Raw genomic sequence first — 144,179 nt, 5'->3', positions numbered from 1 at the left:
AACGCGCGACCCTGTCGTTCGTCGCTCGCACTCCAGAAAGTGCTGTCGGCCGGCAACAAGGCGTTTCGCCCGGTTCGAGTGTGAGGCACGCGTCCGTCGCGGGCACGCGCAATTCCTTGTGGGTCGCGTCGAGTCGAGCAAAACAACGCTTTTCTCGCACATACACCAACCTATGTAGAATTAACGCGTAGAATTCTTTGGCTACATGGACTTGGGAAGTGAGATCGACCTCACAAACCACGCTAAGGCCTCAATACCCTGGTGTTCGAATACTTCCCAGGGTTGGCCTGAGGTTTATCAGCCGACAGTGGACAGCGCAGAACGCCATCAGGAACGAAGCCTGAAATCCCTCCGAATAGCCCGAAGAGAGCTTCCTAGACCGCCCGGTATTTTTTCGAGAAAAGGAACCGCGCTCTTGAGGAAAGCACAAACGCGCTCTCTGCCGAGTGACTTGACGCTACACGATATACGAAAAGCCCCAAATACACCTCATGGCCAAGTGTGCGGTTCCATACTGACTCTATCCCACACATAGTGGCACTGCCCCAGAGCCAATACACCTCAACGCCATCGATTCACTTTGCTCTAAAATACTTGCATGGGAGGCCTGGTTTGCGAACCTGGGCAAAACAGTCCCCTCTTGGGCAACCCTCCTTCACCTTGGGGGAGGTCAGTGAAACCTCACCCTAGAGCTGGGACCCGGACACGGGTTATGAATATAAAAGGTTTGCTCTCTCTCTCTCTCTCTCTCTCTCTCTCTCTCTCTCTCTCACACACACACACACACACACACACACACACACACACACACACATACTTGTAGCTTTTCGCCAAATATTGTATCACCGTGGTTTCTGTACGACACGCACCGAATGTATGACGCTCGGGCGCTTTCGCATAGATCCGTCGAAGCACGGCAGCCGCGGCCAACCCGCGACTTCGTTCTCAGCAGAACTATACGTCATGGCCATCGAATCGTTCGCTCGACCTAGCAGTAAAGATGCTGGTAGTCATGACTGGGCACAGATTGAGCCATACTGTATCGTCCACGCAATAACGTACGGTTCAGGGGCGTAGCCAGAAATTTTTTTCGGGAGGGGTTCAACCATACTTTATGTATGTTCGTGCGTGTGTTTGTATGTGCGCGTGTATATATACGCAAGCAAAACCGAAAAATTTCGGGGGGGGGGGGGGGGTTGAACCCCCCCCCCCTGGCTACGCCCCTGGTACGGTTGTACTGAAAGGATAGAGAAGACCAGCATTAGCGATACGGGAGGGGTATGATATAGTCAGCGTTAATGACATTGTGTTATTCTAGTCCATACTGGCTGTAAACCGCGACCTTTTCGTACTTCTCAATACCTAAGCGAGGGGAGCTACCTACTCATTTGTTCCTAATGCCCCATTAGTGTTTTTTTTTTTATGAGCACGACTTCATTACGTGCGATGCTGCACGTAACTAAGTCGTGCTACAGAGATTTACCAACGTTACTAATGCAACACGATGTGAACATATTTTTGAAAATGACAGTGAGCGTGAATGTTATGCATTCGGGAACTATTCGAAAAAGTATTAGATATTCGATTCGATTCTCGCACTATTAGATTCAATTCGTATCGGACCAGATACTGAAAGAAAGGCTATTGCTCCAAATAGTCTTGTAATTAATTCAAGCGAAGGTTGTATGACTGCCCTGTGAAGCTGGTGAGGGCGTTCCAAGAACACTCCTGAACGGTATGTCGGTGTGCTTCGTTCCCTTCATCCTGTTTCTTCCCGACCACGCGGGTTTCCGTCGACCTCTCTATCTAAAAAACACTCCTCAACCACAATAAACCCTCCTCACCCGCACCTGAAACTAAAATGAATTTTCTAAAATGAATTTTCTTCCCGGGGCTGGGGTTTGAACCCGGGTCCCCCTGGTCCGAGCGCGAGTGCTTTGACTATCGGGTTCTACTTTGACCACTAGGCCACGCGCCGGCGCTTGCCCAATGTGAACTGAACTGAAGCATACGAATGCGTTCTACCGGCGATGCAACACGGCCGTACGGGAGAGGCGCGCGAGTTCCAGTCCGGCCATGGATGCAAAAAACAATTGGGAAGCGGTACACTTCCTGCGGGCGCTTCATAGAAATATTTCGTGTTGGCGGACTAAAAGCGATCTGCTGGAAATTCGTAAGGTCGATATCAGGAATTTCGCATTTCAGGAAAACTCCGATTGCGAGAAAATTGAATTCCTAACCCGCGTATCCAGGATCGCGTGGTGGTCCTTTCGCTGGGCCGTTCTAGCGGCTGACGAGCGCTGGTAAGAACAGGTCACACCATGGCGATTCAACCCGAAAACAGCCTTCCGAGGACGGCGGCTACCCATAATAAAACTGAACGCTCACGTTAGGAGGGAACATTGCGCAATGAGAAAGAAAGAAAGAAAGAAAGAAAGAAAGAAAGAAAGAAAGAAAGAAAGAAAGAAAGAAAGAAAGAAAGAAAGAAAGAAAGAAAGAAAGAAAGAAAGAAAGAAAGAAAGAAAGAAAGAAAGAAGTGAGTGAGTGAGTGAGTGAGTGAGTGAGTGAGTGAGTGAGTGAGTGAGTGAGTGAGTGAGTGAGTGAGTGAGTGAGTGAGTGAGTGAGTGAGTGAGTGAGTGAGTGAGTGAGTGAGCGAGCGAGCCAGCGAGCGAGTAGACGCAGCAGTGCTGCGAGAGCAAAACGGTTTAGGCTTTTCGCTGGTCCTCACGGTAAATCCTAGGTCGGAGCGAGGATTGTCGCAAGAGCAGCACCGGCCTTTAATTCAATGGGAGTTATATCGTATGCCCTAAAAAAAAATGAAAAAATAACAGGGGAAGGAAGTTTACACATTTCGCTCACGCATTAGGATACGCGTCTATCTCGTCGGATAAAAATATACACATATAAAGAAGGGACCTAGAGAACAGCCGGGAATCGGAAATAAAATAAGCAGGTGAGGTTCCAGGCGGTGCGGTTCCAGGCTCCAATACAATAGACTTCGAACAAGAAGTAGAAGATGGCTTTCGCCTTGCAATTGTCGCAAATGCTAAGGGACCGTGTGACTTTTATTACCGCTCTACCTCGCCTCTCTTGTTTTTTCGATTCCTTCCTTACTTCTACGCCAAATCCGGCGGCACAGTCTTTCACGCGCTCTTCAACCGCCAGATGTCAATGGCTGTCGTGCTTGCGGGCAGCTTGCGCGTACCTTATCATCGCTGTTAAGGCCGACAACGGGGATCTGCATACGAAGCGTACGCGCCCTCAAGAACGGCCGCGGTACAGTTTGAAGTGTTTTCAGTGCTGGATACATATACTGTTTACGTGCGTGCATTACCACGTGCGTGTCGACAACCCTATTAAAGTTAAGAACACATACGTACCATATAGCATCCTGGTGTAGTTATCACGCATAAGCAAGCGAGGCGCTTGGTTTATGCTTCAAGGAACGTTGGTTTTAGGGGCGAAGCTCCACCGGTTCGTCCCTCGTAGTCGTAGTAGTGCGTAACCAGTCGTAACGCTAGTACCAGATCTTGACCTCCAAGGTGGTGCCGGTGGGAGATTTTTCCTGTGCGTTGTTGAACAATAAAAAATTCGCAGCGTGCGCGTTAACTAAAAGCCGAATTCTTCTGTCTCTCATTCCCCGTTAGCAGCCATTGGCATGTTCCAGTAGGAAACGTTAGTAGAAGTAGAAGTGTAAGTGTTAGCTAAAAGCCGACTTCTTCTGTCTCTCATTCCCATTAGCAGCCATTGTTTACCTCCAAGGTAGTGCCTGGTGAGATTTCTCCTGTGCGTGAATAAACAATAAAAATTTTGTTCAAAACGCCGTTGATTGATGAAATAAACCAACGAAAGACGCCAGATGTTTTCTAAAAGCAAAACGAAAGAACGCCAGATGTTTCTAAAGCAAAACGAAAAGACGCCAGCTGCTTAACGAAAGACGCCAGATGTTTTCTAAAGCAATGGTTTTCTAAACAATAAAAATTCACAGCGTACATGTAAAATTAAAGTGAGCTGCAAGTCGTCATAACTCATCGAACCTTTAGTATAAACGCGCCCGATCTCACGTCGGTGATGATGTACTGGGCAGAATTCACGGAAGATTCACGGTTTACCAATGAACCTCCGCAGCTTCGCCCACTCATCATCATTCACTCCGTGGATATGCTGTGATTTTTTTCCTGCAACAATACACAGATTTAGTTGGGCGTCCGCAGCAGCGTACGGACACATGCAGCCTGCCAGCCATTTCCTATGGCAGGCTGCGTCCGTACGTTGTTGCGAACGCTCAACTAAATCTGACCAATGAAATCAAGTTATCAGGTTTGGATACTACGTCTCAAAGAAACAGAATGCTTATATATCTTTGCGACACGGCGTCTTCATTTGGAGACGCGACTTACTTTTGCCATTTCTGTGCGCTATTGGCAAAGAAGAGACCACAAACGTCGAGCTGATGGTAAAGAAATCATTCGTTTTACCTAAGGTGCCTTTATAACACTTCTAGTTGAATTATTTTGCTACACACGATCGCTTTGGTGAAGGCGGTGCCCTGTTTAACGGGACGTTGAACGTGGGGCGTTTCGGCAGGAATTTCAAAAAAAAAAAAAAACACAGCATATCCACGGGGTGAATGATGATGAGTGGGGCGAAGCTACGGAGGGAATCATCTGTAAACCGTGAAACTCTTCCGTGAAATGCGCCCAGTACATAATATAAAGAATGTGAAACATCGTGTATATATTAAACATCAAACTTTTATTGTACTGCTGGTTTACGTGGTCCCTTCTTTATCACTTGTGATCGGTGAAATGCAAGGAAGAAGTCCGCTCCCGAGCGAAAGAGCGCCAAGAGCGACCGCATTCCCCGCTCGCCATGTGCGAATTAAAGGCCAGGCTAGAGGGAAGACAGGACGCGCGTTCCACGACGCGAGGTCGGTAGCATGCCCAACGAAAGCCAACGGAACGCGATCGTGCAAGTGCTCCGGCTTCGCATCGCCTCATGGTTCCATTTAGCGTCCCAAAACCAAACATATTGCTCAAGGTGTGCCTTGCGTTTTTCGTAGAAATAATTTCTTTATCATGTACGTTAAGACGAAAAGTTGAAAGCTCACTAGAGTGTATCGCCCGCAAAGTATGTCTTTTAGTGTGATTTAACTCTCGTACGGCAGGGTCCTCGCGCCGTTGCCGGTCCACCTCGCCCGTTGACGATCGGGCGAGGTGGCTAAATACAACTACTACTACTACACTTTAAGAAAAACATCTGGCGTTCTTTCGTTCTGCTTTTACAAAACATCTGGCGTCTTTCGTTGGTTTATTTCATCAATCAACGGCGTTTTGAACAAAATTTTTATAGGCACCGTGCAGTCGAGTTTCCTGTGTGACTGCAGCGCCAGAACGCATAGCCTAGCGGATAAAAGAAGTAACTTTGAGACGGGGCCGCTCAAAATTGAACGCGTTGCGCGCGTCTCCCTCCCTGCATTAGTGGGGGCGGATTGTGGCCGGGCTACACGGGGTACGCGTTCGCGCGTCTGCTTTCTGCGTGCCCCTAACGACCAATGTCAGCGAACTTGGGACGGGTCAGTGTGAGCAACGCAGCTCCCTCTGGTCAGTGGACGGTGCCTATTGTTTAATCACGCATAGGAGAAATCTCACCAGGCACTACCTTGGAGGTAAACAATGGCTGCTAATGGCAATGAGAGACAGAAGAAGTCGGCTTTTAGCTAACACTTGCACTTCTACTTCTACTAACGTTTCCTACTGGAACATGCCAATGGCTGCTAATGGGGAATGAGAGACAGAAGAATTCGGCTTTTAGTTAACGCGCACGCTGCGAATTTTTTATTGTTCAACAACGCACAGGAGAAATCTCCCACCGGCACCACCTTGGAGGTCAAAGCGTAAGACTTGTTACTCACTACTACGACCACGACGACTACGAGGGACGAACGGGTGCCGCCTTAAGGAGCTTCGCCCCTAAAAACATCTGGCGTTCTTTCGTTCTGCTTTTACAAAACATCTGGCGTCTTTCGTTGGTTTATTTCATCAATCAACGGCGTTTTGAACAAAATTTTTATTGTTTAATCACGCACAGGAGAAATCTCACCAGGCACTACCTTGGAGGTAAACAGTGGCTTCTAATGGCAATGAGAGACAGAAGAAGTCGGCTTTTAGCTAACACTTACACTTCTACTTCTACTAACGTTTCCTACTGGAACATGCCAATGGCTGCTAATGGGGAATGAGAGACAGAAGAATTCGGCTTTTAGTTAACGCGCACGCTGCGAATTTTTTATTGTTCAACAACGCACAGGAGAAATCTCCCACCGGCACCACCTTGGAGGTCAAAGCGTAAGACTTGTTACTCACTACTACTACCACGACGACTACGAGGGACGAACGGGTGCCGCCTTAAGGAGCTTCGCCCCTAAAATATTGGTTTTACCTTTTTGGGAATGCTTGCTGCTAGCATGCAGGTAACTATCGCGTGTAATTTGAGTGGGCGGTTGAATTCGGTTTATGAAGCATAGCATGACTGACTGTGCATTAATTAGGTAATTATTTACCTTGCAATTTCAATTAATTGCTGTAAATGCACCATAATTTATTCTAACGCTTCCACGTGCTTTAAATTTGGTCTTCAGAACCTCGTCATCAAGTTATGTATATTTCACGCATTTATAGACAGTCGGTCATAATGCTTGTCGCAAAATCTTTATGGAGACATCGTATAATGCATGAGCACTGGCGGGCGAGTTATAACCACCTAAACCATAAATACACGAGCACGTTTGCATTCAATCTGTGTTTCGGAATGAGGCTCCGGCTGCCGTGCGAAGCGAACACGAGAACCTCATCAGCGGCAGCAAACGTGCTGAGCCACTGCTGTGGGTTACAGCGACACAACAAACGGTACGAATAACTATTCGAGATTTTGAAGTCGACGCTCAAGATAGCTCTTAAAGCGCGCCGGAAGTGACGTTAAGAACTTTGTCATGCCAACGTGCGTATACGCGTCCGTACGGTAATACGAAAAAAAAAGAGAAAAAAAAAAAAACTCCTCGCCTTGCATACTTTCCATGGTCACACAGATAAGCTTCCAGTCTACCATGAATTATCTGAATCGAATTGCGTCGATGCCTTGTATCTCGGACAGAGCACTTGAATGAAATAGTGGCTATGTCGTACAGCTGTTCTACAACGTAGGCGTTATTTTATTCTGGGCTTTGTTAACTCAGGGCATTGCCACTACCATGAATGATCTATAATGAGCTGCGGGCAAAACTAATATATTCACTTCTGAGAAGAAAATCGTACCATTTATTTGCGTATCTTGATCTTTTTTTCTTTTTTTTGAATATTTCTTTGTCAGGAATTCTACCCCAGCAGATACATGTGTTATATGGGACAAAACGAACAAGATTATGCAAGAGTTCAATTGTGTATAGCAATCTATCTCTGGGACCCTTGCTCCTCGACGAGCGGACTTGGGTTTTCAGAGAATGTGCACTTGATAGAAAAGCGGCTTTTTTTTTCTTCTTCTTCTTTTGTGCTAACAAACTTGTGCATAGCAGCGGTCACCACAGGAATACGAGCGACAATGGCAAGCAGTGACCCCCCGAAATGTTTGGGACATTTAAATTCATAACCCCAGGCCAGACCTAATTGCACAATAAAGGTGACACATTATGATCAATTATTTTAATGCAAATTATCAATTACCAGAAGAACGTCATGAACAGAAAAGACGAAGGGAACATTATTGTTTTACAAATATGCTATCTTCCGCTTTTACTTTTCTTTTTTTTTTGCATATATAAAATACCAACGCGTCGAATGTTATGGTTCTTTCAAATGAATGGCCAGCTTTTCCCATCTACAAGTCAGGTTAGGATGGGTTAAAATAATAATAATTGTTGCTGTTTTACGTCCCAAAGCCACGATATGATTATAGAGACGCCTCAATAGCGGGCTTCGGAAATTTCGGCCACCTGGTGCTCTTTAACGTGCTCGTAAATCTAAGCTCACGGGCTTATACCGTATAATTTTAACTCCATTGAAATGCGGCCGCTGCCGGGATTCGATTCCGCAACCTTCGGGTCAGCTGTCGAGCGCTATAACCACTAGACCAGTGTGGCGGTTGGCTAGTATAGGTAAGGTCAGACCAAACAGCCCTCGGACGTAATCTACGAAGTACACAGAGTCATATTTATTCGCTTAGATGACCTCGGTTATGGGCCGGCATTGGACTGTTTTCAATACTCTCTCCCTCGAACTTGGCACCTCGTGCGGTGTCGGTACACAATGCCACGGCATTGCATGCGTGGCCGAGAACCCTTTAACACATGACGAGCGATAAAAATTATATCTATATTCGCGGCCGTCACGTGGAAATCAAGGTAACTCCCCGCGTCTCTACGCAGTCGTCGGGCCGCAGAAATGCGCGTGCCCTTCGCGCCTTTGTGGAAAGGCCGTGCGGAGCACGGTATATCTGTGTGTGTGTCTTATTAAAGCTAAAGCCTTAAAGGGACACTATAAAGGCAAATAACACTTTATGTCAGAGTGAAAGCTCAATGTATGACAACGTCCAAAACGGCAACATTATCAACAGCAGTGCCATAATACCGAGAAATTAAGCTAAATGTATCACACTATGAGCGCCACGAGTAGGACATTTTGAAAATGATCCCGATGACGTGAGAGCGTCCGACTACAATTAATCACTAGTAATCAAACTAGCTGCAATAAAAAAAGAACCTTCCGTGCATAAAGAGACGTAATAAAATGCTGCTTGTTCATTTCTGTTTGATTCATGGAAAAAAGAATTTCTTTGGCGTTGCCATGCGCGTGGTTCAAAGGTTCCGTTTTCGCCGAACTGCGCTTCGCCCGGCGCCCGGCTGCGCTCACGCGGTCAGGGGTAGTTTCGGTAATGCGCGTACTGCCGCGTGCGTTTTGCGCGCTCGTCAAAGTCGCTCTGACAGAAAGTTCGACAAAATGCCGCATGCATGTGATGTTGCCGGATGCCCGAATGGTGCACGCCGCCAGTGCACGCCGCCGCGCAGTAAAGGCGGGCAACGTAGGGCACGGCAACAGTGACGTCAGAAAGATCGCTTTCAGGTGGGTGATTTGAAGTGCGCTATAACGCGATGCGGACCACTAAAACGAGATTTTTTTTTTTCAAAATAAGCACTTCCTTGGCACAAAAGTAGCACTACGAGGTTTCTGGACCGCTATTTCAACAATCAACGTCGACTTAATATTTGCCTTTAGTGTCGAGCGGCCCCTTGAACGAAATGCGGCAGGCGAACAAAGTGGTACAAAAACCCTCGTGACCTACGTAACTGCGGAACGTCGTAACGACGCCGCAGATCCCAGAAACCTATGATGTCATCATGACGTCCCGTGATGACGTCATCAGATGGCATCGTCACTTGTTTAAGAGTGCCGGCCCCAGGGTCGTGCCGTGATAACTTGAGCACTCTCGTTTCAATAGCTTCTGCATGTAGAGAGAATCCCCGCACAAAATCCACAATCTGTGAAGCTGACAAACCTCGATGAAGGATTATGAAGATTCTTCGTCCGTTCTGCATCGGCACGCTTTTTAATTAATGTTCTGTAGATGCAATATAAATGCGATTCAACTTCATTATCAGTGGATATAAATAAACGGCGCCTAAAACGGCCGGGCTGTTTTTGGTATGGCCTGGCCGTAGGTCTGGTAGGGTGCTTGGCTGCTCGTGAGGGCTGGTGTGTTGTCTGCTTTGGCATTCCCCTTCTCTGTACACAACTTGATGTCTCTGCAACTAAACTCCTTTAAGGTCTTCGTTAAATTTTTTGTGATATTGTTGTCCTATTGTACGAAGTCTCATGTCTTGCTTCGCGAGTAGCGGCCAGAAATATTCTGCTTTTCCTTCTGGCAATATTTATATACCTTTTCACGTTAGAGAAAAAGCACCGCCATGCTGGTCCGGGGCACGGGAGTACAAAGGTTGAAATCACAGCCTCGCCAGTGCATTTTTGGGGGGTCACGAATATTTAGTATATCCCAGAGAGGATTATGGAGGCGCCGTGTGTGAAAAGGTCTGACCTGTGGGCGGCTTAAAATGATTCTTATGATAGCGGCTCACTCGCCAGATCCTTAATGCATTCGTCATTACGTCACTCCGTCACCTTGATCGTGCTTGTTTCATCACTAACGCACGAAGTTACGAACGTGCCGTCCCTGTATTCCCGACTTCTACACATGCAGCGCGAACTTTGGCACGAACCTTGGAGTAATGGCATTCCTCCGAGATATAGAAAGCCGCTGCCTGATAAGAAACGTCAAGCAAATGTCGGCAGAAAAATGTACATCAAGTAAAGAGAAGCAGCTCTAAGCTTAGGAGAAAGGCTCTGCCAACGAAGTGGCTGATAGAAGGCCCACTCGAACTGCAGGTAGGTCTTTGGATTCCAGAAAGACCAGCGCCGTATACACGCGAGTGATTTCCGCCGGCACGCTGTCTGCTCTCGAACGCATGTGCAGATTGTTCTTCAGCTGTGTGCCTGCGTATTTTTTGCCTGTTTGTGTTACGGCAGTGCATCCTGTTTACAATGGCGCGGTTAGCTGTTGCCATCCTCGGTAATCCACGTAAACGACCTTCGTGCGTTCTTTTACGCAACGATGCAACGAGGCATGCACGCTGTCCGGAACTTGACGGTGTTGCCATGTGCAGGCGTGCGCAAGGCTCCCCGTACTTTTACAGTAAAGGTCTGCCCCATACTTTTACGATGTAACAAAGTATGAGACCTTGGCCACCTGTGGTCCTTTAACGTGCACCTGAATATCTAAGTACACGGGCCTCTGACATTGCATTTAAAAAACTGCTTATACCTCCAGCCTTTATCCCCAAAAAGCGGGGGACCAAATGCAGGCCGTTGTGAAAAGCACGCCATCGCTTCATTTTAACAGCGGAGTCAATTGCTTGAGCTCGCCGTTGCTCCGCGCGGCGTTCGCGAAAACTCGGCCTAGGCTTTGAATAGCCTAGATAGTCTACGTCAAGATTAGTTAAGCCTGGCTTATTATAGCTGAACACGATTGAGACTAGTTAAGCTCAGTCTAGCAATCGATACCATTTGATAGCCGATCGATAGCTAATCAATAGCTAATTGATAATTGATCAATCACCAATAAATTCTAGGAAAGCCCTGGTTGAGCTTATACCGATAGCCCAAGATGCATGGTCAATACCTTCTAATGGCCAACCGATAGACATGCAACAGCTAATCGATAATCAGTCAGTAACCAATAAATTCTTGAAAATGCTCGGTTGAGCTTAGCCTAGCCCAAAATGTATGGCCAATCAAAAGCTAATCGATAATCGATCAATAGCCAATAAATTCTACAAAATACTTGTTTGAGCTCACCCCAGCTCAAAATGCATGAGAAACAAGTAACGCCGCCCCAGCTCCGCTCTTCCTTCAGGTTTTGCACCACTGCTGCGAAACTGCTTTTTTTATTTTTGCGTTCATTGCTAAGCTTATTAAGGCGAAAGCCTTAGATGCCTCATATCAAACGCTAAAATTGACCGGCATCCCACGTCGGCGGCTTCAACACGAGTGATGCAAAAAACCATCACGTGATGACGTCACTGTGACGTCATCACACGACATCATTGTTTGGTCAAAGGAGGGGCCGATCACTGAGGCAGCAGTGCAAAACCAGCCGAGGTTCCTCCGATACTGGAGGCACTTTAGGTGCAGAAAGGTGTCAGGGGGTGGCGGAGCAGGATCAACACATCGACTAAGAAGGAAAAGAAAATGGCTTTCGCCTTCGAGTCGACTTAGCTGAATACATAAGGGACCCTGTGAGTTTTTTTTAAAGGTGAAAGCCTTATATGCCTCACTAAACACGAAATTTGACCATCGGCGTCAGCGGCGTCCAGCGTCGGCGGCGTCTTGCCTACTGCGGCGTCGGGGACGAGTGGTGCAAAAAATCACCATCACGTGTGACGTCACCGTATGACGTCACAAATCGCGAAAATGTGTGACGGCATCACGACGGCACAGTTTCTGTCGTGACGTCATGTGATGTGGCGCCACTTAATGCCGTTGTAGCGCCCTCTTTCGGGCGGCAAGCAAAACCGGAGAGCGCGCGACCTCAAGACAAGCAGTAAAACTGAGAGCTGGGCGAGTTGGTATGAATTCATGTTGAAACTTTTTTAGCGCGCACAAAAGACGGAGGACACAGAAAGAAGGTACAAAACAAGCGCTCGTTTTGTACCTTCTTTCTGTGTCCTCCGTCTTTTGTGCGCGCTAAAAAAGTTTCAACATGAACTCAAGACAAGAAAATAAAGACGGCGCTTCGCAGTGGCACGTGAAGCCACGGCTCGTGTTTCCTGCTGGCGTCGAGTCTGGTTCAGCCGTCTCGTTCATTCGCTCCTGTAGCATAAGCCTACACGGTCATCCCATAACATCGTAGCTTGGTCATTGGCGGGCTGATCACGGAGGCAGTGCAAAACCAGGTGAGGTGCCTCCAGTCCTGGAGGCAGTGCGAAACCACGATAGATGCACAAAGCTTTCGGAGGGTGGCGGGGCAGGATAAATACTACATCTAGGGAGCCTACATGACCGGCCGTTCATGTAGGCCTTCGAGTCGTCTGAGGTGAATGCACAAAGGACCCTGTGATTTGTTTCTTGTGGGCTTGGCCAACGGAGGGGGGGGGGGAGGAGATCGCGATAAACATCCCCCCCCCTGATGATAGAGAATCCACATCCTCGCCGCCCAAGCGCCTTCACATCGCGGATTGGATGCCCATTATTGTTTTTGTCCTCCGCAGGCATAACAGAATCCGCTCTCTACCGGAGGACATGTTTAGCGACATGCCCGCCCTGACCCTGCTGGACGTGAGCAACAACTACTTGCAGACGCTCTCCGAGAGCTCCATGGCGCCCGTGCTCAGGAACCTCAGGCTGCTGGAGATGAGCAGTGAGTGTTCGGGATTTTTAGTGCGTCGCTGCTTTGTAATCGATGCCATCAAAGAAAGATGCCATCTTTATCGTGTGTCGCGACAGAGTGACTGAGTGGTGTCACGTTTCTTTTCCAAAGAGGGTTTGATTGGTTGATCAACCTGCTAATTGACATGCCGCTTGATTGACTGGGTTGACTGATTGATTGATTGGTGGCTACGCATTGTGGGAATCTATTCAAGGGCGTCCGCAGAACTTATTGCAGGGGGGTGCAAAGGGGGGAGGGGAGAGAGAGATCCAGCACAGACAGCTTTCACTGCCGTGACATGACCTGCAAGATTAATCAGTAGTGTGCAACGTGCGAAATTGGTTGGAAATAGAGAAGGCCGGGACCTGAGTAAGCTGTGTAACACATTGCTACCGCACAGAAAAATATTATCCGAAATTCCAGGGAGGGGCAGCTGCCCCCCCCCCTTGCACCCCCCTCCGGACGCCCATGAATCTATTTCAGGCGAAGTACTCAGCAAGTAGCTGCTTAGAAATGCCGCTCTTCCAGCTTTCGCTGTGACTGTGCTGCGCTTTCCGCGCAGGCCTGGCGTTTTTTAGGGGCGAAGCTCCTTAGGGTGTGGGTCGTTTCCTCCTCTTTAGTAATAGTAGTATGTATGTAGCCAGCTCTAGTTTAATGAATTGCTCACTAGATGGCGTTTCATGTATTTCTTAAAGCTCTAGTTTAATGAATTGGTCAGTAGATGGCGTTTCATGTATTTCTTAAAGCTCTAGTTTATCGAATTGCTCACTAAATGGCGTTTCATGTGTTTCTTAGAGTTGCTGTTTAAAGATGACAGATGGCGCTTGTATAATGCGAATGGCGCATGTCATTGGATGCCTGCGATCGTAAAAGGCGCTCGCTCTTGGCGCGCTTTCGCTCGGAGTCGCCGGATGGAGGCAGACAAGGCGCTCGCTCTTGGCGCGCTTTCTCTTTCGCTCGGGAGCGGACACTTTCCCTGCATTTCACCGATCACAAAGCGGTTATAATGAAGGGACCACGTAAACCAACAGTACAATAAAAGTTTGATGTTTAATATATACACGGTGTTTCACACTCTTTATATGATGTACTAGGCGAATTTCACGGAAGAGTTTCACGGTTTACCGATGATTTCCTCCGGAGCTTCGCCCCACTCATCATCATTCACCCCGAGGATATGCTGTGATTTTGCTTTAAGCCTAGGGTTACGAGGTCGATTGACGTTGCTGCGTACATTGTGTAGTTGTGGGCTTACCAGGCGTGTCGACTACACTGACGACTCAAGGGTACCTTATGGTCCTGCGTAACGTCGGCACTTACGTTAGAGCACAGACGTCAGTTTTGTCTAAACGAAGTACAAGCTCAAGTTTGATAGATAGATAGATAGATAGATAGATAGATAGATAGATAGATAGATAGATAGATAGATAGATAGATAGATAGATAGATAGATAGATAGATAGATAGATAGATAGATAGATAGATAGATAGATAGATAGATAGATAGATAGATAGATAGATAGATAGATAGATAGATAGATAGATAGATAGATAGATAGATAGATAGATAGATAGATAGATAGATATTCTAACTTGATAGTGCCCCTGGTCCCCCGAGTCACGAGTAATAAGAGGCAACCGAAGGCCATTACGTCCAGTGTCACTGCATGATTGTCTCGTCGCTGTCTCTGCTGAGGTGCGAAACGATTCAGATAACGGCTCAACGAACGCCCCGCGTCTCTCTCGTCCCGCTCATGCTTCGAGGAAATCCCACGCGTATCGTAGCACACGCTCTTATCGCGACATTATAACCTTTGCGGTGATTTTCATGAATTAGCGCAGCTCGGACTAAGTGCTCGAAACAAGAAGATAAGAAAGAGATTGGAGAGAACGACTGACGTTAACTCGTGATGGCGTGTTACGCAACACCAGTCCATCCAAAACGCGTTACCACTTCGACCTTCACAATGACAACATTTTCACATCGTTGCGCGGTATATATCCATATCAAGAACTACATGCATCTGTGCTATATAACGTGAATGTTGTTACGAACACTCTACGAGGGGCGTACACACCCTGTTGTTTTTGTGAAGGCACTCCCTTAACTAGTAAGAATATTTTTAACCTTAACGAACGCATATGGAGTGTTGTATTGATCACAAGAAGACAGCAAATCAACATACATCGTAATACACCAATAACTGCTGCGCTTTTATGCATCTCAGAATCACGATGTCGTTATGAGGCACGCCGTATATTTGAGTGCTACGGAAATTTCGGCCACCTGGGGCTCTTTAATGTGCACCTAAATCTAATTACACGGGCATCTAGCATTGTCGCCTCTATCGAAAATGCGACAGCCGTGACCTGTATCGAACCCGCGACCTAGCATTTCACCTTCGTCGAAACGCGGCCGCCGCGGCCGAGATTCGACCCCGCGACCTTCCGGTGCCCAGCTGCTAGTAAGAGCGCGCCATCGGACCTGCGAGGACGTGGCGCAACATCTCGGTAATTAGCGAGGTCGTTGTAGTGCACTCGAGATACACAGATCGGCCGCGATGCAAAAGATTTCTGTCCATTGTCATCTTATCTCTGTGCGCAAGTACCTGCGGCAGTTCCAGGCACGTGCCTTGATGTCTAGCATAGAGCTTCATAATCGTACACTAGAAGAAAATCTGGCGCTAGTGTCTGTGGGAGCTGCCACGCCTGACGCTTCAGCCAGCATGGGAACGATGAGTAGTGCATGGATTTGTGTTGGATTTGCCTAAGCTTCTTTTTTCCGGCTCTGCATGGCTTCGTTGGCCTGCAGCCGCTCTGTCGCAAGATGAAGTTCAGCAAAAGTTGAGCTGTCCCTATCCACCGCCTTGACCCTTTTAAGTTCACCACTTGAAATCGGCTCTCGACGTTCACTTCATTTTTTTCGAAACTTAAAGCCAAAATGCTACATTGACCCAAGCCACAAGTGTGTTCGAAGCCACAAGCACGAATAATAGGCAAATACGTGTACTACCCATCATTCCCATGGTGGCTGAACGATCGCAAAGCCAGAGTTCCCGCTAGTAAATATTGTAGGAAACTCTATGATGTCGACTAGGGTACCAATATGGGCTTGTTGGTTCATCGTAAACTGGCTTGTAATATAGCGCGGAAACAAACGACGACAAAGAAGAAGTACAGGAGAAGTAGCGCTGGTGTTCGTCCTGTACTTCTTTGCCGTCGTTTGTTTCCGCGCTATGCTACAAGCCAGTTTCTATGATGTCCCCCCCCCCCCCAAAAAAAAAAAAGCCTTTTGAGATGTCTCCCATACGATGAGAGCAGTTTTATGTTAGGAAACGCTTATTACAGCAAAGGAGCACGGCGCGGCGTCAAGCGGGAAGTGGCGGGTGGGGTGGGGAGATGGTAATAAATTAACGAATTGGGCGAGTTGGAACTTGGAATATACCGATGACGGCCAGCGCAAGCAAGAGACGTGACTAGAAGAAAGCTCACGACACAAGTGCAGTTTGTCGTGTGCTTTCTGTTAGTCTTGTGTCTTCTTTGCGCTGGCCATGCTGCGATGGAAGACAGCGGAAAGAAACGGCCACCTTCTCGAGATACGAGTTATGAAGACGACCGAGCGCCAGTTCAGGGCCTACCTCTCTCCCAATTAGTAGAACCGGCGGGTGCCCGGCGGCACTGGGTTCGATTCCCAATTTCCCAGTGCTGTCGGGCACCCACCGGTCTTTATAAACAAAGAGGGGTACCCTGCAATTATTTTAAGTTTTTCTTTAAGCTTCAATATAATTTCTGTCCTTTAGTATAGTGGTTTGAGGAGGGGAAAGACGCTTATTTCTGCCAGCGTTTATTTCTGCGAACGGACGGGCTTTGAGAGTCGTGATAGCGGGAAATGGGGGCTTATGAGGCTTTCTTTAAGTGCACTAGCATCTACATATAAATTTTTTAACAGTTACGTTCTTTGGCAAATCGTTCCTTGTGAGTCGATCCAGAAAACTATCATCACCATAAACGCGGATGTGTCACAGAAATTGGGTAAATCCCACTACTCACCTTTAAAAATGAAGAAGGCAACAGTTAGCCCAACAAATGGATGCGAAGCGACAGCGGCGAGCCGAACACCCCGAGTACGTACAACGAAAGAATACGAGGGAACGGGAAAGGCAACGGCAGCTGTGAGAAGACACCGAAGTGATGGAAGGCCTACGCCAACGACGGCGTGACCATAGATCTATGCATGGTGCGAACGCTTGGTTTCAGCGCGAGTTTTGGACAACCGTGTCGTGTCTGTGGCTGTCTGTTTAACTCGAAACCTCTCTGCGCTGAGAGTCAACGTAGAAACAATCTAGCATCACCCAGCTAAAGCCTAGCAACAACCTAGAAGCAACCTAGAACCTGCATCATCTAGCTAAGGCCTAGAAACAACCTAGAAGAAACCGGACTAGTCTTCAGAATCATCCAGTGTCGCTGTTTCAAGCCTTGCGTGGCTTAGTGAGAGCTTCACCAATTTCCTTTTTTTTTCTTTGCATCATTCCGCCCGCGTCGCAATACTGTCGCCGCGGCCTCCGGGATTTGAACCCTTGACCAATTGCTGAGCATCAGAACGCCGTCCCATGTCACACGTCGTATTTTATTTAGCAGCACCGCTTGTCAACGCCGAACGGCCGTAACCAAAGCTAGCAAACAAACACATGGCCAATATTTGTTGCTTGCACCATCCTTGCTATCTTTCGGCTCACATGCTTCTGCGCAGTAATGATCGGTAGTCGAGCGCTTTCGTTCTTGAAGTGCGTTCTACCTCTAATTGCAGTGCGCAGTAAGGGTCACCTCATATATGGTTATAGACTGTAGCTGCGCAGACATTTGGGCGAACTGGTACGGTTCCATGTTGATTAACCAGAATCGCAAACAAGTATTTCGTTCTTATAGCCAAGCGGTTCTCCTTTAGATGTGGGCAACTTTGGAGGTTCTTAAAAGAAGCTGTATACGGTTAGGAGGCGGGAAAATGTGGAGGTCCGTGAGTCCGTGAGTGCGCAGAAACTATAACGACGAAGTGATGCTAGCATACGCTATACCTCGAAGGGTCTCCGCGCTTGCACTAACTTCGGCTCAGGTTTCGTCAGCATATATACCTATAGCGATATAGGCTCACATGCACGCCGCAGCATGAATCGCTACCCATAGTATCCTTTACGTGTTCTTAGTATCCTTTAAGCTAACGTCACCAAACGCAAAGGTTGAAGCATGCATCTCTTAAATTGGGTTATAGAGAAATCAAAGGCTATAACAGAAGACAGTTAGATTGATTGCAGCTCGTGATAAACACCGCGGCCAGCACGTTTAAGTTTCGTTGGTTAACACGAAGTCCTTGGACGGTGATTTTTTTTTTTTACTCTCTCTGGTATGTTAGGCTGCTTTACTTTAAAGGGACACAAAAGGCAAATATTAAGTCGACGTTGATTGTTGAAATAGCGGTCCAGAAACCTCGCAGTGCTACTTTTGTGCCACGGAAGTGCTTATTTTGAAATAAAATCACGTTTTAGTGGTCCGCATCGCGTTAGCGCACTTCAAATCACCCGCCTGAAATCAGTCTTTCACACGTCACTGCTGCCGTGCCCAACGTTGCCCGCCTTTACTGCGCGGCGGCGTGTACTGGCGGCGTGCACCATTCGGGCATCCGGCAACATCACATGCTTGCGGCATTTTGTCGAACTTTCTGTCAGAGCGACTTTCACGAGCACGCAAAACACACGCGGCAGTATGCGATACCGAAACTACCACTGAGACGCGACCGCGTGAGCGAAGCAGGTCGCCGGGTGAAGCGCAGTTCGGCAAAAACAGAACCTTTGAACCACGCGCGCCGTTCCCCATGGCAACGCCAAAGAGGTTCTTTTTTCCATGAATCAAACAGAAACGAACAGCATTTTATTACGTCTCTTGATGCATGGAAGGTTCTTTTTTTATTGCTGCTAGTTTGATTACTAGTGATTAATTGTAGACAGGCTCTCATACGTCATCGGGATCATTTTGAAAATTTGCCACTCGTGGCGCTCATCGTGTGATACATTTAGCTTGATTTCTCGCTACCTAGGGCACTGCTGGTGATAATATTGCCGTTTTAGACGTTGTCATACATTGAGCTTTCACTCTGACATAAATTGTTATTTGCCTTTAGTGTCCCTTTAACACTGCCGACTGCGCAGTTGACTATGTGTGCTTTTTTTATTTGTACGTTTTTTTTTCTTTCCCCTCTAAGACTTAAGTCGCGAAAATGACCCACCGTGGTGGTCTAGTGGTTATGGTACACTCAACTGCTGACCCGAAGGTAGCGGGATCGAATCCGGGCCGCGGCGGCCGCATGTTCGATAGAGGCGAAAATGCTTGAGGTCCGTGTACATATATTTAGGTGCACGTTAAAGAACCCCAGGTGTTCGAAATTTCCGGAGCCCACCACTACGGCGTTCCTCGTAATCATATCGTGGTTTTGGGACGTAAACACCAAGAATTGTATATTAAGCTTCGAAAGTGCGCTTACTCTGTGCGCTTTCTGTGTGCGTGCACTATACCTTCGTCGCACTGTAGGTTTATATAGTTGCACCGCGCAAAAAAAAGAAAGCACAGATAGGTAAAGGTGTGTTGCGAGACCCTGAGCGTTGATAGGCTTATCATCGCTCCACGCTTAGTATAGGAGCCGCCTACTGGCGGAGAGCTATTCAACCGCTAAATGGCGTGATTTTGGTGCTGACGTTCCCGCGTGATTCCGTGTTCGGCCAGTGTCCATTGCGACAGCTGGAGCTCAGATAAGCTTGTGCATGTCCTTGCTGTGCAACATGCGCCTACAGTTAAGAATAGCAGCAGAAGCAAAGCTTTGCACACTGATATTTCTCGTAGCTTGTGGCATGACTGCAAGGTCATTTGTTAAGAGTAATCTTCATATCATGAGCGCGGCAGAAAACGTTTTCGCAGATAAACCTATTCAACTTTCTCTGTTGGACTGTCGTAGTGAGTAAAACATTTATTAAAGCGAAAAAGAGACAGGCGTGCGTCACATCAACACATTGTTACAAGCGCAGATAGCCAAGAGCTAGCCAACATGAGCCAGTATTACTCGTATTTAGCAAGTAAGTGTGGTATAGGTTTCACGCATATTAGACACATTTCTCGATATAATTAATGTTCCAGTGTATATCTTGTCTTGGTTGGTCTTTTGTCTTTGGTTGAGCCGCCAGATGAGCCGACAGGCCACGTGATCTCGCTTTGACCAATCAAGTGTAAGCGCGCGCATTTCAAGTCAAGCGGCGCATTCACGACATCACGTGATCGCGCTAGCCAATAATGTAGACTCGCGCGCTTTCCTAACAACAAGTGATCTCGCTAGCCAATCGAAAAGACTCGCGTGTATAGACTTCGCCTGGTTCGAGATGGGTAGACCTCGTGTAGTCCGGACTGCCGAGGAGCACGACTGCTTACGAGGAACGTCGGCGCCAACTCGATCGTGAACGGAACTGCTTGGCTGTCCGACCACATTGACGGTGTGTATGGGCCGATTTTTTAGATGCGAAGTATCTTAAGGCGGAGCTCAATCCGGTGGTGGTGGTGGTGGTGGTGTGCGGCGTGACCACCCTTACTGCGCATGCGCATACCCTCTGCACACACCTCCTCTCCAGTGTACTTAGATTTAGGTGCACGTTAAAGAACCCCAGGCGGTCGAAATTTCCGGAGCCCTCCACTACGGCGTCTCTCATAATCATATGGTGGTTTTGGGACGTTAAACCCCAGATATTATTATTACACCTCCTCTCCACTCACCATCTCCCCTTCCCTCTCCACCTTCCCTCTCCACTTTCCCTCTCCCTTTCCCCTCTCCCCTCCCCTTTCCACTCTTCCTCTGAAACGCGGGCTAGACATGCCGAAATTCTCTCCTGCGCAACGCCGCGATGAGCTCGAGCGCATGCGCATCCCCTCCCCTTCTCTCTCCTCTCCTACGCTGCCCCCCTCTCGCCCGCCTGTCGACCGCGTTCCCCGCTCGCCCTGTGAGAATTAACGGCCAGGCTAGATGGAAGATACGACGCGCGTAGCGTCCCTCTTCGCGTTCCACGACGCAAGGTCGGTAGCATGCCCAACGAACGCCAACGGAACGCGATCGTGCAAGTGCTCCGGCTTCGCATCGCCTCATGGTCCCCTTTAGCGGGAGATGGTGTAATTTTTTCTTCTTAGCTACACAATGCTTCTCTGTATGCCTTCCCAGCTCGTAATAAGATCACGTGCTGCGTGACGCCAGCTGGCAACAAAAAGAGTGTTCCACACTCGCTGCCATGGCGGCGAGAGGCGCTGGCTAACATTCCCAGGAATGCCCCGCCACGGTGGTCTAGTGGTTATGGCGCTCGACTGCTGACCCAAAGGTTGCGGGATCGAATCCCGGCTGCGGCGGCTACATTTTTGATGTAGGCGAAAATGCTTGAGGCCCGTGTACTTAGATTTAGGTGCACGTTAAAGAACCCCAGGTATTATTATTATTATTATTATTATTATTATTATTAACATTCCCAGGATTATCAATACCCAATACAGTGGATGGGAAAGCGACCGCCGCTGTGCATCAGACGCGTTACCAACGGTTCTTACCTGCGGCAAGTTGATTTTTCGACCGCTTTGATTCCTTTCCATTTATGTCATTATTACTATACTACAGTTAAAAACATGCAAGTAATGTACTCTATACGTTCCTAAGCTTCATTGTCTGTTGGTTTCATTATGTTGTGCCTAACAAAAGAAACGAGCCTTCGATAAATCCCCCCTCTTTCTTTCGCAGATAACCAGTACTACTGCGACTGCAACCTGACGTGGGTGGGCCGGGCGTTCACCAACTCCAACTACCTGGACCGGTTCTGGCAGCGCAACGACATCACATGCAACGCACCGCCTCACCTGTACGGTACGGACGTTTTAACGCTCACGGACGAGAACCTGGCCTGCGCCAACCTGGTCCCACTCAGCATGCACTGACACTATCCTGTCGCTACTGATGATCGCCAATGCCAGCTAGTCTTTCATAGAAGACCTCCGCAGTGCGGCCAACGGCCGCCCGTGTGTGTATTTATAACTACAACGCCGAGTCTGCTGCTGATCACCTTCCTGGACCGAGGAGTGCTTACGACATTGTTCAGGACCGGACATGCGAGTGCGCTCCCGCTGCATCTGCTCGTGCACTCGTGCAGCTCCAATTCTCGTGCGCTGTGTACAACAAACGGTGCTTCGCAATACGACGACGCCGGTCATGCAGTGTTGTAGTCGCGAGTAGTTTTGTGAACGATACGAACATCGGTGCCAAGAGCAGCTCGTCGTTCGCGGTTCGTGGATCTGTGATAGAATAGGACACTGTGCCACATCGCGATGCACCAAGTCACCATCGCAGCGATGTTGATCTGTCTCGCCACGTCAGCCGTTGAACTTTTCGCGCATTGTATGTAGACTTCGCGATATACTATTCTGCGTCCCCCCCCTCCCCCTCCACCCCTTCTATTGCATCTCCAAGCTTTTTCATCTTTCTCATTATGTTTTCATCGATGGCACCCTACAGCTTTATAAATGGAAAACTCTTGTGCACCGCAAACTAGGGTGGCTAGCATTCTAGCCACCCTACCTCAAACTTTTCCAGAAAGGATGTGTTGCCAGACTAGCGTCAGGATTCTGCCAAAACGCGCGAGACACACCATAACCTTGCTGAGGAGGTCGTGTATTCTGTCGATTGATAACTTTCTGGGATATTCGCTATTCTGGGATAGCCGCTGTTCCGGTATAACTTTCTGGCACAACCTCCAACGTTTAGCGAAGTGGAGTGGCGAACATTGTGCCTTTAGAAAATTTTCACTTACCGTTATTGTTCAACCGTCGCTGTTGCCGCCGTACCGTTTTCCCCCAAAACGGGCAGGCATGGTAAACCCCGCTCATACGCAGTCGGCGAGAGGCGGTAGTGGCAGTGAAGGCGAGATAATGGTAACTCTATGCTAGAACGCTCTGGTATTATTATTATTTTTTTTATTTGCGTACACAGATACACAAGGACACAGAGAAAAGAGGGAGAGAGCAAGCTGGCAACTGCCACCTAGAGGGGCACAACGTCTGCCAACTCTTTAGGGAGGAGGGAAGAGATAGAGGAAATGAAGATAGGAGGAGAGAAATAGGAAAGAAGATAGGAAAGTAAAGAAAAGTGACGAAGACTTGGACAAAAATAGGTAAAAACACGAAAAGAAAAACGCCTATAAACGGGTGGCCAGATCCGTTTGTTCCATAAAAGTCAGCAGAGTTCGACGAGCCTGGTCGCTTCGAGAAACACAACCTTTCGGAAAGAGGAAATCGTCAGTGGTCGCGCACTTAAATCCAAGAAATTTATATTCCTTATCAGCAGAGCCCGCTGCGTAACAAATGCGGGACAGCGTAATATAAGATGCTCAAGTGTTTCACAAGGGCCACAAGCTGCACACAACGAACCATATGATTACCCAAACAATGCAGATGATTACAGCGACCGACCAGCGAGCGACCATGGACACGCAAAGAATGTCCCTAGAGCCATTGTTTCGTCCGTGTAACTTTCACAACACTGTCGATCACCTCTAATCGTTTAACCGCTCCAAAGGCGCACTGAAAGCTATATTGCCGAAGGAAAGGGCAGTAATAGATGGATAGGAGCGTAGGCCCATGTTCCCGAAAGCAATCCATCGACGGTCGACCACATACAGCCCGTGACGAGCCATGTGTGTCGGTGCAACTCACTATACTCAACGGTGGCTTCCAGTGTCAGTGAATCTCGCGTTTGTTTGGGTCAACAGGACGCAGTCCTTCGTTTGTATTATGCATGTGAAATTTTTTGAAGCACATTAGCACGCACTTTTTGATAGATCGCTTGAGGCCCGCGCTGCGCTGCAAAGAAGGAATCGCACCACGGCGGGGCTGTGAAGGTGAAGGCTTCCAGTTTAGATACCACGTGATTCCCCGATTCTGTCTCCTTTTGCTGATCACAACAGGTATTACCTTTTTACACTGCAGGTAGCAGACTTACCACATTGTTTGCGCTGCGGTGCGCTGTTCAAGCGTTTGAGACAGAAATGTGAACGTCTGTACAGAGAAGTCCTACTGCGAGACTTCAAGCTTGCTCTGTGGGGAAACCACGTACACATGTAAACGCCCAACGTATACAACGTTAGCCATGTGCATTCAATGAGTACAGATTTTCATAGGGAGATGGATGCTTGATGTGATGGGAACTCGTCGGACAAGGCACGACAATAAAGCCGACGTTTCGAAAAGGGTACTTGTCCTCGCTGAAACAGCAGCAACAAATGCAGTTCCTGTCCTCACGAAGGTAAGTCCAGTTGCCAGAACATCGGCTCCAGAGGCGTACTTTGTGCGAAAGTAGCGGCTGTTCTGACGAAGACAAATCCCTATGTCGAAAAGTTGGCGCCAGCGACTCACTTTCCTTGTTAGACGACTACCCGTCACTATTAAGGCCTGACCACACGCCACGCGCTGACGCGCTGCAACGCGTACGTGTGGTCAGGCCTCTAGCCTTGGAAGCCGCATTCACGCTCCACGCGTGCGCCTCAGCCCGAATTCAGAAACTGCAACACTCAAACCCCAGTGTCCTAAAGCTGCCTTAAATTCAGGTTTATATACATTTCTTGTTCGTCGACGCAGACATTATAATTCCTAATTATGTTACAAGGACTCCTACAGTTGTTGAAAGCCTGCGATGTGCCTAGGTCATTATCATGCGTCAATAAACGACTCAACATCAACCTTCACTGGCGTATGGCTCGTACTGCTTTCGTTTCTAAGGCGCATTTCTAACACTGCACTTTCCCTTGAGAAGAAAGGGAAGCGAAGGTGAGCAGAAGAGTTGAACTCGGATATAAGACACTGAAAGCAGATGCGGTGCTTTTATTCACTTGATGAGTATGTCAGTAAGTATTTTTCGCCTTGGTCTGCGTCATTCAGTGTTTTCACCGAAGTCACAAGATCTTCCTCCCCCTGAAGGAATGCGCGAGTTACAATAGGCAACAGAAAATGAATAAGAGTCTGATAAGCGAAAAATGTAAAAACGTGCATATCGTTTATTCTTGTGCACAACTTCAGAGCAAGAGACAGCAGTCCGGTGATATATAGAAAAGCTCTAGTGGGGCGAAGCTGGCTGTTACTTTGTGGGCAGCATAAGCATTCTGTGCACATGGATACTGATAATGACACAGCTTTCACTCTCGTCAGAAATGAACATCGTTGGAAAACCTTGAAGCTGTACTGGATGCTGTAGTGTCAGAATAGTGCATGGTGTGGCCTATGCTTCTTCCATGACTATTCGTCATACTGTGCTTCCGCCTTATTGTGTGGTTTCGCCGGGAATGTCTTCGCGGTACTGCACTCTTGATCGTCCATGCTAAAGGCGTCTGTGGCGACGTTCCTTTCTGCAATGTCTTACATCTTGAAATAGTCTTCGCTTTAGTGTTCTTATGTTAAAACGTCCTTCTTTCAACCGTATGTTTGCTTTGGGTGAATGTTTCTTTCGTCATTGTCCTTGTTGGAGTATCTCTTATTGTCGCTTAAGTTGGTCGGCTTGCCTGTGCTGGCCTTGCTGATGTGGCTGCAGAAATTTCTGAGGTGACCGATTTTCTTCGTAAGCTGATGTGGTGTGCAGTAGGTAGCTGGCGCACTGTGGGCTGTTGTGATGCTATTCGGACACTGAAGCGCAGGAACTGCTAAAGGCCTGAACACACGTACGCGTTGCAGCGTATCAGCGCGTGACCTTTTGACGCGGCGCCGCGCCCTCTCCCTATGGAGAGAGAGGGCGCGCAGCTTCGCGTAGCCGCGCGCCCTCTCTTCCCATAGGGAGAGGGCGCGGTGCCGCGTCAAAAGGTCACGCGCTGATACGCTGCAACGCGTACGTGTGTTCAGGCCTTAATAGGTTCTTCGGAGGGTTCTGCGACGCTTCAGAGGCTTCTGAAACGCTTCTGGCACCCGGCAACATACGTGGTCTGTTACATGCGAGACTTCCGTATTGTTTCCACTCTTAAGTGCCACCAGACATTCTTGAGATCAGCAGTATTACCACATTCGGCATTTTTAGCACTTTGGTACTGAGCCTGTGATACTTAATCTTATGCTGATTGTTCTCCATACGCACCTGCCAAGCACTGTTTGTCTGTCAACATAACTCGTCTGCAGTAACGAGCGAGAATCCAGAGAGCTGCCACTCAAACTGCTCTACACCTCCGTGGTCGCGGTCTGGAAATTTCTACCGAAAAGTGTGCTCTTCTGGAATTTACGCGCAAACCCATGACTAACTATACAGTGCATCAATGAATGGCCAAAGTATACCGTATTGTCGATCACAAGTTTCTGGGTGTCATGATAGACAGAGACATATCATCGGGTCCTCACGTATCGTACCTTAAAATGCATTGATATGGTTCAATGCATTGACATGGTTCAGTGCACTGATACGCATTGATATGGTATTGAAATGCATTGATATGATATGGATGCATTGATATGATTCAGATTCATTCGAGCGAAGAACGCGTTCGTGCTTAGCTCAGTGGCTAAGGTGCTGGCCTTCGGAGCTTGAGTGGCAAGGTTCGAATCCCAGTGCTGCGATGAAGGTTTTTTTTTTCATCGGCACGATGCATTGATATGGTTCAGATTCATTCGATTGAAGACAGCGTTCGTCTTAGCTCAGTGGCTAAGGTGCTGGCCTTCGGAGCTTGAGTGGCAAGGTTCGAATCCCACTGCTGCGATGAAGGTTCTTTTTTTCATCGGCACGATGCATTGATATGGTTCAGATTCATTCGATCGAAACAAGGGTTCGTGCTTAGCTCAGTGGTTTAGGTGCTCGCCTTCGGAGCTTGAGCGACAAGGTTCGAATCCCAATGCTGCCATGGAAGTTTTTTTTTTTTTTTTTTTTCATCGGCACGATGCATTGATATGGTTCAGATTCATTCGATCGAAACAAGGGTTCGTGCTTAGCTCAATGGTTTAGGTGCTCGCCTTCAGAGCTTGAGCGACAAGGTTCGAATCCCAATGCTGCCATGAAAGTTTTTTTTTTTCATCGGCACGATGCATTGATATGGTTCAGATTCATTCGATCGAAACAAGGGTTCGTGCTTAGCTCAATGGTTTAGGTGCTCGCCTTCGGAGCTTGAGCGACAAGGTTCGAATCCCAATGATGCCATGAAAGTTTTTTTTTTTTCATCGGCACGATGCATTGATATGGTTCAGATTCATTCGATCGAAACAAGGGTTCGTGCTTAGCTCAATGGTTTAGATGCTCGCCTGCGGAGCTTGAGCGACAAGGTTCGAATCCCAATGCTCCCATGAAAGTTTTTTTTTTTATCGGCACGATGCATTGATATGGTACAGATGCATTCGATGCATCTGAACTCACCTTCGGAGCGTAACGGATAGGGTTCGAATCCCAGTGCTGTCATGAAAGTTTTTTTTTTTCTTCGTTGAGCCTTATCGTAGGTGATAAGGGCCTCAACTTTTTCGACTGCTTTTGGGCGTCTATTGCGGTGAAGCCAACGCATCAGGGGAACCTTCTGCACGGAAGGAAAGCGTAGGAGGCCCATCGCTGCAGGGTGTGACGTCAGACAAAAGTTGAGCCTTATCGTGGGTGATAAGGGCCTCAACTTTTTCGACTGGTTTTGGCCGTCTATTGCGGGAAGCCAACGCATAAGGGGGACCTTCTGCACGGAAGGAAAGCGTAGGAGGCCCATCGCTGCAGGGTGTGACGTCAGACAAAAGTTGAGCCTTATCGTGGGTGATAAGGGCCTCAACTTTTTCGACTGGTTTTGGCCGTCTATTGCGGTGAAGCCAACGCATAAGGGGAACCTTTAGCACGGAAGGAACGCGTAGGAGGCCCATCGCTGCAGGGTGTGACGTCAGACAAAAGTTGAGCCTTATCGTGGGTGATAAGGGCCTCAACTTTTTCGACTGGTTTTGGCCGTCTATTGCGGGAAGCCAACGCATAAGGGGGACCTTCTGCACGGAAGGAAGGCGTAGGAGGCCCATCGCTGCAGGGTGTGACGTCAGACAAAAGTTGAGCCTTATCGTGGGTGATAAGGGCCTCAACTTTTTCGACTGGTTTTGGCCGTCTATCGCGGTGAAGCCAACGCATAAGGGGAACCTTTAGCACGGAAGGAACGCGTAGGAGGCCCATCGCTGCAGGGTGTGACGTCAGACAAAAGTTGAGCCTTATCGTGGGTGATAAGGGCCTCAACTTTTTCGACTGGTTTTGGCCGTCTATTGCGGTGAAGCCAACGCATTAGGGAAACCTTTAGCACGGAAGGAACGCGTAGGAGGCCCATCGCTGCATGGTGTGACGTCAGACAAAAGTTGAGCCTTATCGTGGGTGATAAGGGCCTCAACTTTTTCGACTGGTTTTGGCCGTCTATTGCGGGAAGCCAACGCATAAGGGGGACCTTTAGCACGGAAGGAACGCGTAGGAGGCCCATCGCTGCAGGGTGTGACGTCAGACAAAAGTTGAGCCTTATCGTGGGTGATAAGGGCCTCAACTTTTTCGACTGGTTTTGGCCGTCTATTGCGGGAAGCCAACGCATAAGGGGGACCTTTAGCACGGAAGGAACGCGTAGGAGGCCCATCGCTGCATGGTGTGACGTCAGACAAAAGTTGAGCCTTATCGTGGGTGATAAGGGCCTCAACTTTTTCGACTGGTTTTGGCCGTCTATTGCGGTGAAGCCAACGCATCAGGGAAACCTTTAGCACGGAAGGAACGCGTAGGAGGCCCATCGCTGCAGGGTGTGACGTCAGACAAAAGTTGAGCCTTATCGTGGGTGATAAGGGCCTGAACTTTTTCGACTGGTTTTGGCCGTCTATTGCGGTGAAGCCAACGCATCAGGGAAACCTTTAGCACGGAAGGAACGCGTAGGAGGCCCATCGCTGCATGGTGTGACGTCAGACAAAAGTTGAGCCTTATCGTGGGTGATAAGGGCCTCAACTTTTTCGACTGGTTTTGGCCGTCTATTGCGGGAAGCCAACGCATAAGGGGGACCTTCTGCACGGAAGGAACGCGTAGGAGGCCCATCGCTGCAATGCGGACGTCAGACAAAAGCTGAGTTTTATTGTGGATGATAAGGACCGCAACTTTTTCGATTGCTTTTAACGCGATAGTGTTAAAGAGGCCGTTTCGCAGAAATTCCGGCGTCGGTGTCGGCGTCGTTCGCTGTCACCGAAAAATTGAGAAACATGCAAATAAAATAAATAATAAAATATTTCGTGTTTGAGTGAGAATCGAACGCAGGCCGTCTGCGTGGCAAGCAGGTGTTCTACCACAAAGCCACAATATTTCTTGAAACCGTTTTGGAAAGTGACACCATATAAATAATAGAAAAAGGTGCAAATAAAATTAATAATATGAATTTTTGAGTTCGAGTGAGAGTTAAACCCAGGCCGTCTGCGTGGCAAGCAGGTGTTCTACCACAAAGCCACAATATTTCTTGAAACTGCTTCGGAAAGTGACACCATATGAATTATCGAGAAAGACGCAAATAAAATAAATAATACAATTTTTTGGGTTCAAGTGAGAGTCGAACCCAGGGCGTCCGCGTGGCAAGCAGGTGTTCCACCACAAAGCCACAATATGTCTTGAATCTGCTTTGGAAAGTGACACCATATGAATAATCGAGAGTGAATCTAATAAAATAAATACTACAAATTTTTGGGTTAGAGTGAGAATCGAACCCAGGCCGTCCACATGGCAAGCAGGTGTTCTACCACAAAGCCACAATATTTTTTTTTATTGCCTGGCTTGGACATTGTACACGGCAATCATTGCACACTCACATAATACAATAAAAAGGAACAAGCATTGCCATCAGTCCCATTTGGACTGATGTTGTCCTCTTAAAAATACTTAAGGGTTGCCAGAGGTTCAAACCTTGACAACCATTCTGGCTCGATCCCCTGTATTTTACTACACTCAATGAATGCAGACATGCTTTGCCTGAAATAAATTACTGCTGGTTTTGCATCCGGGTCGAAGTGGTATCCGGCCATTCGCGCACGCCATATGCAGTGGAGACCGGTCAACATCACTACATCAAATGGGACCCCCTCATCATTCTTTACTGCGAGATACCTTATCCCGTGGGGATCCAGTGGAAAATCCTTCTTTATTGTCCTCTGCAAAATGTCCCAAAAATGTACCCCTTCCCAACAATGCAAGAAAACATGGTCTATTGTTTCTGGTTTCTTACATATCAAGCAGTGTGACCCCCATGGTGTAAAAAAGCCCCGTTCCTCTGTGAAAGTCTTTACTGATAGTGTTCCTGTGTGTAACTTAAAGAAAAATGTTTTCACCCCTGTAGGTACCTGCATGTTTCTCACCCGCTTCAGTACATTTTGTCCCGGTCTTCCACTGTATATGGCCCTGTACAATGGTACTGGCAAAACCATATCACATACATCTTTGTACAATTCTTTTCTTCTAACACTTGCTAGATAATCCAACGAAAAACGAATAGATAAAAAACGTACACTGTCTACCACTTCCTTGAGATAGCCACGCAACGTCACGGGCCGGCTATCCGTAGTGACAACAAGATCTGGTAAGGCACTGCCTAACCTGAGCTGGCATACCGTACGCAAAAACGGATCCCTGACGTCACGGAAAAACAAAAATCTATTTACTAATTGTCAAAAAGCCACAATATTTCTTGAATCTGCTTTGGAAAGTGACACCATATGAATAATCGAGAGTGAATCTAATAAAATAAATACTACAAATTTTTGGGTTCGAGTGAGAATCGAACCCAGGCCGTCTGCGTGGCAAGGAGGTGTTCAACCACAAAGCAACAATATTTCTTGAAACGGCTTCAGAAAAAAAAAACCTATATGAATGTCATGTAGTGCAAGGAGTGTCCTTAACGCATGTAATATTGCGTGGCAGAAGCGTAGAACCGCGCCAGGCATCAACACATGTGAATACTGGGAACAATATGCACTAGGTGTGATTCGCGTAACGTCGTTCCTCTGTCTTTTAAATCATGCTGCGTGATAGCTGGGACGCCCTGTATATACGAAGATCCGGTGCACATGTCGTCAAGAAATGAAGTAGCACACTTGCGAAACTGGCATGTTTTCACTTGTTAATATTTCAACCGTGGCGAAACGTCAGAAGGCCATGCCACGGCCTAAACGTTGACAACAGGGGCGTAGCCAGAAATTTTTTTCGGGGGGGGGGGGGGTTCAACCATACTTTATGTATGTTCGTGCGTGCGTTTGTATGTGTGCGTGTATATATACGCAAGCAAAACTGAAAAATTTCGGGGGGGGTTTGAACCCCCCCAACGCCCCCCTTGGCTACGCCCCTGGTTGACAAGTAAAAATATGCGGTTTTCGTAAGTGTGCTCCTCCAGTTATTCACTATCTATCTATCTATCTATCTATCTATCTATCTATCTATCTATCTATCTATCTATCTATCTATCTATCTATCTATCTATCTATCTATCTATCTATCTATCTATCTATCTATCTATCTATCTATCTATCTATCTATAACGGATGGCGGTGAGGAGGTCGAAGGCGGGCGTAGTAGACAAGAAATGAGTAGAAGACCCTCGGTAAGAGCAACAAGAGAGGAAAGGTTTATTCACCGTCTCGACCGGTGTCCTCGGTCTTCATCTGGAATGATCGTAAAAAGGGGGGATGGAGGAGAACGAGAGAGATGGAAATAATTTAATGGAAAGGTTCGATTGGGGCCGTTTTATCCTACGGCGGATCTCAGAGGCCACGTATAGAAAGAAGCACGTGGTTGAGATCTGCTCCGCCAGGCGCTGCAACGATCCCAGCTGCTGACAAGTACGTGCAAATAGATGACGCAAACAGCGTGCATAAACAGGAGGAAGGGTGCCGTCATTGCGGTTCAGCGTGGTATCAGTAGTATCAGTAGTTTGGATTAGCACTCACTCGAGACGAAGTAGCGAGGTGGGATTTCTTTCAGTAGCTAGCACATGCGCACTGGCCCAGTCAATGTCGTGTTCCCCCTGATACAGAATGTTCGGCAAAAGCACTGGAAGACACTTTCTCCTATTCAACATCGATACAGTGTTCGTTCAGGCGCCTTTGATAATCACCAGTGTCGCCGATGTTTGCACATGATTACAGTCTGCACAGGGAATATCGTACACGACACCGGGGAACTTGCCTTTCTGAAGCTTGTCCTTCACCTTTATGAGCACGTTTTTTCACTGGCACGTGTCACACATGTACTTACATCAAACGAACGAACCTTTTCATGTCCGAATAGGAAGACAAAATGCTACTCACCTTATTCACCGACTCCCCCATTGGTAAAGTCCGAAAGGAAACAAGCTTCGCAATGGTTGCAAAAATGAAGCGATGATGTGGTTCTCGCAACGGCCTGCCCTTGGTCTCCGGCTGTTTGTAAAGATGGGAGTGTTTCAATAATACCCTAGGGTTTAACGTCCCAAAACCACGATATGATTATGAGAGACGCCGTAGTGGAGGGCTCCGGGAATTTCGACCACCTGGGGTTCTTTAACGTGCACCTAAATCTAGGTACACGGGCCTCGGACATTTTCGCCTCCATCGAAAATGGACAAGTTGCAGACTACCGATCGCAGCAACGTGAATGTCCTGCGAAGCTGTACTAACACCACACATGCTGAAAGGGGGGGGGGGTGTTTTATTGTTACGTTAGAGTAATTGTAGTAATAGAGTGTACTAGAACAGGGGAGTGCTCGGAACAGCCGCAGCACCAACGTACAGAAAGTGAAGCCCAAACAGCGGGATGGCGGTCAAATTTTTAATGAGTATGAGTCTGAGTGAGACCGGTTGACGAAAATAGTGGTGAGTCTGAGTCCGAGTGAGCCCTAAGAACAAAATAGACTTCTTGAGGGATGCTGAGTGAGCTCCACATTTTTTTGCCGACCTACAGGTTCGACTGAGTAAACATATGGGGTATAGACTTCAGGTCCCCTTAGGTGATGCATAAGGGACCATGTGGCTTTTCACTCATCCACTCACTTACTAAATCATTCACTCTCTCATGCATTTACTTACTCGCTCATTCATTCACACATTCACTTAATCTCTCACTAACACAACTAACACAATAACTCACTCACTCACTCACTCACTCACTCACTCACTCACTCACTCACTCACTCACTCACTCACTCACTCACTCACTCACTCACTCACTCACGAACACTCGAATTAATTTTCAGGAGACGGTGGCGCCGTTTTGTCTTCTTACGTTCTCATCCGTCCCATGTAATGGACCACCAACTAGTTCCACCAGACTCCCAGCTAAGGTAACTAAGCTCTTCTCGCGTGACTTATATTTTTGTGAAATTTATTACAATAGTCATGTTAAAGTTACATGGTAAAAATGTTAAAGCATGGAGGTCTCAAAGTATTGAGAAAATAACTGCCAAGGGACCTATGGTTACGTAAACGGGGTAATTATACAAGGAGGCGCGAAAGTTAATAATCGTTTTTTTTTTTAATATCTGGTGTTCTACGTCCCAAATCTACGATATGATTACGAAGCACGGTGGAGGGCTCAGGGAAATTTCGACCACCTGGCATTCTTTGGCGTTTACGACATCGGACAGTACGCGGGCCTCTAGCATTTCGCCTCCATCGAAATGCGGGGCCGGGATCGAAACCGCGACCTCGGGGTCAGCAGCCAAAGCACCGCAACCACTGTACCACCGCTGCGGACAGAGGGGCTAAAGTTGTATCGGCTCATCTTAAAAAACGGCAGGAAGTGGAAGATGGAAGCTTGCGATGAAAAAATTCGTAAACAGGGGGTGGTTGCTCGAGCCGACGTTTCGACAAGTGGACTTGTCTTCTTCCAGCCTTGAAGAAGTTCCAGCCTTGAAGAAGACAAGTCCACTTGTCGAAACGTCGGCTCGAGAACCCACCCCCAGTTTACGGATTTTTTCATCGGTTCATCTTATCACTCACTCCCCGGAGTCCCCGCTCAACCGAATGCATCGTCGCGTTTTTCGGTGTAGTGACGTCAGCGCCGAGCCAGAAAATAGAACCGATTCGTCGTCTCGACCTGTTTCGATCGACGCGATCAACCTCTTCGCTTCGTGATCCTCCACACTCTGTGACAGGATCACGGAAAGTGGTTTCGGGCCAGCAGGGCGAGCGCACTCCCCTATCGATTTAAAGGGAAGTCGGTTTATTTTAGGGAAGCGCGGGAAGCCGGAATGATCCACCCTTGACGAGACGAGACCGCTTCCCCCTCCGTCAACATGGGAGAACAACATTCGCTGGGGGCAACGGAGAAACCAATCGACAGAGCCTCGCCAGAGCATCGCGTCACGCTCGTTCGCGCCCGTTGTACGGCATAACCGTTTTCATAGCAAGCCCTGTCAAGTGCACAAAGAAAGGTAAGCGACCCGCGTTCACCGATATATGTATATCGGATATCGTAAAGTAGTAATAATTCAAAAGGATGGAAAGTTCTGCGGGTTGGTATGGTAGCACAATTGAAAATTTGAGCGCGAAGGGGCAAGCACGAAGACAAGAAATGACAGGACCAGCGCTGACTCACAGCTGAACTGTTATTGAAGCGAACGAAAAATATAAACGGCTGCAATATATAAGGGGTTTAACAGGGAATATGATTACCTCTTTAGCACGTGCATTGATGCCAAGTATATAGTTCGTCTTGGTTTGGGGGTTCTTTGCCTATTCCCTGCTTTTATTATCGGTTTACCGATATTTTATACCATGCGATGTTTGTCAGCATACTTTCTCTTTTTTTTTTCTTTTCTTCTTTTTGAAATCGCTTATATGCTTCGTTCGCTTCAGCAAAAGTTTATTTGTGAGTCGGCGCTCGTCCTGACCTTTCTCGTCTTCGTCCTTGTCCTCTCGGGCTCAAATGTTCAATTATAATAATAATTGTTAGAGTTTTACGTCCCAAAACCACGATATGATTATGACGCACGCCTCAGTGGAGGGCTCCGGAAATTTCGACCACCTGGGTTTTTTTTTTTTTTTTTTTAACGTGCGCCTAGGATTTCGCCTCCATCGAAATGCGGCCGCCGCTGCCGGCATTCGATCCCGCAACCTTCGGGTCGGCAGTCAAGCACCATAGCCACTATAGACCACCGCGGCTAATTCATATATCGGATATCGTTATAAAGCGGTATAGAAACTCGTTGATACGTTCCCGTTTCGTGCCAGTTCCCTGTGCCGACGTTCGCATTATCGTTATCGAGCGAAAATGCGCGATGTTTTAGTGAATTTCGATCTTTTTAAAGACTCTGGATTTGGATTCAACCTAGAGCTACAGTCCCTACCGGCGGCAAAGTTGCTTTTACGTCCACTTGAATCCCTTTTCAATTTATGTCCTAATTACTGCACTACAGTCAAAGACTACAAATAATATCCTCTACACTTTCCTCGGCTTCATTTGTCTGTTGGTTCATCAGGTTCCGTGTTATAAAAGAAACGAGTCCGTGATCCATTTCCCTTTCGTTTCTCCCATATGTAATACCTTCAGCTGAAGTGTTGTCGCATACTACACAAAAGTGACTGACTGGCGGCGTGTTTGCGCTCTCGCACTATCTATCTCTCTTAGTGCCCTCAACTTTCTAACTCCCCCATCTATTTCCCCAGCGTAGGGCAGCATATCGTCATTCTGAAACGGTTGACCTACCCCTCTTTACCTCCTCTCTTTTTTCCTCCTTCAGTGGAGGGCTGAACCACCGCGGTGGTCCAGTGGTTGTGGTGCTCGAGCGCCGACCCGAAGGTCGCGAGAACGAACCCCAGCCACGGCGGCCGCATTTCGATGGAGGCGAAATGCTATAGGCCAGTGCAAGTTAGATTTAGGTACACGTTAAAGAAGACCAGATGATCAAAATTTCCGATGCCCTCCACTATACGGCGTCCCTCATAATCATATCGTGGTTTTGGGAAGTAAAATCTCAACAATTATTATTAGTGGGGGGCTTTTAAAGGGACACTAAAGAGAAACAACGAATCGGTTTAGATTGATAAATTGTACTTTGAGAACTATAATGGCGTCAATTTCACCATCATAGATGTATTAATATAGGAGAAAATGAAGTTCAATGTTTCATTTTTAAATATCGCGCCAAAATCTCCACGCGTGACGTCACGGATTTCAAAGTGTATTTATCGTATTTTGGCGGCATTGGCTCAACAACATTTCCTCAAACTTGGTATGTTAACTCTATGGCCCCTTCAGAGGACAGTGCACTTCATTTTTACCGTTTAGGAACTGTGTAGGCCCTAGCAGGCGCCGTCAAAATATGTGACGTCATGGCGGATTGTGCGGAAACTTCAAGGTGGCGTCGCCACCCACATTTTCTTTTTGCGCGAGGCTAAGCGTCTTCTCGCAGCAAGCGCGGTGTTTTTAGTATCGTGAAAAAGTAGGTCAGCGTTCAGCGTCGACGTAACACAAACTGGTGACGTATCCTTGCAGCTATTGTTCTTCTTCAAGACGTCCAACGAATACGTCACACCGTCACCTGGCCAATCATGGCTCTTCTTACGCGCTCGTGCTGCATATGCTCCTTGAAGACCGGCGCTCGCTACGTCGGCATCTTCTACATCGTGAGTAAAGGCTAATCTTCCCGAAAATATTGCTGCCATTTGCGGTACTATCAACCATTTCACAATACACTGCGCAACACATTTAATGCAGTGACACCATCACGTCATAAATACGTTATTTCCTTCCGGGAAGTCCTCTTTTATTGTTTACTTTTCATGTTCTCTGTACGAGAACATTTTCTTTGAAGTTTTTGAAGCTGGTTCTTCGCTAAACCTCCAAGCACCACACCTATTTATTTTATTTTATTTTATTATGCCCTGTACAATGACTTCACATTTATTTTATTGTACTTTATGTATTTCTCTCTCATATTTGCCTCGTGTTGGTCCCTGTTTTTAACCTGACGCAATAAACTGACGAAACAGAATGTTTCGGATTAAAAAAAAAAGCCTTTACCTCCATTTATTTTTCCAGCAATCAACCAATGACAATTAAACTAGCGATAATATAACGTTTTGCAAAAGTGCGCTATTCAAGTAAAATTGATTAGGGCACCTATCTCTTTGAGGACTACTATAGATTATATAGACATATGGTACTTTTGCCTCAGGTGCTTGCCTCCCTGCTGTAATGTCCTACGGGGCAATGTAGGTAATAAATAAATAAACAAATAAATAAACAAACAAATAAATAAATAAATATCTTGTCATACGGGTATGCATTCCTCAGACGAGCTGGACTCGACCTCGCAACAAACCACGTATCACTGTATCTATGACATACTGTGTACACAGCTGCGGTAGGCACTTATCGGAGGTTACATTAGGATAATAACCGACGCGTTTTATAGCATAATGACATTAATTCAGTGTGTTTAATCGCATTTGGGCAATAGTCAATGCGTCTGATTGAATTCGCTCAATAGTAAATGCGTTAGCTACGCTATAGGGTAAAAACTTATTTGAGACTGGTTACATTATAGTAACAGTTAACGCGTCTGATCACATTAGGGTAATAACGAAGCAGCCTGCTTACAGTAGTATAATGATAAATGCGGCTTGTAATATGTGTCTCCACATCGAACGGTGAAAGGTGAAATCAGCTCCGTTGAGATCAACACAGTAGTGAAGCGGCATGTTTGAACGTCAATATGCTTCTTGTTTAAAAAGTAAATGTGCTGTTCCAAACCTCACCGACACACGCATACCTTCATTAATAATCTGAAGTAATCTGAAGCGTCAGTGTGCGCTAAAAATAAGTTACGATGCATTCATTAATAATATTGATCGTGTGCGATCCGCTGAGCGCTAACGGGCACCCTAAAATTAAGGACCACGATTAAATCCATCCATCCATCCATACGTACCGTCATCACCATGCACCACAGAATCACCATGTCAAAATCTGACGCCCATTATTGAAAATGAAAAATATCCTAAAGCACGCTTTAGTATGGGGTACCTATCCAGAATGGGATGGGATAGCTATCTAAAAGGCGATATATCGGGGCGCTAATCTGGACGCAAGTGGGACGCAAATTGATGCACATGTAAAACTTGATTGGTGTAATAGCAATTTCCTTTTACCAACACACCGACGGTTACTAAAGGTGCAACGTTCACTGCCGCCTTACGGCGGATCCGGAGAAGGTTCTGAATGAGATCACCGAGGTATACGCTTTCTTGCAGGCCGTCCGAGCGTTCATGCTCCTGCTGTACATCACAATCCTGCAAGATCCCAAGGGCTGGAAGGATTTGACGAATGACAAATACACGGGTGAGACTATATTTTTGTGTTCACAAAAAAAAAAGAAAGAAAAAAAAACAGAAATTCTTTGATTCAACGAACGTGAAGAATACGGCTAGTGAAGCGGTAATTAAGTGCTATATAGCTTAGTGAACAGTGGCGGGAAGTTAGGTATGAAAATCACAAAGAAAGGAAATGCCTCTGGGCCCGAGAAAGAGCAACAAAATAAAATATTGTCGATTTCTCTTTTGTGGGAATCGTTCATAACGCGATAGTGAAACGTGCCTTCGTTGAAGTATAAAAAATCACAGGGTCCCATATGCATTCGCCTAAGACGACTCGAAGGCGAAAGCCACCTCCTTCTTCTTACCAGTCGATGTACTGGTCTTGCCCTGCCACCCTCCGAAAGCTTTCTGCACCTAACGTGGCTTTGCACTGCCTCCAGGATCGGAGGCGCCTCACCTGGTTTCGCACTGCCTCCGTGATCGGCCCACCTTTGACCAAGCTACGCTGTCATCATGTGGCGTTAGGCCACGTGACGTCTTGATGGCGCCACGAATTTTGGTGATCTGTGACGTCGTGATGACGTGATGTGGTGACATCATCACGTGATGATGATTTTTTTGCATCACTCGTGTTGCCCCCGACGCCGCGGGACGCCGACGGACAGTTTTCGCGTTTGATGAGGCATCTAAGGCTTTCGCCTTAATGATAGTCACCCCTTTGTTGGACGCTCAGAAGTACGAGTGCACGAACTTTCGCAGTGTATATTACATAAGGAATGGCGGCATATCCAACGGCATACAGCGAAGCTCGTCGCATTTCCCTCTTTTCACCCAATGTTCAGTAACGTTTCAGGCATTTTTGGTAACGGGCTACGAGTAAGGAAGTGAATAAGAAGAGTGGAAGTGGAAGCCGGAAGTGGAAGCCGGAAGTAAATTAAAAGCCATCGCGAGTGGCTGCTACCAAGCTAGCGTGTTCTTTTACTGACGTCGGTTAAGTATTGGTGTAGCGCGCGGCACAGAATGCTTTCATTTTAAAAGTAATTGCTAGCATGCGGGTAATATATTTGACCATGGCTTCCTTCGCTGTAGCGAGAATGTACACTCAAGAGTCAAGAGTAAAAGTTGGAGGGACGCAAAATGCTCGAGAAAGCTATATTCTCGCTTTGTCTGGGAACATAACCTCCAAACAAATCTTCCAGCCAATAATTGGTATTGCATCCTGTGCAGTCATCCCCTAGATAAGAAAGATTGTGCACCGATAAAGCGGATATTTACATCTATTGTGAGGCCAACGTTCCGTGAACTTTCGCTGTAGGGTGTACATGGTGTGTGTTATTAAAACGACCGTTTCACGTGCTGTCTCGACGGCAAGCGCTCATTGGGACTGCTTATGCAATGAGACTGCCTTTATCGAATAGAAACTAGAAATAACCTTGCGGACCGCTCGCACATTTTACGCGCGTATGGTTGCTACGTACATATTTTATCCGACTTCTTTTTTTCTCTTCGTCTATCTTTTAGTTAAAACGAATATTTTTTTTTTTAGATCAGTTGCACAAATAGCATTTGTTTTCTCTAATTCCAGCAGCTTCCGTCGTGTTCGCTCACAACTGGGTAAAAAAATGTTTTAACATATAATGTGTTCTCCCGCTATAGGCTAAAACAAAGCACAATCCACTTTTGTCCTAATGCCCACAAACACATCCGAATCTCGCGAAAGCACTTTTTTTTTCAGCGCTTGCACTGGACAACAGACGCGCCAGGGTTTTACCTGACAAACCGCAGTCCAAACATTGACGCAGGTACGTTGATAAGAACCACACAGGACATTGCGCGAACGTATACAATGAACATTCCAATACAGTGAACTATACATATTGTCACCCGCGCTCCTTTCTGTGTTTTATGTTACCGGCCCATTACACGTGTAACTACTGACTTGCGCAAACCACGCCCGAATGTAATATTTCAGATTATTTTGGGATCTTCTGTTAGGCTTGAGCGTGCAAACGCGAACAAGTGAGTTTGTTCTTGAACGGGCGCGGCCACCAGCGATAAGGCTCGAATGTTCGATGCGGCATGTATGAATGCCGAAGCGCCTTACCGCAGATCAGATTATCGACGGCCGACGCTTTGTTCGCCGCTATCAGTGTACAGCGTGTATTGCTTGTAGTTTGACTTTCTCGGGCACGAGTTCGCCCAAATAAAAAGTTTCGTCTTAGACCCGCAGACTGCTGCCTTCAACGTCACGACCACGTGACAATTGTCATGGGCGCGTGCGCATGTGCGCGCGCATGTTCTAAGAAAGGGGGTGCAAAATGTAGTAGACTTTAAGAAAATGTTTCTTGCTCTGAATAATGTTTCATTCCTTCTTATGAAATCCTTTTACCCTCTCTTTTCCCTCGTAGTAGCCGTTATGTAAAGTCCCGTTGCGTTTCTCTCCCGTGTTAGACCCTCATCAAACTTTCTATTAAGGAGCAACTAAATATCATGCGTGACTTTTGTAAAGCAATCAACCTGTTTTCCAAGAGCAGGGCATACCGGTGTCTTCTCTGAAGGCGACAAACTTTCGCGCTTTCGCGTGGGGACTCTTAGGGGTATTCAGACGGGGGAGAAGTGCTCGGGGGATAAAGGCGGAGCCTATATAGTGACGTCAGCTCGCGAGGAGAAGTCTCCACAAATGTCCCCCACTCACACGGACGAGGCGAACGGAGGGGGAGACCAGTGTTACTAGACTGCTCTTGTGGCTTCTACCACCAGTTTGACGAGCTGCTGACGACGAGCTGCAGATGACCTCAGCTGCAGACTGGACACCCACTGCCGCTCTCTGCAGGAGCAAGTGCAACAATGTGGCCAAACAAGAGCCCAAAATCCTGCTATATCCCCCACCGCCGGGGGATCGTTTGTCCTGCCGGGGAAAAGGTCTCCGTCTCCTCCGAGGAGTCGCAGGGGGGGGGGTCGCGCCCACTCACTAATTCGTGACGTCGCGGTCACGAGATCCGCAATCCCCCTGTGTCCCCTGCCGATTTCTCCCTCGTGTGAATACCCCTTTAGTTACTTGTCATCTTGAAAATCAGAATGTGTGTCTGTGATGTTCATAACTTAAAGGAGCATGCAACAGAACAGGTACAGAGATGTCTGAGGACAAATGCAAAGGCTGCAGACGTCGATAAAAGTATCGCTAAGAGCATCAAATATCGACGCGCAGAAATCTGTAAAGAATAAGAAAACTATAATCCATTAACATTAATTATTCGAAACAGACGAGTGCGATACATGTCTGATATGCAGGAAAAGTTACTTTTTAAGTGAGTCAAATGGTAAAACGTGTTTAAATATAGGGCGGCCCAGAATTCCAAGCAGAAAAATTGCGAAAATATTCGGTATGTTGCCCACCTCGAGTCCTTATTACATGTAGCATCACTTTTATCTGACACATCTAGTACGATTACAGTATCGAGAAGAACACTGAGAACTGTGCTTGGTGGTGTAAGACTATATATTCATAACGTACAACAGCGCGCGAAGCGCAATACCAACTCGCTTAAATCGCACTTTCGTTAAGACGATCCGTCGACTCTAAAACGGATGATTTCTGGCTCTCCTACAGCGTTCTACGATCTGCTTATCCTGCTGAGCTGCGAGTGCGTCATTAATATCGTTGTCAGCGTCATCCTGTTCGCATCGACAGTAAAGGTGAGCGTTAAGAATGAGTCGAGCCCGCGCACCTGGGACTCTTTGATCTGTCACGCTAGCCAGAAATTTTTTTGCGGGGGTGGGTGTTCGACCACCATTCAGGTATGTTCGTGCGTGCGCTTGTATATGTGCATGTATACACACATGTAAGCTTGAGAAATTTCGGGGGAGTTTAACCACTCCCTCCCTCTCCCCCATTTTATTATTACGAAATACTGGGTTTCCAGCGTCGTGCGAGGCAGTCGCAACGCTTGTGGAGATATCTTAAAGGGACACCGAAGAGTAAAGCGATTTTTATCGCATTTGTAATTTACTCTTTCGTCACCCTTGGCCACCCTTCGCCACTCTTGCCGCGAGAAGACGCTTGGTAAGGGAGAAAATGCGCAAAAAGAAAACAGGTGGCGACGCTACCTTGAAATTCCTGCACCAGTCGACATGACGTCATAGATATTGACCGCGTCGACTAGGGCCTACGTCGTCCCTAATCGATAAAAATGAAGTACATTGTCCTGTGAAAATACTCTTTAAATTCCGTGACGTTACGCGCGGAGATTTCGGCGCGAAACTAAAAAATGAAATTTTGGCTTCGTTTTTTTTCTTTATTAAATCTATGACGGCGAAATTAATTACATTGAAATTTTCAGAGTAGAATTTATCAATATAAATCGATTAATTGGTTCACTTCAATGTCCTTTTAAGACACTTTATCCAACCACAATGCCTTGCGAACATCCCTGTTTCGCTAAAGCGTTGTCATCAAAGGAAAATTAAACGATATTAACTGCGTGTTAACATTGTATCGCCACCGAAAGATTGGACTAGCAGCTGAGTAGAATGTCGCTGATCACGGCAATAACAGCTCTGTATCCTTTCTGGTTAAAAGCCGATCGCCACAAGATCGCGCCAGGAAAGCCGCTAGCCACTCCCCAATAAAGTTTGTTTTCCCTCACATATCCTGTAGCCAGGTGTTCCATAAATGGTAACACATATGTGCGTACGTGATAGAAAGCTATCTAATAGAAAGATAATAGAATGATAGAAAACTCCCTTGTCTCAGAGTTTGACTTTTTTTGTTCCCCTCACAGACATGGTGTGGTTGTGCTAATCAGCTACCTCATTTCTTATTCATCTTTTGTCCTTCCCACGCAGACTAAACGTTACCTGATATTACCTTGGCTCATGTGGAACACCATCGGTGTACTCGTAGTGAAGGTAATATGCCTCCACCTGGTCACCGAGTATTACCACCTGGACGTGAGTTGACCTTTTACTATTATAGGGGGAGCACGTCCCGGCCCTTATCTAAAAGTAAAATCACGCAGCACGCGCGCGCTTGATAAAGACATGCTCACTTTGCTACAGCTGATCCTTTGTTGTAGCAATGGTTGGTTGCACATTTCCTGGCAATCTGCGAAGCCCGTTTCCTCTAGACAATGAAACAAGTGAAAGGAAAGGTTCGCGTGCCTATTTTCGTGCAGTCATTATGGCACTTTCAAGGGCTATGTGCGGTGATAGCTGTCTGTTGCCTACCTCTCAGCTATCTTTTTTTCTCTATCTCTCATTCCAACAGCAAGGAGGGTTGACAATTTCGAATACAAGACAAAGACAACCCAGGCAGCACACTTGCATTGAACCGATCTCGGCCCAATTTCGGCAACGTCGGCATAAGACTGCGGCTGAGCCTACATTGTCTGAAGGACGGCAAAATGGGCCCGATATTAGCCGGCGAAAGCCAACGGTTCAGCCGACATAGGCTGAAGAACGCCAAAACTGGCCCAATATTTGCCGGTGCATTGGCTCAACCGATATCGGCTTAAAATCGGCAAACTTGGCCCAGCGTAGCCGGTGAAAGTCGGTGGCTCAGCCAATATCAGCTGGCGCAACATTGCCGGTGAAAACCCAGTATTGAATGAAGGGCGGCAAAACTGGCCCAATATTGCCAGCCAAGATCAATGGCTCGGCCGATATTGGCTCACCGCCGGCAACACTGGGCCGTGAATGAGCCTCGCACAACCACTGTAAAACCAATATCGACCCGACGTTGTGTACTGCCTAGGAAGCGTATGCTTTCACCTTTGACCGTTTAGTTTCTGGCGCGTGAACGTGTCGCCAAACCAGGAAGCACTCATTCGTAAAAAATGAAGAAGCATGAGTGCCCAGTGCCCATTATTCCACAGAAAAAAATATTTTACTTTTCTCTCTCTCCCCTCCCGCTCCTTTCACCCTTTCGCATACACAACAGCACGCTGAAGCTCTGACGTTCGGTATTATCTTCACGGTGGCGACAATCTCGCAGGTACGTACACGCTCGTGTGAGCGTATAGAGCCCGTTCGATGTCTTTCACGCACAATTTCGTTGTCTCACTCAAACCGCAGATCTACTTTGTGTGCATCGTGGCCTCGTTTTACCAGGAATTGGAATCGCCGCACAATCCTAGTCTGTACGACGATATGGACAACCAGCAGGACATCGACACGACCAGTCTGTTTTCCATGAGGATGAATTGAAATCGCCAGTGAACTCGCTTCGACCAGTGACGCTATCGCTGGTACAGACCTGATAACTGGCGCGATCGCTGACATCGAGTCGAGATCCGCAAGCAGGCCTGGGATCTTAACCCTCCGTTTCCTCCCCGCACGCCTTGTCAGCCAGAGACGCAGTCCATCGCGCATTTTGCACCTCGACTATGTTTTCGTAATAAACGCTTTCTGGAGAACTGCAACTTGTACCGATCGTCTTCCTGTTCCGAGTCTCATTTAGGCTTAGCAGCTACCTATCTTTACGCCCAATGTTTATAATGGGAAAATCTTGGCGTGTTTATAATGCAAAGGTAATCTTGGCTAATTTATAACACGAACATATAGGCTGAAATGCGCAAGAAACAAGGGACAGCGGCGGGAACACAGCTGATTACTAACCATATGTCCAGACACACACAGTTTTTTTTCTTAATTCGCTAAGCGCCATATCCAATCTAGGTAATGTGAAAGGCACACCAGTGGTCGAGATGGCAGAGGGTTCGCCGATCATCGATCTAGGCGTGCGCACGAGAGGGGCAGGGGGGGGGGGGGGGCAGCCGCCTTCCTAAGAGGGGGGGGGCGCAAAATCTGCCCCTTACATTGAACCCCCTAGTCACCTAGGAGGGGGAGCGCAAAATCTGCCTCGCACTTAGTAGGGGGGGGGAGGGCGCTGCGATGAACCGTCACCCCCCCCCCCCCGATGGGGAACCCTGCGCACGCCTATGCCTATCATGCTAATCTGCCAGAAGCGTGTATGTCTGTGGCATCTCCCGCAAGGGTTTGTAAAGTCTTCCCTCGCTTTAAAGCAAGAGCCTCGAACGACCTGTACGGGCAACTTTTTCCGGAAAGGTTATCAATTACTCGCCATACCCTTGTCATAGAAGCAGGCGCTGATACGCCCTCACAGAGAGCAGCCCATTTAACTCTTAATTTTTTTATGTTGCTATGTATGACAACGTTCGTTAAGCTGTATTGAGTTCTCGCAAATCCGTTATAAGGGTGAAGACGCGCGCATCTGAAACGTCTGGAGCACAGGAGAGATCCCGGAAGATTGGAAGGCCGCATAGGTAGTGCCCAAGCCTGTAAATGATCCCGTGAACCTACAGCATCATATGGGTCAGTATTAGTAACCTAATATATATTTAGCTTCACTGAAAGTCTACTACGTGCAACATTAACTTGGCATATTGAGCAAGGAAGGAAAACAGAAGACACGAAGAATATCGAAGTGTATCTAACCAACGAGCACATTTCTTAAAATTTCGGAGTCCACTCTTTGTTCTAAAGTTAATGGCAAAGTACCGCTTTTAAAAATAATACATAGTAGGCGAAGGTGAGGGAAGGCGATAGTGAAGAGGATCCATATTTTGGTTGGAGGCGCTTCTAAATTCTTATCTCAACCACACAGGTTGAGATAAACCTGTGTGGTTGAGAAAAACCGTCTAATTGCTGAACTTCCAAAAGACAACGTGCGTTACTTTCGCGGCCAACGACAAACAGTTTACGGCAGAAGAGTCTGGTGTTGGGCCTGGTGGTATATAGCTTGGAAAATCGATGAACCCAGCCTGTAAATACACCTACACAAAAAGTTTTGGCTCGGCGTGTGTGGTCGTCAAAACTCTTCTTGTGTCATCATCATCATCATCATCAGCCTGTCTACGCCCACTGCAGGGCAAAGGCCTCTCCCATGTTCCGCCAATCAACCCGGTCCTGTGCTTTCTGCTGCCACGTTATACCTACAAACTCCTTAATCTCATCTACCCACCTCATTTTCTGTCTCCCCCTCACGCGTTTGCCATCTCTTGGAATCCAGTCAGTTACCCTTACTGACCACCGGTTATCCTGCCGACGTGCTACGTGCCCGGCCCATATCCATTTCTTCTTCTTGATTTCAACTATGATATCCTTAACACCCGTTTGTTCCCTGACCCACTCTGCGTTATTCGAAGGTCGCAGGTTCGGTCCCTGCCGGTGGCAAGTCATCTTTTCGTCCACTTTACTTTCTTCACATTTATGTTCTAAATACTACAGATAACATCCCCTATACTTTCCTTGGCGTTATTGTCTGTTAGTTCTCATTAATATTGTGTCTAACAAAGATAAACGAGCCCTTAGAAAATCATCTCCCTTCCTTCATTCATAGCGAGGGTCTCGTCCTGGCAGACTTAATGCCTTCAGGTAATATGCGAGGGATTATTGGTCAGCTGCCAGCTCGTAAAAAAGATCACGTGCTACGTGACGCCACCAGGCAAAAAAGGAGTGTTCTACACTCGCCGCCATGGCTGCGATTGGCGCTGACTAACACTCCTACGTTTAAATCAACATATATACCCCAAAAAGTGGACGGGAGGATGACCGCCGCCGTAGCTCAGTGGTAGAGAATCGGACGCGTTATTCGAAGGTCGCAGGTTCGGTCCCTGCCGGCGGCAAGTCATCTTTCCGTCCACTTTACTTTCTTCACATTTATGTTCTAAATACTACAGATAACACCCCCTATACTTTCCTTGGCGTTATTGTCTGTTAGTTCTCATTAATATTGTGTCTAACAAAGATAAACGAGCCCTTAGAAAATCATCTCCCTTCCTTCATTCATAGCGAGGGTCTCGTCCTGGCAGACTTAATGCCTTCAGGTAATATGCGAGGGATTATTGGTCAGCTGCCAGCTCGTAAAAAAGATCACGTGCTACGTGACGCCACCAGGCAAAAAAGGAGTGTTCTACACTCGCCGCCATGGCTGCGATTGGCGCTGACTAACACTCCTACGTTTAAATCAACATATATACCCCAAAAAGTGGACGGGAGGATGACCGCCGCCGTAGCTCAGTGGTAGAGAATCGGACGCGTTATTCGAAGGTCGCAGGTTCGGTCCCTGCCGGCGGCAAGTCATCTTTTCGTCCACTTTACTTTCTTCACATTTATGTTCTATATACTACAGATAACACCCCCTATACTTTCCTTGGCGTCATTGTCTGTTAGTTCTCATTAATATTGTGTCTAACAAAGATAAACGAGCCCTTAGAAAATCATCTCCCTGCTCTCTTCCTGTCTCTTAAGGTTACACCTATCATTTTCCTTTCCATCGCTCGCTGCGTCGCCCTCAATTTAAGTTGAACCCTATTTGTAAGTCTCCAGGTTTCTGCTCCGTATACATATAGGTAAGTACCGGTAAGATGCAGCTGTTATATACCTTCCTCTTGAAAGATAGTGGTAGACTATCATTCATGATTTGATAATGCTTGCCGAATGAGCCCCATCCCATCCTTATTCTTCTGGTTATTTCACTCTCATGGTTCGGCTCCGCGGTTACTACCTGTCCTAAGTAGACGTACTCCTTTACAACTTCCAGTGTCTCGCCACCTATCGCAAAACGCTGTTCTCTGCCAAGATTGTTCCACATTACTTTAGTTTTATGCATATTAATTTTCAGACCTACTCTTCTACTTTCCGTATCCAGTTCAGTAATCATGAGCTGTAATTCGTCTCCCGCGTTACTCATCAATGTAATGTCATCAGCGAATCGCAGGTTACTGAGATATTCTCCATTAACTCTTATCCCCAATTCTTCCCAATCTAGGGCCCTGAAAACCTCCTGTAAACACGCGGTGAATAGCATTGGAGAGATCGTGTCTCCCTGCCGTACGCCCTTCTTTATTGGGATTCTGTCGCTTTCTTTATGGAGGACTATAGTGGCTGTGGATCCGCTGTAGATTTCTTCCATTATGTTTATATAGGCTTCGTCGATGCCCTGATTCCGCAGTGCCTGCATGACTGCTGATGTCTCCACCGAATCAAATGCCTTCTCGTAATCTATGAAGGCTATGTATAGGGGTTGGTTGTATTCGGCGCATTTCTCTATCACCTGATTGATAGTATGAATATGGTCTGTACGAAATCGTACGTACAGAAGCCCGTACAAAATCCTGCCTGGTCCCTTGGTTGATTGAACTCTAATGTCGTATTAATTCTGTTAGCAATTACTTTTGTAAATAGCTTGTAGACAACGGACAGTAAGCTGATGGGCCTGTAATTTTTCAGGTCTTTGACGTCCCCCTTCTTATGGATCAAGATGATGTTGGCATTCTTCCAAGATTCTGGTATCCTCCCCGTCGAGAGACACTTCATATATAGGGTGGCCAGTTTTTCTAACATAATTTCTCCACCGTCTTTCAACAGGTCTGATGTTACCTGATCCTCACCAGCGGCTTTGCCTCTTTGCATTCCCTTTAGGGCTTTCTTTACTTCTCCTGTCAATACTGGTGGGATGTCAGATTCCTCTGGGATATTACTGCTTCTTACGTTATCATCCTGACTGTCTCGGCTGCTGTACAGATCTCTGTAGAACTCTTCCGCTACCTCAACTATTCTATCCATATTGGTTGTGACCTTGCCTTCCTTGTCCCTTAATGCATACATCTGATTTTTGCCTATGCACAGTTTTGTCTTCATAGCTTTTAGGCTTCTTCCGTTCTTTGGAGCATGCTCAATTCTCTCCATATTATACTTTCTTATGTCGGCTACTTTACGCCTATTGATTAACTTCGAAAGCTCCGCCAGATCTATTTTGTCTGTTGCATTTGAGGCTTTCATGGTTTGACGTTTCTTAATGAGGTTTTTCGTCTCTTGGGATGGCTTACCAGTGTCCTGTCTAACGACTGTACCCCCGACTTCCACTGCACACTCCTTAATGATACTAGTCAGATTATCATTCATTGCGTCAACGCTGAGGTCGGTTTCCTCGGTTAAAGCCGCGTACCTATTCTGAAGTGAAACTCTGAATTCCTGTACTTTCCCTCGCAGAGCTAGTTCATTAATCGGCTCCTTGCGTATCAGTTTCTGCCGTTCCTTCCTCACGTCTAGTTGAATTCTAGATCTTACCATTCTATGGTCACTGCATCGGATCTTGTTAACTACTTCCACATCCTGTACAATGCCCGGGTGGTCGCACATTATGAAGTCTATTTCATTTTTAGTTTCGCCATTAGGACTCCTCCACGTCCACTTACGAGTAGCCCGTTTTCTGCAGAAGGTATTCAAGATCCGTAAATTATTGCGTTCTGCGAACTCTACTAGTAACTCCCCTCTGGTGTTTCTAGAGCCGATGCCATATTCCCCAACTGCATGATCTCCAGCCTGCTTCTCGCCTACCTTTGCATTAAAGTCGCCCATCAGTAAAGTGTACTGTGTCTTTACCTTACTCATTGCTGATTCTACGTCTTCGTAGAAGCGTTCAACCAGTTGGTCATCATGGCTGGATGTAGGCGCGTAGGCCTGTATCACCTTCATCTTGTACCTCTTATTAAACTTAATTACCATACATATTACCCTCTCATTAATGCTATAGTATTCCTCTATATTGCCAGCTATATTTTTATGAATAAGGAACCCCACCCCTAGTTCTCTTCTGTCAGCTAAGCCACGATAGCATAGGACGTGTCCGTTCTTCAGCAATGTATAAGCCTCATGTGGCCTCCTAACCTCACTGAGCCCTACTACATCCCTTCTTGTGTACGTATCTTTAAAGGTTGGGTTCGTCGATTTCCCAAACCAGTTGGTGGCATTCCACGGCTTGCCTTCGAAACATACAGCTGGAGGCGCACGTGACGTTAGCGTCACGATTTGTGACAACGTTTTACCGCTGCCTTCTGTTAGAGCTACTGCATATGGCTCCTTTTGGGAGCTATGTACAGTAGTTCTGTACATACGCAGTAGCTTGGCCCCATTCTGGAATCCTGTAGGCGCCTCGACGATGCGTCACTCCCGTTCTTCGGATGTCTGCGCACTGTTCTGCGCAGCAGTACGATTCACCTCCTCCTACGTCACGTGGTTGCCACGGGCAACGTCATCAAGTTACCATACGCGAAAATCATTCAGTGCTGCGAAAGCTAAGAATCGTGTCAGCCAATCAGAATAGAGAACAAGGACAAAGGCATCAACCTTGTGCGCGTCTGACCGCCTTCCACAAGACTCCTGGTGAATGGTATCACCACGGAAGGCATAACAGCGCACAATTGCAAGTCGGTTCTCCGGAATCCCGCTAAGCGGTGAAAGGGTCAAAACGGAAACTGACAACCACCCATTCGTAGCACGAGGTCACAAAGAAATCCAAACGGATTTCTCAGAAAGAAAGCCTCTTTAGTTGCCGAGAAATTCGTCCTGGTTCTGGGATCGAACCCGGTACCAGCGACTTTCCGGGGCGGTCGCTCTACCTGGTATAGCTTCCTGGTTAGCTCCTTTCGCAGAGCGACCGCCCCGGAAAGGCGTTGGTCCCGGGTTCGATCCCCGGACCAGGATGAATTTTTCGGCAATTAAGAGGCTTTCTTACCGAGAAATCCATATGAATTTCCGTGTGGCTTCGTGCTACAAACGGGTGGTTGTAAGTTTCCGTTTCTTTGTAGCGCACAATGCGCAAGCCCTCCTCCGTTCTCTAGAAATACGCATCATTGATCGGCTGATGCGACTCACAAGCTGAGCTGCATTGCACGGAATTGTTAGGACGGTGTATAAACAACATTTTCTATAATTCATAACAACACACGTCATGTATTAAAATAAGCGAATGTCTCGAAACACAACTAACTGATGACGATCGATATACGATTTTCTTTTTCATTCCCGCTTAACGGTTAGATTAAGAAACGTGGCGAATTTGATCTCGTCGTTCTTGCGCATAGGAAGGAGCGGAGGACAACTCCTGGACTTTCGCAGTGCCAGAGCCGAGTTCATCTGTCCGTACAAGGCGTTGACGCGCTCCCGCCTCGTCGGGTGCGTCGAGAATACCTTCCTCGTCTTCTTGGTTCCCATGACCCTCTTCCTGAGCATCATGGCGTTGTCGAAGTACACTATGCTGTAGCGGTAGTCGAAGCAAGCCTTGGACATCATGCGTAGCGCCAGGGAGTCGGCCTCGAGCTCCATCGAACGGCTATGGGGCAGGAATACGGCATAGTGCAGGGCGCGACTCACGAACCACGGTGTCAGAGTGGCCTTGACGGTGCCGCGGATCAGCGCCAGAGAAGAGATCCAGACGAGCGTGTTGAGCCTGTCCAGGAAGTAGGCTAGGGACTCCTTCTCGAGGGTGTGGTCAAGGAGGCAGTGCGCCATCTCGTGGGCCACTACGAACGACAGGGTGTCGTCGTTCTCGCAAAGCCTGAAGAGTCCCTCGAAGAAGTAGGAGCGGCAGTTGGGCAGCACGAACGCACTGGGTGTCATGGAGCGGACAATGACGAAGGACCAGTTTCGGTTCGCGGAGCCCGGCAGGTCTCGGTTGGCGGTTAGCAACTGGTGCGAGACCCAGTTGAGGCGGCGGTAGTTACCGTACTTGGATGGCTTGCGCGCCGCGATCCAGAAGTAGCGCTGTATCACCTTGACGTCGTCGGCGACGTGGTCGGCGAACTCCTGGGGCGTGTAGGCAACGAAGCGTCGCCGGTTGGTGATGCCCTGTTTCTCCAGGTGAGTGACGTAGTAGCACACGAGGAAGAGGAAAGCGACCGTGAGCGCTGCGCTGGCCCTGCGGACGCTCAAGCGCAACGTGTACGAGCGGATCCAGCGCACGGCGGCGCAGGCCACCAGCAGAGTGACCAGCTGGGCTACTCCTTCCAGCGTGTTCAGCATCCGGAAGGCGCCGCGGACAAAGTGAGGCGCCCCGCCAATATCCATCGGATATAGCTGTCCGCATGGTCCTCGGGGTTATAAGGACGACGTGCTCGGTCGGCTCTGGCGCTGTCCCGATCGGTGGGACTCCAAGCAGTCTTGACGACCACGGGTCGGAGCTCTACCATGAGCCATGGTAGCTGCTGTAAGCTCCGATGGCCGGTACCCGCGACTCGACCTACATGAATAGCACTTACCCACTACAGGGGAATGATCACAAACAGCATGGGGGGAGGGGGGTGAATGTTAGGAAAAGAAAGCTGGCGATACATCTTTCCAGGCAATTGAAGGAACACTAAGGAGAAAAGAATTTTTTATATTAGTAAATTACTCTTTCACAATACCAAAATCACCAGTCTTGCCTTGAGAAGGCGTTTGGTATGCGAGATAACTAGCAAAAAGAAAATGCGAGTGGCCACAGCACTTTGAAGTTCCCACACTAATCGCCGTGCCGTCACAGATTTTTACATCGTCTACTAGGGCCTAATCGGTAAAAATTAAGTGATTTGTCCACTCAGGGGGCCAGCGACGTTACGTACCAAGATTCAAGAAATTTCGTTGAGCCAATGCTGCCAAAACACAAACACATCGACGTCACATGCGGAGATTTCGGCGCGAAATTTAGAAATGAAACTCTGACCTTGATTTTCTCTTCTATTAATAAAGCTACGATGTTCAAAATAACTACAGTAGATGTTCAGAGTACAATTTATCAGTATAAACTGAATCCTTGTTTCACTTTAGTGTCCCTTGAGGGGTCCGCTCTATGTACGGCTGGTGCAGAAGCCTAGCTCCGGTCCCAGCCGCAAATAGTCGTACCGTGTCAACGTCCCCTTCCCGTAGCGCGCGTCATCGCAGCTACGACGGGTTCGGGCGAATAAGGCAACAGGCTAGCACAACAAACAACACTTTATTGCTACGTTAGCAATAACGCGTAAATGTCGCGTAGAGGGATAGTCCGCTCTCGTAGAAAAACAAAGGGTATGGCTTACACCTTCGGTCGATGATCGGCTCGCGGGTCTCGGGGCGGTGAGATGTTCCTTCGTAGGTCAGCAGGGCACGAGAGACCGTCTCTCTGCCTGGTCGGCAGTTTTGTTCACCTCCCGTGTCCCTCCCCACCGCGAGGGTTGATTCCCTCGCAGGGCGAGTTCCCTTTCCCGCGAGCCGGGATGCGAGGATTAGCGCGAGGAGTAGCGGGAAAGAAGGGGTTGTCCGGAAAGGGCAACTGTGCTCCTCTCCTAGTGGTTCCTTCGCTCCCGCTGTCAGTTCCCGATCGCGCCTGCCTTAAGGAAAGGAAATGGGCGCGCGTGCTCTCCCACATCCTCCTCCCCTTAAGAAAGCCCTCGGACGACAGAGACTGCACCATGAGGTAATATTTTGTTATTCCTCATCGAGAAAGGCTAGGACGGATCGGTCCAGGTCCGTGCCCTCCTGCGGTCGGCCCTCTGCCGTGGGTGTCGCCGGTGCCCCCACTGGCGTCGCCGCTCCCTCCGAAGTAGCCACCACCGGCCTCGTTGCGGTCTTCGCTGCCGTGCCACCTTGCGTCATGGCTTCCCCAGTCGTCGCCTCCGCCGTCACTGCTGCGGTAGGTCTGGCCTGCTCCTGCAGCCCCGTGGTCCGGACCGTGTCTCCTTGGGCCCCGCCTCTCTGGTCGTTGGTGGTGATTGAGAGGAGCGAGTCAGCGAAGCGTTTCATTCCAGGCGGCCTCTCCAGCATGGTTCGGGCTCCTCCGGTCTGGCGGGGCTCGGGGTTTTCGGCGTGCTGCGCCGTGGCCTTGCGGGAGCATAGGCCATCGGGGTGTCCACACAACCCTGGCACGCGCCGGTGGCTGCGGCCCTGAGGCAGCTGGCTCTCCCAGTTGGGTTGGCCTTGGTCTTCGGGCCTCTTGTGTGGAGGCCGGGCGGTGAGGCGATGGGGTAGCGTGGAAGTGGCGGTGTGATGTACCGGTTGACCTCCAGTCAGGCGTCCATGGCGATGTTTGCCGGTGGTGGTGGGGCTGCGACAACGACTGAATGTTAGTGTGGGCTCGCCGTGAGGAGGCGGTCTCCTCTCCGAGCCGTCCCGGCGGCACCTATTTCCCTTTTGCTTATCCAACATGCAGAGTTGTCTCCGCCTGTTTCGCAAGAAGTACCGCGGCTCAGGGCTCTTCACTCGGTTTCGAGCGTTCTCAGCCGCCGGCTGCGGCTCGGAGGGGGACTGATAGTCGTCCCCATGCTCCTCCCGTGACACGTAACGTTTCAAGTCGCATACGTGCACTGGTCCGCCGCTCGGTTTGCCTTTCATGTTCGCGAGCCGATAAACAAGCGAGGAAACCTTCTCTCGCACTCGGTACGGCCCGGACCATTTCGGTGCCAGCGAGGCTGCAAACTGTTTGCTAGCGTCGCTAAGAACATGATGGCGTCGCAGCACCAGATCGCCCACTTCGTAGTGTACGTTCCGATGCGAGCGGTCGTACTGCGCCTTCTGTTGTGCCCTAGCAGTGCCGAGATTACTGCGTGCTTTACGTAAAACTTCCGCTAGCTTCTCGCGCAACTGCGCTGCGTATTCAGCTCGTGCTGATGACGCCACTGGCACTCCACTGCGATCCGCGAGTACAGTCTCCATCGGATTCGGCAGTTCTCTTCCCAGGTTTAGAAAAGAAGGCGCATACCCAGTCGAGCGGTTCACAGTCGATCGCAACGCAAACCCGATCTCTGGAAGGTAGGTATCCCAGTCCTTGTGCCTTTCAGAGAACGCGACAAGCATGTGCTTGATGTTGCGATTAACTCGTTCCGTGGGGTTCGACTGAGCATGGTAGGTGGTTGTTCTCTTGTGCTTAATGCCAAGCGCGGCGCACGTGTCAACAAACACCTTCGCAGTAAAATAAGACGCGTTGTCTGTTATCAACTGCTCAGGGAAACCAAACCTGGTGAAAACCTCCATCAACTTATCCAAGATCACACGAGCCGTCAGCTTTCTAAGGGGGAAAAGTTCTACCCACTTAGTGAAGTGATCCGTGATCACCAGCAAGAATTTGTTTCTGCTAGGAGTTGTGGGGTACGGTCCCATTACGTCACATGCCGCGATTTGCCAGGGAGTCTGGCTGTTGATCGGCTGCATGAGGCCGGGCGGTCGTCCGCCTCGGGGCTTGACGCTTTGGCACACGTGGCATGAACGGGCGTAACGAATCACATCCCGCTTCATGCCTGGCCAGGTAGCGAGGCGACACAACTTAGCATAAGTCTTAGGGCCGCTCGCATGCCCAGCAATGCACGAGTCATGAAAGTAGCGAAGCAGTGCTCCTCTCAACTTGCGCGGTATAACGACCTTGAATGACTCACTTGTGTCATCGTCGGATGGGATGTACCTCAGCAGGACGCCATCAGAATCCAGCAGATAAGAATCCATCGCGCTCACAGCATTACCAGCTGTTGCCGAGCGCTCCGCACCGACAGCAATACCAGCTGCCCCCGTGTGCGCGGTGGCCTCGCCACCCGGCTCCCGGAGCCCGTCGAACACCTTTCGACAAAACGGATCTTTCTGCTGAGCTTCTAACAGCTCCCTTCTGCTGAAAACAATCCCCGCGCTAACGACAGCCTCCACGTGGTTCACGCTCGTGCCTTGAACTGACGTTTGTTCTACTGTTTCCGTTAGCGCTACTTCGAGTGTCTCGCTCACAGTCCGTTCCGGGTCAGTCTCGTGACGGACTGGAGCACGCGATAGTGCGTCGGCCGCGGCATTGTTCTTGCCCTTGCGGTAGCGTACGGTGAAGTCGTAACGCTGCAGAAGCAATGCCCAACGAGCCAGGCGGCCGCTTGGTTCGTTCAAGCGCCTCAACCACGTGAGCGCCATGTGGTCCGTCTCAATAACAAACGCCACTCCGTCGATGTAATAGTCAAACTTACGGAGAGCGAAAACTATCGCGAGACACTCTTTCTCTGTTACCGAGTAGTTCCTCTCCGCCGGCGTCAACGAACGGCTCGCGAACGCAATCGGTCGGAGGGCACCTCCATGCTCCTGAAGCAGAATTGCTCCTAAGCCCAGGTCGCTTGCGTCTGTTTGAATCACAAACTCCCTGTTCAAATCGGGTAGCTGCAGTTCAGCCGTGTTAGCCAGCAACTTAGTGAGGCGACGCAGTGCGGCCTCCTGCTCTTGACCCCAAGCCCAACGCTCGCCTTTCCTCAAGAGCTTTGTCAAAGGCGCCTGCACTGCCGCGCAGTCTGGAATGAATTGGCGATAGAAGTTCGCCATCCCCAGAAAGCGCCTCAGCTCGCCGATGTCTTTCGGCGACGGATAGCTGACTATCGCTTCAAGCTTACCCTTATTCGGCAAAATGCGACCCTCGTCAAGCGTGAATCCCAACAATGTTATTCGGGTCGCCGCTATCTGAGCTTTGTTCGGGTTCAGAGTGATGCCCGCAGACCTCAGCCTTTCTAGAACGTCTCTTAAGTGGCGCAAGTGCTCATCGAACGTTTTCGAGTAAACCACTATGTCGTCTAGATATGCGAGGGCGTGCTGCCACTTTGCATCTCCCAGAACTTGGTCCATTAGCCTCTGATAAGTAGCGGGAGCCCCCACCAAGCCAAAAGACATTCTCCTGAATTGAAAAAGTCCCCTGTGGCATGTGAAAGCTGACTTCTCTCTGTCCCGCTCGTCCATTTCGACCTGAAAATATCCGCGACTAGCATCGAGCGTCGTAAAGTACTTCGCCCCGCCTAGGTTGGATACTAACGATGAAATGGATGGAAGAGGGTATGCGTCCTTCTTCGCAACCTCATTCAGCCTGCGGTAGTCTACACAAAGGCGATATGTATCATCCTTCTTTGGAACTAGAACCACCGGGAAACCCCATGGGCTGTTTGACCTTTCGACCGCGCCTGTGTCGATGAGTTCGTCCAAGGCGGCGTCAAGTGCTTTCCGCTTAGCCAAGCTAATCGGTCGGGGATTGCATTTCCAAGGTCGTGCGTCACCCGCATCGATTGTGTGCTTGACCAGCGTAGTGCGGCCCGGGCGGTCAGTGAAAATCGCGTCGTACTCGTACAACAGCGACGACAGCTGCACCTTTTCCCTTTCTGGCATGCTGTGTGCTTCTGCCAAAAGCGGGTGCACTGACCTTCCCTGTACTGCGGCACATTGCTCTGGCGGGGTTACTAGCTTACTCCGCGCGCTTTCCTCCTCTCTCACTCGCGCTGCTCCCTGCGATTGGCATGCCGTTGTCAATGCGGGTGCTTTCGAGAAAAGCTTTAGCGCGTCGCCGTCGCGCTCTCGGTAACCCCCTCTTGCAATGTCAATGACAATACCTGACTTGGCGAGAAAGTCTCGACCCAGGATTAGAGGCATTGACAACCCGGGAAGATGGACAAAGCGTTGTCGCCTCACGCGTCTTTCCCAGCGGATCACAAGTCTAGCCGCACCGCTCGATTGCGCTGTGCCCGAAGCAAGGCGGAAGGTGGTGTTGCTTTGTCTCAAGCGGATATTGTTCTCGCAGAGATGGTGCAACACCTCGTCCCCAAATAATGAAGCGCTTGCCCCAGTATCTAACAGTGCTACAAACTTCTTTCGAGCTATCGTTAACTCGATTAACGATGCGGGCGAGTCTACGGCATCACCTGCGCGACAGACTGTAGGTGCTAGTGATCCGAGCGCATCGGTAGGACTACTGATCGCCGCGCGGTGCCCGACGTGGTTCACCGGCGGCGTCGTCCGTTTCCCGAACCGCGCGTTCGCTCTTGAACCGGCGTGCGGCCGCATTCGCGGGCGATGTGCCCCGGTGCGCCGCACTGGTAGCAAGGACCGCGGAAACCACGCCGGCCCGGGCGCTCGTCGCCACGATCCGGCGGGCCTCGCTCCGCGTTGCGCCGCTCGTCTGGGCTCGTCTCGACCACGTGCTCCTGCCGCGGAACGTCACGTGCAGGCGCAGCACGGGCCGTACGAAGCGCGTAAGCGTAGGGGTCCAAAGCGCGGTCTGACAGTTCCCAACCGCGCGGTACGTGCTCATCAGCGAACGATGCTGACGCGTTACCCCTAAACGCCTCTGAACTGACCGCGCCACCGTTCCACGCGCAGCGAGGCTCGAGTGACTGCGCTGCGGGTGGAGGCGGGCGGTACGCTCGCGCCGCGAGGATGTCCCCTTGTACGCGCTTCGCTTCGGCGGCGAGCTCTTCTAGGTCTGCGAACTTGCATCCCCTGAAGTGAGCCGCAAAAGTCGGGTGCGCTTGCCGTGTAACGCGCTCGACTTTCTCCGCGTTGGTGGCGAGAGGGTTAGCGAGGCGATACAGTTCGTCCATCGCCCGTACGTACTCCAGCAAGGATTCGTCCGGATGCTGGGTGCGTAGCTCCAACTCCCTCCTCAAACGCCACTTGTAATTCGCCGGAAGGAATTCGTCGCGGAAGCTCTCGCGGAACTCTTCTACCGTGCGGGCACGATGTCCGGTCAGTCGGAACCATCGGGCCGCTTGCTCTGTCAGCGACACCGGGACCACACGCGCGAGAAGTTCGGCGTCGGGAAGCCCCATTGCTTGCTGATAGTAGAGCAGTCGGTCGAGATACTCATTCGCGCTCCTGCAGTCGTGGTAGCCACTGTAGGTAGGCATGTCTACCTTGACACGTGGTCCCGCACTTTGCGAAGGAGGCTGCGCTGTGTTTTGCAATGCGCTGGCTAAGCTCTGCATAACTGACAACGCATTCTGCAAGAGTACCTCGCTCGAGGGCACACTATTGCCCGAAGACGCGACCACATCTGCGGCTTGTGCCGAAGCAACATGTGGTGGCATCTCGCTGTTCGCGTCGCGAGGTGACGGGGTGCCCGGCGTGGCGCTCTCCGTCGTAGGCCTAATCTCTCCTAACGCGGTCGCTGCAACACCTTGGTTGTCCCGCGTGAAACAACCAAAATTTACGCTGTCGGAAAGTCCAAACAATGCCCCCGCGTTAGCCATAGGATCTACATTCTGCGACGCGACATCAGACAACATGAACAAATCCTGGAATTCAGACATGCCCGTTGTCCTACGTTGACGGAGCGTCGGTAGTCGCTCGCGTCCACAAAACCAACGTTACTAGAACAAACTCAGTTTCAAAGCTCCGTATCTCCGCCAGCGGAGGAGGGTGGTCCGAACGGCGGTCGCGAGAACTAGCGGCGCTGCAGTTCTGTCTTGCTCCACTATCGGCGCGTCGTCTGCTGCCACGGAATAACGCTGCGGTCCGCCGCGCAGTTGCTCGCGGCAACTGCGCGGCAACTTTCTTATTGTACTAGTTAGGCGGATACTTAGGTGGATATGCATAAGGTCGTCTGTATGCATTGGCCCGCGTGCGTTGTTCATTGAGTGGCTAAGAATCGATGTTCGGTCTATATTGCCACGCCCACTTCTTGTTTTATTTTGACGTATTCGGGTTTGACCAGCAAGGACGGTTACCAACGCCCGACGCTGTCCGCGAAGCAGTGTTCGAGAAGCTTCGCGATTGTAGATCGTTTTGGTGAGATTGCGCGCTGCACGCGAATGTTCCAGCTTTGTCGAGAGATAACGCCCCACCAGCGATATCGCTGGAAAGTTCGATAGCGCCTGTATAAAATCCGACGCGCTTGACCGCTTGTCAGTTGATCGACGGTCGACGCTCTGTTCGCCGCTATCAGTGTATTGCTGTAGTTTGACTTTCAGTTTCTCGGCCACAAGTTCGGCCAAATAAAGTGTTTCATCTCGGACCTGCTGAGCTTCGTCGACGTCAATACCCTGTGACAATATTTGAGCTGTCTACATTGCGCTTAACTTCCAAGCATAAGAGTTTCTAAGCGAATGAGGGTTTTCAGCGTAATTTTTATAACTACCACCACAATTTTAGCCGCTGCCGTCTTATCTAGACCAAGAACAACTCAACACGTTTGTAAAAGCCTTTATAGTGTACAAAGAAGCGTACTTACTCGAGATACAAAAGCGTTCTAGAAAAACAGTACTCGTGTTTCTACAATTTATTGAAAAAAAATTTTTTTCGAAAAACATCGCCAATGCTCTGCAATGTTTACAAGACACGTTTTCGCGACGGTTAAAGGGATACTGACCCAAAATCGGAAAATTTTACGAGAACTCGGTAAATGAAATCTAAGTGTGCGATTACATCGAATAGATGTCGTCTCTGAGCAATTTTTTCAGCGGATAGTTGTATTTTCGGTGTCTCATCTTTCTACGTCGCATCCTTCTACGGTGCCTTACACAATTCGAACAGCTCGGCCGTGATGTGAGCACCGAGCAGTTATTCGCGCGTACTCTGTCCCTATAACAGTCGTCAGTATTCAACTTCAGTTTTTCAACTTCACCGAGCAGATGTTCCATGCCCGCAGCACTTACACTGTACGACAGCCGTTTGCGTTTCGTGCTGCAGCCGTTCACTACGCAGTTAAAATGCTCGTCAACTACAATTATCTTTTGCACAAGTAAGTCTCCGTTCCCGGAGACGCGGTACACATAAAAAAGACGAGGACCAGCGCTGGTCCTCGTCTTTTCTATGTGTACCGTGTCAAATTTTTGCGCTGAGCAGCCCGTTCTCGAGCCGGCGAGTGTAAAATATTCCGCACATCTTGTTCGATACCTCGTCGTAAAATCTCTCGAAAATCCACTGCTTTGAAGGCATGGCGACAGCTGACAACTGATCGGATGTCAGTGTGATGCAACTCTCAGTCTCGGTAGCGTATATAGGTAATCGCCTGCCTTTTGTTTTGTTGTTCTATTTCTGACAGCTCCTCCAAACTGGGCACTGGGCTTTCGCGGGACGCCGTGCCTTTTGGGGAGTATTTGCGCCAAAACCCCGAACATTTTGGCTTTGAAATGTGGGGTGGAAGTGCTGGGAACAAGCGCGGCACGGCACCGGGCGCGAGTTCCCACTTTCCACGTGGGATCAAAACTTCTTATCAAAACGACACGACGATAGTGCTTTACAATGTCGTCACTCTCAAAATGAACGTCACAGACCTTGAATTTCGCAGTAAGCTTTCTATCTTTGCGATGCAAAGCTTGAATGGCGTAGGGTCTTTTGCAGGTCCGAAGAAGTGTCGTGAAGCGGAGTCGTCGTTGCGGTAGCCGCTCTTGCAGCCCGGCGCAAAGCAAGTCGGCATACCGCACTGTGAATCTGTTCGCCCTCGTTACGCTTCGTACATCACTTCGTACAAGACGCTAAGCCTGGTCAAGAACACTTGCAAAAATGACGAGCTAACAAAGCGCAGACGACGCTGTAACCCACGTGCGCTCGTACATCGGCGGCGCCGATCACAACAAGCGCCAGCCGCGGGAGCTAGACGTGACTGCAGCGCCACTAGTTCTCACGACCGCCACGCGGACCGCCTCTCCGGCGGAGCTTTTAAACTGAGTTTGTTCTAGTAACGTTGCACAAAACTAGCCGCGTTGCCAAATTCGTTAACGTTGGGCGCCAGATGAAGGGTCCGCTCTATGTACGGCTGGTGCAGAAGCCTAGCTCCGGTCCCAGCCGCAAATAGTCGTACCGTGTCAACGTCCCCTTCCCGTAGCGCGCGTCATCGCAGCTACGACGGGTTCGGGCGAATAAGGCAACAGGCTAGCACAACAAACAACACTTTATTGCTACGTTAGCAATAACGCGTAAATGTCGCGTAGAGGGATAGTCCGCTCTCGTAGAAAAACAAAGGGTATGGCTTACACCTTCGGTCGATGATCGGCTCGCGGGTCTCGGGGCGGTGAGATGTTCCTTCGTAGGTCAGCAGGGCACGAGAGACCGTCTCTCTGCCTGGTCGGCAGTTTTGTTCACCTCCCGTGTCCCTCCCCACCGCGAGGGTTGATTCCCTCGCAGGGCGAGTTCCCTTTCCCGCGAGCCGGGATGCGAGGATTAGCGCGAGGAGTAGCGGGAAAGAAGGGGTTGTCCGGAAAGGGCAACTGTGCTCCTCTCCTAGTGGTTCCTTCGCTCCCGCTGTCAGTTCCCGATCGCGCCTGCCTTAAAGGGGTGGTGCCATCAAATTTCGAGGCTATAACAAGCCTGTTGTGGGTTTCCTCTGTATGCAAGGACACTCCACACGAAGGGTCGGACACAGCAAACGTTTAGAATATATTTTATTTCACTTCCAAAGTGTACCTAATGCCCATTCTCCCGATCAAAACCCATCGCTAGCGCGCCAACACTGACGTAGATCTGTAGGATGGACAACGAAAGTTGTAGTGACGTCACACCAGATCTGCTGTAGTGACGTGAGCGACCTGCGGACCTCCGCCACTTCCGCAACGTACGTACCGGCTGTAGTGAACTAGAATATATTCTAGTTCACTATAGTACCGGCAAAGCATCGGTTGCTACATCACTCGCCGAGTTTCGATCGCTTCCTGGCTAAGTGCGTCACAGCCTTGTGTGGTCACGTGACCAAGCCTCCTACACTTCTACGTCACTGCCCAACCTCGGCGCCCAGAAACCGAAACCGAAAGTTGTCCACATCAAAAGGCGATATTAAATTATTTAGCGAGAATACACGAATCTTGGTGCGTGCATCGTTCTTCCTGGAGCTATAGGAAACGCTTACAGCAAAGAACGCGCAAGCCACAAACATGGTGGCACCACCCCTTTAAGGAAACGAAATGGGCGCGCGTGCTCTCCCACACCCTTTAAGGAATCACCAGCGGCGTAGCCAGAAATTTTTTTCGGGGGGGGTTCAACCATACTTTATGTATGTTCGTGCGTGCGTTTGTATGTGTGCGTGCCTATATACGCAAGCAAAACAGAAAAATTTCGGGGGGGGTTTGAACCCCCCAACCCCCCCTTGGCTACGCCCCTGGGAATCACGTCCCTGCAGAGTTACAGAAAATGAACTAAGGGAATAGGAGAAATGTATAAAAAGGAGGGTGACACAAGGTGAGGAGCGGGCGTCCGCCCTTGTGTGACCTCCGTCAACCAAGTGGCGAAGGCTAGCAGTGCGGCCTACAAAAGACGCGGAGGTATAGACTTTTTCACAGGCGGCCCCCAGGGTGCCGCCATAATCACCTTTGGGCAGCTCTTAATATACGTGACCCTCCGAAACTACACTGCCGAGGTTGTGACGTCAGCCTTTCTACTCTCGTGCAACAGTCCAGAAAGGAAGTGATCCTTCCCTCCGTTGGAAATGTCTATAAAAGGCGGAGGCACTGCGCTAGCGCTATAGCCGCGTAACGTAAAAAAAAAATCAAAATTATGTTTATAAAAAGAGGCCACATATCGAAATATAGCTTGCATAACTAAATTAGCAATTCGCATACTTTGCACAAAGAGCCTTTAAAACGAACAAGTTGCAGACATTGGCAAGAGCTCCAAGAAAAGAAAAAAAAAAAGAGGCACTGAAGTATTTCGTGAATATACTTTCCTTCAAACTTTACTTTTTTAAATCAGTTTCTTCGGTTCATTATTTAGGTCCGCATTTCACTATTTATCTATTCCTAATATTTACAAGTTTTCTATAATTTATCATTTGTCACCTTGCTTTAATCCATAAGATATAAGCTACCTAGTTCTTGGCCAATACCCCATTGTGGGTGTGTGTCAGAACTACGAGATTATGCTGCATTCTACTTATACGGCAGCTGTAGATGTAGATCCTAAAATTTTGACTCACACTGTTACGTTTGGCCCTGGAGTTCATCATGGCAGACGCCATTGGCCATGCACCTGTCGGCCACAAAGTTTTCCCCGGGTATCGGCGCTTGGAAGGGGCGCTGAACCGCGCATTTTCCTGGGAGGTGCTTTTACGCTTGTCGCACGTGTGGTCGAGTGAACCAGGCAACTCGTCGTGATGGCGTTACGAGGAACGCAGCTCGGTGTCCACAACATGGGACGGAGCCGTTGGAAAGGTTCACATCGAAACAAGACCTGTCTTCTCTTAAAAGGGACTTTCTACCGTCCTTCATCGCTTTTCTGTTTTGTATTACAATAGAAATCGTACCGTCTGAAGTGTCCAACCTTGCAGTGGTTTCTCTGGAAAGTGAGTAGAAATTTTTAAAACAGAATTTTTCGATCTGCGTTCGGTCTTCTTCCATCGGCGTGAAACATGCCCACAACACTGTTTGGTGGACGCGATGACAATTGTAGTGCCGGTAAGAATTAAAACCGAAAGCACATGTGATTTCTGTAAGATTACTTTATTTTCGCTGAACACTATTGTAATGTATGTAACTGTCGTTTTCAGCGCGCTAGCGGTTTAATGAAGCCTATTATACGAGTACAGAACACTTGTTTTGCTGTGCTCGCAGTCTATGCGTTTATTTTACCACTGCTGCCGCAATCCAAGCCAAGTCGATTCATCAGAAAGAGACAATAAATACGCGCCTTCACAGCGCAGCACATGTGAGACATCCTAACAACTAACAATACAGCGGCACAGTATGACCAGCGTGGAGAGCCGCATAGCATAGCGCACGAGTTGAAGCCAGCGCCTCCTAAATATAGGAGGCGCTGGTTGAAGCAAACGAAATCGAAGACGGTAACGGTAGAGTGTACTAGAACTTTTGAGTGGCGCGACCGAAACGCTCTCCCCTTGCTTTCCCATCCCCAACTTGCGGCGAAAGTAGCGGCGGCGCTGCCATCGCCCAATCTTCCCACTTGGCTTGCTCGGCGGCATGGCCAGCATCTCTCTTTTGGTCGCGAAATGTAAAAAAAACAGCGTTTAAACATTGTTACGCGCCAGGTTGCACAAATGGACATCCGCGTGTGCAACAAAGTCTCAAGTTAACCCTTTTTAAGGCCCCGAATGACGAAGAACAACGACTCCTTTGGGAGCGGAACCTCCATCGGCTTGACAAACCGCTTGACGCCGATTGTGCTGCGTGCGAATTACATTTCGAACCGCATTTCATTGTGAGAGACTACGTGCATATTATCAATTTTGCTGAAGCTACTTACATGCAGAGATTGCCTATGCATACCTTATTACAAGCCGCTTAAGCGAAGATAAAATTGAAAACCTCTTCGGTATTGTCAGGCTGTCATCTGAATGCAATGCTCATCCCACTCCGCAACAATTTCTCACGACCATTAATTGTCTAAGCTGTTATAATCTTGCCAAGAGTGTTGCTGGATCACACGTTTCAGAGGGGGTTGTAAGCTCGCTTTTCACTGTCGCAGACAAGCCTGCTAACTTGTATAAGCAGCAGCAACTGATTGACTTGTTGCTTGATGAAGGATACTTGGAAGGTGCTGAAGGTTCGCTTCATAGAAGCTCTTTGACTGCACCAGACCACCCATACGTCAATCAGCATAGCGACTCCAGGCGTACGTACTATGTGGCAGGCTATGTTGCTAGAACATGTGTGCTCCAAAGTGCAGTGCATGCATGAATGAGCTTCTGCTGCCTTCATGAGATGGCCAGTCCCTAAATGGTGCTGTTTTCACAAAATCTTGTGATTTCGGTGTTCTTCTGTACCCTTCACAGAAAGCTTTTGTTTTTATTAGTGAACTTGAAGAAATTTTCACTGGTTGTTTTAGTACGAGTGACTTACACAAAGACAGCATCTTGGATGTCTTGGCAGTAATCAACAGGAGAAGCATTTTGGGGGTGTTGGCTGCAACGAACATTGCAAGCCATTGACTGCTCAGCTGATCCGTTTTTATGTGGTCACACGTATGCATGTTTATGTGAAGGGTTTAACACGTCGCGGGACGAGAAACAAAGCGCACAGCAGTACCTGAAATTGAGTAGGCTATAAATTGCTACAGTGGCGTAAAAAGGATGTCATTTTTCGTGCATATTTTATTGCACTCCTAATTTTTTTAAGGTACACCAAGAAGAAAAACAATTTTTCCGAGAAGAGGCTTGTAAGTGAGAGAACGTGCAAATTCTGACGCGATATCTCAAAATAAAACTTTGATTTTGAATCTTTTTGTATTAATAAGCCTGTGATGGTAAATTTAGCAGCATTATGGGTGTCGGAGCACAATTAATCGATCTAAGCCGATTCATGGTTCCACTTTAGTGTCCCTTCAAACGACTATGCAACCATAACATATTTTTTTTATTTAAATGTATTTTGGAAAAACAACCTAAACACTGTCTTTGTGTTTTCTTTGTTTTATGTTATTTTTGTATCCTGGCTCTATAATTTTGTTTTTTACAATTTGCTAATTCGCAAATGTATTGTTTCATAAATATGCAAACCTTGTATTTTTGTGTTATCAATGATTATTATCATTACAGTTACGACTGTGCTTTGCAGTGGTGCTGCGTTTTTTAAACTCTCAAAATCTTCCATGACTATGTTTCACTGAAAGCCTTCTTCTGCAGTATTACGTATTTGAATTTTTGTGGGTCTTACAACAATGAATCTAATCGCATATTTCAAAATCAAAGGGAGGTTTGGAAAAACTCTGCTGTTCTTCAAACAATGCCAATAAAGCCTGCTTTTCTGTCCTGTGTGCACGCAGCCACAAGCAACGCGCCCTTTGATCCCAGCTTTAGTGTTTTACATGGAACGGGCCAAGAGTTCTTCGTTTTGTGGGCAGCATACTCATTTTTTTTTTCGGGGAGATGGGGGGGAAGGGGGGGGGGGGCTTCCGTTGTGTACCAGCCAGCTGGTTTCTCATTTAATTGTACACTGTAAAACATGGCAAAAAAAAACGCGCTCCTTATACTGTATAATGTGCTATGCTGCTTCAGTGCGGTCAGCAGCAACTTCAATAACAATAATGTCAAATAATCTTTATTTGCATTAATATTTATGAAAGAGAGGAAGTATAAGAATAAGAAAAAAGCGGGAGATCATCTTGGCCGGCACACTATAGGCGCGACGGAGAGGCACCAACACGTACGCGGAACGCCTGCCAGCCATCCGCCCGGGAAGATTGGTCGACGCCAGCGCCACCGCATCATTCCACGCTGAAACGCCCGCTCCCAAGCAGCCACTCGCGCCACTCAAAAGCTTCTAGTACACTCTAGTAACGGTGTCGCAAGCAGCACAAAAAAAGCAAGAAATTACTATATGACGCAACCGAAAGGTGCCTCAAGTGCGCAAAATACAATTTCAATTTATACGTGTTTGTTTTTAGGCAAAATGAGTCTACCTGCGAGGATTTCTTGTCATACCAGTAGATTGAACCACATCGCCGTTGGGTGACGCTAGCGGTCATTCTTTCACGATTTTGAACATCAAATTAAAAATATAATTCCTTTTTTATGGGGCAAAAGCATGCTCGTTGCCGCCGATGTGACGAACGATCGTCCCATTTTCACCACAATCAGAAATTTTTTTCCGTTTGGTAGACAGTCCCTTTAACGCAATCATAAGCGTTTTCAGGTGTTTGAGACAACGGCCGTCATCTCCTCCGAAGTCAACGACACCCTCCCACCCCCCTCCCAACTCAACCTCCTCGCCTGACGTTCACAGAGTCTACACTTCGAAGCGTGAGACTGGCACGTCTTCATTCACTCCCTACAATACCCACTCTGGGGGACTGGCTAAGAATCGGGTATCTTTGATAAAATATTTAAAATATAAAAAAGACAATGGTTTGTCATTTTGTTTAATACGAAGATTTTTATTAGAATTATTTTCTGAAAATAAAAAAAAGGTGGGTGAATCGTTTCTTAGCGAATAAGAATTAATGAGTAGAGAGGACGCGGCAAGGGGCGGCGAGGAAGACGAAGAAAAATGGCGTAGCATAAAAACGCATGTATACGAGCATTTCTTTTTAGCGCGAGAAAACTTATTCGTGGAAGATGTCGGTCGCGTACGTCCTGATCCTCTATTTGGCCCTGGTGACCTCGATGGTCGAGCGCTCGTCAGCTCGAAGACCGCAGATATCCGCGGAGGAGCTGTTCCAAAAGTCAACTGTGAGTCTCTTCTTGTCCATTTATACTCGACAGTAAAATATATACGATAAATTCTAGCAAAAGAGAGCTATCCGTTATATAGCAAATGTACCTTACCTTTATTCTACGGTTGAACTTTTTCCTAAATATGATATTATGCCTGTATTAAGTTTATTTGACTACAGGTTAACCCTGATGTACCGGTGTTTCCTGCGAAATAAAGAAAACTACATTGTCACTTTAGCAAAGCTGAAAGAAAATAGGTCTACCAAGGATACCAGATTCAAGAAACGGTGGGCTGTACCCACCCCTAGGGCATACGGTTGCACGCAGTCACTGAGTTACACAGTGCCTAAACTATTCAATCTACTTTTAAATGATGACTTCGATCCTTCAGTAGTATCTAATAAAGATATCAAGCATTACTGTATGGGCAAGATCACCACAGAATTACATAGCACGCAGGAATGAACTTGCGCTCTATTTTCATTTCACTTTCATTTCTATTTTCATTTCACGTTTCTGTGATGTGTTAAACGATGTGTTCCTTATTTTTGCAATGTACCGATATATGTATCCATTCAGTTTCATGTTTGCGTCGAGTGTGTAATAATTCGTTGTTATTTTGTTAGCTAAATGTAGCTACTACTTCTTTTAACTATTGTATAAATGTTCACTTTGATTAACTATTGTATTTTAAGTGTTCAATTGCACTTATTTTTATGAATGTCCACTGCACTGCCATGTAATAGGGAGTCGGGAACCTTGTCAAGCCACCTGTGTGGCTTTTAGTCCCGTCCCCTCCTTTGTTGACAAAGGAAATAAAGACTCATTCATTCATTCATTCATTCATTCATTCATTCATTCATTCATTCATTCATTCATTCATTCATTCATTCATTCATTCATTCATTCATTCGTATTGTCCACGGTATACGGCTAAGACCAAAACCCAATAACACAATAGTCTTTCAAAGTTATATCATTTAATTATAGTCGGTTACGACCTATACATTTACGCTCCGCCCACAGCCGTCACAGAGAATTCAAACCGTTCGCTTATTTGGTGACGGTGACTTACCCGTACAGGCACAAGTTTGTGTCGATAGTGTTGGTCGAAAACCGGAACTTACGGGCAAATTTGAGCAAAGATTACAACTTCATTGATCAGCCAAACGTAACATTTTAAAAGGAACGATGAACTTTTAATTAATAATATGTTTGTACATTAGCAGCAAAAGTATTTATGGTTAGAACGGAAACCACATAACGACTCTCTCGCACATGGGTGGACGACAGGGGCGTAGCCAGAAATTTTTTTCGGGGGGAACCGACGTTGAACGTCGGTTCCCCCATGGGGAACCGACGTTCAACGGCCTGGTGCAGACGCGGTTGCGTCCATCGTGCCCCGGAAGAGCTTCAATAATTCGGCCAACCTTCCCGATTTGTCGTGGTCGAAAGTCGTCGCGTAGGTCACTGGCTGCTACAGGAGTGGCGTGGTGATGCGATCGCAAAGCGCACAAGCACTCTGCTCGCCAGCGCTTCCATAACAACTTAGTGGGACAATTTCTGGCGATAGAGACGCGCTTGTTCGTTAGCGGCAGAAGCCGTTGGTTGTTCTCCGCGAGTAGGCAGGAGGTTGGACGTCTTCGTGCAACTGCCTCGTTATTCTCTAAAAGCCGGGCGAAAGGCTTCTTGCTTCGCAGCGCTCGTCAAGGAAGCTCAATGAATGAATAAAATCTTGCCTCGCGTGTTCGTTGTATCCCGATGGACAGTCCTTCGTTGTGATGCTGTGGCTTTCTATTACCCAGAAGGCTCGGAGCTCGTTAGAATGGCTGGGCGCCGGCTCCGCCACACTGCGTATAGGACGGCCACCGCGGAGCAACACTGGTAGCACACTGTCGAGGCGGTCTGTGAAATCGGGCCTTATATAGAGTCCATCCAAATTCAGTGTTTACTGCCACTGGGCTCCCTGAAGATTTCTGACTCCACCGCATATAAAGTCCCTAGATTTGTTAGAAGAACAGGGAAAAATCTAGGGACTTTAACCGCATACGATGCTCCAATAACTATCGGCATTAATGAGTATTTCCATGTCCTTGCGGTCGTGGTGGGTCGGTGATAGTGTCCCATCGGCCATATGTACATCATTTACTCCGTCGAGGTGACCTACGTCGTCCGGTAGCTCCACTTTGACGGAGCAGATATTCTTGATCTCGAGCGCCTCGATGGAATGTTCTTTGCGTCTGTTGTCGGGCAGGCTGCGGAGCGCGTTCACCCCATCTAGTGTTTCAGCTGTCTGCACATTCAATGGCCGAGTTATATATGTTCCTGCACAGGCACGTCCTGTCGGTAGAAGTGCTCCTTTGATGTCTTTATGGCACACTCGTAATTTTGTTCAGTCCTGTGATTGCCACTCACCGCTGCTGCCGCCCTGCTTGTCGGAGCCGCACTCCGGTACAAATAGCCCTCGTTATCTGAATGGGCGTCGTTTTCATTGGGGGGTTTCTTCAAGCCGGTCGCCGCTGAACTTTCGGATTTGCAGTTGTGGCGGCTTGAGGGGCCCTGCGTTGCTGGTGGACGATAAAACCGTTGTGCTTCCATTATCCGCACCTCCACCGGACATGCTATTTCGTTGCAAGCGCCAAAGTCGGGTCCGCATACGTGTGATCGAGCCATAGAGTTAATATACTGACTCAGTATGTTAACTCTATGGATCGAGCGCTTGGTATATTTCGGCACGCCTGCGTACTCCTCGGCGAAGTCGTCGTCGCTAACGTGCGGCTCGATGAACGCACCTTGCTGCTTCAGTTCTTTGGTGATGGCCTCCAGTTCATACTGTCGCGATGCGGTCATCTTTGTCTGACTCCAAGTAATCTCTGGTCTTCAGTAGCATGAGCTCCTCGTTCAGCTTCTGCAGCTCGACGCGCAACACGGTCCTCTTTGTTCGGAGACGCTCCACCTTTGTTCGGTCCAGTTGTATCGGTTGTCGCTTACCGCTGCTGAGAATCCCGGGTTTCGGCACCAAGAATTGTTATAAAAAGGTTCGTTATTAATGATTCGATGACGCTGAGGTTTCTAAATGATACAATAAGTTTATTTTACATATTTGGGTTAGGGAGCTGAGGATTTTTCGTCCTTCTTTGTTCGAATGTCTCTCGGCCGCCGAGTCCACCCGCACCGGCCACTCTCTCTCTCTCTTCTTCTTTCGTTTTTGTTAGCCGCGCCGTGCGGTCCAGCAAAGGGGCAGTGCGAGCCATATCCCGCTACCAGAAACATCACGCAGCTGTCCCAATCACCCGAACTTTCCCGTGGGAAGGCAGGTGTCGGCCAGAGACCCCACGATATGACTCTGGCGACATCAACTTTACACATGTCGCGTTTTTTTTTTTTTTTTTGCGTCCACGTGCAGTTATTGACCCCTAGTAACGATTCACCACTGATAACGGCACGGGGGTTCAATAAATAGCTGTACTATTGATTATTATGACCAGTAACGAGTGCGGTTCAAAACGGGTGCAAAGCCCGCCACTTTGCAGAGCTGCCGCGCTGTCACCCCCCCCCCCCCCTCTTTGTCAGGCCCCGAAAGAGCCCCATCTTATCGCGTGGCCACACAAAAAGGTGACGCGAGTTACAGCTGACATTTCTTCTGCTAGGCGCGCACGTCTAGTCATGTCTTCGTCATCATCATCGTCGTTGCCGCCGTCATCGGTGTCTACAAGTGAAGAAGAAAATCTGAGGTATTGGAAATCGCTGCGATTCGCGACGTCGCGAATCATTTTCACTTCGAACCTTTGGCAAAGCAGTGATTCTGAAATCGACGCCGGTTCGAGCAGCGACGAGGAGGCACCTGGAGACGGATGCTTGGGCCATGCTGGCTGACAAGAACACAGAACGGGAAGAAACGTTGTGAACAGGACGTGCACTTCTGTTCTGTCCACAGAAATAAGCAGTCCGGCGGCTAACAACAACAAACGATTTATTCAGCGCAAATTGTTAGTCGTCTTAAATACGTCCGCACTGCTCATAATTCCATTCGCGTCTGCCGATTCTTTCATTACGCCGGGCTCGTTTTCTTTCACCCCCCACGCACACACACACACACACGCTGTCGACGCCCTGCGCGTCTCGTCCCCAGCCAGCAGTCCATGCTGGCGCGTCTCGACCATGTCAAGAACAGCGCATTCTCTGGGTGTAAGGCCAACGGTCAATTCTTTGCGGAGACGCGAGGAGTGACGTAAATTGTTTGCGCAGTCCTACCTGCAAGCTTTTATAAACGACTGTTGGAGCTCGGCGACAAAGACAGTCCTTCTTGCGGTATACTTGGAACGCCACTGGTTTAAGTCACGCACAGTGGTTTCACGACATGCTGGCACGTAATTTGCTATTGATATCGTCGCTCCGAATTATCACACGCTGACGAGCACTCGATAAACCATTCGAAGCGGCGGGGCGACGACGCAGGATATGAGACGAACCAACACAGACAATCGAAGTGAAGCCGGTGCCAGGCGTCGTCGCCAGTCGGAATCACAATGGCAACACTGAGATCGTCGACGTTATAGTTACCAGCGCATCGTCACTCAACGAATTGGGCGTGTATTGGGCAAGGAGGTTTAAAAAAAAATTCTGGAGTGGAAGCTCTCGCAACGCCTTGCCAGCACAAGTGAAGCCAGCTTTTGCCCACCAAAGAGCTCGGAAACATGCTCTTTTCTGGTGGTGCCTACTAAGAGATCAAATGGCTTTGATCTGTTAGTATAAATACTACGTTAATTATAAAATAAAAGATAGTTGTTGCCGACAAAAGTAACCTGTCGAGTGGAGTATTGGCGATTGATCTCCAATGAAATTTGCCATGACTTTGAGGCTTACTGATGAAAACTAGTAACACAAAGACCGGCTTGGAGCATTATCTGACCCGTATAAGTTGCCATATTAAACTTGTCTGGCGTGCGTGGAAAACGCTCGCTTTCCTTCGCCAAACGCCGATGATTTATCGTGCCCCTACTAAGATGGCGGCCACAGCCGCCATCTTTTGGTGGGCACGGCTTCACTGTTGCACAATAATCGCCACTCCAGCAATTTTTTTTTAACCTCCTTGGTATTGGGGCCGGCTTAACACGTCATAATATATACAGTCGATGCAAGCCCGTAGCCAGGGGGGGGGGGAGGCGCCTGGGGGCCCGCCCCCTCCTCTGAAATGTTTATGACTCATGGTGTTTTATCGAAAAAAAATAAGGAAAATAGGCGTTTTTCTCAAATACTCAAGGCTTTCACCAAGTGCCCCCCCCCCCCCCCCGAAAAAAAATCCTGGTTACGGGCCAGCGTCGATGTCGCAAGGTGCTGAATGCTCCGTTGAGCCTTTGCACGCTGTTTACCCTCGAAATGAAATAATTTCTGCGTAACACACACAATTCATACTTCGCTCAAAAAACTTACGCATACCAAGCTATCGAGCGAAGGCCACATATCGAGCCTGAAATTTTACGTCACTGCTCTTTTAACATACTTTGCAGTTCGACCGAATAAAGTAAAAAAAATTGCCGAGAAATTAAATTATTTCTTTTTCAACTTCAGTAGTCCAGAGAGGCCCCACCCAGACGACCGAAGGGCGGCAGCCGATCGCCTCCGCGACTAAAGATATAGTCCCGCTCGTGCGCTGCGGCAATTTTCTCCTGAGGCAGGCCGGCCGTCCGGCTCATGACGTCAGTCTGGAGGGCGCTCCCATTGGTGGAGGCTTGTGTGCATCCACCTTTGAGGAGCAAATGCCGCCGACTTCTAAAGTTGTATCGGACTATCATCATCATCAGCAGCAGCAGCAGCCTGTCTACGCCCACTGCAGGGCAAAGGCCTCTCCCATGTTCCGCCAATGAACCCAGTCCTGTGCTTTCTGCTGCAACGTTATACATACAAACTTCTTAATCTCATCTACCCACCTAATTTTCGGTCTCCCCCTCACGCGTTTGCCATCTCTTGGAATCCAGTCAGTTACCCTGTTATCCTATATAGTTACCCTATAGTTATCCGACTACAGTGGTCTCTAAACTTTTGACACCGACTGCGCGTGCCATGTACGTGTCATAAGTGCCGGCAATGACAGCGAACACGACAATTCGTCATAAGAGCCTTGAGAAAAGCCGTTAATGGCCGTACAGTACAAATAAACGTCACTCATGCCACTGAGTGAAATTCCACTCCGCACCTTCCTTCATTTTGGCTCTAGTCCAGAATTAAATAAACATTTTCTCTCTATATTTTACATAGGAAGCTCGTATCACGATAATTAGCTTAAAGAGTGGACCCCGAAGACAAAGCATGATATCAACGTTGCGCTGCCGATTCGAAGATTACCAATATTCTTAATGTAGTTTATTGCATAGTCGTTCGCTTGAGTAGAGCAATCTTGCCGGTTCTTTATTGTGACACGCAGACATCGCCGTTTGTAATACTTGGCTCCATCGGCAGCACTTGTTAGGAGTCCGTTGTTCTATGTACCGTAGTTGAGCACACAGAGCGCACAGAGCTCGAAATCACCTACATGTTAAATACGGAATAATTTCTATGCCGACTCTGCGAGGGCGTCCGTCAGTTGGGACATCGTCATAAAGTAACAAATGTATAAAAAAATCAAGGCAACTTCGCACTATTGGCGCTATTGGTGTCAAACCTGAAGTGCGGAACTGGGAGACATCCTAATTTTGTTTGTCATTATTAAGGCGAAAGCCTTTATTGGCTCATACTCGCAGCTTCCGTCCGTCCGTGCCCTGGAGCGGTGCCAGCTGTGGCCTCTCCCCCTCACACTCTCAGCAATCACGTGATGGCACAGCGGCGTGCGCGGCAACGCTCCTTCGTCAGCAGGGGCGTAGCCAAGGGGGGGGTTGGGGGGGGGTTCAAACCCCCCCCCCCCGAAAATTTTCAGCTTTGCTTGCGTATATAGGCACGCACACATACAAACGCACGCACGAACATACATAAAGTATGGTTGAACCCCCCCCGAAAAAAATTTCTGGCTACGCCCCTGTTCGTCAGGTCAGACGTCTCGTGGAATCGGATGGCTCCCAAGCGGCCCGGTGATGATTCCACGGCAAGGGGTTCGGAGAAACGCCTCAAGAATGTGGATTCCCCCGATACCAAACTCCAGAAGAAGAATGAGCGAATGCGCATGCGGCGGGCTAGCGTTTCACCTGGCACCAAGGCCAGGGAAGCGGAACGGAAGCGACAACAGCGAGTGGCCGCGTCACCGTGCACCAAGGCCAGGGAAGCGGAGAGTCGAATGGCCACAGGCTTTCGTTGAACACACTTTTCGCTCCGAGGAATTCATGCGCAACGGTTGCGTCGTCGGCGATGCCAAGTCTTCTCCGCCTCCCGCCGATCGTCGTGCCGTGACGGTTGCCTCGTCCGCCAAGCCGAGCACCTCTCACAGATTAAGGTTCGCCTTTCCGTGATGTCCTCGTGCCTCTAGCCGATCGTTGCCCCGTCCCTGAACTCTGCTGACCGAATCCCCCCTACTCTTTCCTATTATTCTTTCAACCCCTCCTTATCCCTTCCCTCTGAGAGCTACTGCTGAGATGTCATCCCAGAGATAGACAGCTGGGGGCTCTCAAGTTTTCTTATCTTCCTGTTTTTTTATTAAGAATCACTTCCCCCCAACACACTTTGGAATTTACAAAGTGTCCTTCAATTGTTTATGCGAAGCAGCTAATGGCGGGGGCTTTGTCCGTCCCTGCTTTCGCGTCCGTCCCGCGGCGTCCACCCCCCATTGCGCATGCGCGTCCCCTCCTCCCTCTGTACTCTCCTACGCTCCCCCTCTCTCTCCTCTAGGAATCCTCTGCTCTACGGAGCGGCGCGCACGACAGGTGGTGCGACAGCTGCATACTCCACTGGGGGCGGCACGGTAGTTCCGCGGTATCAAATGACGGAGCGCGCGCGCCTCATTCTCTCCTGCGCAACGCCGCGATGAGCGCCAGCGTCAACGCCGCCGCCAGTGTCAGAGTTAGCGCCAGCAAAAGCGCAAGCATCAGCGCCAGTGTCAACGTCAGCGCTGACACTGGCTCCCCGTTGCTACGCATGCACACATGGTTACCTTTAGCGGGAGATGGTGTAATTTTTTCTCTTTCTTTCCTTTTCTCTCTATTTTAACACGAAAGTGTTTTATGCCGGGGTCCACCAAGGCTTTCATGTCGTTTTTCCGTCACAGAAATACGTCAGCAAAATGCACACGATCAACTGGCAAAGAAAAAAAAAACGAGAAGAAAAAGTTCCGTAAGCGAGAGTCGAACCTCCTCTCAGCCCGCGACGATAGGTGACGGACGCTCTAACCACTGCGACGCAGTCAAACATGCAGGTCGCTCCACGAACGGGCCTTTGATCACTCACCCACACTTTCCCCGCTAACCAAGTGCTCTTGGTTAGCGGGGTGGTGTCGCCGTCTGGGAGCAGTAGAGTGAACTAATGCATGACCTCCGCGATTAGTTACGCGCTGCTGCACTGTAGCTAGGGTGGCCACCCTAGCCCATTCTAGCCACCCTACTGTAGCTACGGCCGTCCCATTCGGCGTAGTTTTGTCAACGCCTTACACCGCGAGGTGGCGACTTTAGTACAAACCTCGCTCATAGTATCCATCCATATCGAAAAAATTACACCATCTCCCGCTAAAGGGGACCATGAGGCGATGCGAAGCCGGAGCACTTACACGATCGCGTTCCGTTGGCGTTCGTTTGGTATGCTACCGACCTCGCGTCGTGGAACGCGAAGAGGGACGCTACGCGCGTCGTATCTTCCATCTAGCCTGGCCGTTAATTCTCACAGGGCGAGCGGGAAACGCGGTCGACAGGCGGGCGAGAGGGGGGCAGCGTAGGAGACGAGGGAGAAGGGGAGGGGACGCGCATGCGCTCGAGCTTATCGCGGCGTTGCGCAGGAGAGAATTTCGGCATGTCTAGCCCGCGTTTCAGAGGAAGAGTGGAAAGGGAAAGTGGAGAGGGGAGGGAGGGGAGAGGGGAGAGAGGGTAAGTGGAGAGGGGAAGGGGAGGGGGGAGAGAGGGAAAGTGGAGAGGGGCAGGGGAGAGGGGAAGGGGAGAGGGAAAATGGAGAGAGAAAATGGGGAGGTGAAGGGGAGAGGGTGAGTGGAGAGGAGGTGTGTGGAGAGGGTATGCGCATGCGCAGTAAGGGTGGTCACGCCGCACACCACCACCACCACCGCCGGATTGAGCTCCGCCTTAAGATACTTCGCATCTTAAATAGCTCTCCGACGCTCGCCTGGCTCTCGCACCGCGTTCCCCGCTCGCCCTGTGAGGCCAGACTAGAGGGAAGACACGAGGCCCGTCGCGTGAAGAAGTGCATATCGAGTATCAGCGCTATGTGCTTGTTGATGCCATTTTTGCGCGGGATTCACCCCATATGCGGTGTCCAGGTATATCTCGTCAACTTCAGCTACCGTAAGGGTTAAATCATGATCATGGGCGTTAGTCCTCGGTACGGATATGTGCCACTAGGCGCCAACATGGGTGCGTCCGCATCAAGCGGTGCTATATCTGCCAAACAACAATAGACATTGTACAAGCTCTCATATACCAACTATAAACAATCGAAGACACGTTTCACTTTCGTGTTAACAATACCGATTCCTGTGTTTTTAAACGCGTGCCTCCATGATCGGCCCACCTTTGAACAAGCGACGATGTCAACATGTGACGTCACGTTTGTGACGCCATGGTGACGTCACAAATTTAGACGATCTGTGACGCCCTGATGACGTCATATGGTGACATCGTCACGTGATTTTTTTTTTCATCACTAGTGTTGACACCCACGGTCAATTTTCGCGTTTGATGAGGCATCTAAGACTTTCGCCTTAATATGATGCACCAACTAGCCCAATCAGCAGTACCTGCTCTAGTCAAATTAGTGCAAAACGTAGCGATGACAATTCCATTTGCTTTATCCATCTACTAAAATCGCCTGCAACCATCTACTACCTACGCAGTCCTTGCAATCTGGTTCAGACGCCGCTGTCTTACACGGAGAAGGGCCACCGCCGACTCTCTTGGACGGTCAGTCGGGCACAGCCGCAGCTGTCGCGACATCGTCGTGCTTCTTCAACCGTGACTGCCACGCGCGCGAGTTCTGCGTGAAGCCCGACAGCGGCGTGCTGACGCTGGGCGTCTGCAGCCTGCTCCCCGACGCGGCTCTCGCCAGACGTCGAGGAGCGTCCGACCACGTCCGTGACCTGCACTTCTTGGTGCGCAACCGCCGCAGCGTCCCAGCTTCGCCGCCGCGTCGCGGCACGAACGACCTGCTGCGACAGCTGCTGGGAGAAGAGAACCAGCTGGCCCGGGCTCTCAACTCGTACCTCCACGCCAAGTACGCTGTGCTGGAACGCAACGTTTAAATATGTTCGATTTCGAGGGCTAAGTGACTTAGACGTGTTGGGGTAAGTTAGTTCATACTTTTAATGCGGGGCAACAGAGCGCGGGACCTAAACAAGAGACACACAACTTGCCCGAACACGTAGCCACATTTCTTCTACAATGGGCTATCTCTCTCTCTCTTTTTATCTAGAACAACCAAGCACAACGTTGCCATTACCCTCGTGAGCGCCTGTCCTGTGCGTCTCTTAAGTCCCCGTTTCTTAGCGCTCTTTTGTTCCGCATCAAGACTAAGCGAGTTTGTCATTGCATAAACAGTATACGTGCATAGGAATGCGCATGGTTCGGGTATAGTTCGGGGGCAAGTCACCGCAGCCACACCCCCCCCCCCCCTCCCAAGCTCGCGTCATCAAGCGAACAACGGCCTGCGGGTAAAGGTGCGAAGTAAACCGTTCATGGAATGCAACATCAGGGGTCCCCGGCCGCCATTGTCGTCAGAAAATATGCATGGCCATACGCATGCACATTTAGTAATGAATGATGGTATAGGGATGACTTGGCGCCTCCCATTAAATGATTAGTGGGGCGGCACTTCCCTATGGTGGGTGTGCACCGCCACATGCCCACCAGGAGCGAAAAGGGAGCGAAGTTTCATGACCCCCCCCCCCCCCACCTCCGACCTCATTAAATACGTACCCGTTTAAAACGTACTAATGGTTAAAGCAGATGAAAAATTCGTGAACACTCAATTTTTCATCTCTTCAAGTTTGCATGTTCCGCTGAACTTCTACCTTCAATGGTTAAAATATAGTTGCAACCAATCCTCGGCCCTGTCTTTAGAGGGCCTGATATCGTCCCCTGCTACAGTGAAACCTCGATGATGCGATCACAGCTCATACGAATTTCGGGGTGATACGAATTTTTCGTTGGTCCCGGCCAAGGCCCATTGGCCTCATTGTAATGGAGTACGGTTGTTGCGAACCGATTTTAACCCAGCGACGTTTGATACGAACGCCCGCTACCACCCAGGTTCGTAGAGGTGCTGTCCGCGCTGTCGCGGAAGACGCGCCAAGCACGTGCGAGCACGGGAACGCAAGCGTGGGCATGTGCGCCACACTGCCAAATCGTCAAAATCACGGTGTAAGAAAAACACTTTTCTTACGGTCAGATTAAACCTTCAGAGACGCGTCACGGCCTCCGAGTGTCGCGGGTCACGACACACCTGGTTCATTAATTAAATGCGCGCGTACGGGCTGTATATTTACGAGTGCTGGTATGATTGCCGACATCTAAAACCTTAACTGACAATCATTCAGGATTCTTCCTGACGTTGCCGCAGCCCTGACGAACAATAAATGAAAATGCACACCAGCTTTCTTTTGTCGCATGATAATTTTCCATGCTTTCTGGTGGTACAAATTTCGGATGACACGAATATTTTTGGTGGTCCCGCGAGATTCGTATCACCGAGGTTTCACTGTATGCCTGCCGGTTGTGGTGCGCACCGTGATCCCGTCCTGTGGCATAATTTCTCCCGGTTTGGTCGACACCGCAAAGTGCCGCAAAAGATATTCTGCCTTTGAGGTCAGCGTCGAGACCGGTCAACAACTGATTACGACTTCGGCACGAATGCGGACATTAGCACTGGAAATCCACGGACGCGCGATGGCGGCCACCGACGGACGCGCCAGTACAGTGGCTAGTATTCTAGCCACTGTAGCGCCAGTACGACTCATCGCTACGGTTTCGCTGTTTACAAACAAATGCCCTGGACGGCTACCGGTTTCGTGCGCCGACGTAGCCTAGATATTGCTGTGTTACTCTATGGCCTAGTAGCATTGGCGGGGAACAAAAGCCTTGGCAAGCAGCCCGCAGACGATTTCAACACTTTTCTCCGTGTCTAGCGAAATATTTCAAATAAATATTCTTCCAAGCTGTACGCAACATTATAAGAGTAATGCGCCTTTCTTTTATCTGAAAGCGGAAAAAGTCCTTCCTTACTCTGACAAAACTTGAAGAACAGGCTTTCCGCTTCGAAGGGTTGCTGATCGGGCGCTTCCGCAAGCGACGCGCCTTGCAGGAACAAAAGCAGCTCACCGTCGCCCCACAACATGCCGCACCAATGGCACAGGTGCACGGCCGGCAGCGAAGTGAGTGCGAACATACACACAGCGAACGCGTGCGTACGGTTCGGCAGGCGTTCCTGCAGCGACTGCGTGACCTTAGCAGGCAACGTGCTGCACACAACTAGCTAGGCACGATCGGCCTTCTCGGACTTGTCTTCAAGGCTGGAACCAGCCTTGAAGAAGACAAGTCCACTTGTCGAAACGTCGGCTCGAGCACCCACCCCCTGTTTACGGATTTTTTCAGAGCAGTACAACAGTAAGTATAACATTTCAGTGCATATTCTTATTAGTCCGCAAGGAAATGCTGCTCCAATGTAAACATGGAGAGTCTGAGACAAGACCAACCACCACGGAGCAGCCATCAAAGAGGCTGTTAACACGAAATAATGCCATATACTGGCTTGCGGTGAAGCACTAGTGATAAGACGAAGATGGTATATACAGCAACACTCTGAACAAAGCTCCACGCATTACCATGCAGGTATCCCAACCAGTGGAAGAAAGTCTCCTTAGGAAGGCACCACAAAGGACAGGACGGGATGGTCGACAAGGATTCTGCCAACACTGCGGAGAAGGGCATCGATAGTGTAGAGGACACCGCAGACCCAGACCTCCTGGCCATACTAGACAGAGGAAACATCAGGATGGTAGATGCGACGAGCACCGAGTCGCCGATGGTCAGCGGTTTGTCAGCGAAGCGGAGCGACTCTAAGGACTACGGGCAAAGTGGCACACGCGGTTCACAAGCCGAGAAGGACGAACAAAAAAACATGGTAATCGACGTCAAAGAGGGCGACATGGCTATCGGCCCCAAAAGGCAGCCCGTGACGCGGTCCCCAAATTCTTTGCGCTGACAACGAGAAAGTGTTCCAATGCCGAGCTTTTGTATGCGTGTCTCGGCAATACACACCTATGTCATACGTGCAATGTGCAGGGATGTGGGTTGCTTGTCTTTACATCCGTAGCTTCTATTGAATGTGCAAAATTGTTTCGACGTGAATTCTTTTGTTCACGAACACAGCTACTTATAGCCACCTGTGACACAAAGTTCACATGGCTTTCTATTGTTAATCACCGAAGTAGGAAGTCAAATTGTGGCATCAGCATCCACGTGTGAATTTACAGGACACTTTAGGTAACTTGAACCAAAGATATTTAAGTGGTTAGCAAGTGCTGGATTAAACGAACACCGTTCACCATCATGTGGTGCTCCTTAGGGAATTTATGTTCAGCATAATTTAGCTAATGACAATTACGCTAAATTTGTTTCTCATTTTAGGGATATGTATGTATTGTTACCTTGAAGAGGGAATTCAGATATGGCACGTCTTTTTGCGGCAGCGTACAAGCTGTGCAATTACTCCCAGTGTTTAAAGAAACTCCGCATAATATGAAATAAAACATGACTGCACTCCTGTGCTATCGCAGTGCAGCGTTCTCAACAATGATTTGAGCAAAATAACTGCACGCCAACTATGGAGCCATGGAAAAGGGAGTAGCCATGGCTCTAGCAGTATTCTTCACAGAGTCAGTCATGGGCGCAGCCAAAAATTTTTTGTGTGCGCGCGGGAAGGGGGGGGGGTTAGCCCCCCCCCCTCCTGGCTAGACCAATAGTGTTAGCATGCTTAGGCAAGGATGCATACCATAAAATATGGCAATTACTACAGGTAATAGAAATAACTTTCAATACTTAAGAATCCCTAACTGCATCCCAGCCCAAGTGTGCTCAGCAGGATGGCTTTCTAGGGTCAACGTCTTAGTAATTGGGCACAAATTTCACCAATAAAATGCTCAATCCTTAGTTTGCACCTAAGATACTCATTTCTTTGGAGGCTCAACATCACAATATTGAACTGCCCGACATCTTTCACAAGAGACTATCCATTAATCTTAAATGAAAGCGGCGAGGCCTAGTAATTTAGTATTACCTAAAGTTTTCATCCATCCATCCTCTGTATGAAATGGAGAATAATAGGCTTGTGTGAATATCCGAGCACTTAGAATATTCCAACGAATATTACAGTATTCGAATTCACTTCGACACGAATTTTAATTATTGGAAATTTCGAAGTATTCGAAATGAACGAATAGACAAACTGCATGTAACCCCTGTAAAGGTAGTTTCACTGCAGTAGAGAAGTGTCATTCGCCGCCAATGGCGGTGCGGTGAACGGCGCTCCGGTGACGCAAAGGCGGGGATTTGGCTTTTGTTATCTGCTAGGCTCTGGCTAGAACAGCAGCATTTTTGTCATAGTTCGCATCACGCGGCGTTCCTGGACTACTAGCTGTATTTTCTTCTACTGACAGTTCTTTAGACGGCTGCTAGCATTACAGGGGGTTAAGAAACGTTATCGCGGTCAGGATCATGCCCCCAAGTTTGAAGCGCCACTCAATGGGCTAGATGGCGTTGAAATAGCTTACGTGAAAGCGCGAACATCCCGCCAAGCGAATTAAACAGAATCTACGCTGCTTTTGAAGCGAAATGCGATCAAGAAAAGTTAGAGTTGTGTAAACAGACTAACGAAAATTCACACTCCACTCCAAATTGTAGTCATGTAGACACCTGTGTACACAAAAGTTTGCCAACAAAATAAAATTGACAACTTCACCGACCATCGGGTTATTAAGGACAGCTAGCGTAGATTGGGCGAGTTGGATGCACATTAAAACTTATTACACGTACTATCGGCTCCGAATGACAAGCCAACAGTGGTGCGCGTGGTACAGTTCGCACCGTCATGATTAGAGATATGCTCATGCGGTTTGCTCTCTTGAGCCACATTCATGCTTACGATCGCGCAATGCTGCCTAATCGTCATATATTCGTCACACACAAGAAAGAAAGGAGCAACAGCGATTTATAAAACTGGACTTCATTTATTTGTTTTGGCTCAGAAAAAAAAAATAGTTTTAATTTATGAACAGTTCCTCCAACCAGTTCACATTTCACTAGGATATTGTCTCTCCAGAGGTTATGCACATTAGAGAAAGAAAAAAAAAGATTCATAAACAGCACAAAACAAAGTAATGCCACAAAACAGTCTAAGTAAACAATACTTCGTTGAGAAGAACAGGCACGTCTGGAGAGGAGAAGAGAAGTGGCAACAGCATCAACACGCCCTCTTCCTTAAAAAAAAACGTTGCAACACTTAAGGAGTACGCCAAATGTTGAGCGATAAAGCACCTTGTTTGCCTATAAGCCTGCTTTCCGAAAAAGACTCCTCTGAAGGCACAATTCTCACGGGGCACCGATTACTGTCGTAGAAAAAAAAATTGTGCTACCTCCACGGACGCGAGTATAGTAGTTCTAATAATAAAGATCTTCGAAAAGCACAGTATGAAGTCTGTGTACAAAGCTTGTAGCAAAAGACAGACACAAACATGTTAACAATCCTACACTGGGAGGGAAAAAAGGCAGAGGGAGCCACCGTTCGGCTAGTGACCGTACAAATGTTAACGCGAACCAGACAGTAAGAAAAAAAAAACGATTGTGGTGCGCATTACTAACAAGATCTTTGTAGGCACTGACCATGACCCTGCCTTGTGTAAAAAAAAAGTAACTCGACGAAGGGCTCTTGGAGCCCTCTGATATAACAGTCTCGACATGCCACGCGTCTCCCGACCCTACCGCAACTAGCAACAACGGCACTGTCAAGCATGTATCTGCCTTTTTTCTCCCTCAACATCAACAGCGTCCCCCCTCCCCCTCAGCACCCCTCAACACAAACAGGCCAACCCCTCCCTCACGCTAAATAGCGACGCTCCTCAAGCCTGGAATGCTTGCTTCAAAGTCTCTATGCTAAGCACGACCAGGAAGAGAAAAAAAAAGCAAGTTGACGCAGCGGCGATGACGCACTTGACGAACGGGGAGATAAGGGAAGAATGTGTCCGTAACGACGATGAGAAAAAGGGTTTCCTCGCGGTTTCTTCAGCATGCTGTTCACACGTAGGGAATAAAAAGAATAAGAGGGATGACAAAGGACGACGTCTGGGGTAATGGAGGAATTGAACATGCGTGCAGAGGAGGAGGAGGAGGGAAGGGTTATGTATGGAAGACTGTAGGGGGAGAGGGGGCATGAGGGGATAGGGAGGGACCGTAGGGGAGGGTTGGGTAGAAGAAAGGTGCGTCTACATGTTCTCGAACTGGTCTACGCGGCGCTTCGTGTTGCCCTTGCGGATCTCGCGGAGCGTCTTGTACTTGTCACGCCCCTGTCGGACGTTCTCTTGGTGCAGGATGTCGTTGCGAGTCAGCTTGGCGTCGTCCTTCATGGCCGAAAGCTCCTTGCTCAGCATCTGAGGGAAAAATAGAAAGGATGGAACAAGACTTTTTGGATCAGAAAGAATTATTTGCACAAATGTTTCCATAGCTGCGCCTACCCCAAGTGACGCGCTGCAGCAGATGCCTAATTAGGTGTATTGACACCATTTATACTCCGTTACGTGCTTAGTTTACACCATTTACACCACAGGAATTGGGCAAGCCCAAATTTCGAGCACAGCAGGTGCGAGCGTTAAACGAAAACTCTGCTTCGCGTAGTGGAGCATGTGAAACATGTGAAAGAGAGAAAAAGCGACAGAAAGAAACAAAATGGCGAACCTTGCACGAAGTCGCACAAGGCTTGAAACAGCGAAGCCGGACGATTCTAAAGTCTAAGACAGCCAATAATCTAGCAAAAACCTAACAACCAGCTAAAGCCCAGCAACGACCTAGAAACAACCTAGAAAACAACATACCGTATTGACTCATAATATTCGCACTCGCGTAATTCTCGCACTCTCCACATTGCCCAACAGAAATAAGACTTTTCTCGGCGAGTAATTATCGCACCCCCAAAATTGCAGCAACAAATGTCGTCTGGTTCTTCCAGCCACTGATGATGATAGCACGCGACAGCTTAGCGCCATCTCTTAAGCATCATGCATACTATAAACACACGGAGCCTTAATCCAATCCAAGCCACAAGTGGCAAGTTCGCATTGCGGCGAGGTCTGTGTTGCGTCCGTTCCATCCGTAGTTCTGTGGCCACGTTGCTTACGTTATGGCTCGATACAGAAGTTACACGACTGGTTTCAAGTAGAAAGTGATTGAGCACATCATCAGTGGCTGGAAGAACCAGAAGACATTTGTTGCTGCAATTTTGGGGGTGCGATAATTACTCACCGAGAAAAGTCTTATTTCTGTTGGGCAATGTGGAGAGTGCGAGAATTACGCGAGGGCAAATATTATGAGAGTCAATACAGTATGTTGTCTTCTAGGTTATTTCTAGGTTGTTGCTGGAAAACGGCTACAGGGTCACGGAAGGCACTTCGGGGTCGAGGAGTTTTGTGTCCGCTACTGGCGACGGCGAGCAGCTGAAAGCTCCTGACAAGACGTGCCGGGCCTTCCGTGGGCCTAAAACTGGAAAAGATCTGCTTTATTTGCTTAATAACTAGTGGCTCCCGCTTTAGTGTCTGCAAACTCTTGCGTGGTGTTGAACCGGTGGTTTTATTGTTAAGGTAAGCCTTGTAGTGGTACTTAAAGCTTGTAGTTGGTGGCGTGAGAAGCCACATTTGCGGCTGCTTCGTCTTCTTTTTCTTCAGCACGCTGTACCTTTTCGTGGAAAATTTTTCCACGTATTTCTCGCACCCCCAAACTTTCAACCAATTTTCCGGGGGAAAATGTGCGAGGATTATGCAAGTCAATACGGCAGCTAAGAGCCTAGCAGCTACCTACACAACCTAGCCAAAGCCTAGCAACAACCTAGAGGCAATCTAGCTATAGCCGAGCAAAAACTTAGAAGCAACCTACAATCACCTAGATAAAGCCTAGCAACAGCGCAGAAACAACCTATAAGCAACACGGCATCACCTAGCCAGAGCCTAGCAACAACCCAGAACCAACCAGATTAAACTTCAAAATCGTCCAGCTACATTGTTTCAAACCTTGCGCGACTTAGTGCAGGTTTTGCCTTTTTTTTTGCCAAGAAGTTCTTGCTATACAAGCAACCTCATTGACAAACTCCAGCACATCTACAGAGCACAACTGGCACACAACACTTACCTCAAGCTGGTCTCCAAGTGCCTTCTTTTTAGAGACTTCCGTGGAGCGCTCTTCTTCTGGCCGTGGGAGGTTCTCGTTTTCGTGGTTTGTAAACTCGGCGCCTGCGCAGAGACGGGTGCAGGCAACTCAGCATGCTACGCGTGCACTCTCGACCCCACTGTCTGAACGTGGTAGCGTCGGCACTTACGACTAATGTAACCTTAAGACATAACCACATGACCCCAACGGACAGTAGAAAACATCCGAGGTCTTTGCTATCGTTCTTTTCAAACGTAGAAATAAGGAAAAGCGATATCATGCAAACAGCAAAACCACAACTTGCCAATGGTGGGAGCCAAATCAGCATTTTAGAAGTTATGAAAATGCCTAATTGCCCCTAAGTACATTGAATGTGAAACACCGAGTGTCTGGATGCGATGACTATGTCGACATCGATACTATTTCAAATACCATGTCATGTGACATCACAGCATCACTTTTTCCAATGAATTTTCTTGCAGTCAGGTAAGTGCTCAGGTAAGATGTATGGTAAGCTGGACGGACGCCGAATTTTTCACTTCATAACACTTTTAACGTGTGAAGACAATCAATCAGACTACAAGTCATGCCACAGTGGGGGACTAGATTATATTTTGATTGAATGGATTTTTTTAAAACTTGCCCCTTAAGCACAGGGGTGTTCTTGTATTTTGCCCATATCAAAATGTGGCTGGTGGAGCATAGAATCCAACCTGCATCTTTTTGCTCTTAGTAACATGACACCACAGCCAGTTAGGTACCAAATATAAAGGTGATAACAAAAAATTCCGCTGGTGAGAGTCACCTACACAATTGCCTAATGATGGTCTATTGAGCTGTTATGAGAGTTATCAATTAGCTACAATAACAACTGGCATCCCGGACACTTTCTTTGATATTTGTACATCTGTACAGGTTTCTCTTAATCATTTTTTTTTCCTTTAGCTTATTTCCATATTTTTATTAAAAACCACACACCCCTACGCTTTCCTGGGCTTCACACGATTGTGTATAGCAAGAAAGCTTCTCGGTTACCCTCATGAATTGAAATTTACAAAAAAATTCGGTGCCGAAATTTGGTGGGTGCATGGTACAAATGCAAAGAAAGCAAATGTCTTCTAGCTCCTAAAGCACAGCTACCACCATGCGTTCAGCAGGCATGCAAAGTTCAGTACACCGGTTACTGGTACCGTACCCAATTAGTTCCACCAAAACAAATGAAAAATAAAATAAAACCAAAGATGAAATGACAAGGCCTACACGGTGTTAAGTTCCCCAGCAAAATGACAACATACTGTACAGTAGAATCTCGTCAAACAAAGGTCGAAGGGACTGGGAAAATGCGAGCATCGTTTACTCAATTGTTAACGACACCTACACACAAAACCAACCAAATAAGGGGCAGTTCCGTGCAGCAGTAACATCTAAGCAATTTCCGTTGACAGAGATTCTACTGTAGCATTAAAATTATTCTGTGCTTGCAAACATTCGTGCCCGACCATGAGCGAAGAGCAGACTGGAGCGCATTACACTCAAATGCATGAAAAGGTTGATCGCTCAAGTGTGTCCATATCATGTGATCTGACACCGATGCCATTGCAACACCGTCACAGTGAAGATCAACACAGTTCCACAGCAAGGAATCTCATCCTGTTCACCTCCATTTCTGGTCACAATATGACATTAGTACAAATAAAACCGAAGTGTTATAGAGCAAAAGCTTGGTGCAGTAATGAAATGGTGCTAACCACAATATCCCTAAACGAAAAGTTGTTACAGCTTCTGAAAAACACTACAATAGGCTACGCACCACACTGACCTCTGAAACCAGACTTTTGAACCATCAAACTATAAAATGGCATGGGTGAAAGTAGTACAGTCAAATCCCGCTACAACGAAATTGACGGGACACGCGAAAAAGTTCGTTGTCGTTGAATTTCGTTGCAGCGAAATTTCATCTATATACCACAAAAGTTTGGAATATCTGATGATCATGACTCGTCCTTTGGTCCCGACAAGCGCATGCATTGTCCTTTGCATTTAACTGTCGCTAACTCGGACGCACTTGGCCGCACACCGTGTGAATATTTTCTCGCGTATAACACGCACAAAATATACAGAAAATTTAGCGCTAAACTCTGGGTGCGGGTTATACGCGAATTTCGTTGCGCAAGTTGGCTTCACGGCAACGCAACGAAGGCGGCTTTGCGTCAGTAGGCGAGTTATACACGTGGGTTATACACGAGCAAATACTATATGCAGGCTACCCTCGAAGCGTGCCGAGCACGTAGCGCCGCGAAGGAGCGTGCCAAAGTTCGGTAGAGGCTAAGTGAAAACGAAGTGCCGAAGCTCCGCACTACCACAGTCATAAGCGAGAGAAAGTCGAAACGCTTCGTGTAGTTTTACGACTTTGTTGCCTTTAATCTTTCTTCCGGTGTGTTAGCTGCGTACTTTAGCATATTCGCTATCGATAATCGCGACGATAGCGACGGCGGTCTCTGCCGCCGTTTTCTGCGCAGCGCTTCCGGCAAACGGTAGCGATGGTAGTTCCGTTTTCAATCTGTGCGCGCTGGCCGTGCGTGTGCCTTCAGAACTGCGTCGTTGCTATCTCTGATCGCGTCTACCGTGGTTTTGGCCGCAGCATTGCATTGAGTCGGTGCGCGTACGTTCGATGGATGCGCGCGTACTTTCATGGTCGCCCGTGGTTTGTATTCATGGTCGCCCGTGGTTTGTATTTGTATTCACAGCGGTTGCGGCAGAATGCAGTTACACTTGGACTAGGTGCGCGCTGGCGGCGCGTGTGCCTTCAAAACGCCATGGATGTCATTCATGATCGCAGGGCTTGTGACGACGAGCAGTAGTTTTGTTTTGAGTGCTACGTCAAAACAATGGCGGGAGTTCATCAACGATTCTTCCGCGGCCCGCACGCGCATCAAATCCGCCGGCAGCATCATGGCGGATGGACGATCTGTCGCCGAGCATCTCAATGGCGAAAAATTTACCGGGATGTGCGTGAGGTGGCAGAAAGCATGTCTCCGATGAAGACACGGGTCTTGCGATGCGGCCGCACGGCTCTGGCAACAAGAAATGGTCGAATTTCTAGCGGAATTTCGCGGCAATCCTAGGCAAGCTCCTTTTCCTTATGTGGTGGCACTTGCGAAAACTTCGTTCAAGCGGAAATACCCAGAAAAAGTATTCGTTGTGACGAGACATTTTTCGCATTGTTTTCTATGAGCGGCTGACGGGGAATCGAAAATTATTCGTTGTGGCGGAAATTTCGTTGTAGCGGTATTCGTTATAGCGGGATTCGACTGTATGCCAAAAAATGTCGGCAACAATTGGAATTTTCTCCAGTCTGTTCTTCCCCCATGCTCCCAACCCCGAACAAATGATTCCATGCTCCCGTAGACGGCAAGAACCGGGCGGCGAGACGGTCATGACCGTCCTGTGCGCCGCTAACGCAAAATGCAACAGCAAGGCAAACAAAGTGAACGAGGGGGGAGAGGAGAGGGGGGAGCAAGAGAAAATAAAAGGAGGGCAGCACAGCTCACCAGGACACAGCCAACCAACCAGCAAGCCACCAACCATGGAGCGCAAGACAGGGGACATTTTGCTTCTACATTTGCTCTTCCAGCTCCTACTCAATGGGTGGGTGAGGGAAGCCAATTGAGGCACAGCACGCACTAAGGATCTGCACACACAAACACGTGGTCCACTCCCTCCCTGTGGTGCGAACGCTCAGCGGTCAACTAGTCTCGCAGCTAAGAGGGCTTTGCACTTTGCAATACGGTAACTCCACTGCAATGCCAGAGATGCACCCGTAACATTATACTGGTGTCACAAGACCACAGTTGATCAGGGCCAATCCGGAACAGACTCAACCTGGATCAGTTGCTGCACAGTCACTTTTAATCACTATCAGGCCTGATCAGGATCAGGCTCCCAGATAGAGATTTCACTGACGTCTGCGAAGTAGTTTGGACTGTGTGGCAGCGACCACTGTCGATTGCCATGAAGAAACCTGATCCAAATCTGCTCTGATCGCGATCAGAAGTGCCCGTGCGACACCGGTATTACACAAATTGTGACACCTGCAAGACGGGGTGAAATACCCCCACGACCTTGGCCAGTGCAATTACATAAACACCCACAGAAAGTGTAAAGAAATCTGTAGCTCTGGCATTCAAAAATGTATAACTTGTATACCTGCATGGAGTTACTTTAATGACAGCATTTTAAAAGTAACTTTATTGAGATGAGGTTATTCTGATGTTTTCCATGAAGGGCAGTTTAGGTTGTGTTAAGGGTTGCGGGAACTACAGCTGCGAAGAGCATTAATAGAAAAATCTCAAGAGATTACGTGTGGCCAAGGAAGAGGCCACACTGGGATGGAGGACTAGCCGGGGCCAACAAGCAGGATTCGTACGCAGCTCTACCCCACAGGTTTTATACAAATCCCTCAACTATGCAAATCATTCATGTCATACCTAAAATTTTATGTTGTCACTAGCTCATACAATCACGATTGGGATAAGATGGTGGTGTAAGGCAGCATAGGCATCACTTGATTTCTTTTTGATGGGCCCTGGTCTACTGCAAGACTCTGCCAGTGTCATGCACCAACATCTGCGGACAGGAGGTGCCTCAGAACACCGAACAAACCATCGAATGATTGTTCAGGAGGCGTAGTGAGAGAGTTTCACATGGTGAATGTGTGCACAGATCCATGGCAACTCTATGAAGCCGTGTTGTGCATCTTGGGGGGACCTGAGTGCGCTCGCGAGCAGCTTACCGTTGGCCGTGAGTGGCAAGGCGGGCTCCTCCTCGCTGCTGCAGCTTCCCCGCTTACCCAGTTCCCCGTTGGCCAGCTCCTCGTCGTTCTCGCCCTCATCCTCAGCCTCGGCAACGTGGTGGTGCTGGGGCGTGCTCGACGCCTGCACCAATGCCTCGGCCGCTTCCTGCTGCCGCCGGCGGGCCTCTTCCACTTCTTCCTGCAGCCTACGTCGGTAAACGTGCAAATGCAATGTGAAATGTCATCCATAGAGTTTCCTACAATATTTACTAGAGGGAACTCTGTTGCTGCGATCGTTCGGCCAGCGTGGGAATGTTGGGTAGTACAGTAAAAGCCTGCTAATCGGAAAATCACATAATTGGATGTGTTCCCTGGTCCCGACTAGCATACCGTATTTGCTCGATTCTACTGCACCCTCAATTGTAACACACACCCATTTTTCGTGACGAAAAAAAAAAGTAGAACATCGATTGTAATGCACACCCGTTTTTCGTGAGAGAAAAGAACAAACAAGTTTGTAGGAATCAACCTTCACACATTCCGAAGAACAAGTATATGGGTTTTAAACAACTAAAGTTTCAAAAAATTACACCATTTCCCGCTAAAGGGGACCACGAGGCGATGCGAAGCCTGAGCACTTGCACGATCACGTTCCGTTGGCGTTCGTTGGGCATGCTACAGGCCTCGCGTCGTGGAACGCGAAGAGGAACGCTACGCGTGTCTTGTCTTCCCTCTAGCCTGGCCGTTAATTCTCACAGGGCAAGCGGGGAACGCGGTCGACAGGCGTGCGAGAGGGGGGCAGCGTAGCGCAGGAGAGAATTTCGGCATGTCTAGCCTGCGTCACGGGAGAGTGGGGATTCTGCAAGTCTACAAAACTGAATGTCCACTTCAGCGAACGATCGGTTTGAGCTGGAGGACCAATGCTAATAGTCATTGCCAGGTCTCGAGGTGTGTCAAATGATCGCCAGACCACGTGCCATTAAAATGGACAGATCATTTAGTGGACTCCTACAGATGACACTCTAAACACCCTTCACTGGGCAACACAACTACCATGGAATATAAAGTAACCTCGTTATAGCGAACTAATTACAGGCATTGGCTGGACATTTCATTTCAGTGACATTTTTAGAACGAAACTGAAAACGCCAAAAATCACTGCAATATCCGCCGTAACGAAGAAATATTTCGTTCGCGCGAGGCTCAAAACTCGAAAGGTAGCATAAAAACACATTGAAAGTATTGAAAGACGCTTCACAACCACACTTTTTTTAAAATGTGGTTGTGACATTAAAAATTTGGTTTAAAATGTGGTTCAAACAGTTGCAGGAATTGTAATCCAGTGCCCCCCCCCCAAAAAACACATGGACTGGCTGCAGCAACTCAAAGCTATGAACAGAACGGAAAAACTTTGGAAGCTCGTTTATAGTGGGTCTCAAGCCTAGAATAATGCGTCCTTGTATCTAGAATTTTTCCGGGAGCCAGAATACCAATTTGGTCGAGCAGATTATATCAATTGTTACAACGAATATTGGATATAACGAACTAAACTATGGTTCCATTGCTACTTTGTTATAACGAGATTTCACTAAGAGGGAATCAGTTGAGGGAAAGGAACTTTTAGGCAATACCAGCTCGAATGCCTATATCACGAATCTCACACAGCTCGAGGAACTTTCGCTAGCGGCCCGGCCTGCACATGACTGTCTTCTTCCTATATTTTATATTTTCTTGACGATGTTCATGGGCTACACAGACTCGACTGGTCTCAAGCACTTCACGAGGCCTTCCTTGCAGTCACCACGTGTTAAAACATAACCATGGAAGAAAAACTTTCAGAATCGGTGTCCATATTTTAGTCACTTTGGAGATCAGTATCGATATGATTCTCGAAATCTCATGTCTAATCCCCTTCAGAAATGACCCATGTATGAGATAATGAGATATAGGACAGGCTTTTTCTCAAATGGCAACATCAGCTGACATCCAACCTTCTTCGCTATCTCTGCCCTCGTGGGAGACATTTCGTGACTGCGGCCTGCTAGTCTAGATGAATTTGAGACACCTAGTCTATACGGACATCAAATAATGCAACTATTAGCCCAAAGCATCCCCTTCCTCAGCCCAACAGCAAATCTATTTCGATAGCAGCAAAGACGTGATGACGGGCAACGCATACCTGCGAGTCTCTTCGTCCTTGACGTTGACCTCCTCCTGCATGCGCTGCACCTCGATCTGCTTCTCGCGGATGGCCTCCTCGAGGCGCGTCTTCTCCTCGGTCTCCATGAGCTTGTCGTTCTCCAGCTTGCGCATCATGTCCTCCAGCTCGCGCTGCTTCCGCTCGAATTCCTCCTTGGCCGCCTGCACCTGCCGCAGCTGCTCCTCGAGCCGCATGATGGTGTCGCGCGCTGTGGTGAGCTCCTGCTGTCGCTGCTCCATCTCTGCCTGCATCTGGCGCAGCCGTTCCGCGTACTCCTGCTGCTTCTTCTCTGCCATCTCGCGGGCCTCCGTCTCCTTGCGAAGCTTCTCCCTGTGAACCAACGGCACACGTTGAGTGCTTCATCTAAGGTGGAAACCTCTACTAAAAGTTTTTCACAGGACCGCGAAAAAAAAAAGCGGTATCTGGGAAACATGTAACATGAATGTGCAAGAAAAAGTGCTGCTAAATAATAGACACAGCTCTGCATCAGAAATTATTCTCCAGTTTATGGCTTCGAGAAGTCCTTGATGGAAGTGTGGTTTTTCACTTCCCTGCAAGAACCAGACCCTTTTTTTCTAGCACTTGGTAGCAGTGCACATCGCAGAACTCATTGACATACCTCCTCAGCCCATCCAGCGCAGCAGCAGTACGCAACATATCGGGCTGGAACGTTGCAGGAACGACGTGTGAAATGAAGATTTTAAGACAGATGCCTGAAGGTTCCTTGTTGGGACCAAATGCCAGAAACAATATACGCGAGGAAATTTATAAGTGAAGAATGTATAAGCAGTTCTACTGCATGTCACAAAGTTTCAGACAGGTCCAAGCTACAGGTGAGGTACATTAAATTTTGAAATGGTTACTTCCAAATGCTCCGAAAGAATTTTGGCACAGCAGCAGACATTTGGTCGGTCGAAATCGAGCATTCAAATTATTCCCTCCCCTTGTTCAACCTCAGGGCATGACCGAGACACCAAAGAAACAGACTCGCATATATCAAATTGCTGCAAAAGAAGCTAGAACATTATGCGGGCACAGGCTTTCTTGCGCTCCCATTTTGAGTGGGGTTCAGCACTGCCACAAGCAAAATTGAGCAATATACCGTATTTACTCGCATAATTTGCGCACTTTTTTTCGCGAATTTGGAGCTCCGAAAAGGGGGTGCGCAAATTACGCGGAGATTTTGCGAGCACATCTGAAATAACGCACAATATATAGTCCTAACACGCGCGATATAATACATTAAAGAAGGAAATAAATTATAGCGCAAACGAACGGTTTTTAACAGAATTAGCACGTACTTTAACCAGCCAGATTCGGTCATGCACGGTCTAGTCAGAATCACTGATTGAGAAGTCCGACTGAGAATCATCGCCGCGGCCGCTGTCCCCGCTTTTCCAAAGCGCGTCGTCCTTGGCTCCGTTGAGGAGTCTTCTTGAAGCTCTTCGCGACAATGCTGGGAGTAACGAGGTGCCACGGCACGGCGATACCGGTGAGCCTAAGCTCTCGCACATATTTGAAAAGGTATTCTTCAACGGCAGGAAACTTTCCATGCTTCGGTCCTCGGAACTGTCTCCTTCCCGGTCTTGTATTAAAAAGCGAACTCTTCTGCGGCACGGTTCCCGTTTCCTTAGGCAATTCTATAACAGTTAGCTTGAATTTTGCCGAACAGTTATTGTAGCCCAGCGCAAGAGAACAGTGAAAACGCAACTGGCTGATCGCGAAACCTAAACTGCCTAAACTTCCGAAATCAACGAAGGCTGCGTCGCAGCGCGGACGCAGAGGAGGAGGGTCAGCGCGGGAAAATGTTGGCGCGACTGGCCCTCGCACGCCTCCGATACAGAAAGTAGTCCGTGCCGTGTCGCGTGCATGCGTTCTCACGGCGGGAGAACGCTCGAATAGTTCCGACAACCGGTGAACAGATTTAAGTGTTCGGGTACGGTTGGTACGGTCTCGGCGGTTTCCGGAGAATAGAACAAAGTAATCGGAAGAAGGGACTTCGCACTCGCAGCCTGTCTTGTATATGACTGCGCTCGCCTGCTCGGTGAGGGCCGCGGGGCGCGGCCGTCCAAAGTTTCCCCGTGCGCGCGCGCCGGCGAGCTGGCTCGAGCGGGGCGGGGAGCGCAAAATATGCGAGTAAATATTTTTTTTTAGCAAAGCTGGCTAAATATTAGGGGTGCGCAAATTATGCGAGGGCGTAAATTATGCGGGTAAATACGATAAACCAGCCAAACGCACCACAACTTTACCGAAGGTTTGGCGAATTAACTATTCCCCAAGGGCCATTGTTATCATTCTACTCACCAGCCTACGCATACTCTGAACTAATATTTACAAATGACTAGATGACTAATGGTAATACTGAGCTAAAAAAAAATGCCTGCTCTAGAATTAATGCAGAGTTCTAACACTGTTACTAAGTGCACTTTTACTAAGTGCGTTGCGACTAATACCCCTGTCACACAGGGCAACCTAAGTGCGCTTTTGAGGGAGTGCACTTCGCCTCCAGTAACGCTTAGTGACACTCGCTGCAAAGTACACTTGCCGGCAAGTGCGTTTGCCAAACTCACTTCGCTGCGACGGAGTGTCTAGCCTCGGTAGCAGTGGCTTGCAAATAAATACGCTAATGCAAAACGCGGCGATCATGGTGTTTTTAAACCATCAATCTCTTTATTAGGAATACTGCCATGTATTCAAACAAATCATACTACAACAAAAAACCTCGCTACTCTCGCCCTCGGGCAGTTTGCAGTCACGTCCGCTATGGGAATGTGGGAGCACATGCCATGCAATGGCCGCGTCCGTCACGTTTACTTCCTTGCACATGTGTAGGTCAGTCATTCTTTAGTCATTTGCGATGGCGTGTGCCACGGGTGTTACTTTCACAAAGACAACGTGGTCCGGCGCAGAGACGCGGGCGCTCATACGCCTTTGGGAGGAGCAGATGAGTGCTGCCAAAACACGCTCCAAAAACCCGTCACCGCTATGTGTCCCTTCTGCACTGGAGTCCGCCATGTTTGTTTTCGATTAGTCTTTGATATGACACTTGTCTCGGCTCGCGATGACCAATGATGTTATGCAGTTGCAATATTTACTTCATTTGTGCGAAAAGTTTATTGTAAATTATGGTCATGCCTATAACATGCTATTACACAGCGAGCGTTGCCAAAAATAACAAATATATGTTGCGCTACTAGACCGCCAATTGCCACTGCCATCATTTCCAAAGCACACTTCTCTTTCTCGTGTAACAGCACGCCGCCAAAGTGACACTGTGACCGTAAGTGCACTCGCTCAAAATGACACTAAATTTGCCAGTGTGACCGGGGTATAAGTGCGTTGTGACCAAGTGTGTTACCTTTCCTGCTTGCGGGCCAGCTTCTCCTCCTGAGCCTGCGCCTTCATCTGTTGCACCTCGATGGTGTCTGGCTTTCGGCGCCGCATGTAGAGTTCGTGGTTGCCCATGCACAACGCCAGAATGCGCTTGTTGATCCGCAGCCGGGGGGCGAAGAACACAAAGTCCTGAAATGAGGAAAAGTGCGAGCACGTTTGCTGCTGTGCCTAATTTGACAAAGTAAACATTGCTACACCGCTGGCTTGGCTAACCATATTCAACACGCATACTTAAAGAAAACGAACTTTTAATGAAAATCGGCTTAAGAATTGATGGCTTAGTCACTGTCACATATGAAGTGTACGTGCGTGGTTGGAGCCAACCTACCGAGGGAATCTCAAACCAAGTTTAGCTTCACGACATAACAGCATTGGCAAACCAAGCACAAGGCAATATGTCGCGCCACCTTCTGATATGCGCTAGAAAAACTCACGGCGCCTTCTTGTCAATGGGCTTGATGACAAACTTCCTGTCGTTGAAAGAGATGTTTCTGATCTCGCTCCATGGGAAACCAATCTTGGGTGTCAGCCTGAAATTTAGGAAATCACAACACTTACAAAGAAGCATTTGAATGTGCAAGTTATTACTGCAATCTCATCTTTTAATCCCACATGTACAGTTGCTCGTGAAATGAAACAAGATCAAAACGTCAGGCGCAACAATAGGTATGTGCACTTAATGCTGGCACTGATGTAAGTGTAAAAGTTAATTTCATGCACTAGACCCTCATCCTCAAGGGACCAGGAACATATGTTCCGTTTAACAGGAGTGCAGAATTCAAGTACGATACCAATCATATTAGAAGCAGTTCCATTTAAGCAGAACTTCCGTTTAAAGATTTCCATTTACTGATGCGATACGAAGTGAAGACAAACGAAAGCAACCTCGTTACTTAACCCTGAATGGGCACGTTTCATTCCATGACCTTGAGTAGTGTTATGGGGGTGCTATCACCCCCTGTAAAGTAGTCTGCGTCTCATGGCGCACACGCATCTTACGGATAGGCCGCAGTTAGGTAAAACGGCTGCCGAGTTAGCAGTGGCACTGTGCTCGCGTGGGTTAGTGCTAGCGCGGTGGCGCCGGCAGCGCCGCCTGTGGGAGAAGCTAGGCCGGCGGACAGAAAACAGCAGCAAGCCTCTTTGGGGTTTGGTAGCGTGCGTGGATGGACGTCTCCCGCGGTGGGTCCGTGGGGAACGATACCGCAGCTCGTTTCCCACGGGTCCCTCGTGGTGAGTAACATCGGCGACGCCACATTCGCGGTGTACTGTACGTCTTATGTTGTCTTGGGTTTGTTATGTTTTCCGGGTATTGTATTGGCATTGTATAATGTTACTTAGCGTGTTACTAGTTTTGTATCAGATTCAGCAGGCGAGCTCGTCGTATGTGAAAGCAGAGGTTAATAAATGTACACGTGTTCTTGCACGACCGCATGGACTGTCTCAGTGTGTTCTGAGAGCGCGGCTCACTACAGACCCCACAGTGTTGGCCACTGGAAAAGCTTGTTGGTACAAGGCTACAAGGTTGTGCACAATACAGCAGACTTAGGGGAAGCACTAACTTTATTATTGCATAACTCAAGGAGTCTTCAGATTCTGAAGAAAATTGGTAGCCAATACGTGAAGTGTTAGCTGCCCATGAAAAAAACGTAATCTGGGCAATCTGATCTTCCGCCCAGACATTTTAATTACACTGAAGAAAACCATATTTTTAACCGATGCCATTATCGAACATGAAATCTGCATGCCATACGCAAAAAGCAAGTACACCACTGCGAAAAGTTGAAAGTTCCACGAAAGCTTACTTGTCGTCCTTCTCGTAGATGTTGAGGCCGAGGGCATCGACACCGAGCCAGAGGTCTGTGCCCTTTTTGTTCTTGATTTCAAAGTAGTTGACGCCATACATTTCCAGATCCTGGGCGATCTTCAGGTATTCCATCATAGCATCATCCCTGCATGGAGGACACAAAGCGTCAGGCAGGCACACTTGAAGTTGCGTTAAGGTCTAGGTTTCACTGTGACGCCCAGAAGCCAAGTACTAACATTTTTACAGAAATAAATAAAGCTCACCTGTGAAGTTCCTTGTGCTCCGCCCACCAGTTGGTTATCCTCTCGTCCCACTGTTCCTTGGTCAGCTTGTGTTGATCCATGACCCTGAAAAGCAAGAATTAAATTATCATTAGGCATGAAAATCGGCAGTTGCAGTTTTCAGAGTAAGCTCACAAAGACAGCAATTAAGTGAGTAGAAGTATCAGACAATTACTTCAGCGAAGCAAGCTGCGACCATTTGACTGGTAGAATGATCAATTGCAGTTTAATGTCACTAAATAATAACTCCTGGGGTTTTACGTGCCAATCATGAGGCATGTCATGTGCACATGCAGCACTGGCACAACCTTCAACTTTTTGGCACCGGTGCCACTAACCACAATAAATTACACATAAAAAGTAATTTGTTTGCACAGAGGTATATTTGCAACACCAAGCCCACTGATGAAACCACATTGGCTATCTATTCGCAAGTGGATGCGTCTATTCGGTCTCCAAATAACATTAACATTTACAAAGATTCCGCCGAGTTGGCAAGTTCCATTAAACGAAAACAGATGATCAGGCCCACATGAGTCAGCAACAAGTGCGAGTTCCGTTAAATCACCTTCAACTCGTCGAGCAACGACTAAAATATTTGAGTGCCCGAGCCAGAGAACATAAGTAGGCACTTCTAGTAACTGAAATGCTCCCATTCTACCGCTGTTAGAACAAGAGTGACAATAATAAATAACTGTTGTGGTTTTATGCCCCAAAATCTGATTATGAGATGGGCTGTAGTGGAGGGCTCTGGAAATTTCGATCACATGGGGTCCTCTAACGTGCACCTATATCTAAACGCACAGGCCTCCGGCATTTTGCCTCCATCAAAATGCGGCCGCCACGGCCAGGACTTCATCCCACGACCTTCGGGTCAGCTGTCGAGCACCATAAGCAGAAGGTCACCTTTGACCAAGAGCGACAAAGGAAGGAACGAAGTACTCTCGTGCTTCGAACCACAAGGGACATCAGCTAGCCACAGACTCTGGCTATGCTGAATTTTTAACAGACCCCTTTTTCTATGCATTGGGAAGCTTGATTTCCTTCTGCCACAGCTCTAGATGGCTCCCCTAGCCAATGTTCCGAGCGTGTGTGCACAGACATCGCTACAATATCGCCAAATTGAGACAAAAACAGGTTATTCTGTCAAAGTTCTCAAATAGATTACACTTTGCTGACAGGTTACATGAATATAGATTATTAGAAAAAAATCCCGCCCAAAACTTCAAAATTATTTTACGTCACTCGCTAAGCCAGAACGCTACACTACACACGAAACCCTGAGGTATGGAAGGTACCTGGGTCCCAAAACAATTACAGCCTGCAATCTAACCCACAATATTTCAACCAACCCAACTGCTATAAACGCACAGCCACATTAAATGAAAAATGTCTGTATGACTACTTTTTATCTTTATAACAATTCATTAACCTGCATTCAAGTGTGAAATGTCAATGCTACAGTATGTGTACACGTATGATGTATGGTGTTTGCTATTTATACAGCCTTTCCATATGAATGCTATCTATAAATCACTCTGGGAACTGTGCCATGTGAGTGCTATTGCTATGTGAGGGACCTGGGGCCATTGTTACGCTGCCTGCTGCGACAGCTTTTTGCCCAGATGTCCCTCTAGATCAGAGGTTTCAAACATGTGGCCCGTGAACCTCTCGCTAGCAGCCCGGCCCACACATAAAGGGACCCTGAAACGGTTTTGACGATTATGTACGAACACATTGAGCCGGTAGAACAAGTCTTAAGGATCATTTACAGACCGATTTAAGCTCTGTGCGAAAACTAATTTATTACAAGGCTTTAAAGCTGCGAATCGCCACCGATCACAGCGGCTCAGCCAAACGCGTTTTCAAACCGCCCACTTCCAGTGCGCGTCGTATTGGAAGCGCGACGTCACGCAGGCGGCTGATCTGATTGGATATGTCCAGTACACGTCACTGAACCTCCTGTGGGCAGCGAGCGTCGTCTGCCTGTGTTACAACGTACTCCGTGTTGACGTGAGCTGAGCGAGAGTGTATCTTGAGGTTTCTTTCCTTGGACATAATTGCCCCAGCCTTGTTGTGTACCACGTATCTAGCAATTTCTAGCAATTGGTGACTTGTAAAGCTGCGACATCGTGCAATGTTCGTGAGGCATCTGGCGAGCGGAATCCCTTCAGCTCGTCGCTGCAATGAGCGTCGCGCTCTCGCTATCCGTTCAACGCCACGATCCACGTTTTTGTGGCTGTAACTTCACCCCTGAAGACACAACCACATTGCCCGAGTTTACGCTTATCGACCGTTCTCGAATTATTTTTGTTTGTCCGCATGCTGTTGCAGATTGTCGCCGTACAGGAGAATAAAATAAGATCTGCTGGTAGTGTGGCGGCACCTGTCGGAGCAGATATCAACCACTCCGCGAGCTTCGTCTTTGTTGGGCCTCCGAGATTACGCGCAACCCGTCGCGAAGCTCAAACCGTCGAGTGCGCTCATGAGAGCGCTGCGATCGCCGGCGATGTCAGGGTGTCTGTGAGTTGAGGGTGCAAGGCAGTGGTGAGGAGGAGGGTATAGATATAAATTCCGTAGCGGCCTTGGTACACAGTGCGTCGCTTAATTTCTGGTGCGAATGATTTGGGGATGCTCCTGCCTAAACGCTGACAAAACTTCAAAAAACCGTTTCAGGGTCCCTTAACTGTGTGCCTTTTTTTTTTAAATGAGTATGTTCGTGGGCTACACAAACATGACTAGTCTCAAGCATATTTTTTCATGAGGCACCCAATCTGGTCAACGTGTGTTAAAACATAATCGTAGAACAAAAGCTCTATATTTGGCATCCAGATTTCAGCCATTCTGGAGACCAGTATGTTTTGGTCGGATCCCCTTTCAAAGACCCGTACAGTCAACTGCCAATTTTTCGGACTCCCTAGGGACTGCGAAATCTTCCAAAAAAATCGGGCAGTCTGAAAAAGCAAATTTGTGCTTTCTTATTCCGCTCAAATCGCCACAGCCTCATCTGAAATAGCTTTAATGCCTCCCAGTACACTTATCAGGCATTTTGGCGGGCGCCCAAGCTCTCGTGAATACATTCAGTACCTGCCGTGAACCTAACTGCGTACCAAACACCAATTGCAAATTTATGTCTCGTGATGAGTGCCGTCGATAAGAGCAAAGCGCGGAAAAAATTATGGCTCTTTCGCATGGAGCACTTGGAAACGATGCCGCAGAACACGGGCTATGGTGGAAGAGCAGACAACTCGTCCTGCTTCCCCGATGTGCATGTGAACGATTCGCTAGTGTACGAAAATTTCCACCGACACAGAATTTGCTGCCACGTGAGGCCAATCGTTCATTGTGTGCAGCAAGTCATCTAAGCCAATGCAGCAACTGCAAGGAAAGTGTTTGTCAGGCCTACTACTTTCCTGACTGCACACGAGTGCGGTGATGGCAAGCTGATTTCGTTCACGAAGGCAATGTGCCTTTGCGGCGCACTTAGCGGTCTTGCACAAAGAGGCAGCATGAACGACAGCACGGCGTGTATGGGCTGTCGCCTGTTAAGAGCGTGCAGTATGCTCACAACTGCCCTAGGCCGCGTGCACTACCAAGCGGTTAGCTGAAGACGCTTATCATAAAGCGTTGTCAGCGGTCAAGTCATATTGCCGCATTTGCTGACTGCCGCCGTACGCGCCCGTGCATTTCCGGTGCTTATCCGTAAAGACATCGCTGCACTGCTCCGTGATAGTGGACCCCCTTCCGATTTTCGGTCTGCTTCACCCCATACCATGTAGGCATTGCGGCAAGGCTGACTTTCGGACTCTGCTACGGCCGCAAACGGATCAACTTACGAAAGCGCTGCTTCGAACCTACAAGAGGATAGATGCAGCAGAGGTGGAGGCTTCAATTATTGCCGTTTCGGACCTTCAATTTGGGAAAGTCTGGAAAATCTGATGCCAAAGAGTTTCAGCGTCTGAAGTTTCAGACGCTCTTATACATTGACGTCTATGGGGCTTGTGAAGGGGCCGCGAAAGCGTCCGAACTTTCAGGCATGACCATAAAATCGGGTGTCCGAAAAATCTGCAGTTGACTGTATATGAGATATGGAAAAGGCAGTCTTTGCAAATCGTAACATTAGCCAACATTTTGTTCAAACTAACCCCTCAACCACCCCTTCCTCGCTTTGACCTCCACTGTCTCGGCCCTCGTAGGAGACAATTTCGTGACTGCGGCCTACTAGCTGACGAGAGTAAGACCCTTGCTCTAGATTGTTTTTCTGGTAAATAAAATTGAATGAATGAATGAATGAAGTGGCAATACTGGTGAGATTTCCGTGAATCACTGCGTGAGGCACTCGAAGAGAAGAGTTGGTGCAAACACGCACCTCTGAGGCAACAGCCTGTCGTTGGCTAGACAGCCTGGCTTGTGGATGTCTGGGCAGTAGTTTCCGTATTTGGCCTGCACCGCGTAGGAGGCCAGGAGGACGGACGTCTCTGGTGGACAGTAGATCTCGTCGGTCAGGATGACGCTCTTGACTTGCAGGTAGAAGAGACGCTGCAAAGCGAATGGTGATGATCGAACAGGTGCCATTAACCTCGGAACAAGCACAGACAAAGAACACCAGTCGTACGCCAGTTGTGTGTTTTCAAAGCGAGTGTCCTCACCTGAGTGATTTCCTGGATAAGTTCCTCTGCAACGTCTTCTGGGTAGAATTTGGCACGGAATTTGAAGAGCAGCGGGTTTTCCTTCTTCACGTCTTGACTGAGCACCTGTGCAAGAATTGACAACAATGCTTTAAACAAAAAAATCAGGGTCCCTCGTTCTATAAAGAAAATGGGGGCAAGCGAAGCTTGGCATTTGCATGTCTCGTGCACTACCTTTCTTTCTATCACATTGCACAATGCTCCCTCTTACCCGTTTCCTCCCTCCATGCCGGGAATTGGACCTTCATCCATGTGCTTAGCAGTGCAACACTTCAGTTTCTACAGGCTACGACGACGGTCAGGCGTTCATAGCCAGACAACAATGAAATGTCGCAACGTGAAATTACAAGTGCCCTCAATAAATGATCTGACTGCCATATCAGAAATGGCTGATCGCAGACAAGCCCATGATCGAGAGAGCACCAATTACTGGAAAACTGCGCTTACAAACACGCATGTGACTGGAGCACCTTCGAGGGTCGCATTTCTGTATATCGCTGGTGCCAGGTTCTTCGCATACGCCGCCGCCACTGGAGTCAGTTACAAAAGCTTCGCTTAAAAAAAATTGTCAACTATCCCTAACTGGCCCAAAGTGCCTGAAGTATCACTATGGCTATGCGTATGCTGTGGCTTAGCGAAGGGGCTCAGTCACCAACTTGCCCAACTATCAACTTTACTGGCTCAGAATAATCTGGCCATCCAAGATTCCCCGAAATTCACCAAAAAATCTCAGCACAAAAGCTTTGCTGCGTTTTTCCGTGCTTGGAGTACAGATATCAATGACTGCAGTCGAACCCACAACCATAAGGCTAGGACTTTTTGTGAAACAAATGGGTGATAAGCAGCAGGCATGAGGCACGCCAACAGCCACTCTTTACCAGGCAAAACTAACTTAGTGTGATGACCACAGATAATGTTCCATCACATCTAAACTAACTCTGCAAGGTTACCCTTGGACTTTGGAGCCAGAATGGAGGCTGTGGTTACCTTTTTGTTCAGCTTGAGCCATGTGATGTAGCCCTTGTTGTCTGTGTACTGAAGGCCAAAAAACCAAATCTCTCGAAGGCCTATTGTCTTCACCACCTGCAAAACAAAGAAAAGAAAGCTCTGGTTGAAGTCTCGGCCGCAGCTCCACGAGCCAACTTGCAATAAGGTCGAAGTCTGGGTCAGCTCGTACATGATGCTGAGGCAAAAACCAGTCAAAAAGACGCCGAACAAGGGATCACTTCTATCCCTTGTCCGGCATCTTTTTGACTGGATTTTGCCTCAGAGCCAACTTGAAACAGCCCAACGACGAATGTTCAAATGCTGTTCAAAAATAGCATACAGCTAACATCTTTATATCTTGTAATGCTAAGTTCGAATGACTTGGCACAGCGCCATCAGATGTAGACTAGTTTTCAAAGTGTTCAACAGCACGCACTGGCAACAAAAACAACAAAACTAATCTTTGAGGATAGCTTTGTATCACATCGTTGAGTTTGCTACGACATCCAAATTGACATCCTCTGAGGAGCTGGCAATAATTCCGAATTTCACACCCAGCTTATGTTGCCAACTGATAAAAATTGGCGCGACCATGTAACCACGTAAAATGCATCACGTAACCAGTCATGCAAGCATCCTTCGCGTCATGCCAAGCCTTCATCAGGACAAGGCCCACATAATTGCAATTCCAGGACCACAACATGCTGAAATTACTAGGAAATCAACATCGACACCTCCAAAACTGTATGACCACGATATTAGAGTGATGCACGTACGCAGCAATCTGAACTGCACCTGATCACAGGGGCAGCGCCAGGATTTTTTTACAAGAGAGTTCTTTCGGGGGAGCAGAGAGGTGGAGAACTTATGCGTTGTTTTAAATATATTTTCTGTGATGGGGGAAAAGGGGTGGCAGGTGGAAATTTTGGGGGGGCTGCTACCCCCCTTACCACCATTGGTGCCGCCGCTGCCTAATAAGCTACACAACAGAAACATGGACTTCAGACATGCTCAAGATTTCAGACAATGAAACATTCTCATCAAGAGCACATTTATGGCCATGAATAAACGTAAACATTCCTGTTCTACAAGCTCAAACCACAATGGGATAACGAGGCGTGCCATAGTGGAGGACTTCAGATTAGTGCTGAACAGCTGAGGTTCTTTAATGCGCGCCTAACTCTAAGTACAGGGGTGTTCTTGGCATTTCGCCCCTATCGAAGTGTAGGTGCCATGGCCAGGAATCAAACCCGCACCCTCAAGCTCAGCAACATACTTTTTGGCCACGGACGCTCCTACTGGAACACAAGTGGAGGCAACTTTTAAACCTTTGAGGGTTTTCGCCGTACATGCACGGCATTGCCTGTGTTTAAAACGCGCGCCTTTTTCGATCATTTCTCTTACTTGGAATGTGCTGCCATGCTTTGGGAATATGCGGAATTGTTTTCATGGGCCGATGTCTCTCCGTTGGTTTTTTTCTTTTTGATTTCGAAAGCAGCACGGTAGCTTTCACTTGCGCATCAGAACTCACATACGCCATGTGGCTGGTTTCAGTTTCATCCTTCGGGTGGTTATCGCTTCCTGCACCCACAAAGCTGATGGCTGTCTGGTTTCTAATCTCAAAAGGTGACAGCTTGTGACTCTCGTTTATTGCTCCCCGGGGCACGATTACATCCGTTTTCGTGCAGCACTAAATTACACAAACGGCGCCGCAGTGGTTGAGTTTCCCGTTTTGGGGAGCATGAATATTTTTTACCGGAAAAGTACTCTGGTGCACGTATTTCTGTATGTGTGAGCTATGTTTAATACAATGCATAAATTTTATTTATAAAAAATCTTATTAAGTGTCTTTTTTAGGAATTTTGCTTGATGTTACTACGAATAAACCATGTGTATTTAACAACAAAAATAATTTTTTGTCACTTTACGGTCATGTAAAAAAATTTTAGACAATTTTTTCTTAAATAGAATCGTCTGAAGAATTTATTTCAGCAATAAAAAAATTACACATTTTTGGACTGCATTTCCCGAAAAAGCCTTAGATGCCTCATCAAACTCGAAAATTTACCATCTGCGTCGGCGTCCCGTGTCGGAAACACAAGTGATGCAAAAGATCATGAGATGATGTCACCAAATGACTTGACAGATCGCCACAATTTGTGATGTCATTATGACATGACATCACGTGACGTAATGTCAATTGATATCATCACATCAGACATCATAGCTTGGTCAAAGGTGGGGTGATCACGGAAGCAATGCAAAACCAGGTGAGGTGCCTCCAATTCTGGAGGCAGTGTAAAACTCCATTAAGTGCAGAAAGCTTTCGGAGGGTGGGGGGACAACATCAATACATCGACTAAGAAGAAAAAGAAGGTGGCTTTCGCCTTCAAGTCTTCTTAGGTGAATGCGTAAGAAACCGTGCGAGTTTTTTACCTTTCTCTTCATAACCTTGCCTTTGTTTTTTGTTTTTCAATGTGGTGCCAATTTCTAGGTCAGCTGTAGAGAGTGTCATAATCCAATCAGTACTTTCAATGTTCATGTTTTAAATGTATATGAATTTCTATGTATACACAATGAGAAAACGGTATGTCAGTCTGCACCTCTGTACAAAAGACATTGCCATATAGAAATAAGTTAACAGAATAAGTTTTCTTGAAAGGGCTGTTAGAAATTTGGGCCCCACACTCCAAAGGCAAGTGTCTTAATCCCTGGGCTACACTCTCAGTAGGTACACACCCGTGTTTTCAAAATGTGAATAGCCCATTCAGCGGCACGTCAACTATGGAGGTGCATCACGCACCGTGTGTTCCTTCAGATGGCTTGAAACGCGGTGTGCATATTTGTGCAGGCTTCGCAGGTGGACAACTAGAGGTCATTTAACTTCATTGTGCTGCGTACTGCTGCAGAGGATCACTTTGCTGGAGACACTATTATGTTCGACGATCGTTCCCATTCCTTCATTTTCTTTCTTGTAATGTTGAGTGCCTTGGAATTATGCTATGCGAATTTGACGCATTTGCAGACAGTGCATCATAGTTCGCGCCTGAGGGGGTTATATCTGAACCATGTGAATGTGTTGTACCTGCAGTGCAACACAAATGCAAAAGAACACTTTCTACGAAGGCTACTTTGAATCTTATGGTAGTAGGATAAAAACCCTTTGTAGGGCAAAATGTGAAGCCAATATTTGTGAAGGGCAAATGTGAAGCCAAGGACTGTACACATCAGGAAAATTCCAATTTCGCAAAAATCTTATGCCATACGGCCGTTCCCGTGGTCACAAGATGCAGGTCTCATGCGGCCGTTCAAGATGCTGACGAGCGCTAGACAGAAGACTCCATCCCAATGTTGCCCAATAACAGTATTTGAGGGAAGGATACAATGTACAATAAAATTATGCTTATGCATCACTTCGACAACTTCCAAAGGAGATTTGGCGTGCATTTCTGTTTCTTGTGGCATTCGGCAGAACATTACACACAGCGAGTCTTGCCCTGTTTCATGCAGTATCGGTTGCAATAAACGCTTGTAGATGCACATGAAGCAGTGTTCCGTCGAGCAGAAAGCTTCGTTCCATCGTAAGAAAACTTCAAGGAGCTGGTAGCATTCCCACTGAAGCCATTCCCCCTCTTTCAAACCTTGCTCTAAATCTTTCATAGTGAAATTCACTCAATCGATCTTTTTTTCTGAAAAATGTGTTGCTTTAATCACATTCTTAAAATCAATGTGACAACATTTAACCTGAAAGAAGATTTCAAAACAATGAGCAAACCATCAATACAACAGATAAATTGCCTGTTTTGTCAACACGTCCTGCCTGAACAGCATTTATCAACAAAGACTCAAGTTTTTATGCAAATCTAAGTTCCTAGTTTACTGACTTACTTTGTATTGATCTGAAAATTCAACAGACACTTTTGTTAATGCAATTATTACTGCTGCTGTTTTGTGTTTTCTGCTGTGTTAGGATTTCGTACATATTCTATTATCGGACCTTCAACTGGCCTCTGGCTACAGGTCCAACAAGTGTTTTGTTATCTGTGTATATGATATGAAATAAACATTTCATCTGAAAAAAATCAAACCACTGGTCCAAACAATGCCACATCATCTCACCTGATCAAAGAGCTGCTTGCCCGTGGTGCTCGCCTGGATCGCGAACTCTAGTTCCGCGTCCATCGTGGTCACCCGCACATTTACCTGAAAAATAAAAAAATACGCTTCTGGTGTAAAAATGGAAGAGAGAAGCCATCTTTCATTCATCTTCCAAAAACAGGTGCAGCTTCACGGCACAAAAAAGCTTGCGGAAGCGCAGGTCAAGGATGCGCTCAGCTGTCACGTGTACAGCTGCTTCTCGTCGAGGAAACAGCTGCATGGCCGTGGCGCTTGTGACCTAGGTTGAATATACTCTCGAAAATTGAACTGAAGTTTTCACAGGCCAAAACTACGATCACAAATGATACGATCACAAGGCCTACACTTTGTAGAAACAGGCGGGAAGGGGGGGAATCTAGATTAATTTTGGACACCTGAGGTCCATCAACATGCACCTAAATGCAAGTACACTGCTATTAACCCCTGAAGCGTTCTGGACGAGTAGCTCGTCCACTTGACAAAACTTTTCGTCATGAGAACGATTAAAAGTAAAGTGTGGTATCGGGCTAGTTGGTATTCTATTATTAAACTGCTCAGCGCAAAAAGACACAGCACACATAGAATTGACAAGGACCAGCACAGTCTTTCGCGCTGAGCAGTCTAATGATTAAAAGTGTCACATTGATAGCATTCTCAAAACGCTGAAAATTTAAACACACTTGTTCTTGTTTTGTTTCTACTGTTAATCATTAGTAGGTACCCGGCTTTGAGCCTATTTTTTTAAACAGCAAGAACTTGTTTTTTAGAAGAGAGATATTCAATACCAACTTCTTAATCATTTTAAGGAGAAAATGTCTTGAAGTACCAAAACGGTTAAGGGGTTAACGCATTTCGTCCCCATCGAAATGCAGCTGCCATGGCCCGAAATTGAACCCGCTACCTCAAGCTCAGCAGCACTACACCACAGATCACCACCAGGTGGGCAGTACCCGAAACCAAGATCCACGAGAATGCATACAAATGTGGATTAAAAGCAGACATTTCCTTCCGCCACGGTGTACACAATCAGGTGGGAAAGTTTTTTTTTTTTTTTTGCCATTTACATTCAGCTAATGCCTGGAAAGAAACCATGGCCATTGTCCAGCTGTCAGGTTAAAGCATCTTTAACAATTGGGTTGATGGCAAGTTCGTTTACTACGCTAAAAGGTATAGTAGCACAAAGAACAACACAGGTACAAAAAGCGGCAAGGGCTGGAGCATCTGCTTGCTCACGTTGTTTGTGCTTTATTATCTTTAAAGGGACTGACAACTGCCCAGAACATGTGATTAGATCCTGGTAGAAATTAGTAGTCCGTGAAATATAGTGACAGATTCCAGCATTTTTTTCGCGTTGCGAGTAGGATTTATGTTTTTAAATTGTGTTTAAAAGTAACAAAAACCGGTATGTCGCACAGCCTAGCGGAAGAGCCTTGAAGCTGGATTATGAAGTCGATCACTTTGCTGTACAGTAGTCGCGTTGTCTGATGCTATCATGCGCACCATAATTAGTCCTGAAAATTGGAGTATGTATATTTATTATCTATCTCCACTCTATTCTGTGCTGCTTACAAGGTAAAAGGAGTTCCACAGTGAGAAGCAGCGCTGCCTTTGCGGCAGCCAGTGGAACACGTCGAGCTGCGGCGCATGCGCACGGAGAGCACGCTTGTGCAGTAAACCTCCGCGCTCGAACACAAACTGGTCTCGCATTCACTGTTTGCAACATATGTGTTTTCACGTGCGTATACAACTTCATATGCACAGCAGACACAAAAATTCTAATTACAAATGTTTCACGGTAGTTTTCAACGTGACCATTCAATAGTGATCAGTCACTGACCGGTAAGCTTTCCATTGCGCTAAAGAAAATAGGTACCATGAAAATTGGTTATCGGTCAGATGCCACTACGTCAATTTCGCTCAATTTCCCTGCACCGTGCAGAATAGTTTGTCACGTGACAGGACCAGAGGATAACTTGCAGAAGCACCGAATACAAGACCGAAAGGCTGTTCACGCTACATGCCACCACAAGTAAAAACGTTTACAGCAAGTACTGAGCATTGTATTCAAAGTGACAGCACTCGACTCTTGACGAGTACCGCTACTGACGCACTTGTCAAAAGAAAACTATTCAAGGCCACTCCACCAAGTCATTCACACACTCCATATAGTTATCTGTCTGGTGGACGAAACAAACTGTGTGAGGTGAAAAAAACTCATAAAATACAAGAAACGTCTCAGCATTTAAGAAATATACGTAATACGCCAGGAATACAAATGCTGAGATCCTGCAGCCAGAAAGTTAAAAACAAAACTAGCTGTTGTCTTTGCAGGCCTTACAGCTTAAAAAATTGATTCTGTGATAGTGACGGGCAGGATTCTGACTCACCGGCTTCGGCATTTTGCTTTAGTTGCCTGCTGTCCAGTGGCAGAAAAAAAAGGGTAATTTCTGAAACGAGAGAGAAAAGGTTGCCGCACGTGAGCTCGAAATCCAGTAATCTCGCGTTCAAGCAAACACACCGCAAGCACACATACACCTGCGCCTTGAATCGGGCGTCATTCATGAAACAGCAAAGTTCAAGGGCCACTGACTTTGCGAGTGAACATCACATTACCAGTAAGCGTAGATAGGCACGCAATAACGGGACATTTGTGCAGTGGCAATGACAAGAAAGACTAACAAGTGAAAAACAAGCGCGCCCAGTTCTGCAGTGATCATGGGTTTCGCGTAAAGCTGCGTTTCACAATATGAACGACGATAAAAAAAGGGGCGGTGAGCTTTGTCGTCTTTGCAGATCGCGCACGAGCAAGCAGTCATTGCCCAGCAAAGGAGGAAAACCCCTCCTGTGCGGCGCCGCACCAGATGCAAGCACTCGGCGAATATGCAAACAGCAGGAGCAGCACAATAGACGCATCTTTCGATAGAGGTTAGGCACCGCCGTAAAGCATCGCCGTCGTTCAAACAAGCCCTTTCAAACCCGAACATCTCAAGTAGTTTATCCTCTTTATTACAACCGTTCTGGTTTACACCGGTTCAATCTCGCAAACACGCCGCGACTTCGCACAGGGGGAAAAAGAACTCGCCGGAATTGGAATATCCTGTCGACTGCGCCAGCGCTCTTCCTTTAGCTTTGTATTTTATTAAAAGCTTTGATTCGACATGACCTTGACCAAGCAAAGGCGCGTTTCGTAAACGAGGATAAAAGGCACGAACGTTCGATTTAAAGCGAACCCCGTAACAAGTTTCTGTGCTTAGAAGCACTGCGCACAGTCCCAACGACGTGACGGCACCTGCAACGGGGTGACACCGCTCAACAAGTTGCGGCGCCCGGCACCATTACGTCATTCGCGCCTAAAAACCACCGCGTCTCGTTCGACGCAGTCTACGGCCGTTGCCAACCGGCACCCCAAACAAGCCGGCAGTTTGGGTCGCGACACGAACCACACTATCGACGCTTGACGCAAAACCCGTCTCATTTCACGCGGTTATGCGAGACTAGACCGAGGGCTACCACTAACAAAGCGCGTGCCTTTCCCAGCGGCACCAGTAGCAGCCGCAGCTTCACTGTAACGAATTAAGAGCCGAGTACGGTGAAACTATTCGCGAGGCAACTGCGAACAGAAATCTTGTCACTAAGCCAAGCAAAGGGACATGTCGAACGAAGCGCAATAACAAGCAGCGAAGACAAAAAAACTACGGGGTCGCTTAACGGCTGGTTAGAAGCAACCGGTTTTTTGTATACGCGCTGACGAGGCTAGCGCCGGGGGAATGCCGCATCTCTCTCCAATTTATGCGGAAATTACGCGCTGGCAGCCGCTAGAGTCGACGCGAAACTCGGGCCGACGTTTCGGAGAGGTTTGGGACACCAGAAAGAACGAAACGGGATTGAGTTTTCGAGAAATAAACCACCCGGAAACGGGGCATCGGTTGCGAACACGTCATGTCGCCGTAAAAACTTCGCCCCGAGCGGTTCTACAGCGGCGCGCGCCGGTGTTGGTACACTTCACTCGCGTACGAGTCCGCTAGCTACGTCGGTGGAACAGGTGAGCTGCCACATTTCGAGGCTCGAGCCCTCCCCTGAGGCCCCGCAAGCAAAGAAACTAACCAAACAGTCACTTACCGACGAAGAAAAAAAAGAACGTATTCCCACAGCCGCCGTGTATCACCCTCCGCAGATCGCGGTGACAACTTCGTACAAAATGGCCGTCCGCAGGGTGTGGCAAACGCGCATGCGTGTGGCAACTCCCACTTTCCGCTTTGGCGGACCGCCGCGACGCGGCGCGGCGGCTGCACCGCGCGCGTCACTGCGCACGCGCGGCGCGCCGTTTATGAAACCGCGCCGGCGCGTCACGAGCGCAATGTTTGACTTTCCTCCCCTTTTTTCCGCTACGTATACGAAAGGAATGCTGAACAAAACAAAGAAAAGAGCGCAACTTATCGCTACTTTCACGCCACCTGAAACTGTGACTCCCGGCGCGCTCATAGGTAATAAGTGCTAAAGTAGTGTCACCGCACCGCGGTGATGATGCCAACGTGCGGAATGAAGTGACGTAAACCATGACGTAAGTGATGCGCTGTCAATAAGCGGCAAAAGTCACGTGCCGTGGTGTTGGGATCTTAAAACCGTAGGACAGGCGCGTTTGAGTTTGTTGCAGTGTACTCATTCGGCAAAATTCGGTAGCTAACGTACGAAGTTCGACCGGATGGTCGACCGAATGTGCAAATGCAAGTTTGCCTTTTTAATTAACCTTTTTTCATTCCAAGCATGTGCCGCTTACATTTCTTCCCACTGCTCACTCTCGAAGAATTGTCATAACCTCCGGGACTGCAACGACGGTCTGATACTGAACACCAGGTCGTGGGTTCGATTGCCGGCTGCGGCGTTCCAATTGAAGCACTAGCGAAGCCGAAAGTGTTAGTCCTACCCTCTCCCCTGCGGCCTTTTCTTTATTACCGCACATTTAACAGCGCATGCGAACGAACTGGACTGACAGAAAGCTTTAAATGCATACACACTACGAACACGCCCAAGTACTAATACTGCTAAATCAGTTCAGAGCCTGGCTGTGCTGCTACAAGCCTGTAATCAATTCATCTTTCGTCTAGCTTTCGTATCGATTTCACATCACAACCACTGGGCTTTGCCGCACACCGTCATTAATGTTTCAGTTATAAGTGGCAGGTTCGTCGTTGTATCTTGATGAAATAATTATATAGCGCGATTGGGCCCACTCATACAAGAACACACCCACATATGCAATCACTCAAAACACTCACAAAGGGTATAAACGGCACTGTGTCCTTTGTTAGGCACTTTATGTTAACTTTAATTGAAGTGTTATCTGTGGAATGTGTGCGTAAGAAAGGGAGAAGACAGCAGATCGAATTGGCCAGTGAGCAAACATGCATAGCCGACGTCCTAATTGATATTAAGAGGAAAAAATGAACCTGCACAGGCCACGTAATGCGTAGCACAGATAACCGGTGGTCAGAGCGACGGAATGGATACCAAGAGAGTTCGCAGGGATAAAATGAAATCGGCTTGCACCAGACAGGGCAAACTGTAGATCACTAGGGAGATGTCTTCGTCCCTGGACATACACATATGCTGGTGATGATAAGGTGGACGTTATACACAATAGAAAATCACAGGAACTTGCAACGGTATTTTTACGGTATGTGGGAAAAAAAATACGTCTATTCTTTTATGTCATGCAAACCGCGATATGCAACCGGAGACGGACGTGAATCAAGCACCAAATACGAACGACGACCACCTAACCGAAACGTCGGAGGCCAAGCTCGCCCTCGAGGAACTGGAAGACCAGCGACAACTCGTCATCAAGGCCAAGAGGGCAGTCGAAGAGTCGAAGCAGGGGCGTAGCCAGAATTTTTTTTTTTTTTTGAGGGGGGGGGGTTCAACCATACTTTATGTATGTTCGTACGTGCGCTTGTATGTGTGCGTGCCTATATACGCAAGCAAAATTGAAAAAATTTCGGGGGGAGTTTGAACCCCCCCCCCCCTTGGCTACGCCCCTGACGCGAAGCCAGAGGAATCCTGGACTAGGGAGCCCTCCCACCTTAGGGTGACACCGAGCATCGCTCGGAGCACTGTTTCGCAAATAAACGTTTATTTCTCTTTCTCTCTCTCTCTTTCTCTCTCTCTCTCTATTCTTTTATCCGATAAGGAAACGCGACTTACAAACTGCTCCTATCGCAGCTTTTCTTCTAAATTCCTGCAGGCCGTTCACTCTTTCCTATGCTTCGCAGTTCATCCGCATACCTCCTATAGACCTTATGCAAAATTGCTGCCATCTGTCGGAGGTTTGACGAACCTACCGATTCGGCGCCATGTTGGAGGCTTGTGTCCGATTCGTATTGCTGTCGCTGCTGTAACTTCTTGCTTGTATCTGCTTTGATAGTAGGCAATCGGGGTATAAAAACTGTGTATTGGACTGTGTATTGGACTGTATACACGTTACCGGCATTTCCTACTTATTACGTTGACAGTTATTACGTGTAAAGAACTGCCTCACAACGAGAAGAATGTACAAGTTTGTCAGCGAGTCGCATGTAAGCCTGTCGCCGTTGAGAATGAAGCTTTGCGCTAGGTTATAAATTTTGTCTGCCTTTTTTGAATGTAGTGACTAAAGCGTTGTTAGCTATCTGAGCACATGCTTACAGCGTAGGATGGTTGGGAGGAGGCTTCAGCGCGTGACACGGCTATAGGCACAGCGATGACGGTAAGAAAGTGCTGTTGACCCATTTCGAAGCGTATTTCATAAGGGATAGCCTATGTCGACCTGATGTGTTCTGCATTTAATTTGAAATAAAACGTTGTCCTCTTTTTATTTTTGCAATAAAAATATTTCGCTGCTGTAGTCGCCGACGTATGTTACGTATAGAATTACTGCACGATTAAAATGTAAAAAATTTGGGAGAAACTGATATGAGCTCTTCTTAGGGCAGAAGTTAAAAAAAATAGTAAGGGGCGGTCAGGAAATCCGGGCTGCCATCTGAATTTGGCAGTGAGAGCACATGAAATGCTTGAAAAATACGCATAGTGTAGCAATACGCGCGCGAGGCATTCGAAAACAAACTACAAACAACGCGCTCCAGTACACACGGTCCGTTCGCTGAGAATCAATGACGCGCACGAGCTACTTGTCTAACATGTAGTTGTTATCGCAATGTAATAAACAAAGTAATATCGGCAGCAGCGCAGCCATGCGCGAGTAGCCGCGATGCAGCTTTGAAGCTTGCACACGAAGCGGGTTTGTCTGGGCCTACAAGCACACGGTGCAAAATCTGTCTCGTTCCGGCATGACACAAAAGAGTGTTCTCTGATGAGTGCCGATGCTGTCACATACCGCATGTATTAAGAACGGTGGACGTAAACGCGGCGTTAGTCGTTAGCAGTAGCCAGAGCAATAGAACGATCTGCCGCTTCTCGTCGGCCGCCAGGAAATCTAATAATGTTGAGGCTAGTTTCCTGCAAACCTTTTAGGGGCGAAGCTCCTTAAAGGGACCGACAACTGCCCAGAATATGAAATGAGTTGACTCCACTGATGTAAAGATTGTCCGTTGCACTGACTCAAACCAACCCTGTTTTTTTCGTGAGAGATGGATTTATATTTTTAATTCTTAGTTGAAAGTCCTGAAAAATGACTTGTGGCGCCTCTGGCGGCAAGAACATGGACGATCCGATGAAGACGACCACGTGACCGTTTATTGTTGTACGCGGTCGACGATTTCTTTGTTAGTATTGAAATATTGTTCGTTTCTTTATATATTAAAAGGTATTAGTCCATAATAATGTACATATAGGCCTGCGTTAGTAGTATGCATTAAAGTGGCGCTGCCTTCGCGTGACGTAATGATCCCATGCTCGTCAGCGCGTCTTGAGCAACTTTTCAGCGTGCTCATGCAACCGTGCACGCAGTTACCAGATCGCTAAGATTTTGAAGCGACATAGTTTTGCTGCCTACACTTCGTCTCAGAAATGACGCGCGCTGCTACTCGGTGCGGCCGTGCATACGCACAGTTACGTTTTCGATTACTTGGCTTGGCTCGTGTATCGAAAGAGTAACGACGCCGGGACAAGCCATCCATGACACAGGCGCAGGCAACCTTGGGCGCAGGCGCACACAACGCTGTACAAATACCGGGAAGGTGTATAAAGCCACACATCTCATTGTGACAGCTTGCTATTTTCAAAAATGGTTGGAAAGCTCAAAATAAAGGTGATTAAGCATAGTTACAGTAACTCCTGCGAAAGCAGAACAACGACAGCTTTCACAAGGGCTAGCGGCATCGCTATCAATTCTCAGCGTTGCTGGAGCAAGCCTCCATGCGTGTTTGGAGCCTTTCAGATCGAAAAATACCGCTTCTAAAATAACTACGTGCTTTTCGGATAAACGCTACGAAGGGTGAGCTTCCTGTCGCGCCGTAAAAAACTGGGTCGAGAAAAATCAGTTGTCGGTCCCTTTAAGGCGGCACCCGTTCGTCCCTTGTAGTTGTCGTAGTCGTAGTGCGTAACCAGTCGTAACGCTAGTACCAGATCTTGACCTCCAAGGTGGTGCCGGTGGGAGATTTTTCCTGTGCGTTGTTGAACAATAAAAAATTCGCAGCGTGCGCGTTAACTAAAAGCCGAATTCTTCGGTCTCTCATTCCCCATTAGCAGCCATTGGCATGTTCCAGTAGGAAACGTTAGTAGAAGTAGAAGTGTAAGTGTTAGCTAAAAGCCGACTTCTTCTGTCTCTCATTCCCATTAGCAGCCATTGTTTACCTCCAAGGTAGTGCCTGGTGAGATTTCTCCTGTGCGTGATTGTACAATAAAAATTTTGTTCAAAACGCCGTTGATTGATGAAATAAACCAACGAAAGACGCCAGATGTTTTCTAAAAGCAAAACGAAAGAACGCCAGATGTTTCTAAAGCAAAACGAAAAGACGCCAGCTGCTTAACGAAAGACGCCAGATGTTTTCTAAAGCAATGGTTTTCTAAACAATGAAAATTCACAGCGTACATGTAAAATTAAAGTGAGCTGCAAGTCGTCATAACTCATCGAACCTTTAGTATAAACGCGCCCGATCTCACGTCGGTGATGATGTACTGGGCAGAATTCACGGAAGATTCACGGTTTACCGATGAACCTCCGCAGCTTCGCCCACTCATCATCATTCACTCCGTGGATATGCTGTGATTTTTTTTCAGCATCCCAATTGCCTAGCATGAATAGGAAATTGGGATGCTGAAAAAAGCTTTGCTTATCCCCACAGAGGCCATGCGCCTCCCTCTTTTTCAATAAAGGACTTTCCGTCCATCCATCCCAATTTCCTCAATCTGAGCAACACGGCGCACGAAAATATGCCGGCATTGCCGCTCCTATCAGCCGCCACACGTTGATACGTATGCTCCGTGTGTGCATACGCGTATGCGGAGCGCGCTTAGCCTTCAACATGGCGGAAGTGCGCACGGCGGCCGCTAGATGGCAGCTGATTTTGCATAAGGTCTATAGACGACACTTCACTTTAAAAGGCACACGGATGGCTCTAAAACAAATATACATCTTCTATAGTCTGTCTACGGAGTGTCTCAATCCATCATCGCGAGGTGAGTCAACGGGGGTTGTTGCACATGGAAAAGCGGCGCGGTGCATGCAGTGTTCATTGTTTTGTGCTGGCGAAGTGTTAGCGATGATTGGCAGGTGTTGCCCGTCGCGGTTCGCCGCTGCGTTCTTCGCGGCTTTCGCTTGGCGCGCACTTACAGCGGAGGGATCGAGGCACGCATGAATACGTCACGGTGACGTATATGCACCGTCTAAACGCTCGCCTCCGAAAGAACGCCGTCTGTTTCGACTTCAGACGCGGGGCGATTGTCCCGACGAATGGAGGCCACTGAAAAGGCGTTCCGATTATGATGATGCTGGTGATGATGAGAAGGAGGATGACGAAGGTTGGCATCGCTTCTTAAATGCGGCGGCGACAAGTAGCTACCTGCTGTCCTTGTTGTAATCAGGTGTTACTTTATCTACGGCTGTTTAGCAAATAAATTAGAAAATACAGTTTCACATGTTCAATTTTTTTATGCTTTTTTACGTAAGCGTCCTTCGCATGCGTCGGAACGAAGACCACTTCCGTATTTTTTAGGGCCATTCATGCTTTTTCCTAGTAAACCAGGCACTGTTTATACTTTACGCTCATTTTCGCCGTTAAATTACGGAAATTTTTATTGTGATAAAATGCTAGACTCGGGAGGCTGCCCACCCGAAGGCGAAAAGCAGCGACCTTGTCAGATCCGATTGGCTCAGACGTCTGCAACGTACGGCCTCGTTGATTGGCTCAAATAGCCGCCATTCCAAATTTCGACGACATGGCTGAATTCGACGCCGCAGGGACGTGAAGCGTTGATTGCGTCGAAGATATAACCACTGCCCCACTGAGTTTCATGTGGATTGATTGAAAAGGATCACACACATTTCGGCCGGGATAATAACAGCGTGAACGTCGCGCATCGAACAGTGTACACTCGATCGTACACCGCGGGCAACACCGCGCGAAAAAAAAAAATGAAAAGGAAAGAAAGAAAACAAGAAGAAAACGTTTGAAATACGCGTTCCATGCGGTTGATATATAATTGGAGCCAATCCATCAACGCTATTTTCCAGGCCAGCCCACGAATTTCAGCTGGGAATCTATACGCTTCTGTGTACGCAAAATTGAAAACATTTTGCGAACGCTGCAGCTATTTATAGCAGGCGAACGTTCTCATAACCGAGCACAGTCGTGACATCTTCACATAGCAACATATTGCTAGCGCTTTACCTAACGACGCACTGAAGCTGTAAAGTGTTGCTTACTGTGCAGGATAACAATATCAGTGGAAGAAGAAAGGAAACCATGTATTCGCAGTGTGAGCTGGCTGTAACAAGCGCTCAGGTCAACGAACGATGTACATGCGATTACATTTACGTCGGGCTTCATTCTTGTGTATTTGAAAACTATCGTGACCTTCAATTTTTTTCGTTTCAACTAGGGGGGTTTAACCATACTTTATGTATGTTCGTGCGTGCGTTTGTATGTGCACGTTTATGTAAACACTTGCAAAATTGGAAAATTTCTACGGGGGCCTTCAACCCCCCCCCCCCCCCCCCGTGGCTACCGTCACTGTACTACGTCACTCTTCAATATAAGCAGTGCTACAGCTAATTAACTTGTCAATTGGTAGATAACATAACTTTCTCTCAGTAATTGTGCCGTATATGTATAACGGCGTGTACAGCTAGATAATTGCTCATTGCCCCATACCTATATATATATATATATATATATATATATATATATATATATATATATATATATATATATATATATATATATATATATATATATATATATATATATATATATATATCTCTTCTGAAGCAATCCAAAGATCGTCCGTGACTAATTGCTTTTATTGGCCCTGCAATCTGCCGTTACTGTCATTTTGAAATGCCGTATTAGGGATAGCAAACGCACGACTTTTTGTTTAGAAGCGATTGAAAAACCGGACATGACGTCATGAAGCAGGTGGACACAGTGGACGCCCTTCGGATGACGCACGATCTGTACTTCGCAATGCCTCCGCTGAGCTGTTTGCTTGTGACAGTGTTTTGTCAACGCCTAATTGTACACTATACTGAAAGGTACAACACTACGCAGAAAAGACCATGCGCATTCACAGAAATACCGGCGTTGCGGTGACAGGCAAACCACGACGGTAACCTAAATGGCCCTTTGAATTGGCGTAGCGGGGGTGGGGGGGGGGGGGGGGGGGGGGGAGGATAAAATTTTGCACGCACCCATACAAACACACGCACGAACATTGTTTAGTCCCCCCCCCCTATTTCATCACCTCAACCTTCGACACTTCGTAGATACCTGCTTGACGCAGCAGACAGAATGGATAGAATGACAAGCAGGAAAAATACTACGTTATAGCGGTAAATGTTAACAAGCTTGTTTACATACCACTGGTGTTTACTAGCACTTCAAGTCGATATATCCATGCAGACATGGCAGTGTAATAATAATTCTGAAATACCTATTTCGCTCTTTTCGCTATAGTTCTGACAGCGTAGTAGGGATGATACAAGGGCAGCGCTATGCCCGCTGACGCAATGTTAACTTGGGCAAATTATACGAAGTTCTCAATTAACCGCGATAATTAAAAGCTTATACACAGCAATAGTTTATCGGGAGGGCGTTGATATGGCCCGGATCAGCTCCGGCTGATTGCGTCATGACGTATTAGATCTACGCAACCAAGACCACCAGGCTAGAAATCAGGTGCATCATTATTTATCGCGCTGAATCGATCGGGAGTTGGCTCGTTACTACGTGGCGTATTGAAACACACTTCGGTTGCCTTTAATTGTATACAGGCTAGCGTGTGGACGAGACTGGCCATAGTGCACCTCGATATCTCATACTCTGGCGATCGACCTTTCGGTGAACTAATTGGCTTATCGCATCTTCCTGCCCAGAAATCTCCCGGCTGCAGATAACGCCTTCGCCATATTGCCTCGATGATTCAGGCAATTACCGTACACATGAAAATAGAAAAAAAAAATTAATTTCGTACAGCGCGCGGACACAGCCAGCGTTTTATAAGTATTCGAGCATGCACATATGCCGTAACAAAATGAATGAATAAATGAAGGATTTATTTATTTATTTATTTATTTATTTATTTATTTATTTATTTATTTATTTATTTATTTATTTATTTATTTATTTATTTGTGGCATTTACACATGAACTCAAACGCCCTAAAAAAAGGTTGAATGAGAGGAGAATTAGAATAACGAGATTTTATAACGACTGCTCACAATACATGAAAATTAAGATCGCGTTGTAACGAAATCGCCTAATGCATTCGAAAGCTCCGTTTATTTCAACTCCTCAGCAGATGGTGTTGCAGTAGTGGGAGCTTAAGGTCGGAAATTGTAGTGAAACTATGTTGCTTAGTCACAGATTTCGATTTCTGCACAAGTAATGTACACCAGCTCGAGTAATGCATCTCGAAAAGTGTAATTATTCCATTTGCCATGTATAACCACGAATGTCCCTTCTTTTACATTTCCTCTTAAGGTGAAAAAAAAAAAAAACAGCGACCGTGAAAATTCTGAATGGTGAAACTTGTACGTTGCCAGGGAAGTCTTCGTCTCATTAGCGTATACTACACCATGTTATACTATACTATACTATACTATACTATACTATACTATACTATACTATACCATACCATACCATACCATACCATACCATACCATACCATACCATACCATACCATACCATACCATACCATACCATACCATACCATACCATACTGCACTCTATTAGAATATTCTCTAATATACTTACTATGTCGCTAAGCTAAACTCCTTCCTGGTGGCATGTCAAAAAGCTCAAATCTTTCGCACACGCGAGGATGGCAATGTAGCCGTTGGTCGCGGGTTCAAATCCTGGGTCAGGACGAATGTTTCTCTTCAATTGAGGTGTTTTCTCCCAGGGAAATACGCTCGTGATTTCCTTCTTAAATTCGTGCTACAAATGGGCGAACGATTTTTTTTTCCTTTTCAAGAGAGAAGATGAGGAGTACATGCTGTGGGAATAGAAAGCATACGACGAATAATAATTTGTGGGGCTTTACGCGCCAAAACCACGATATGATTATGAGGGACGCCGTAGTGGAGGGCTCCGGAAATTTCGACTACCATGGAGTTCTTTAACGTGCACCTAAATCTAAGTACACGGGACTCAAGCACTCTGCCTCCATCGAGATCCAGCCGTCGTAGTCGGGATTCGATCCCTCGACCTTTGGGTCGGCAGTCGCGAGCACCAAAATTACTAGACAATCGCGGTGGGGGTGCATACAACGAAAGAAAAGGAGAAAAAATTACTAGAAACGGGGGGTCATTTGTTGCCTTTTGTAAGCGGTGTGAATTTAAAAAAAAACGATAATTGAGGAACAACTCGAATAAAAAAAAGTGGAGGACAGAGCTTTTGAGAAAGCGTTTTGAAAAGCGGCAGTGAATTCAACCAACAATGCTGTGCGCGAAGTTCGAAAATCATACGCACGTACGTCTCGCTGAAACGCCATTCCAGCTGGCGCGCGACCTTATACCGTCCATCCAATCTGACGTTTTTGATTCGCGTATAGCCGTCCGGCATTCCCGGCCTACTATGCCTCTTTTATTTTCTGTATTTCCTCATTTAGCGGGCGCCAGCTGCGTTAATTGCATCATGACTATAGAAGCTGAGTAGCGCGAGAGAGGCAGACATTGCCAGCCGCTGCAGCTTCGAATGGAAATCCGCTCGACAAAAGAAGCTTTCTATTGTACACAGCAGCTGCTTTCGCGAAAGAGTTGCGCATGCGCAGCAGAGACTTGTCAGGCAGACGTCGAGTCTGCGATGAAGATTCGTACCCGTAGCAATGTACAGCTGTTCGTGCTGTTCCATAATCCGTAGGCGTCGTCCTTAACATTGTATAACGTTCGATTTCCGTACACATTTTTTTTTTCTTACAAGCAAGAGTTTGCCAGCATTGTTCTCATGCTTTGTAGTTAGCATTGTATAATGCTTCATCTCCGTTTACATTTCGTATTCCTCCTGCAACCAAGACATTGTCATGTATACAACCAAGATTTTTTGCTATTTTTGCTATTGTTTTGCGTTGATCGCTCTTCGTGGAAACAAAACTACGCACTGCACGGTGCGCGACGGCACTGGGAATCGAACCCAGTACTTGCCGAAAACCTGCGCTCACGCTCACGCACGCACACTCGCCAACACACGTTCGCGCTAGTTTTGATTCCAACCTCTACCAGCCCCAACAATAGATCGTGTCCATTTATTTTCACGAGCATTATTTACGTAAGGGGTGTGTCCGGACTTCCTGACCCGCCCATTCCCCTTGATATTTGTGTGCGCAGTGCCGCGCAGCGCGCAGCACGTGGCAGTCGTGAAGTACTTCTTCCCAGATGTAACTCTGTGTCACTGGAACAATTTCTGGGAAAGCGAAATTATTTTATTCATCATAAGCAACCGCGAATTTATCATCATCAACAATCATCATTCCATAGTCGGGAATTTCATTTCGCTTTCCTTCTGTACAAATTATTGTATTCGAAAGACGTAACCCTTTCAGGTTACAGGAGCAGTTTGAGACAACTTCCTTCTGAGTGCTCAGTGCCCACGCGGAAACACCATATCATTCACTCCGGCGTTTCGACATCCTATAGACGCGGGAGTGTCTCGAGGGTTTCCGACCTGTATAACGGGACCATTGAAATCCGGCAGTAATACGAATAATGTTCGATATACCAATGATCACAGGCGTGCGCGGTGTTCCCCATTAAGGGGCGGGGGGAGGGCAAGTTTCAACGTAGCCTCCCTCCCCCCCAACCCTCTCCGGGCGGTCGTGTCCAAAAGGCAACATGCTTCACAATGGATGAAAAAATGAAAATGAATCGATGATGTTCCTCTCACAGTGGCCTGCCTTTGGTCCCTGCGCTTTCCAGGAGTGAAGATGGGAAGTAAACAGTTCTTGGGATGCAACATCAGGGCCCTTCGGCCGCCATTATTCGCCACTGACGCGGCCGTTCGGCCGCGTTATTCTAGCCACTGTAGCCGCGTCAATGGTCGCGTCAACTCGGCCTGACGCGTCGCGGCCGCGTCAGACCGAATGGCCTTTTAGCTTCGCTGCGTTTTTCTGTATGTTTTTTAGAAATAAACTCTGTTCATTCATTCATTCATTCATTCATTCATTCATTCATTCATTCATTCATTCATTATCGTCCAAAACCGCGTGGCCATAACCATGATCTCCATAGGCGTGCGCAGGGTTCCCCTTCAGGGGGGGAGCGAAGGTTCGTCGTAGCTCCCCCCTCCCAATTATGTGAATATATGGCGCTGGCATTGCGCCCCCCCCCCTCCGAGCCGCAGCACCCCCTCCCTATTACGTCAATGTGTGGGGCTGACTTTGCGCCCCCCTCTTAGGTGAATGGGGAGGCGGCCCCCCCCCCCCCCTTGCGCACGCCTATGATGATCTCTGAACAATGATGGAACAGGCCCGACAGGGTTAACGTATGAGGCAGACTTCGCCCCCCCCCCCTTATGTAGTTCTTATGTGAAGCCCCCCCCCCCCCTCCTTAATGATGCATCAGATGCATCAGATGCCTTTATGATGCCTTACAGATGCATCATCATTGCGAATCTGACATAATGTGCTTGATGTGCATGAACCGAACTGACTGAGAGGACTTCAAAAATGAACCGTCGAGAGCTACACGTGTCGCGGTTGCCGACTGACATCGAATCGCGGCCCGGAGAGTTGACGTCGTCTCGTCGCAAAGCCCAGGGCCATATCTGGATCACCTTGTCTGTGTGCGCAGATAAGACAGAGCTAATGGCCTCTTGTCTATGGGGCGGCACGAGATCGGCCGGTCGCGGCGCGATAAACCGCGCGACTAAAGCCTCTCTAATGAGGCAAATGACATTCGAGACCTCTGCAGAAGAGTGAAGAGCTGTCCTTTGAGGTCTTCCAGTCAGATACAAAGGCCCTGCTCTACATATCGTCATCGTCGGCCGGTCGCGACAATATGTTCAATTGATAATAATGATGATGGTGACAATCTGAATTAAGCTGTATGAGGTGACCGACTGTACGGTCTTTCTTGTATTAAGTCTTTTTTTTTCTTTTTACAGCGAAGGTGTCTTCTACCTTGTGCCGTCGTCATCGTAGTGGTAGTAGTTAGTAGTAGCAATTAGTAGTAGTAGTAGTAGTAGTAGTAGTAGTAGTAGTAGTAGTAGTAGTAGTAGTAGTAGTAAAGGCAGTAGTAGTAGCATTAGTAGTAGTAGTATTAGCAGTGGTCGTGGTAGTAGTCATAGTGGCAGTATAGTAGTAGTAAGGGCAGTAGCAGTAGTAGGCGTCACAGAGGTTATGTGACCAGGTAGTGAATAAAGAAAAATAAAATACGATTATGATGACGTTGCTAAATTATGATGATTAAAATGACGACACACGCGACCTTGCTAGCCAATCACACACTCGCGCACTTAGAGCTTCGCTGTCCAACTGTTTCACGCGTGAAAATGGCTTTTTCTTTTCTCCTTTTTTATGCGAAACTTCGCAATGTAAACGACATCCAGAAGCAACCTGTGGGTCAGAATTAAAATAAAATGTTTCGAGCTAAAGTTGGGACAAAAATGTCTAGTGACGTAAGGTGAGTTATAAAAAAACTATCATATAAAACTACAATGAAGACGAAATGTACTCAGAAGATTAATTCATTTAGAAAGAAGGCTCCTCTCGGAAGGCGTTACGCACTCAACATTAAGTGTGGAGTGAACGGCCACAGGATGCGTTGCTGATGCTGCAACTAGCTAATGTTGGCTAGTGCTGCCTAACTGCTGGCTACTTTCGACTGATGTCAGCTAACAATAAAATTCGTGACGTCAGACAACGCCATCGGCACCGTGGTTTGGGCGCGAAGTTCAAAATAAAAGTTTAAATTCAATTCCATTTCTCATTCTTTATCACGTCTTCTTAACCCGCTTGCTCCCGTGTATCGTTAACGAACCGGTACGTTGTGTGATTAGCAAACCGTTCTGAATGACTGCCCATGTCTTGTCTTTCCTTTCTCTCTTCACTCTCACTCCACTCCCACTTTAATCTTCAAAAATGGAATTCCATTCAGTCACTGGCAGGCATAAAAGCGACAGCGATTACGGAATTGGTTCAGTTTCGGTAAGGGAGTTCCGCAAACACTACGTTTTCCGCAGTTCCACTTCGAGACTCTTCGGTCAGTGGTTCCTTGCAGTCTGGCAATTCTCTCTCTCTCTTTCTCTCCCTCACAGACACAGACACACACACACACACACACACACACACACACACACACACACACACACACACACACACACACACACACACACACACACACACACACACACACACACACGCGCGCGCGCGCGCGCGCGCGCGCGCACGCACACACACACACACACACACACACACACACACACACACACACACACACTTTCGCAATGCGCGATCAGTCGGTGTGACGTACATTTTACAAGTTCCAACATCGCTTAACACGCGTCTCGCCATCTACGGCTGTAAAAACACTGCGCTTGCAGAAACCAGTTTACAGAGAGAACAAACGTCATTCGCGGAAGAAATAAAACGCGCCAACGGTTGCGACATACTGATCGACACAGTCGCAAGAATGCTTTTTTCATCTGACTACACATCGTTTAGGCGCAACATGCTTCGTCACTGTGTTCGGTTCTTTCAAGGGGGATGGGAGGCCCACTTTTTATGAGACGAGTACACACACCAACGAGTACCAAGTCGTGGTATACATCTGTCACAATTATAAAAAAACCAGCGGGTGCCTTCGGCACTGGAATCGAACCGATTCCTACCGCAATGGTAGCGGCCGGTGTACCACTCAACTGCCGAATAGACAGACGATGGCTCACCACTCTTTTTGATTAATAGCTATCTGTATCTCTTGGCCAATGTTCACAATGTTTGCAGCCAAAAGGGGCGATTTGGGGAGGAAATTCCAGACTACCACTACGTTGTAAGGTTCGGGAGCAACTTAACTTGCTCTGTAACGGAATTGAACCATCCACAGGCGTGCGCATGTGATGTTGTCCATTATCGGGGGGCGTGTGGGGGCGACGTTTCACCGCAGCACGTGGCCTCAGCAAGCACAGGGACTGCTTAATTGGATAAACGTGAGAGAAGCCTTTGCCCTGCAGTGGGCACTGTCTGGCTGATGATGGTTATAGTTATTAGGATGAAATTTAGTCGCACTGCATATCGCTCCCACCGCAATGCGGCCGCCGCGACAGCGAATCGAACCGGCGTCCTCGAGTTTATTGCGCAACACGGGTAATCATTGCTTTCTGCAGTTGTCCTAGGCCTTAGCGCTTTCTGAATCCTTCGAGTGCTATATAGCTGATTAAAAAAAAGAAGAAGAAAAAAAAAGATATGTTCGATCCGCATAGTGCCGTATGTTTTACGAGTCCATTCAGAAGACAGACAATGCATATTATCATAACATCGCGTGTTTCCCATCTAAGAGACGATGCACTCTAACGGTTTTTCTTTTTTCGTTAGTTCGGCAATAGTGCGTCAGAAAATTAATCAAGCGACCGCCTCAAGATAAGCGCGGGTAACCGGAAGCCTTTTTTCTTTTCTTTCGTTTTCGAGATATCGCTGAAATGAATTGGCCACGATATATACGTCAGGCTTTCTACATAGTCGGGAAACTCGTGCGTAGACAAGCTTATCACTGGTGGTCTATAGACGAAGAGCGGCAGTCTTTGCACGTCGAACGGTATCGCGGAGTTGCATTATCTGTAAGTCGGCTTTCCTGCAAGAATATTGACATCGGAGCAGTTTAAAGTCGAGGTTAATCCCTGCGGAGCGTAACGCAGCTCCTAGAGTCGTTTGCCACAGAAATTGGGCAAGCCCCACCACTGCACCTCCGGTCCACTACAAAAAAAAAAGAAAAAAAAGAAAAAAAAAACGAAGCCTAGCGGGTATTTGCCACAGAAAGTCACAAGCCCCACCTACGGTCCACTAAAAGTGAAGACGCTGTCTATAACTACAATGTTGGGCGATGGCTGTGAGTGTATATATACACATGCAAAATTGAAAATATTCGGGAGTGGGGGAGGGGGGGGTTGAACCATCCCCCCTCCCCTGTCCCCGGCTACGCTAGTGTGCCTGGGCGTTAACCCTTTCCGCCTTAAACCGAGGAAGAAAAACAAACACGAGAAGTGTAGGCTTAATTTGTTCCCTTTTTATTTTTATTCGGAACATTGCGAAACAACTCATTAGTTTAGACTCACAAATTATACTCGGAAAACTTGAGCTTCATTAAGTTCACTACCGTATGTTTATTATTAAAACATAAGAAAATCAGTGTCAAGAGTCATTTTTACATTTCATGCCGAAGCCTCCGATGGTGACGTCACGGATCTCAAGGTATTTTGTTGAAATCTAGAGTTCGACGCAAACTCGTCTGGTCGGTATGCAATACGATGAAAAACATGATGCGCTCGTCCTGTTATAAACTAGGTCCTGTGTTCTTTATAACGTTTCCGTATATAGCATAAGCGCATCGCCAAGCCACTATGAACCAACTAGCTCCTTTCGTCGCGTTACTGAGAGAAAGTACACCGACCAAATAGAAGTTTAAAAGAAAAAAAAAGCTTTCTTTTAAACTGTCAGTTAATTTTTCTTTTTTTCATCGAAGTATTCTGTTGCATTTTGGCCGCATTGGCTCTACGAAATTTCCGGAAACCTGGTACGCTAAGCCACTGGCTCCCTCAGAAGACAATACACTTCTCGTATCAGATGATGCAGGTGATCAGAATCACTACGACGTTTTTGAGGGCGTTTTCTACTCATCGTTCAGGTAGTTACGGCAGCTGTTAAATGTAATACACTTTCTTGCAGCCGTAGAGGCAAGGTTGTCACCCGTGGAGCAACGGAACGCTTTTTTTTCTCTTTCTTATTTCTCTCCCTCTTGTGAGTCGCATGCATACAACGTGAGAGTTTCATACGTAACAGCTCGGACGCGCCACGTCGTTCATGAACATCCGTCCCGCGCGTTCCTGTCTTTATACTCCGTAGCTCCAGCCACTATACAAATCTGAATCGTTTCTCTGATGCCAAGTTAGTACATGCAGAGGCAATCATGTTCACTGTGCGGGAAGGAATGGGCCCGCTGTCCAAGGACTCCCGCCGCAAACGAGACACCGTTTCCCATTGGCGTAAGTGTGATGCCCACAGGAAGCGCGGCCACATCTGAATGGCCTTCCGGACACGACGCGGCTGAGTGCGTGCCGCGTGCACTTATAACTTGTGAGCTCCGATCAAAAGACGCAGGCGGCAGTACAAACGAAATAAAGAGCCGCCGCCGGCAACCCAACGACAACATGCAACTCTCAGCAACAGGCTCCGCTTATGTTTAACCTTGCGTGTAATGTCCACCGTGTACCGTATGCGCTCACGCTGAGTTTGCTGCCTCAAAATTCTGATTTACTCGCGAAAAAAAAAAAAAAAAGTCATCTCACAGTCATATGGATAGCTTCTACTGACGTCATCGTGATCATCATTTTAAATCCCTGGGGATCCGTCGTCCGCGCAGTCCAGCTGCGAGAGCGAAGCCAGACGAGAGGGAGAACATGGGTAAAGCTAAGTGGGGGAGAGAGAAGCCAGTTGCGCCTGGTAGATAAACGGTAACGACGTGGAGAGGGTGGAGATGGTAGAGAAGAGGAGAGCAAAGGCGAAGCTATGGCGGGAGGGAAGCAGGTGGTGTGGAAAGGAGGTGAGAGACAGGTGAGGTCAGAACGGCCATCATCAGAAAGTAAAGCGATGACATCAGTGAACCACATTATCGCGATGATATGGTTCACTGACGTCATCGTGGGCGCCATGTATGGGCCCTAGAACAACGAGAATCCGGATATGATGTCACGTGAAAACAATCTATAGTGGCGTTTTCAATTCTGCAGCTGTAGACAAGCTCACTCACACTCCTTTCAAGGATGTCAACATGAGTGAGTGAGTGAGTGAGTGAGTGAGGCAGACATGAGTATGAAGTTGAACGCGAGAGGTTGGTAAGTGTGAGTGGATTGTAACTGTGACCGTGAGTGAGTACCTCACTCGTCTCCTTCTTTAGGTACAGTTTGGTCATGACGGCTGTGCTTGCTGGTTGCGGAGCGGAGCGCACATGCGGAGCGCGCGCCTTGTCTTGCATACAGGTGGCGGGTGCGAAGGTTGGCCGAGGTTCAAACATGCGGTGCACGGTTAGAACCGACAAAAACGCTCAGTTCAACTTGACACCGCGCGTGAAAACAAAACAAAAAGAGCACGGAAATGCACAGCAGAAAGCATAACAGAACAAAACAAGGATAACCGTACACATATAGGGAAAAGTCAGAGGCAGGTATGTATATGCGCCTATATACAGTCAAGTCACAGAGAAGTGGTGGCGGTTGTTGTTCAAGATGCAAACAAATCGACATGGGAAGGTAAGCTCCATCAGAGTCGGCTATCGAAAAAAAAAAAAAAACATTGAGTTTGTTACAGAACTAATTAGGAAAAATAAAAGGAAAAGAATAATAAAATATTCAAAAGTACGATACATACAGCGAACACAAGCATGCAGTTAAATAATATAGGGGCACCCGCACCAAGAGCATATCACAGAACTTCCATATATGGCGGCTACTCATCAGCACTATCACACAGGAGTCGTTGTAATAGTAGTTGTTATTGTGCTGATGTTGTTGTGTTGTTGCGAGGCCGCATTTTTTTCGTTATTGAGCTTGCAAATGACATTTCCGCGCACCAGCGAGCCGAGCGATAAGAGATGAGAACGCTGGCCTGAGCGTCGAGGGGACAGCGTTCCAAGCCTCTGACGTCACGGTTCAAGTATTTTATACGCCCGCATCCTTCTCGATAAGGAATAAAGAGAATGCAGGAGAGCATCGCGTGCTCCTTATCGATGCGATACCGCGTCATACTAAGGTATGCGGATTTACGTCGCGAGATACCATGGAGATTTCCCAGAGGTTCCTGCGAAAATCACTAGATGGAAATCTGGCGCCACTGTCGGCTAAAGCTGCTATCATGGCGGTTCAACCAGCGTGGGAATGATGTGGTGGTACAATATATAGCGGAAAAGTAGCGTTTCAGAAGCAGTGTCTAAGCGGGCACATAAATAAATAAGTAAATAAATAAATAAATAAATAAATAAATAAATAAATAAATAAATAAATAAATAAATAAATAAATAAACACCTTTCCATTAATGCAACGAAGAGGCCCGATTGCTATAGAGAAAAACATGCAGGATTTTTTTTTTAATTTCGCGTGCAACACTACAGCGCTGGTAGGGGCGTAACCAGATTTATTTTTTTGGCGAGGTGAGGGGAGCGGTCGGAACCCCCTTTACGTTTGTTGTGCGTGTGTTTGCATGTGTGCGCGTATATATACGCATACAAAATGCAAAAATTTCGTGGGGTGGGGTGGGGGGGGGGGGGGTTGAGTCCCCGCAAACCCTGGCTACGCCGCTGGCTGGTACGTCACTGTTACGTCACAGACTTCAAGACTAGTTCCGCGTGGTTGGGCCATATTACTGCAGAGATAATTCGCCGCGAGCAGTGGCTGCAGTGCTTCGCTATAACAAGCTCGAAGCTCTCACAGATCTGAGAGGGAGAGACAGAAATGCTTTAATGGAATGCTGAAGCTGTTAGTCTGGCTATTCGCCCGACACTCTACTCCAAGTGCTGGGTGATGATTACTATATATAGAGTGATAAACATTTAACAGCACATATGACCACACACACACACACACACACACACACACACACATATATATATATATATATATATATATATATATATATATATATATATATATATATATATATAGGTATATACATATATACATAGGTATAAGTTGCATTATTTACAAAATTTCGTTAAGGCTCGTGGCACGCAAGAACGTCAACAGCGCTTTCGTGGCGCGTAACGGACAGGTGGTGCTTTGCTATGGGCCGAGTCCCGTTGAAGGTGTAATCTGAGAGAGTGGCGCGTGCAAGCTAGCAAATGTCACTGTGCCATGACGGTTAAACCGTGGGCGACGTGTGTGTACCTGTACAGTAGACATAACTTATTTTCGTTTTCCGCTGCGATAACTAGTATTCCGCTTCATGCCTCCACGCGTTCGCCACGCTCCGTAACCGCCACGCATGAAAAAAAGATGAAAATAAAAAAAGACAGGCTATCCTGAGCGGTTTCGCTGAGCGAGCCGTTTCGTCACGTTCCGTTTCGTCAAAGCGATGTGGTGCATGCGCCCGTTTGACGACATTCGCTATCGTGCATTTAGGCATAAGTGTGCGCCGAGGGGGGAGGGGGGCAGGGGAGGGGTTGAGGGAGACACTCCCGCCCCCCCTCATTCATCTAAGGTGGCTGCCAAAAAGTCAGCCCCATTTCTTACTGAGTCAGACCTCTCCCGTCATCGTTTAATGCGACAGGGTAAATGTACGCAGGTTTTCGAAGCTAATGGCGTCCAAAGGCCTCTGATGTTGCATTCCTTGGGGCTGTTCACTTCCCATTTTAGGCCGGTGTATGCCAAAGGAAAGTCCGTTGTGAGCAGCACGTCATGGCTTCATTTTTATTTTTGGCTCATTGCGAAGCTTGTTTCCTTTCGAATATGTCCAATGGGAGGAGGCGGGGAGGGGGGGGCGGCAGGGATGCTAGTGCATGCCCTAATGGAGAATCCTACGCACGCCTTACGCATTTAGGCTTAGACAGATAGCGTACATATACGTATACGAGAAACGACGGCACACCGTTCATATAGAATGGACGCGATTACCTTATCTCCCACTCGTCAGGAACCAGAGCTGAGGCGACACGTGTGTCACCCAAACTTTGGCACTATAGACAAGGTTACAACTGAGTGCCCCTTCTTTTTTGTTGCCACGAGATACGAAACGCTGCTGGCCAAGGAGGAAGCTAAGACTTCACGGGAGAGTCCACGAAAGCCGCACCCGCAGCCGATCCCGTCACCCCTGACGACAATACATGCATAGGCGTGCGCAGGGTTCGCCATCAGGGGGGGGGGGCAAAGGTTAATCGCAGCGCCCCCCACCCTACTAAGTCAATGTATGGGGCAGATTTTGCGCCCCCCCCCCCTCTCAGGTGACTAGAAGGGTCAATGTACGGGGCAGATTTTGCTCCCCCCCCCTTATAGGTGATTAGGGGGGGGCCGGCCGGCTCCCCTGCACCTCCCCTCCCCCCTCCGCCTGTGCGCACGCCTATAAATACATGACAACGTCACACAGCGTCACAGCCTGTTTGACGTATCCGGTCTTCTATATCGCTGAGTGGAAACACGCTGACGGAAGGAAATGCGCCACACCGGTGTGTATACCAGTCAGAGGTGTAGCTCAAATGTCTTCTCATTAACCTGGCTTATTCTTCCTCCTCAATAGCACTGGCTCGTAGCAGTATCGAAGTCGTTCGGCGTCGCCTTCAGAACAATCAATACCTGAGGATATTGACCTGCGCGAGCGGACGATTTTTACGGCGGAGCTGTTAAGCGTTATGCCGTGTGGCGACATCAGAAAATTATCATCATCATGAACCGGCACGCGCTCTTTTCGTCGTCTTCTTCATCGTCTGCTTCGCTCCTGGAGCACGCGCGCCGATTTCTCCGGCGTGGGATGCAATAACTCTGATGGGCGAGGGAACGAGTACAGAGAGAGAAGGAAAGAGATAGAAAGTAATAAGAAACAGACATAAAAAGAGGGAAAAAATAGAAAGCAAGCATAATATAGCATAGTATAGTATAGTATAGTATAGTATAGTATAGTATAGTATAGTATAGTATAGTACAGTATACCAGGGGTGCGAAAAAGAAGTGAGTGTGAGGAGAACAACTCCGCTGCTTCCTCAGTTTTCGCACCACTAGTACACGTAGCTGCCCCCTTTTCTTCTTCTTTTTGTTTTTCTTTTTGACCAGTTCGGTTAAGGGCATTCACAGGAAAACGCGCGCCTCTTCTGCACGCGTTAAGACGAAGGTTTTCGTTAAAACGAGGAATGAACAGTAGTATATAGCTTTCCCTGATATTGCGTCTGACGAGCAGCCACGTAATCTCTGCAGTGATGTACAAAGGAAGGCATTTAGGCGTAGCTAGAAGGGAGGAGGTGGGGAGGGGGTTGAGTGCAACGGCGCTAGAGAATTCACCCGTGAACGCGAACACAAATGCGAAGAGACCACCGATGCACCTCCTATGCCACTGCTCCCGCTTCGACAAACAACATCATTGACACGGAGTACATACTGTCGAGGAAGTCCTCGCAAGATGTACTACTTTACAGCTGTCAGGACTACATACCCCTTATATAGTTCTGTTCTTCCCTTGCCGCTCCCTTCTTCTAGATTTCACGCAAGTGCGACACACCCGGTAAAGCCGCGTATATATACCGCGAAGCTCGAAAGAAAAAGATGAAGAAACATAGAATGAAAGGCCCGCGCACACAGCAACCCAGCACTATCAGGCGCCGCGGTGCGCTCGCGGATCTAGCAGGCAGTCCATCACCGCATGTGCTCTCGCACTCGGCTCGCAGTTCCGTGCCGTTGCAGTGACTCACGCTTTCTACAAATCGCGACGCCGCCGCTGCCGCCACGGCCGTCATATGCTACATGCGGAGTTGGGGAAAGTGCGCAGCCCACGCAAAAACCAAGCGCCGCGCGCGCGCCAACGTACGCATAATAAACCACGGACGATCCAAACAACAGCGGTGGTTGTGGAGAGTGTGAGGAGAGGAGAAAGAGATCCTCCTTTTCCGCCGATATGAATAAACAGAGAAAGGAAACATTAGGAGAGAGCATAGCGTATAATGCTTGAAGTTTCCCTTTGTTCTAAGAGGGGAGGGGTACATTGCTCGAGAGGGGGGAAGCCCACATGGTATGTATGTATGTATGTTTGTATGTTTGTGTGTGTGTGTGTGTGTGTGTGTGTGCATCACTGGTGTAGCCAGGGGGTTCTACGCTCACCCCCCCCCCCCCCCCCGCAAAAAAAAAAACTCATTTTGCATGAGTTTGCACAGGTACACATGCGAACGCACGAACATACAAAAGTATGGTTGAACCGACCCCCGAAAAAAAAATTCCGGCTGCGCTACTGGTATGTATGTATGCATGCATGCATGTACGCATGTGCGGGAGGCAGAAAAAGCGAAAAAGCCGTCAGCACACTTAACACGAACGCTTCGCAGAGTGGCCTAAAACGGTTCTGATTGACGCCAGTGCAGTGTAGCTTTGGGTTCTGTTGCCGACATGTTACCAATACATGCCGACATACCATACAAGCATACCGAGATATTATCTCGGCAACAGCGTCCAGCACTTTGCGGAGCGTTCGTGTTAAGCGTGCTGCTGCTGCACGTATTGCAGTTCACCAGAAAAGTTGTTCGGGGCCACCCTTAAATTCTGGTGGAGGTTCTTCCCCTAGCTCCTGAATTTAAGCCCTGGCATATAAGAGTAACACGACTGGAGCCAAAACAAAGCGTACAGGTCGACTGACGTCAACGATATCGCCATATTGTCGAACAGACAGCACAGCAAAAAGCTGCGTGTCTCGTCTCGATCTGTTTAATCTTCAGAAGTGCAGCAAAAGCTGCGAATCGCTCAAGAAAATGGTGTTGACGTCACGTGAATGCTCTCTGTTGACCAAGCACGTGACCGTTTGAATGCTTCCATAATACTAGCGAAGACGCACAAGGATACACGGAAAGACGCAGGACACGTGCAGTGCAGGCCACGGCGATGCAGGCAAAGTAATACGGCAGCGCAGTCGAATAAACGCTTTTTTTTTCTCGGCCAATACCAGCCAGAGGTCACGTGTTCGCGTATGAATGCGCGTAGTAGAAGAGCGTGGCACGCACATCGCGCACACGTCGTGAAACTGCGCTCGCCGCGAGCGCTTGCGTACGTGGGCCGCATCGGAGACAGCGGCACGTGATCATTCGCACAGCGTGACGTAGACAAAAAAAAGTAGCCAACACAATACACACAGCGCTTAACTTGAGGCCCACGCCCGTCGACCGAGCGTGCATCACTGTTCAACACGCACACCGCACTTCGCTCGTGACGTATTACCCGCTGTCATCTCCATGGCTGTATACCCGTGTATTGAAGGGCTCGGCGCGACGGTTTGAATACGTAATAGTAAACGAGTATAGAGCTGACCTAACCTAACAAGTGGTGTTGTAATCACCTGCCCTTGGTGGCCCAAGATGATGCGGCGTTGTTTTCCTTTTCTGAGCTCGAAGTTCGCGGGACCGTTCTGAGGGGCAAAACGGAGGATCTCCGTTCAGATGAGACTTCGGCTCACGTATAGCGCCGCGGAATGAATGAATGAATGAATGAATGAATGAATCGCAAAATAATTTTACGCGGTCAAGATGCTTCAGTATTTCTTGTGGTTACTGCAACCCCATCAGCGCAGAGGTAACAGCAAATCGACAAAATGGCGCAGCAACAAATCAGCACCGCTTGGAGGCACCCCAGCAAACCAGTAACACTACGGCTGAACGAGCCACTTTGATAGCCCTCTGGGTTAGAAGCCATGCAAGAGACAAGGTTTATCTTGGGAGCAAGGCATTCAAATGTGTAGCGTCTTCGCAGGCGTCAGCGGGAACAAATGTTACAAGGGCGAAAGCCTTAGATGCCTCACCAAACGAAAAGTGGCCGTCGTCGTCAATCCGAAGTTATACAAATAATCATCATCATAGGAGTGCGCACGGGGGAGCGCAGGGGGGCGGCCGCCCCCCTTATCACCTAAGGGGGGGGGGGGCAAAATCTGCCCCATACATTGATGCCCCTGGACACTTAAGAGGGGGGGGGGGCGCAAAATCTGCTTCGTGCATTGACTAAGTAAGGGGGGGGGGCGCTAAGATGAACCGTCGCCCCCCCCCTGATGGGGAACCCTGCGCGCGCCTATGATCATCATCATGACGTCGCATAACATGCCGTCAAATGATGACGTCATCACATTATATCGTCGCTAGGTTAAAGGTTGGCCGATCCTGGAGGCAGTGCAAAACCACGTTAGGTGCAGGAAAGCTTTCGTTGGCGGGGGATCAACACAATCGATTTAGAAGAAAAATAACAAAAAAAAGGACGAAGAACATGGATTTCGCCTTCGAGTCGTCTTAGGTGAATGCATAGGGGTCCACGTGACTTCTCCCAGCATTGTGTGGAATGCACATTTCACAGTCGACGTCACAAGCGATTTGTAGCCCGTATCCCGATCCGTGGCATGTCGCCGTCGCAGCCAAGGTCGCCGATGTTACGAACACATCAGCTTCGCTAACAAGCAGTTAGAGCGAGTCCACTTCCGGACTCGAGAGATAAAGTGTATACTTTCTGCGCGGAAATATGCGAGGAGGAAGTTAACACAGTGACTCACTTCCTGTCGTGCTCAGTGACTCCCAATGTGGCGTTTGCGACGGATGTTTCGAATAGTGTATTGGATGCTTCGTCAAGCTGAATAAAAATGCACACGTTGTTCTTTTCTTTAACGCGTCAGCATGAAAAAAAAATTACCGAAACGTGGTTGAAGCTTCTGTTACCTGATAGAGAGGCTACGTTATAGAATAAGGCAAGCGTTAATGTCGTTGGCAAAACACTGAGGTCGGCATAGCAAGAACACCTGCGCAGACTAGTATGAAAGTCTTGCGCCTCCTGTCGACTGGAAATATACACAGTGAGAACGATCATATTTCATGCATGCTCGTGCGTTTGTATGTGTGCGTCTATATATATACACAAGCAAAATAAAAAATTTCGAGGGGGGGGGGGGCGTTGAACACACACCTCTTCCTGGCTACGCCAATGTACACTACATAAAGCAGAGTGCTCAACTTGTTATACATTTCATGCACTGCAACATATTCTACGCAGTACAGCCAGAATGAGCGATGTGAAAATTCCGGGGGACGAGATCACGCTGAAATAAAGAAAACCAGCCGTATGACGTCCCATGCCTCTTTCCGTACGAGTCCATGCTACCCGTTGTACACACTGCCCGCAAGCTATAGTGGTAGAACTTGAGGTTGAGCGCGAAAAAAGACAGGGACAAAAGGAAGAATGTACACACATAGTGGCGCTACTGGCAACAATAAGTTTATTTCCTTCTCCAATCAGACAAATAACTGTCAGTAGAGCCAGTGTGTGTGTACGTGTGCATTCTTCTTCTTGTCCCTGTTTTTTTTTTTTTTCGCGGCCAACCTTTAACAGTATGACAAACCAACGAGCCCGCATAGACAGCCCTGCACACCGCATGCCAACCCGCGCCGCGTTGTTCACAACGCTGGACTCTGTACGGACGACGATCTCCGTAAGCCGAGCTCTAACCCTCCAGCCGAACGCCCCATACGTCTTCCATTTAGAATACAGATGAAAGGCCGCGGTGAAGCGCATAGCGGTCGGTGGTCTTCCTTCGTGCGAGTACACGTTCGTGTATAAGAAAGGCGTGCACGGAGCGAGCGCACGGGCGCGCATACTCAATGAAGACCGTGAATGTTCGCGTGCCTTTGGCGACGTGTAGTGTGCCGCGTGTGCCTTATAGGCCACGCATTAGCGGCCGCGGCTTAGATCCACTCAACGGGGGTTGACCCCTGCCGCCGCAAGGAATGGCGAGTGGATTGGATCGGATTGGCCGATGAGCAAAGAAGCTTTTCCAAGGGCGAAACCGTGCGGAGTAGCGCATGCGCGGTTGAGGAATGCGTGCTCTCACGATCGGGGTCATGGGTGGCCTTTGGTCGCGGCGAAACCGTTACATAGGCAGGCCCGTGTTACGGAGAAGACTTGGCGCGCGGAGTTTCGGAGGAACGAAATCTCGATCCACTAAGAGGCTGAACTGTGTGCGTGCGTGGCAGTGATCGAGTGGTCACGCCGCGTGGTGAGGATCTTCCCGAATCATGCATCCGAACTCGCACCCCAATTCGGATCAGTACAGTATACGCGATACTCTTGAGAAAACCGCGCGCTCCTCGGCCTGGAGCCGACCTTCTTAATAATCGACACCTCTTGCGTGAGCCGCATTGCGTCCCTTGGACTCATGATAAAAGAGGGTAGGTGTGCAGACAAGGGCGCAAGAGAACAGATCAAGACACCACAAACTCTGCTACTACTACTACTGCTTTGTCTTTGGTAATGCGACGCCTGTAAGTCGAAGCAAACGAAGAAAAATAACGAAAGCCAATTCCACGCCCCTGAAATTTCGGTAACCAGCTGAGCTGGAAAGCAAGAGCCACCACCTATAGTGAACGCAGATTGAGTCCATTCTTCATCTTTCGTCTTTCTGCCGTCGTTCTTTCTTTGCCTCTTTCTACAACCTCTTCTTCCTTCTTTCTTTCATCTTTATTTACATCGTTCTCTCCCCTCCTCTTCACCCTTACATCACTCCTCGTACACCTCACTTCTCTTTCCCATCCTTTGCTATGCTATACTGTATACATGGTCTCACCTTACCACCGTACTATTCGATCCGCAAGGTGAGAAAGTATAATTTCTACCGCGGCCAAGCCCTGCATGCACTAAATCAGGCATTGTGACGAATGTGGTCGACACGAGAAAGAACAGGGCAAGTGGCAAAAAAGAGCGATCGTTATCGGAGACAGAAAACAGTGAGTCGGTTAGGAAAGGGTTGCGTCCATGACCGAGTCTGGCGGTTTGTTGGCAGAAAGACAGCATTCGCGCGCCTTTCGCCCCGAAACGGAAAGATTAGCGGATACGTAACGAACAGACCTAACAGAAAACAATAAAAGTTTGCTATTTATTCTTTGTGTGCGCGAACTGGGTCAATGGAAAAGGCCGGTTTTCCCGACGTAAGTGCTCGTTTTTCACAGAAATGGATGTACATACGAGGTCATGCGTAGCACAGTGAGAATGCAATTACAATTACTCTTTTCACACTAATCCTTTGGTTATGCAAATGTACCTATACTAGCCCCGCTTTCCACCCTACTGAGGTTAATGTCATACTCGGAACAACTGGTTGAAAAGCTTAGAAGTTATCTGACGCCTAAACGAATTGTTGGGTATACAGACGATGCGTGCGACGTACGGCACTAAATGCTTTTACTTAACATTACTAAGACATTATGCTGCGTGATAACCCGAGAGTACAAAAACAACACGCGCAACAAAAAAACGAAGTGTTGTTTAAACACTGAGACCAATTAACTTCGACAGTTACTGATGGAACAGTATATGTGCGCGGCTGCAGCACTAACGAGTTGAATATGGTAACTTCAAAAGTTACAGCTCGAAAAAAAAAAATCATGGTTAACGGAAAGCGTGGCTCGCAAAACAGCCAAGAACCTACGACGACGATCACAGGGAAGCCGATGACGTCGCTACGATGACGTCACTGCAAGGATGGGTCAGTGACGACGGGGACGAATACGTAACCATACGACGACAACTATGAAGACAAGTACGTATAAAGTTGTGCACTTTGTAGATTTTTCTCTCTTTCAAGTTCGTCAATTGGGGTCGATTCTACGCTCACTTGAAGTCCAATGTCTAAGTTCGACCTGTTTTAATTGATATAACTCTGACTTCCTCCTCAAACGCAGCAAATTTAGTTCAGTTCTGTCACGAAGTTTTCTAATTCCAGCATTTCTACGTGTCCGACGTGAATCTTGAATATACGAGTGGGGAGTTGACACCAAACTAACGCCTACTCCCTCTAAAGACTAAATCTGCAGCCAGCCCTGATTCGGAATATGGGTTTCCTTTGTATCAGGGCTCTACGGCGAACGTTTCCACGGCATTTTCCATTCACTTTCAGCTGCCGCCCGCGTTCTTGGCTTGGCACAATCACGAATACACGTACAACGACGACAAAGTATATACATTGAGCTGTCGTGTACGAGCAAGTCTGAAGATGGGTTAATGTTTTTGTTCACATCTGGACGCCTTCGCCGCGGGCTTCGTTCTCGCCACGGACGCTGTAAACACAATGGCGAACGACTGCTGGTCTCTCCCCCTGCATTTGCCATTCACAAGCGCGCCTCCATCCTACACGCCTTGTTGAGCACGTGCTCCGCCCCATGAATAGGAACTGAACGAAGGAGTGAGACGGGAGTTTGTATACGTTCCGCCACTCTGCGTTTCATGTCTACGTCATACTACGCTCCCACAGTTTACTTCAGATTGGTTCGTCAGGGAAACACGAAGTATAAGCGACTGTACAGCACTACAGCGCTTTCAGTAGTTCATACACGAGTATGACCGACAGTATACATAGCAGTGCCGCTTCAATAGTACCGCTTCGTCATATATGGTATGTGTTGGAAGCCGACAGATAATGAAGTCAAAGAAAGCACGATCTTCATCATCAAACATAGAGGGCGCTATTTTTAGTTTGCCAATGAAGTGTGATGAATGATGAGATGAAAGGTAAGTGAAAGCGCTTCCCGCAGTTACGTTCCTAATTCACATTATTCTTACGTTGTCCCTACATACATACATACATACATACATACATACATACATACATACATACATACATACATACATACATACATACATACATACATACATACATACATACATACATACATACATACATACATACATAGCAAGACTGAATAGCACGCCGACTTTCCTTTTTCCCGCGGCCCTATAGGCAAGGTAACAAGGTGGCGTATCATCCCCTGCAGTCTCCTACAACCCTTGTCAGCACTGCACTTACGCAAGACTTCCATGCATCCGTAAAACCCACCGTGCTTTCTTCTTTTTCTGCCCAAAAAGACGCCTCTGCGTGTATGTGTGAAGAAACATGGCTACATCACATCACGCAACCGAGCAATTGGCGCTACCAGGTCGGGTGCGTACCCTTTTACTAAAAGCCGCGCACGCTCACCGGCGCGCGGCGTCATTGACATCGTCCTTCCCCCAAGCACGCGCGAACGAGCTTACGGGAGCGCGCGCGTGACTTCTTAACTGGCCGCCGCGGCACGCATTTCCAGGCACCGTGCGGTGGCCTCGAGGCGAACAGTCGCGAGGCTGTCGTAAGCCTAACAGTCGGTAGCGTAATCGACCAGAATATTGAAGAAGTAGCGAAGAAGAGGTGAGGCCATCCAGCATAGGCGCAGACAAGGGGGGGGGGGGGGTAGGTGTTCAACACCTACTTCCCCTCCCCTTCTCCCAAAAACTTTAGTCTTTATGTACTATGTATACACGCACACATGCGAATATGAATATAGACCTTTCCATCTGAGATAAGGAACACCTCCTCTCTGGGCTGTTGCACGGTAGTACTGTGCGACGAGACTTCTGAGATCGATACCCATGCACCTCCAGCAGAAGCCATGTGGTTGTGACGGTGAAGAAAGCAAAACACAGCCGGTAAAGATGGAATGCTTTATTGGGCAAACTTGTGCCCAGCAAAAGAAGCAACACTCAATGCGCAGCGAAAGCGGCATGCACAGACGTCGGTCGTCGGTAATCCAATAAGCGGTAAGGCGCGTCGGCACAAGCATCGAAGATCCCAGTGTCATCGTTAACAGTGGCGGCGTTAGTTCCAGAATAAACTCTACTGTTCGCGTTGGGCGCGCAATCTTATCGCGTGATTCTAAAGTAATCAGGAACGTTCCCAGACATTCCAGGGCAACCTGCGCGAGGCAGTGGTTACACGCGTAACGGGCCGTCTCCTTCACTGCAGTGGTAGTAAGTTCACAGGTTGCCTCGTCGTGCGTTTTACCGGCGTGACACGAAGATATATCCAAGCGTATTTCGCGTACGACGGGGGCAAGAAGAGTCGCTTCCATTAGCAAAAAAGGATGATCAGGAAAACAAAAAACGAACAGGAGGAGAGCGTGGATTGCTAACGAGCCGAGACGACTTCCTCGACGTCGAGCTCTGAGCGTACACACACGCGCGGTGGCTGTCTTTCCTCGAATGGCGTAAATCCCGAGTGGTCAGAGGAAAGCCAGGGCTCCCCCAAGACGACGAGACGCTTAATGAATATGCTAGATGAAAAGCTGATTAGGAGGCGATGGGGGCGATCGCAGAGATGTGTTTTTGCACATTGCCGTTAAGATCTCGAGCACGCTGTACGAATCGCGACGTAATTCGAGCGACAACTTCAGGACTGCGAAATATTAAAAAAAAAAACAATTCTGAAGAAACTCCAATGGAGTTGTCAAAGTATGCGTAAGCATTGTGCCACTTGCCCGTCTCCGTCCTCAGGGGGCGGCGCCAGGGTTCTTTTGCTGGGGATGTGGAGGGAATTAGGGGGCAGGGAAGTGGGAAGCTTACGCGTTTTGTTTTGACTATGTTCGCTTGGGGTAGTGGGAGGGGTTGGGGGGGGGGGGGGAGAGGCGAAAATTTTAGGGAGACGGAGAGAGGGAAGGTGACTAATCAGATAAATAGGACGCGATAGAAGAGAATTTCGCTGTTCAGAAGATACACCGAGAAAACTCACAGGATCCCTTAACGCATTCGCCAAAGGCGAGCCGAAGGCGAAAGCCATCTTGTTTTTCTCAGTCGATGTACCGATCCTCTCCCGCTCCCTTCCGAAAGTTTTCTGCACCTAACGTGGTTTTGCACTACTAGCCACCCTAGCACTGCCTCCAGGATCGGAGGTATTGTAAGCTTTCTGCACCTCGCATAGTTTTTGCACTGCCTCCGTGATCGGCCCTCCTTTGACCGAGCGACAATGTCACGTGATGACGTCACCATGTGATGCTACGTTATATACGTCACAGTAACGTCACGAATTTTAGTGACCTGTGACGTCGTGATGAAGTCATCACGTCATGTTTCT

The 144,179-nt window shown here is 48.0% G+C and overlaps 4 protein-coding genes across 4 annotated transcripts in view; 2 read left to right on the top strand and 2 right to left on the bottom strand.

The window, feature by feature from the left end:
- The window catches only part of LOC119396397 (protein slit), a 29,396-nt gene extending 6,917 nt beyond the window's left edge, over positions 1–22,479 (top strand). The window contains exons 2-3 of the mRNA XM_037663599.2: positions 12,812–12,960; positions 21,779–22,479. Of these exons, the coding sequence (XP_037519527.1) occupies positions 12,812–12,960; positions 21,779–21,972 (343 nt within the window). The 3' untranslated portion in view covers positions 21,973–22,479. The remainder of the gene's footprint in view (positions 1–12,811; positions 12,961–21,778) is intronic.
- Positions 22,480–36,528: 14,049 nt separating this feature from the next.
- LOC119397541 (uncharacterized) lies at positions 36,529–44,532 on the top strand. Its single transcript, XM_037664964.2, has 6 exons — positions 36,529–36,603; positions 38,233–38,320; positions 41,906–41,991; positions 43,141–43,245; positions 44,234–44,287; positions 44,368–44,532. The coding sequence occupies exons 1-6, from the start codon at positions 36,529–36,531 to the stop codon at positions 44,497–44,499; spliced, it is 540 nt and encodes a 179-aa protein (XP_037520892.1). The 3' UTR covers positions 44,500–44,532.
- Positions 44,533–51,117: 6,585 nt separating this feature from the next.
- On the bottom strand, positions 51,118–52,164 carry LOC119397540 (metalloendopeptidase OMA1, mitochondrial). Its single transcript, XM_037664963.1, has one exon. It carries the CDS (start codon positions 52,162–52,164, stop codon positions 51,118–51,120), a length of 1,047 nt encoding a protein of 348 aa, XP_037520891.1.
- Positions 52,165–83,259: 31,095 nt separating this feature from the next.
- LOC119396394 (moesin/ezrin/radixin homolog 1-like) lies at positions 83,260–112,973 on the bottom strand. Its single transcript, XM_037663597.2, is given in 14 exon segments — positions 83,260–84,695; positions 86,443–86,543; positions 91,253–91,458; positions 93,432–93,782; positions 96,811–96,974; positions 97,276–97,375; positions 98,648–98,794; positions 98,913–98,996; positions 103,300–103,469; positions 103,580–103,684; positions 104,606–104,701; positions 108,725–108,808; positions 111,130–111,189; positions 112,862–112,973. Coding segments are annotated over 13 exon segments (1,785 nt in total). The 5' UTR covers positions 111,142–111,189; positions 112,862–112,973; the 3' UTR covers positions 83,260–84,530.
- Positions 112,974–144,179: the final 31,206 nt, after the last annotated feature.

The sequence above is a fragment of the Rhipicephalus sanguineus genome, chromosome 6 (assembly GCF_013339695.2).
Source record: "Rhipicephalus sanguineus isolate Rsan-2018 chromosome 6, BIME_Rsan_1.4, whole genome shotgun sequence".
Classification (NCBI taxonomy): Eukaryota; Metazoa; Arthropoda; class Arachnida; order Ixodida; family Ixodidae; genus Rhipicephalus; species Rhipicephalus sanguineus.
The sequence above is the reverse complement of the archived record's forward strand: the minus strand, read 5'-3'. Positions and strand labels throughout refer to the sequence as shown.

Coding starts and splice junctions, on each gene's coding strand:
- LOC119397540 (XM_037664963.1), bottom strand. CDS start 52,164: ATGGATATTGGCGGGGCGCCTCACTTTGTCCGCGGCGCCTTCCGGATG.
- LOC119397541 (XM_037664964.2), top strand. CDS start 36,529: ATGGCTCTTCTTACGCGCTCGTGCTGCATATGCTCCTTGAAGACCGGC. Junction 41,992..43,140: donor TGTTCGCATCGACAGTAAAG/GTGAGCGTTAAG, acceptor CTTCCCACGCAG/ACTAAACGTTACCTGATATT. Junction 44,288..44,367: donor CGGTGGCGACAATCTCGCAG/GTACGTACACGC, acceptor CTCAAACCGCAG/ATCTACTTTGTGTGCATCGT.